This window comes from Diadema setosum, chromosome 19 (assembly GCF_964275005.1).
Source record: "Diadema setosum chromosome 19, eeDiaSeto1, whole genome shotgun sequence".
NCBI classification, from domain to species: Eukaryota; Metazoa; Echinodermata; class Echinoidea; order Diadematoida; family Diadematidae; genus Diadema; species Diadema setosum.
This window is the reverse complement of record NC_092703.1, coordinates 18,549,679-18,684,155: the sequence shown is the minus strand read 5'-3', so window position 1 is coordinate 18,684,155 and position 134,477 is coordinate 18,549,679. Positions and strand designations below refer to the sequence as shown.

The 134,477-nt window shown below is 39.7% G+C and overlaps 1 protein-coding gene across 1 annotated transcript; it reads left to right on the top strand.

The window, feature by feature from the left end:
- The first annotated feature begins 35,684 nt into the window (after positions 1 to 35,684).
- LOC140243115 (uncharacterized) lies at positions 35,685 to 106,565 on the top strand. Its single transcript, XM_072322844.1, has 4 exons — positions 35,685 to 35,756; positions 92,226 to 92,922; positions 95,212 to 96,387; positions 104,037 to 106,565. The coding sequence occupies exons 1-4, from the start codon at positions 35,688 to 35,690 to the stop codon at positions 106,556 to 106,558; spliced, it is 4,464 nt and encodes a 1,487-aa protein (XP_072178945.1). The 5' UTR covers positions 35,685 to 35,687; the 3' UTR covers positions 106,559 to 106,565.
- The last annotated feature ends 27,912 nt before the right edge of the window (positions 106,566 to 134,477 follow it).

Sequence of the window (134,477 nt, the reverse complement as noted above, 5' to 3'; positions counted from 1 at the left end):
AGGCCCTCTCGCTGTAATGGGAGAGCGAAGTGAGCCCAGCCGAGTGCGCCAGCGCGAGGGCCTTTTGAGATCTGCTTCACACATTATTATTCATGACACGTGAACCCTTCTGAATGCTCATTTTAATGGTTCCGGTCAACCAATAGAATGGCGCGCTCCCCGCATCCTCATCCTTGGTGTTGTCATGCCTGTTCGCATGCATCGCTGACCACCTGAGGAGGTCTGCCACGGAACTCTACACACTCTGTGTGTAGAGTTCTGTGAGGTCTGCGGCAGCGGCATGCATTCGCTCTATTCAAATCGGGTTCGAGCAGACAGACACGCTGATTGGTCGACTTTTGCTCCCGAAATTGGGAAGCAAAAGTCGGTAATTCAAAAGGCTAACAAAAGGATGCGAAGCAGATCTCAAAAGGCCCTCGCGCAACCCCACTCAGCTGGGCTCTCTTCACCATACAGCGAGAGGGCCTTGACAAAAGGCTACATTTGTTGTAGCAATGAGGTCATTCACCCCAGACATTTACGCCACATACAGGTGTTCCTATAATTAAAAGAATCAGCTCTTTGTATTATAATGTGGTGTGTCTTACATGCATTCTTCTCATGTCTGCTTCTGGTATAGTACGCTTTTGGACTACTTTGTGCTAGGGCACTCTCTGGCATGGTATGGTATGGTATGGTACAGTACGCTTTATAAATCAGGAACTGGTCCACTTTTGTCACATTACAGTATGGTACAGGTTAGCTGTTGTGATCATTCTTTGTCAGACAGTTCAGACTTTGAACATTTCTAGCTTCTTCTTGAAAACCTCGTGAAAGATTTTTGCCAAACTCAACATTCAGCATCCCTAAAGGGGGTATCTCACTGAGCAGCGAACGTTTGTGAACGTAGCGAATTTGGGATTTCGCCAGGGTTCGTAAAGGGTTGCAAAAGGTTTGTTAACAGTTGCAAGAAAGTTCACAAACAGATTTTATTGTCGCAAGCAGTTTTTCTTGTCACAAAGAAATTTTGAACATGTTCAAAATTTCTTTGCGAATTTGTATTTTCGCTAACAGTTGCAAACATTCGCAAAACACTCGTAAAAATTCGCAAACGGTCGTAATGCGGTGTCGCTAACATTTTTATTTGATTTGCAACTGCTAGCAAACAAGTAAGCATAATATTATTCCTATATAAAAGCTCCTGAAACAGGCAAGGTTCCACTCTTAAGAAGTTCTTGAAGCTCTTGACATCTCCATTATGTAATTACTGCAAAAGCTTTTCATATTGACCAAAGTCTGCCCTCTACAGCAACCACTCTCTGATCCAAACAGTCTTTCTTTTCTTCTTCCTTCTTGTTTTTCTTCGCTGCACGATAGCGGTAGCAGCAGCCAGGCAAAGCTGCTCTTCAAGGATAGCAGCACATTGAGCCTCTTCTTGGCAGAAATTCATTTCCATATTCTGGAAATCTATCTTGAACGGTGGTCACAAGAGATCTGAATGCATGCAGTGGACGGTTGTACGTTCGTTTTATGGGTCTGACTATACAAAATCGCCTGGTACTTTTCCAGGTCCCAAACATTCGCAAATTGTCGCAAGGGATTTGCAAACAGTTGCTAATATTTGCAAAACTGTTGCTAACATTTGCTAACAGTCGCTAATACTGGCCACCTGTGTTTTGCAAACACTTCACAAACATTCGCTCAAATGTTGCTAATTGTCGCTGTCGCTAATGGCAGAAGCGAACCTTGATTTTTCGCAAACATTCGTCAGAAAAGTTGAAGAATCTCAAATTCGCTACATTCGCAAACGTTCGCCACTCAGTGAGATACCAGCTTAAGATCTTAATTTGTTTGAATGGGTGCAATTCCCCTAGCTTTTTAGGGATTATTGCCAGCATGCTAGAATGTCTGCAAATGAATACCATGCCTCCACCCTCAAAGCCCCCAAGCCCCCAAGTTTCTTTTGCTGTTCCTGTGTACATCCACGAGCATATGTGAAGGTGAACTTGCAATACTCAGGAGAGTACTAGACCTGGTAGGTCTCTTGTTTTGTTATTAGAATCCTTTTTATGCCTCCGCCACGAAGTGGTGCCGGAGGCATTATGTTTTCGGGTTGTCCGTACGTACGTCCGTACGTCTGTACGTCAGTACGTCCGTCCGTCCGTCCGCTTTCGTTTACGCGATAACTTGAGTAATATTTACTGAAATTTTACCAAACCTAGTCCAAGTATGAAGTATGATGGGGAAATTATTTGATTAGATTTTGGGTGAAATCGGCTAAAGGTCAAGGTCAAATCATGAAATTGTATCCGTTTACGCGATAACTCAAGACTGGATAGAGCAAATTTCACCAAACTTTGTTGGAGGATGATGTATGATGGGACAATTAATTGATTAGTTTTTCAGTGAAATCGGACAGAGGTCAAAGGTCAAAGATCAAGGTCAAATCCTAAAATTTATCTGTTTACGTGATAACTCAAAACTGGATGAAGCAGCTTTCACCAAACTTGGTCCAAGGATGATGTATGATGGGACAATTAGTTGAGTAGATTTTAGTGACATTGGCAAAAGGTCAAAAAGTCAAGGTCAAATGCTACAAAAGTTGCAGTTTCCCCCATATCTATGCAATGCCCAAAGGTATTTTCTTGAAACTTGGTGTGGACATGTACTACTGCGTAAAGATTCTCCAGAGAGAGTTTCATGTCATAAGGTCAAAGGTCAAAAGGTCAAAGGTGAGGTGAAAATGTTGCAATATCACTTTTCTCGCAAATGGTTCAATGTATCTTTGTGGAACTTGGTACATATGCATGTACTGACTGGCAGGGATTATCTAGGGAATTTAGGGGTCATGGGTCAATAGTCAGGGGTCAAAGGTCAAGGTCAACTGCTCAAAATTTTACTATTTCCCTCATATACTACAATGTAGTATATGCAGTGCTTGCATTATTAGTTTCAAAACTTAATACATGCATTACCTAATGGAGAATCTCTGGGAAATTTCCAGCCAGAAGGTCAAAGGTCAAAGGTTAAGGGTCAAAGGCCAGGTTTCAATTCCCCCCCCCCAAAAAAAAAAAAATCCATTTTGTACCGTCATTACACTCTTTCTTCATACCTTAGAAATTACTCTATGCATAAACTTATAAAAAGGTCTGTCAGAATTCAAGTAAAAATTCTCAATTCCCCAAATATGTGTACCTGCACTCTTAGAAAATTAAAGCAAACCCAGTTCAAGACATTTCTGACAAACCTGTCATTTCAATAGTTTGCCAGTTATGTGAAACTGTCATGGATCACACATTGTTAAGACATTGTGCTATACGCCTATTGGGAGAATCATGCATTATGGCAGAGGCATCAGTCGCCATAGCGACATTTCTAGTTTTTCCTCCATTATTTGCTGTTCACTAACTGTTAGTCGTCCATAATTATTTGGCAATTGATTTCTCTCCTCTGTATTTAAACTGCCCTTAAAGTTAAAGGGGAGATTAAACCACACAAATGTATAGATTTAGTGAATGCAGAAAAATAGTATAGAGCACATTGATTCGTGGAGTTTGAAGAAATTTGGATGAGTTGTTCAAACATAATGAATATTTAAAGGTTTTATCAAATTTCTCTGTTATATTTGATTTGGAAAGCTACAGCATATATTTGATGTTAAGATAGTACAACATTGTGTTGAAAATAGAAAAGAAATTCTACAAACTTTCACTCTACAGTACTCATTCCCTTGACTCATTCAGGTCTATCATACAAAGGGTAACACTGCACGCTAACTTTTTCTCTACTGGTCAGACCTGTCTGCCGGACCAGAAGGTACCCAGTTCTTTCCATTTTTTTTTACTGGCCCATTCCTGAAAAAGTTACTGGTCCAACAGTGGTTTTTACTGGTCCTGGACTATTGGACCAGTGCCACTGTGCAGTGTTGAAATATATACTGTATTTGTGGGATAAATTCTCCTCTAATTATTTATATTAACCTTTTAGCAATGTGTCATGCCTGTGTCAGAATTTACTCGTTGACTCCTTATACCATGTTAGTAATAGTCATGTCCAAGGTTGAATACTGTAAAAGTGGAAATTTTGCAGTGTTGAAATTTTCATGCATTTCACGCAACCAGAAACTAGCGCGAAAATAAAAGCACACAAATCTTTTTGCCTGCCATATGTTTCAGTAGATGATGTCTACGTTCAACGGATTGGAAAACATGCGAAACCCTTTGTACCCGGCTGACCGCGAAAAATTAGTCGTGCGAAAATATCCACTTTTACAGAATTTGTGAATTTCTACAAGTAAGAGGTCAGTGAACTTTCCCTGCTAAGCACTGTATTTGCAGTCCCCACATTCACATTAGTCCCCTTGACATGAAAGTCCCACGCTGTGGGACCTTCTCAAAAAAAACCATAATGTGAATGCTTGCTGGGACTTGTCCCCTCGTCCCCTCGAAGCAAGTCGGGTCCGGGGACAAGGTTTGGAGGGGAGAATGACCTGGGAGCGCAATTGATAGTGTCCAGCTGTATTCATGAAATGTGGGCATGCGCTATGCCTGGTTTCAAGTGGCAGAGCCCAAGCCCCAATTGCCCCCACAGCTCGGGGACAGATAGACAGCAGTGTGGACGGTCAGTCATGATAAAGATAAGATCTCTGGTGACTGTACCCGCAACGCGGGGTCTAATCAGGGAGGTGGGAAGAGAAGGAATGGAATCTTTCACATCCCCTTTGTACCCATGCTCCACACCGACAAGGTTCGGTGTTTTCGCAAGTAGTCACATTGCTGCTTCACTAGTGCACACACGTTCATAAAACTTCCGTGACTGACATCTATGATAGCTATCAGGCCATTGTGCCTGCTTAGTTACTGACTTCAAACCGGTCGGACAAGCTTATAATGCTCTCAGTTTATGAAGTCTTATCTATGGTAAGGTCTATAGCAGGGCGCACTTCCCGATTGCTCGGCAAGTGAAAATCAAAGTCATACAAGATTAGTGTTCTGACAAGCTTTGAATGCTCTCAGTTTGTAAAGTCCTAGTATCTATGGTAAGTTCTATAGCAGGGCGGACATAAGCACTTCCCGATTGCTCGGGCAAGTGAAAATCAAAGTCATACAAGATAAGTGTTCTGAAACAAGGAGAAAAAATGCTTGCCCGAATCGGGCTGGCAAATAATTTTGAAGCCACCTTCTTTCTCCACATTTTCCCTTCAACAAACCCATGAAATCATGCACACGCAAGCCCAAAACTAACGACTGTTTGGCGATGTCTAACACTTACTCGAAGAAGCCCTATTGTATTGCAATGATGCCACACCAATGCTCATCGATATCAAAGAAAGTTCGTTTATATTCCAATACGATGTGTGTCTGAATAATGTACTGTGGTGACAAAGCCGAGTATTTGCCTATTTTGGCAGTAAAAAGCAGCGGTAGCAGAAAAACTGTCTGCCATTTCCTGCTCGCGGTTAGCTGCGTACAGATGAGTCGAGTAGTCACTGGCTGTGCGTGCTCCATGTGGATACAGAGCACAGTGCATGAATCAAGATGAAAATAACACGCGTTTTCGCCTATGGTGGGCCACCTTGGCCATAATTAACGTATGTTCTTTATGGGATCCAGAGTTTCTGGTACTGCTTTTCGTACATGTTTCATGTATTCATTACTATTCATAGGCGTTTTGTCGCTGTTCCTTCAACGTAGACCATCTTGTTTGCACAGCGCTTGTTCAATTCCCGCCCCTTGTCTTGTACACATGATTTTTGTCTACAATTGACTCAGTACTTATGCATGTTTATATTTATATATATAGTGCTCTGTTTCTGAGTCTTTTCTCTCATATACAGGAATGACTCTTAGATGCCAGAACTGCCGCCGGGGATTGCCGGACTGGGATATGCACGCGTGTTGCCTGTTGCACAGGCAGTGCTCCCGTCCTAACCCCTGCGTGGTTTGCTCCATGTGGAATGACCTGACATGGGCTCTGCTTGAGGCTTGGCTGTCTTCCGATCCTCCGCTCCTCCCGTGCCCGTGGATACCGCAAAGTCGCTTGACGAGCCGCTCCCCCGCCAGCGGGTGGGTGCGAGCCATGCCCCGACGACGCTCGGTGCTCCGCCTGGGGAAGAAACGTTCTCCATACCGGCAGATGCCCACCTGGTGCCCTTGCTTGAACCCCCAGCTGCGGCTGGCAGTGGCCTAGCTCCAGCGGTAGGCGCACCTGCTGTGGATGGGCTTCCTCTGCCACCGTCTCGGCTCCCCCGCCCGTCCCCAGGCCTGGCGACCCGAGCCCCGGTGGGCTGTAGCACACTGTCTGCGGGGGCCTCTCCCCCGACACTGCCGCCAGCCCCGCCCGTGCCCCTCCTCTCCGAGCTGTATTGGTCTCCTACAGTCACATCCGAGTGGGACTCGATGTCGGTCTCCTCAGCGGCGCTGTCCCTTTTTGGGACTGAGGCCCCGCCTGGGTTGAGACATCTCAGTGAGGCGGAGACTTTGCTTCTTTGATACCTCAAAGACTTTTACACTGTTCGCGTGGACCCGGCAGAGCAGCAGCCCCCGGTGTCCCCGGCTGTTCCGGGGGGGGGGGGGGGGGTGATCAGCAGTGCAGCCTGGTATCCCCCTAACGGCGGACTTTAAGGACGAGTACGGGCGTATCGCCCGTGAGTCGTATCCCAAGGGGGGTACCCCCAGCCTGCGGCGAGCATTCACTTTCCAGCCCAGGGACATGGCCCGCTACCTTTCACCCGAGACCCTCTCCCCGGAGCTCCTGGCTCTAGGGGATTATGTGGGCAGGGTTAACCCCCTCCGTCGTCGCGCCTTCCTCCAAGAGGATAGTCGATGGACTCACATGGCGGTCGTGGCAAGGTCTACCATGCGCCTGGCTGCCTATGCCAAGGTCTGCATACGGAAGTGATCTTCATTGATGTGTCGGTTGATTCTCTTGATGTTGAGAATTAATTGGTAATTCCCTGAGCCCATGCATACACAGTGCCCGACCTTCCTGGGTGTGGTGATTGATATCCCCCGACAGCTGGCGCGCCCCAGCCTGGCTCGGGTGGCTACGATCATGGGTGCGGCCTCAGGCAGCGGCGGCAGGTGCCAGCCAGGACCTGGCTTCAGTTCCTAGGATACCTGGTGAGCCTGGTCGACGTGCTGCTGGACTGCCGGCTGCACATGCGACCGCTACAGATCCACCTTCTCAGACATTACCACCCATCACAGGATCCCCTGACAAGGCTGGTACCCCTGCCCCTGGCCGCCCGCCTGCTACTCAGGCACTGGTGCTGCCCGTAGTTCTTGGACAGGGGCAATCCTCTGCAGCCCCTGCAGCCCTCCATCACAGTGACCACCAATTCCTCCCACATGGGATGGGGCGGGCACTGTCAGGGGCTGCATGCGTATGGGGACTGGTGCCGCTTGGCCACCTTCCCTCATATCAATGTGCTGGAGTTCAAGGCTGTTGCCTTATCCCTCTCCCATTTTCTGCCGCTGATCTGCAGCCGGGCTGTGTTGATACACACAGACAATGTTTTTTGTAGCAGTGTATGTCAACAAGCAGGAAGGCACACACTCCACACACCTGAATGCCCTAGTGGCGGAGCTGTGGAGGTGGTGCCAACGCATGGAAGTCTTCCCCATCGCATCGTACATACCAGGTCATGATAACCTGATCGCAGACTTTCTGTCCCGAGGCCGGGTTCTCCTTTCTGACTAGACGCTCCACCCACATGTCATGCAACTGCTGGTGTGTCAGCTTCCCCCACTAGGTGTGGATCTGTTTACCTCAGAGCTGAATGCACAGCTGCCAATGTACTGCACGAGAGTGCAGGACCCGGCAGCCTGGCAGATAGACGCCTTCTCCTTCCAGTGGAAGGGGCTATGCCTTCCCACCATTCGCTCTCCCCGCGCTCTGTGGAAGGTGAGGCAGGACCAAGCGACCATCCTTATTGCACTGTGGTGGCCCAAGAGGACGTGGTTCCTCGAACTGATGGGCCTATTAATGGGGAACCCGAGGCTCCTCCCTGCTCGCCCGGACCTGATCTCCCAGCCAGTGTTGGGGGCCCTGCACCCCCGGCCGGCCACACTCGACCTGACTGCTTGGCATTGTCAGGGAATCTGGAGCTCAGGCGGGCCTTTCAGAGTGGGCTTCGACTTTCGTTGCTCGCAGCTGATGGAAGTCCACCCATGAATCGTATAATTCTCATTTGGCTGGATACTTTAGCTTGTGCGAATCACACGGGATGGATCCCGTTCTGCACCTCTAAAGGGCTTTTTACACTTGCAAATTTTTGCTTAGTCCTGTACCAACGGTGGGGCTAAGGGGGGGGGGGGGGGGGCTTAGCCCCACCGTTGGTACCGGACTTTCCTTAGCCCACTTTCTGTTTACACTTGTTTTTGCCAAAGTGGGCTAGCCCCACCGATAATCCCGTACTATCTGGCCCTGCAAAATAGCAGGGTTAGCACTGCAATTGCGGTACCAAGCAAGTGAGTGTAAACAGAACAAAAAAAATAAATAATCCGGGGCTAAGCGACGGAGACGAAGTCCGACCCCCCACTGACCAATCAGAAACGAGGTAATCAAGTGCTGCCGGTGCGTGCATGTACTTGTACAGTGCACATCGTAATCATGAATATTCATGTGGTTTGGAAAGTACGGGGCTAAGAAATATGAGTATAAAAAGGTCAGTTTTCTCCTTAGCCCAGGACAAGAGCTTAGTACGGGATTTGTTGGTGAGTGTAAAACGCTGAAAAATTGGTACGGGACTAACGATAGTCTTAGGTCAGAGAAAGTATGGGGTTAAGAAACACAAGTGTAAAAAGGGCTTAAGGGATGTTCCAGACTTTCTGATTTCCCTTTTTGATAAGGGTTTAACTGTCTCGACCATCCGTGGTTACCATTCGTCTAACATGGTCATTCATGCCGGGTTCGCGGACGGGGCCAGTGTCTCAACTGCCCCCTCCCTGACAAGCCTGGTTGGTGCTTTCTTCCTGGAGTTGCTGCCGTCGTGGAACCTCCCTCGGGTGCCTTTCGAGCCCCTTGCTGAGACCTCCCTTAGAGATGTGACCATTAAAACAGTCTTTCTCGAGGCAATTGCCTCTGGTCAGCGCCGCAGTGCCTTGCACGTACTATCGGCGGCGCCGGGGCATGTGCATTGGGAACACGCAGGGGTGCACCTCATTCCCAAACCGTCCTATGTGGCGAAGAACCAGACAGCTGGCTTCCTGCTGGTTGAGATTCATATCCAACCGCTGTTAAGCCCACTCTTCGGTGGTGGAGGATAAGGTCTGGTGTCCGGAGCGTGCACTCAAGTACTATTGGGCACGCAACTAAAGACCATCGCTCCGGTGATCAGCTCTTCGTGATAACGAAAGAACCCTTTTTGCTGGCTTCGAGAGACACCGTCTTGAAGTGGATTGTTGCCGCCATCAGTGCGGCTGGCCTGGATGCCCTCTCGCCTGGCGTGTCGCCCCATGCACACAATGCCAGGGGGATTTGTGCCTCTTGGGCCCTGTTCAACGGTGTGTCCATTGAGATTGAGAAGGCAGCTTACTGGCGCTCCCCGAACTCCTTCATCTCCTTTTATCTCCAGGACATCCCCGCCACAGTGCTCTCTTTCTCTCGGGCAGCCCTGCTGTCGGCGGCTCAGTCCAGCTAATACACTGCCCTTTGCAGCCAAGCCTCCCGCTTAGTCCTTGTCGGTTTAGCATACTGTAACAGATAGTAGATAACTGATAGTAGATCATGAGGATCAGGTGTGATCCTCTTATCTACGAGGTATATATGACCACCTATCTGTGTCCCCCCTCCTACCCCTCGCCTCGCAGCGCGACATGTCTGCGTGTCCCGGTTGCGGGTTTTCTCTTGGTGTGTGGAACTGGAGGAAGTGTCATGGTGGGTGACGGGTTACGTGCGTGTGACCCGGCGGACACAGGCAGTGTATGGTAGGCCATTTGTGTCAAAATTTTAGTTCAGTCTATGGGCATTTATAGGAAATAATAGCATACTGTAACAGATAGGTGGTCGTATGTACATCATAGATAAGAGGATCATGCCTGATTCTCATGATCTCTATGGGAGTACATTTTTTCTGGAAATGAAAAATGACATGACTGTCTTTATAGAGCACTAGCTAATTTTTCCTTCAGTGAATTCTCCCAGATTTTAGTATGTTGTAGATGAAACTTTGGGCTATCATTCATGTGATCCATTTAATATTCTTATTGGAAGTCGAGATTACGTCCAAAGACCTGGTTGAAATTGACGCTTAGCTTCAATATTGGGAGATATGTCTTTCTTTTGGTGACTTTCTTTGCAATAGCTCAAGAAAAACACGCCCTTTCACCCCCACATTTTGCACATGTTTAGTCCATGTCAAGTACATCTTTTCATAAAATAACTACTTCATCAGACACTGTCTTTTCTAGGTAGATTAGGGTCAAAGGTCATAACTTTCATTTCCGAATATTTCGGATCACCTAATTTGTCAGCGTTGACAAATTCCAAGTCTAGTTCATTTTTACATTTGCGATCATCTATATCTATTAGGTGAAGAAAATTGCGTGTTTCGGAATATTCCATTTTTTCATTAACGAAACCTACATCATGACAAAAAAAAATTGTCTTTAATTGCTTTGAATGTTTCTCCTCTTTTCTATTTTGTTTTTCTGATTTAAAATAAAAAAGAACCAAAACATGCAGGCAATGTGATGCGCAATTGCTGAACAAAGAAAATATTACACAACCAAATGACGGAGAACAAACCCTTCTTTTTTTTTGGGGGGGGGGTAATCTTATTTCACTCAGTCGTACGTACACCAAATTTTGGTGACATAATTTCCTTTTTCATTCAGCATTCTAGTATATCACTTTCTTCTTTTTATGGCACAAAAATCACATTGAGTCATCCAACAAAACACCCATTATAACAATAAAAAGGGAGCTCAATTCCAGTATCAAGCACGCAAAATTGGCGTGCTTTTCCGACGAAGCACACGGAGGCTTGATTCTCATTTCAGAATAAGAAATGGCACCACATAATTATTGTTTCGTGTTTCACGTTGTGCTCTTACTCTAGCTTGAATCATCAGGAAGGTGAACATCTCTACTTGCTGTTGTTTGAAGGTTTGCATGGTGAAGTGAATGAGGGAGAAAGATTTGCAGTGACACCATGTGTATGTAGTCCTTAACCGGATCGTTGTTTGACAGAAGAGCCTAGAAAGAGGAGAATTGAAGAGGAAAGCGACATATGGGGGTTGTAACCGACCACTTCCACCACTTCAACTGACCACTTCCATCTAGGTCCGCATTCTCCATATATAGCCCACCTCTTCTCAGGTCACGCTTCACTTCTGAGGAAGGACAGTCAACCTGCCCGAAACGTCAAGTTCCTCAGTTCTCCTAGTTATTCTTATAACTAGACATCTTGCTCTACCTTCACTAGCACCTTTTACTCAGTATTTCATTTCTCTTTCCTCTCTCTCTCCTACACTTTTGTCTGTTTCTATGCTACTTATCTTATCTTTTCTTTTCTTTTCTGTTCTGTTCTCTTCTTTTTTTTTTCATTTTATTTCTTCCTTCCATACAACCCAACGGTCCTTTTCAGGACCACTTGTATTAATTTACAGTTTTCTTCACAGGTTATTTCTCTTGCCTTCTCCCTTCAGGACTACACTTTAACCTTATTTTAATCTCTCATTTTATATTTCTCCCACAGGAACCTTTTCAGGATTTAACTGTCCTCAATTTTCCTCTCCATTTTTTCTCTCCTCTGCAGCATTTATTTCTAGGATCCACCCAAGCCCCCTCTCCGTTTACTTCTTGAATTTCAATTTTTTTTCTTTTACTTCTTTTCTTTGTTTTCTCCCCCCCCCCCCTTCTCTCAACATAGTCTCATCTCTCCTCGACTTACCTTTCCTTTGCGGGATCATTCGTCCTTTCTCCATTGATTTCGCATTCCATAGTCCACATTGTTCGCCGATGTCGTTCTTCTCTTGGTGTCATGAATCTTCACTTCTCTCTCCTATATCCATGATTTTTCAACTTTCAACTCCTCCCTCTTCCTCTTCCCTTCTATTTCATCTTTCTCCTTCTAACGATGTCCGAACATCTTACTTGATTCTCACTCTATTCTTCCTTACCACTCTCTCTGTTCCTTTCTCTACCGTCTCCACTAGTGCAACTTCAACTTCTAGCCCATTACTGTCCCCCACTCTTCACTTTTTGCCCTCCTTACAACCCCCATATGTCGCTTTCCTCTTCAATTCTCGTCTTTCTAGGCTCTTCTGCCAAACAACGATCCGGTTAAGGACTACATACACATGGTGTCACGGCAGATCTTTCTCCCTCATCTCTACTTGCGTCATGAGTATGAAATGATTCATGAAAAAAAAATGTGCTAAGATGTGCTCATATAAACATAGTGCCTCCTACAACATCTTCTACCTGTGCAAGATGCTCTCACAATCAGTATGACTTTAAACTCATCCCTCGATTTCCTACCCACCTCCCAGAGTCCCATTTTTCTGATATTCTTGTATTTTCCTTTTTTTTTACATTTTTTTTAGCTTGTTGTTGTGCCACCAATATGTGCGAATACGCATGTGAGACTACTATCAAATGAAAGGTCACAGCGTGGTCTTTTCTTTGATATAAGTTATTGTTAGCACATCTTGGCACATTTTTTTTCATAAATTAGTTCATAATTATGACATGAAAATACTTCTCTACTTCGTATCTTTGCTGTTTCTGGGCCGATTTTTCCCGTTCGAACATCGATAGAATCGTTGCAACCTGGTGAATACAAAAATGGTTACTGCGCAGGGGGTATGGTGATCAGAAGTAACTGCGCACCCATGCGGTGTTCTGGTTACTACCCCTCCTCCCTCATCAAATGTGGATACTGTATAAGACCTACGAGAAATGTCGGTGTGGAGCATGGAACTTCAAAGAGTGGACTGCCGATCTGATACCCCTTTCCCGCTGAAGAAAATCTTCCCCGGGGGCACCTGGGGGCACCCGGGGAACCCCGCAGTGTGAAAGGTCACTCGGTTGAAACCTAGGGGAAGCCTAGGTGAAACACCGATGAAATTTTGGGCAATTTTTACCCGAGAAGCGTCCTGGGTAAACACCGATAGTTCAACGGGAAATCACCCGGTGGTTCACCGAGAGCGCCCAGCGTGAAAGGTTGTCTCGGTGAAACACCGGGGAAAATATGCAGATTATGTCAAAGGTCATGTCTTGTTTCTGGTCATGCACATGTTTTCAGCTAGCTAGCGCGCACTCGACCTCCCAAATCCACATGTACAGGGTACTAGTAATTCGTGTTTGTAAACATACACACGACACTACATAGTATGTCGTTTTGTGTGCAATGTGGCGTTCACAGTGCGACAGCATTGTTTTCCATCGTGCTGTGCATTGTATTGTTTAATTAGCACGCCGTGTATACAAAGCTGATATAGGTTTACAATGTACTTGATCGCTTTGATGCTTCCTCCTTCGTCTTCCTCTAGTGTCTAGCTCTTAAAGGGAAGATAAACCCCAGAGCAATGTGGATTGAGTGAAAGCAGCAACATTTGTAGAACACACCAGTGAAAGTTTGAAGAAAATCGGACTATCGATGCAAAAGTTATGAATTTTTAAAGCTTTGGTGTTGGAACCGCTGGATGAGGAGACTACTAGAGGTTATGACGTATGAGTGGACAACAATACCAAGAAAATATAAAGAAAATACTACAAAAATCCATTTTTCATGAAAATTACAAATTCCATCAACTTGATATTGACATATGTTAAGGGTAGCAACTATTCCCCCTGCTTTCTGAAAGCGGTTGGTCCATTGCTCTTTCATAATTCTGGAAAAGTGAATTTTTGTTGAATTTCCTTTATATTTTCTTTGTATTGTTGTCCACTCATACGTCATATCCTCTAGTAGTCTCCTAATCCAGTGGTTCCAACACCAAAACTTTAAAAATTCATAACTTTTGCATCGATTGTCCGATTTTCCTCAAACTTTCACTGATGTGTTCTACTAATGTTGCTGCTTTCACTCAATCCACATTGCTCTTGGGGTTTACCTTCCCTTTAACTCTTCCAGTAAAGTGTGATAGTGATACAGTCCGCCTCTTGCTTGATTTTTTTGTATTTTGTGCTTTTCTCGTCAAGTGCTGGGTTTACAGTGTGCAGGAGAAAAAGCCGTTGACGTTTTGTACTGTTGAAATTTGAGGGAATTTTGCAAATGGCTGGAGCGTGGACCAAAGACGAAGAGAGATTGTTACTTCAATTACGTAGCGAGGCAGCAGTGTACGAAGAACTGAGCACGGGACGTCGGCTGACGCTGGCACCGCGTACGAGTCCCTCCTCCGAACACTTGCTGAACATGGGATCGAAAAAACCAAATCGCAGATGCACAACAAACTCAAGTACATAAGATCACCCACGTTGCGAGCAGAAAACCCGTTTAGGGGAAAGTTTCACCGAGAGCAGTGTGAAACGACGGCACTGAAACTTTCACCGAGAGGTTCCCCGGTGAATTCACCGCGGAACCTCTGGTGGTTCACCGAGACGGGCAGCGGGAAAGGGGTATGAGTTACGATGGTCAGCGAGCAATCTGGCAGGTCTTACATAATTTTGAAGCTTATCAGCAGCGATGGTGGTTCTCTGAAGTGGAGCATTTCTCCACTTTTTTTCCCTGATTGAGGACAGACTGTAATCTAGCGTGAAATCCCTGAAGGCAAGGCAGGAGAGAGATTCCACTCCTTCTCTTCCCACCTCCATGGTCTAATGTGAACGCAGGGTGAATTGTATACTTTCAATAACTTTTCACAGCATTGAAGTGTGACCATGAAACTCACACCACAGATACAAATTGTACATTGCCCAAAGATGCCAGTCAAGGTCAAATGTTGGTGAAATTTGACAAAGTCAAAGGTCAAAGGTCAATGAACTTCATGTACAAAACTCTATAATCACTTTGCGATATGCAGGCAAGCTATTGCTTGCCATTTGCCTTGTTGATGGACACCACTTAATGATTACAATCCAGTAGTGTGGTGCAATATAGTGCAGTGACCCCATTTGCATGCATATTGAACATTGATGCAAAACTGTATTCATGGTGGACCTAGAGCATTTAAACCAAACCATTTCACTCTTGTGTAATAGTGCAAGCCTAACTATGACCTTGGTGATAACTGCATTAATGTGGGCCTGCCCACTACTGCCTCAAATGAGGGAGGGGGGTTCTATCATCAAGCTTTTCATGGAAAAACTGCAGTTATGAGTATAAATGATAACTCAATGTCAGATTTTCTAAATATTGTATCCTATTAATGAATGGGGTTATTATACCCCCCCCCCCCCCCCCCCCCCGCCCCGCCCCGCATACACAAAGTGTTAAAGAGGTATACAGGAATCGGCGTGCGGTTGGATGGTCCATTGCAATTCTTGCGTCACAAATTCCTACAGTTTTGAAGCAATTTACTGTAAAAGTGGATATTTTTGCGCTCGGCGGGTAAGATGGATTTCGCTTGTTTTTAATTCCGCGGAATCAGGACATTAACTACTGGAACAAATGGCATGCAAAATTGTTTGCTGCATTAGTTTTCGCGCGAGTGTCTGTTTACGCGGAATATGCAAAAATTTCCATGCCGCAAAATTTCCCACTCTTACAGTTAGGTGAAACTAAGGGTACATGATGACATTGAGGTGTGGATGTGCAAGACATGTTTTTTTTTATGTTTGTCAGAGAAAGCATTGTCATGGTAGGCACAATTTTCCCAAAACTTGTGGAGTGAACCACTTCCACAGTATTCAAGCAATTTATTTCAAATTTTGGTATGTGCGATGTATAATGATCTATAGGTGTAGTTATGCAAGACACCCTTTGTGTTTGTACCTGACAAGGCATTGTCGTATCATGCCTATTTTCTTGAAAATCTTGTGAAATGAATTTACTTCCACAATTTTGAAGCAATTGAAATCAAATTTGGTGGACACTATGGCATTGAGGTATAGATGTGGAAGACAGGTTTTTTGTGTTTGTCAGACAAAGCGTTGCCATGGTAAATATTATTCTACCAAAACCATGTGAAGTGAGTTACTTCTACAGTATTTAAGCAATTTCAAATTCGGTATGTATCATGATCTAACAGGCCTCGAAATAGGATTTTGGAGGGGCAAGGCCATTTAGAAAAGGGCACTTTTTCCAAGAGGCCAGGGCACTTAGGTCAGTCAGAGGGGCACCAAGGCCACATTGGAAAGGGCATGTTGGGTGTTTATACGTGATGTGAATGCCCCATAGAGCTGTATGCTATCGACCGTGCTGCTACACTCCAGCAGCTCACGCATGCGTAAGATCTCTCCGCAGCAGACGACATTAGGCAGTAGGCCATACGCAGTACGATGTAGGTTCTGTAATACAGTATGTTCTCAACGCGTACGCTGCGCTCACTTTGGAGCACTTCCGGCGTCATTTTGCTTTGAGCATGCGGGCATGAATGCAGAGCAAGAGAGATTGCAATGCTCGCAGCCGTCCGACAGGCCTGGCATTTTTTAGCATGGCTTGCGACCACTTGCTCCGGCCCGCCGCTGCCTAGCTAGTAACTCTATGGCTGCAGTGGCGTATCTGGGGAAAACGGCGCCCGGGGCAAGCACGAAAATTGCGCCCCTAATTTCTGAAAAAGTGTTCAACCCCATCCCCATCCCGGTAGGGACTTTAAGGCCACATGATGCTTTTTCAAGCACTTAAAAGGGATCTTTTGAGGGTGATTTAAATGTAATGAATTTTGATAGATTTGATAAATTTTTGTATTTCAGCTTACAAATATGGAATTCTTGTCATTTTTTGCTTACCAAATCTTACAATTCTAATCAAGATATAGTGACGGCCTTATAGATAACGATTTATACCAAAAAACTGAGGACCAAAAAACTGAGAAAAAATACTCTAAATTAGTGCGCGCGAGTGAGCTGAAATTTGCATAATTCTGTCCTCGTCATCATCACGTATTATTCTTATCTTTTTTTAATATAAATTTTGGCGAGCGAGCGCAGCGAGCGAGCCGAAAATTTCTGTATTTCAGCTTACAAAACATGGAATTCTTGTAATTTTTTTGCTTATTAAATCTCACAATTATAGTGACAACCTTATAGATTACGATTTATACCGACAAACTGAGGACTTGAAAAATACTCTAGATTAGTACGAGCGAGTGAGCCGAAATTTGTATATTTCTGCGTCATCATTACGTTTTTTTCTTATCTTTTTTATTTTTTTTGCGCCCCCCTCCCTCGTAAGTTCGAAACCGTTGGCGTCCTCTTTTGATCCAATCGGCGAGCGTAGCGAGCGAGCCAAAAATTTTTGTATTTCAGCTTACAAATCATGAAACTCTTGTCATTTTTTGCTTATTGAATCTTGCAATTCTAATCAAGATATAGTGACGGCCTTATAGATAACGATTTATACCAACAAACTGAGGACTCTAAATTAGTACGAGCGAGTGAGCCGAAATTTGTATATTTCCGTGTCATTATTACGTTTTGTTATTACCTTGTTTGATTTGGGTTTTTTTTGCTCCCCCCCCCCCCCTGTTGGCGCCTTCTTTTGATCCAATTGGCGATCGCTTCAGAACGAAAGAAATTGCAGCTGCTGCTCCGTGAAACATTTTGCCTGCTAGATATAAAATGACATGTGTGAACACAATAGACACTTTCATTTTGTCATCATCACGTTTTGTTCTTACCTTCTTTTTTACATAAATTTTGGCGAGCGAGCGCAGCGAGCGAGCCGAAAATTTTTGTATTTCAGCTCACAGAACATGGAATTTTTGTGTGAACACAATAAACATTGTCATTTTGTCCGCGTCATCATCATGTTTTGTTTTTATCCTGTTTGATTTGGTTTTCTGCCCCCCCCCCCTTCCGGGCGAGGTTTTTTCTTCTTCTTCTTCTTCTTCTTCTTTTCTTTTCTTTTTTCTTCTTCTTCGTTTTTTTTTTCTTTTTTTTTTCTTCTTCTTCTTCTTCGTTTTTTTTCTCGTTTTTTTGCGCCCCCAAGGAGTGGCGCCCGGGGCACGTGCCCCCCTTGCCCCCCCCTAGATACACCACTGTATGGCTGCTGCGCTGTGGAGGCAGTCGGGATGGTAAAAGCCGGTCGGGCGTACATGTACGTACACGTCGTCTCGTATCTCGGAAAGATACTTTGAGTTTGAATCAGATATATTGGGACGCGAGTGAACTGAAGGTATGATATTTGAGATCAGGAAAGTTGTTCAAGCTTATTAAAGTGTAGACTTTGAGAAAGGGTATATTATACGTCATAAATAATAATTGTCATTCTAAAAGGGCACCACGGCCACAAGAAAAAGGGCACATTTTTTTTGGCCGTAACTTTGATCAAGGAAAAAAAGGCATTGCGGCCAACGAGAGGAGCACCGACGGCCATGGCCGTCGGTGGACGTCGGTTAATTCGAGGCCTGATCTAAGGTGTAGTTATGCAAGACACTGTATTTTTATCTGACTACATATATCCTTGAAAATTTTGTGGAGTGAGGTACCTTCACAATTGTGAAGTGATGGAAATCAAATTTGGTGGACATTATGGCATTGAGGTATAGATGTGGAGACCTGATTTTTGTGTTTGCCAAACAAAGTATTACCATGGTAACCTCACTTTTACCAAAACTTAAACAAATTACAACTTAACAAATTTAGTATGTATGATCTATAGGTGTAGATATGCAAGACACCATTGTGTTAGTATCAAAAAAAGTATTGCAATAGTAACCACAGATGTTTGTATCAAACTGAAGCGTTTAAGCTGTGAAGGTCAAATTTGGTGTGTACAAAGATCTATAGTGTATTTGTGCAAATGATAAAATCTATACAGCAAATTGAAGGAGAAACTATTCTCCTAGTTATTTTCAGTTTGATGAAAAGGATAAACCTGTGAAATTAAATGTTGAAATGTAGCTTCCAAAAAATAAATTTGGTCTTAAAAAACATGTTATTTTCAGTTTGATGAAGAGGATAAACCTGTGAAATTAAATGTTGAAATGTAGCTTCCAAAAAATTAATTTGGTCTTAAAAAACATGTTATTTTCTCACATTTTTCTTCATTGCCCAAAAATGAACTTCGGTATATGACTTGCGGTAATATGTCCATTCTGTGTTCCAAATATCTTTCCTGTAATATTTGTTGCACAGTTATGTCAGGAAAAAAATTGAGATCACTGTCATTTGTGACCCACGTACAATCCATAGCGTAAGCGTTACGCAGTCCCATGTATCGGTTTTCGTGCTGCATGAAACAGTTGAAGCACATTGCAGGGTTCGTCTCTCACCTACTCACCACCTTGTGGACGAAACTGAACCCCGTCGCCTTGCACTGAACCTGACATCGCTGATTGGCTAAGCGTGTGATGACCAGTAGAGAACGCATGCACAGAAGGATGATCTAGTTGTACATGGACAGTATTTTCTCTTAAATTTGGTTGTCTATTTGCTCTCATTTATACCTAACTACTAATTGCGCAAAAAAAAACTTTGCAGGAAGTTAGTCTGGGGTATACAGACTAGCAATATGTTAATCAATCATGCAGTAGCAGACTTGTGTCAGGAAGTAATCCTAACCCTTTCCCACGATCGACTCAAACAGAAACATACAAATATTTTGAAAGATACAACAGCATTTTCTCCCCAAATTCAGATGAAGGATGACATATTCATATTAGATGTTATACATATGTGAAGTTTCAAGGGATTTGGTGGTAAAATAAGAAAGATACAAGGAGGTGGAATTTCAAGATTTTTTGTTCTTCGCTCCGCACAGCGCTTAGATGACCATTACGAATTCAAAAGCTTACGCCCCTTTTCGCGGAGTTAATTGCACCGTATCACCCCGACGGAGTTAGCTGAAGAGTATGCAATGAACGCCGACATATGGATGATATCCTACTTACTGAGCCTTGTACAATACACTGTTATTGATTTTTGCAATACGTTTTTGAAACAAGACAGATTTTATACTCTTTCAATATGTTACTTTGTGATTGTGGTCTTTAATGTTAACTTTCAATAGATCTGCTATGAAAACGGATATTGCATCATTATAGAAATATACACATGAAACAGTAAACTGCAGCTGTCTCAAAGGGTGATTTAGTATAGTTTTTGTATTATTGGTTGCTATGTCTAACGTAAGAAAAGTAATTTTTTTCAGTTACATATATTTTATCAAATGTCAGGATTAGTTTTACAACTTTAAAGCAATTAGTATTTTATGTTTTGAATGTGCACCGTGTGCCAAACTTCCATTTACTTTTCCTTAGTGGAGTCTTGAGTGTCTAAAATATGGTTACTTCAAGCAAGAGGGATGCATCAATTCTTAACTCCATCTTTGAATGGCTATTATCATCTTAAAAATGACTATTGATATTGGTCAGACTGACTTAACAAGCCCTCTATATATGCTGTCTGCTCGGATCTATATAGCTCTTTACAGCCTCCTGCTCTGATTTTCCCAGTATAGAAAGACGGGACTAAAAGTGTTGGTGGTACACTGGATGTGGTTGCTTTATAGGTGATGCTTTTTATTGTCAAGATGAGGATGAAGGTATTAAAGATTCTTTCATAATGTGAAACGTAAAGCACATGGCAATCTTAATCTCCTGAAAGTAGCTACGAGGAGTCCATTCAAAAAGAAACTTCCACATACTTTTTAATATATGAAACATCAGAGGGAGCGATTCTTGCTTTGACGATGACACGTTGGTTCAGCGGTTTCCATACTGTCATTGAACGTTTAATAGTTGACAAGAATCTTTTGAATAATTCATCAGAAGTTTTGTGGAATTTTGATTACATTGCCAACAGTTCTCCTTTTGTTCATGTATATGAATTTGCTGATTGACTGAAGTCTGAAAAGTGACTGTTGTGAACCGAATTTTGTAATATACTTCATCTGAAGGCTTGAAATTTCCATCTTGCAGATGTTAATCGCACAATGTTTATGAAATTATTAAACTGCTACATGTTTCGAAAAGTTAGAGAACACAAAGTTCTTATGACAGTGATCACCTCAAGATGAAGTGTGATGAAGATGATGTTTAAAACTTGGTTTTGTTTTATTTTTATCACTTATGTAGGTTGCAACATACAAATAGAAGTTATTACTGTAAAACAAGAAATGTTCACATGTATTTTGATTTCACAAATTTTGCAAGAGCCAAGATTCACACAAAATTAAAATGGAAGCAAAAGTTCTTGCCTACACAATATGCATTAAATGCCAGCAGCAATTATGAAATATCACTTTTAAATCCATGCGATGTTGACTCCAGTGAGTTTTTATAGAAAATGCAAAGATCCAACAACAATTGTACAAATAATACCAATGGATAGACAGTTGTATGCAATAGACGAATGCATTTGAAGCAAATGATATATTGAAAGAGAATCTGTTCACTCAATGTGAATACTCCTCAAAACTACAGTGTAACCTGCCATTTGAGATGTAGCAAACGCTGCATGCAGGGACTATTCAAATGTGCAGACCCTGCAAAGAAAAATGACGTGGTTGATATTTTATATGAATGTTTGTAAGGCCATGCCAGCAAGATAGGGGGAAGAGATCGAGGCGATGGGGAGAGAGAGAATAAGTGGAGAATGAGATTAGGATATGGGATGAGCCATAGGGCTGAGACATATTAGGGGAAACAGAGTCGGAGCACGACTGCTTGGATAGAGGAGGAGATGAAATTGAAAGTATCAGAATCAGAGGAGGCCGGTGAATTGATGATGATGCATTGGAATGTAGATTGGAAAGTGATTGGTCCTACCAGTAGAACAGAGAGCATTGTGGCCAATATGCTCAGGCTGGCTCAGCCTGCAGGCTGGGTTATTTTCATATTGAAATTTGTCAGAAAATATACAATGTTATAGAAAGCAGTGTGCTGTGCCTGTGGACAGCCTATTGCTTTTTTCATTTGTCAGCGACAGTGTTCCCTTTTCATTGCATACAAAACTCTATACCATTGAGACTTGCACATAAATGTTAGCATTACCCCCTTTTTTCTTTTTTCTTTTTTTTTTTGGGGGGGGGGGAGGGGAGATCACTTATAGACATAGATCGGTTACACACGAGAGAAAATTCGTAACTTAAATCATCATTGTAATGATGATTGCAATTCGTCTTTAGAATTATCGGACCTTACACACGCTCGCTCGAAAACTGTGATTAGAATTCGAATACTCGAGCGAAGGCGTTACGTAATCCTTGGTGACTTGTCAATCAAAACAACGAGGTTCTATAGCGCGTACGGAAGTGCTTGAAAGGTCACGTAAGCTCCGCCCCTCAAAAGATGTTTTGGAGGTCAATCATTACACACGCAAATTTCGCACCATAATTTGAGTGAAACTTCACTGGAATTCACCTCCGGACTAGAATTTGAATTCGTGATTGTGGTTAGCATTCATGATTCTAATTTGCTTCCACACGTGCTAAAAATTCGTCATTAGAATTATTTTTCACTGGAATCATCATTCAAATGACAAATTTTTGACCGTGTGTAACCGCTCATAGACACACACACCACACATTCAAGTATTTTGAAGTCCTATTTTGAGGTCAATATATTTGTTACCAAGAGAACAGCACATTAAAATCAAAATTTTGTTTGCTGTCTCCCATAGTGTACAAGGTTTTGCCCTCTATATAATGTTTCATTAGTCAGCACGAACAACCCTATTCGGTCGTGTCAGTCAGCAGACAAAGGTTTACTTGTGGTCCTGCATATACAGTCACAGCGGACGGGTGCAATTAACTCGCTGTTTTCATTTTGACGTGACCTCGCATTCCTCTTGAGTGAACATGTTTTGCACGAAAACCGCTCGGAAAGTGTCGCAGCAAAACTGCTGTAACTTTACTATTCATATTTTTTGATAATCCAAACAGTTATGAAAAGTAAAAACCTAATTTTAACCTGCCAAATGTTACCTTGTTTAAATAACGACGATAAAATATTCCAAAATGGAGCAGAACTTCACTCTCAAAACGGAAAATAATTGTCAGAAATCGTTGCTAAAATTTCACATTTTGACTTCGTGAACAACAAAAAACTTTCAAGTATGTTACTAAGTATGTATTTCTTTACGGAACTCTAAAATATCACATTCGAGAAGTCATGCGTCCGGATATGTCTGGAAATAATCGAAAGAGGTGCACTTTCTACCTTCGTTCCCAGCACAAAATTTCATAGTCATTCGCACACGGGAAGACAGGGTACAGTCCCACGTGCCCACATCTTTGTGGCACTCACATCACCTGTACTCTGATCGTATTAACTCGTACTGGAAATTCGTAGTTGTATTGTTACGTACTAGTGCTGTAAAATCTGCGTAAAGTCCGAAAAATCCAATGTCATGAATTTACAAGTGGTATCATAGCTGGTAGATATTCACATTTTCGCTACTTTCTTTTTAATAGGCCAGTTTTGATAAAGTAAGTGCTTGTTTATGAGGTGGCAGAGTCCCCTGCAGCACATGCTGCTACTTATCGACACCCCGTGGCCCACTCTCATGCATGTATGTGCAGTGTACTAGGCATCCGCAGCAGCCACCTCGCATCGCACAGTACGCATCGACCAGTCAGCTCGCTGGATCGAAGCAGCATGGGAACGGTAAGCACTATTTGGGCACCCGTCCCGCTTCATCATGAATATTCATCAGGCAGTAAGTTACTGTACTAGTAAATGGCAGAATGCTGGATATGTGCCATAGAATGTAAAAGCGTATTGCCGGGAAATATAGAAATCTCGAAAAATTGCATCGACAGGGAATGTTAAAATGTCTCGCCGGGAGATGGAAAAATGTTCAGTTTTGCCGGGAAATGTAAAAATCATGCATTTCCATGGTATTACGGATACATGTAAATGATGAATATTCATGATGAAGCGGGACAGGTGCTAAATAGTGCTTACCCATGGGAATGTCCATTCATTGTGCAAGCGCAAATCAGTTTTTCTTAGAATATGACGTCATTATTCTCGTTTGCTGCGCCCGCACAATTTGAGATTTCTGACAAAACACCTCATTTATTTTCACTTGTAACTTCAAAAATAGGTCTTCGGCAAAGCGAACAGCACTCTGCTTACGTCCGCCCATGTCTTATGAATATGTATGTTAAGTTTCATGAATATTTAGTGGTGCAACCAGATGTGTCTGGAAATAATCGGAGGGTAGTTTTCCGAGACAGCGAAACATGAAATGTTGAATAACTGAAAAAGTACTTCATTGTTTCTCGTGATTTTTCGTATGTGGATAAAAATTATCATTTTGCATTGATGCTGAAAGTTCGAGCGATTTTGGTCAATGTATAGCGGAGATATGAGAAGGTGAAATTTTGGTGAAAATGAGAACGCCCGATTCGCACTGCCTCGATGATGGTTGAAAATTCAAAACGTTTTGTGGGTTTCGGGGGAGTTAATTATAGTCGTCCGCTGCGACTGTATAGTAAGTCTTGGGGACGCACGCCCTTGCACATGCTGGCCCATCTCTGAAATTCACTGACACCTCAAATAAGAAATGCATTTCATCAACACAGTCGCAGCGGACAGGTGCAATTAACTCACCGTTTTCATTTTGACGTGACCTCGCTTTCCTCTTGAATGAACACGTTTCGCACGAAAACCGCTGGAACATGTCGCAGCAAAACTGCTGTAACTTTAATATTCTTATTTTTTGATGATCCAAATGGTTATGAAAAGTAAAAACCTCATTTTAACCTTCACTTTCGAAACAAAAAATAATTGTCAGAAATAGTTGCTAAAATCTTACATTTTCACTTTGTGAACAACAAAAAACTTACAAGTATGTTACTAAGTATGTATTTCTTTATGGAACTCTAAGAAATCACATCGAGAAGTCATGAGTCCGGATATGTCTGGAAATAATCAAAAGAGGTCCACTTTCTACCTTCGTTCTGAGCGTGAAATTTTGTAGTCTTTCCCACACGGGAAGACAGGGTTCAGTCCCATGTACCCACATTTTTGTGGTGTTCACATCACCCGTACTATGTTCGTAACTCGTACCGCGAACTCGTAGTTGTATTGTTAGTGCAGTAAAATCTGTGTGAAGTCTGAATGATCCAATGTCATGAATTTACAAGTGGTATCATACATGTAGCTGGTAGATATTCACATTTTTTCTTCTATCTTTAGGCCAGTTCTGATAAAGTAAGTGCTTGTTTATGAGGTGCAAAGTCCTCAGCAGTACTCTGCTATTTATCAACACCCCGCGGCCCACACTCATGTACTAGCCATTGCGCCAGTAGCCATTCGCATCGCACAGTATTAACAGTAGTGGCATTGACAAATCAGCTCGCTGGATCGGTGCAGCGTGGGAAAGTCCATTCATTGCACAGTTTTTCTCAGAATATGATGTCATTATTCTTGTGTGCTGCTCCAGCACAATTTGAGATTTCTGACAAAACACCTTAAACAGTGTGTGGTTAGAAATGACAAATTCAAGCATTGTCAAGGTTTTCAGAAATTCCATTAAAAACCATGTGAGTCATCCACACAGAGAAAGGTTATAACCAGCCTCAGTATAATGCTTAGTCCAAGAGCTGAAATTACAGCAAAACATGATAATCCTCTTGCTTTTCCACAAATTCTCACTAACTCCACTTGCATCAATAGTTCTGCTGTAATTTCAGCAAAACTTTGTGAGCATATTTACATGTAGGTGGATACTTAGGGCTAGAGCACTGATACTGACATACAACGTTATGCTGAAATTACAGCAAATCTCTTGGACGATCACAAATGCTCAGGAAACATGATGCATGTGCAGGTCTTTCCGTGCAGACCAAATTTTGCTGTAACTTCAGCAAAATTATGTGGTCCTTTGGACAGATGCTGGAGTGCATATTCTAGGACCTAATCATGTTTATCATTTTTGAAAAAAAAAAATCCCTAGCTAACAATAACAAACTGGTAATCAGCAGTAATTTATATTTCTCAACATGCCACTTATTATGTACATGTCATGGTTTGTTGAAATTGACAATATTAGTATGTACATGTAAAGCCTAGCCTTATTGTCAACTAAATACAATGAATTTGTCTCATATGATGGATTTCAAACATGTTTAGGCTCTCACTCTCCATGATATAGCTGACAGAGGTAAGACAAGTCACTCATCAACTCAATTTTTTGTCTTTCATTCTATCTCCTTTTTACTCCACAAAACATATCAGTACATCTCTCAACAGATCCCAAATATAACTGATATAGTAAAATTTGTTTTTATTGTTGAAATACATTTCTTTATTTTCATTTTTTTTTGGTTACAGTTTGGTAGTGGATATGTGGCTTTTGTAATACACATGGGAAGTCATGCAAGAAAAAGAAAAATGCTTTATCAGAAAAGAAGATTACTGACAGTTGTTAAATCTAGACAATATACATACGTACATTAACAGGCAGAACTCATGCAAAACACTAGGCTGCTGCATGTGCTTTCTCATCATTTCGAAAACACTGCAATCATGGCATCTTGGATATCAATTGCTCAGATGATACAAACTTAGGATAAATAAAAGATATACACAATTTCATTCAAAATAATTTTGTCATATTGTTAACTTTTAAATAGCTTCATTGACCAACAGTCAGGCCTTATGAATAATAATTATACACTAATAAATCATGGCAATTTCCCAGAATACAGTAGCCAAAAATTTCTGAAAATGATGTATACAACTGCTCCCATTGATTGATTGAGCAGATAAAAACAAAACAAAAAATTACCTCACAAAAGTTTCCTTCTGGGAAAGGTGGTAAGTCTTTCTAAATAGAGATAATTAGCTGTTTTATACTTTCACATAATTATGAGACTTACTCGACAAACTTATAGAAAAACAATAAACACAAAAGGGACCCACTCAAAAACAAATCAAAATGTAGGAAAATGGAGGGATACATTTTTTTTTTCTTTCAAAAATATTTGATGAGCTTTGCAAATGATTTCTTTGCTCTTTCTCATATTTTAAGTGTTTGTATTCATTTTATTTATTTATTTATTTATTTATTTTTGCATATAAAAATTCATGAAATTAATTAAATCCCCAACATCAGAGACAATAGAAGGCATGGTGGTGCCAATGACCCTGTAGAAATATTGTTTTACTCACCTTAAAAACACCTTAGATTTAAGTTCACACATTTACTTAACATAGCGGTCACGTGTGCCAAATTTCAACCTAAATGCTCAAGACTCAAGAAGTTAAAGATAATATAAAGTTTTGGTACCTCAAAAGTTCCCCTGAATTTCCTTGTCTTAGTTTGTGTTTCAGGTTAAAGTACCTTTCATATAACTAACACTGTGAGACTTACTCGCCCCAAAGTGCTCTCATGTCTTAGTAATCATGCAATAATGGTTTCGTACCAGAGCCGCCGCCGTAAGGCGGCGAGGTAGTACACGTATTGTACGAAACCATTATTGCATGACAACTGCGACCAGCAGCGTGCAGCCCCATACGCATAGCTAACTGTGACCAGTAGCCCCATACGCATAGCTAAATGGGGCTGCACATTGTAGCATTCAGCATCATGACAGATTTAGTATCGCGGGTAAATATCAACTTAAAATCCAAAAATTTCTTCAATTTGAAGACTTACCAGTTAAGTTGAAGTATTGAAAACAGGATTCGGGCAACGTTTGGTTTTGCCAATAGTCCCTTTCTGTTCGAATTGATGACTGACTAGGCGTTTTCACATCAGCCCGATAAAAATCCAAGCTCGAAATATTTTCCGCGATTGCGAATTAGAGCGCTATTTCATTTCTTATTCACATCAGCCCGAAGAGGGGGTAGCCCGAATAGTTAAAAATTTTTAAATAGCTCATTCGACAGCTGAGTATGTGCAAACAGCATCAGTAATGTGTGTGCCCTCTCAAAAATTCCTCATGATTTGTGTGCAGTTTGCCTTGGTCAATCGGGTCACACACGCTAGGCATGATGGGATTCATCGCGCTAATTTCTCGAGTCATTTTCACATTATCAAATAGCGCGCTACTATCCCGCTATTTCAGAAATTTCCCGAGTTGGACTCGAAAAATTTTCTCGATCAGAGCGATACAACTAGTGCGTTAATTTGTGTTCACATTATCAAATAGCGTGCTATTTCGCTATCAGGAAAATTTCCCAAGTCAGAAAAAAGCGTGCTATTTCGAAACATCAGGCTGATGTGAAAACGCCTACTGTGACTCAGTCGAGAGGACCTTGGGAGAGCTACACTGAATTGACGGCCAGCGCATGCGCACACAAACATCTTATCCATTCATGGATTTGAAATTTGTGCGCATGTGATGTGTGCCAATGCACTGGCCGTAGTATTCAGTGTATGTAGCTCTCCCAAGGTCCTCTCGACCGAGTCAAATTCAGTCATCAATTCGAACAGAAAGGGACTATTGGCAGAACCAAACGTTGCCCAAAGCCTGTTTTCAATACTTCAACTTAATTGGTAAGTCTTCAAATTGAAGAAATTTTTGGGTTTTAAGTTGATATTTACCCGCGATACTAAATCTTTCGTGATCCCGAATGCTATAATGCGAAGCCCCATTACGCTATGCGTATGGGGCTGCTGGTCGCAGTTAATTGCATGATTACTAAGACATGAGAGCACTTTGGGGCGAGTAAGTCTCACAGTGTTAGTTATATGAAAGGTACTTTAACCTAAAACACAAACTAAGACAAGGAAATTCAGGGAAACTTTTGAGGTACCAAAACTTTATATTATTTCTAACTGTTTCCACAGTATTTTTGCATGATTTCCATTCAAAATATGCTGTTACCATTGGCATCGCATTGTTCAATAATGACCAAAGATTGAGTTTGTACATCTGCAATGTATGCACCATGGCAGTCATATGTGCCAAATTTCAAGCTAAATGCTCAAAGACTGAGGGAGTAAGCTGAATCCGCAGTATTTTGTATGCTTTATAGTGAAAAAATGCTGTTACCATAGTAACGCATAGTTCAACAATGACGAAAGATTAAGTTTGCACATCTTTGTACTATAGCGGTCACATGTGACAAATTTCAAGCTAAATGCTCAAAGACTCAGGAAGTTAACTGTTTCCACAGTATTTTTGTAGGATTTTCATTCAAAATATGCTGTTACCATGGCAATGCATTGTTCAACAATGGCGAAAGATTAAGTTTGCATATCCACATTTTGTACATGCCATAGTGGTCACATGGGCCAAATTTCAAGCTAAATAATGATAATAATAATAATATTTAAGGACATTCATATTGCGCAGCTACTATAATAATATACTCTACTGCTGAAAGACTGAGGGAGTTGGCTGAATCCACAGTATTTTTGTATGCTTTTTAGTGAAAAAATGCTGTTACCATGGCAACGCATAGCTCAACAATGATGAAAGATTAAATTTGCATATCTATGTACTATAGCATTCACATGTGCAAAATATCAAGCCTAGTGCTCAAAGACTGAGGAAGTTAACTGAATCCACAGTATTTTTGTATGATTTTCATTCAAAATATGCTGTTACATGGCAACGCATTGTTCAACAATGACCAAAGATTAAGTTTGCACATCTATGTATTATAGCAGTCACATGTGCTAAATTTCAAGCTAGATGCTCAAAGATTGAGGGAGATAGCTGAGTCCACAATATCTTTGTATGCTTTTTAGTAAAAAAAAAATGTTGTTACCATGGCAACGTATTGATAAACATAGATAGAAGATGTGATCTACACTTCTACATACAGTAGTCGTCACATGTGCCAAAATTCAAGTCAAGTACCGTACTCAAAAAACACAGGGAGTTAGGTCAATCCACTCTATTTTTGTATGATTGGTACAAAAACTGCTGTTGCCATGGCAACATATTTGTTCACACAGACACACACACATAAATGGCATCTTGCGCAACTACACATTACATTGATCGCATATCCCAAATTTCAACTGAATTGCTGTAAAACTGATAGAGTAGTTTGATCCACCACATTGTATAAGATTTTGTCAAAATTTGCTGTTGCCATGGCAACGCATTATGCAACACTAACAAAAAAAGCGTCATGCACATCTTCCTTTGATAGTGGTCACACATGCCAAATTTGGGGTCAATTACTCTAAAAATGAGAGAGTAGTGCCATCCACATTTTTTTTTTATTTGCTGTTGTCATGGCAACGCACTGGCGATACCAATGAAAAAGGTGTCTTGCACATCTTTCTTTGATAGGAGTTACACATGCCACATTTGGGGTTAATTGCTCAAAAAATGAGGGTAGTTCAATCAATATTTTTAAATGAAAATTTGCCGTTGCCATGGCAACGCATTATGCATACTAACAAAAACGGTGTCTTGCACATCTACCTTTATATCTCCATGGGTCAAAATAGCCCAGGGCCCTGTTTTATCAAAATATATAATTGATTTTAAATTGCTGCCACAGACTTATGATAGAAGTCAACTTTATAATCAATTTTAACTCTTCATAAAATGGGACCCAGTACAGTTAGGATTAAAGGTACGGCATTAAATATCACTATTTCATGTTAACAAGAAGTCTTATGTCTGGTTTTGATGACACTTGTACAGTCTAGTAATTTTCATCTTTATTTCATAATTTTTTTTTTCAAATTTCTATTTGCGCATCCCCGTGTCTTAACCATTATAATTATATCACCTGTCTTTAATACGAAGGGATAGCAAAAAGTAATTACCATCACAAAGACATATCTTCCCCAGAGAGTTACGTGGCTGGTGATTATACAATGAGACACGAGTCCATTGTCTTCCTATCTGCGCGGCAGACCCAGTTTGGCAAATGCTTCAAATATTTTTGAGTGGCAGCATCGAACTTCTGGCAAAGTATATAAGACGGTTGTGACTCCATTCTTTTAACCTCCTTGGGTTTATAAATCACACTTTGTATCATCCTGTGACAAAGCGGGGTTCCCACTATCACGATTGGCGCCACGATTGAAATCGTGGTCTTAATCGTGAAGCAATCGTGGTGATCTTATCAGATCGTATTAGATTGTATCAGATCTTGAGGTCAATCTTGGCAATCACATTAATTGCAGAAAATTTTTGGACTGTTCAAAAATTTTCTACGATTAACATGATTAATTTTTGATCGTGATCATCGCATCAAATTGTCTTGGATCGTATCAAAACGCAGCAAATCTTATCGTGCTTCAATATCTTATCGTGCTTCTTAATTGTGTTGATCGGGATCGACTTTTTCACTTTCCTTCTGCTTATTTTGCACATTTGCCCTTATTTTACTCGCAAGTCGTATATATTTTGTATTCCGCGAGGTTGAATATTGGGAGGGGTGGCAAAATGAAATACAAAATAACAACACCACTGAAGCATCCACCAGAAGCAGAATGTTTCACATACCCCACAAAGTAACTTTTGTGACTTTTGAAAAGTGACCATTGTCGTGGATGTAAGGTCACTCATGCATGACTATGAAGATCACTGTCATTCTTTTTCACATAGAAGTTAGTCAATAAGTGTAGCAATACCCCTGCAAAATAATTTTGCTTAAAGGGGAAATCCAGTCCAAATATAAGTTAGTCAGATAAGAGAGAGTAAAATATTATGAGTTCAACGGTATAATTTTGATTAAAATGGGATGAAAAATAAGGAAATTATGACATTTTGAAGTTTCACTTTTTTTTGGGGGGGGGGGGAAACAGTTCTTGAACGGTCATTATGAATATGCAAATGGAAAAGTGAGCATGTCATTCCCTAACAACTTACCATATAGTTTGTACATAAAATTGTGAAATTTCCAGTTTTTCATTCAAAGGCAATTATGCCCGAGGCTCAAATCCTTGTAGATCTAACTGATCACTATTGTGAAGTTACTCAACCGGGAATAACATCATGTGTCAGACTTCAGTGACAGAAATAATGAATTTTCATCATTTTTTTTTTGTACACGATCAATGGCAAATTCTGAGGTTATGACATGGGTAGCTCACTCATTTGCACATTCATATCCACTGTACAAGAACTGTTTTGCAGAAATTAGCAAAAGTTCAAAATGTCATAACTTTCTTATATTTGATCCGATTTCAGTCAAATTTTTACCCTTGAACTGGTAAGATTTTATTCCTTTTTATCAGACTAACTTATATTTGGACTGGATTTTCCCCTTTAAGACTTTTTTTTGGGGGGGCGGGGTAAAAAGTGACATTATTTTAGGCGAGTTTCCTCTCTGTTGTATATGTATGTCGGTTTTGTTAAACACTGTTAAATAAAACAATAAATCAAGCCAAACCAACCAAACTGTCAATACCCCATGAGATATCGACATTTTAAAATAAAAATGCATATGATACATACTGTGCGAATATGAAATCAAACACACAAGCAATGCTATCAGTTCAGTCAATGAGCGTAATTGTGTAAGCATTCAAAAAGATCCCATCCTCTTTTTTAGCTTCAGTTTCATCATACGCTGTATTTTCTTCATGTATTTCAAAGGAAGGTGAAAACATTTGTCTTGATTTTTTTTTTTTTTTCTGGAGAAGGTGGGGCAATGATCTCATCTTGTGTATTCAGTTTGGTTTTTTTTGGGGGGGGTAGCGGAAGGGTGAGCATGTCGATTCAATGATCTATTAATTTCTTTTAATTTTTTTTTTCTTTTCTCTTTAATCTATTGATCTTTAGGTTAACTTAGAGCAGGGACTATCTGAGGTTGTGGCTGGCCTAGGTGATGCTTTCTATCTGATGATATTGTAATCGTCATTCAAAATACTGCAAAGGTCACGTTCTCATCATCCTCAACCTGTCATCCCTTGCCATCATCAATGGTTGTGGATAGTAGGCCTAATCACTCTGCAGAAGTTGAGGAAACAATGATATCCATCGTGAGCCGGACTATAATATTCCCATTTAGGTCCAATCGCACCTTTTTCACTTGTAACTTCAAAAATAGGTCTTCGGCAAAGCAAACAGACTACACCAACGTCCGCACATGTCTTATGAATATGTATGTTAAGTTTCATTAATATTTAGTGGTGCGACCAGATGTGTCTAGAAATAATTGGACGGTAGTTTTGCGAGACAGTGAAATATGAAATGTTAAATGACATAAAAAATACTGAATCAAATTCATGAAATACTTCCGTCAAGATGTTTTCATTGCAACTGATTGACAAATTGCCCTACATCGACATAAATAAGCACTGAATTGATCAGTGTTCTAGTAGTAGCCATGATATAAAAAAAAATCATGGGCGTACATACTCGAGCAGGATTCGAACCTACGACCTCCTGATCACCGGACAGGCGTCATTTCCACTAGACCACTGAGCTTTCGCCCGACAGAAAGTGTGGTTCTAATCCTTATAGCATGCAGCAGGTACTGCATAATTATTCAAATTCAAACTGATTGGCAAATTGCCTGTGATGTGCGCCGCACGCGTACACACAAGCAAGGAGGTACATTGCCTTACGAGTCGTTGCAAGCAAAAAATACAGCATGCACTTATTCGATAACTGGTACAACTATTCACAGTCCAAGAAAGTCACACTCATGTGGATGGTACACTGCCGATAATAGATTTACACATGTAGGTGGATTTGTGGAGCGAAAAGTACTCAGAGAGGGAGAGTTTCTTCTTCCACTGAGGGCACCATGGCAGGTAGACCCAAGACTAATTCAGGTTTAATTTAAACCCAAAATAGACTTGGGGTTAACTAAACCTCGCTAGCAGAATACAAAATTAAACTGATTTTCACCTAACTACCAATTGCATAAACATGAAACTTCGCAGGTAGTGAATCTGGTGTATACAGAGTAGCAATATGTTAATCAAATGCATATTCATGCAGGGGCAGACTTGTGTTGGGAAATAATTGTAACCCTTTCCCACGGTCGACTCAAACAGAAAAATACACATATCTCAAAAGATACACCAGCATTTTCGCCCCAAAATCATATGAAGGACGACATATTCATATTAGATACTGTATATGTGTGAAGTTTCAAGAGATTTGGTGGTTAAATAAGGGAGATACGAGGAGGTGAACTTTCTAGGGAGATTTTTTTCCTTCGCTTTGCACAGTGCTTGGATGACTGTTACAAATTCAAAAGCTTTGGCCTCTTATCGTGAAGTTAATTGCACCGTATCGCCGGGCCTGGTGTGTGAACAACTTTACTGTTTTGTCATATGTGAGATGAATGTCTCTCTTATGTATTGCCTTTCTGTAGGGCCAATCAATATCTATACACTTTGAGAGCAGTTCTTTCATTATTCTATCAGTTTTTATTCTTCATTGAATTCATTTTATGTACCATATAACCCAGATTTTATCAGAATAAATCAATCCCATGAGGAATATTTAAAGATGAATTGTGAGGAAAGAGAGAGCATTGTAGCCAGGACTTCTTAAATAAAGTATTTATACAGTGCTCACCGCATAATCAGGTGGGGTTGGGAGACAAGTTTTTCTCCCGTTTAAGCAGTTGTCCTGCTTAATTGGGGGCTGGTATTGGTCCTTGTAAACCACACAACACAAAGCCCAGTATGTGGACATTACACTAAACCATGCACAGTTATCAAAACCCACTGATAACTACAGTGACAAGCACGTGCACGCTATGACATGCAGACACAAAATGGTGTTAAAAAAAGACACAGCAGTCTCATAGTTTTGGCAAATGTGCATCATCGGAACAAACCTTCATTCATTTGATCCTCAAAATAACCCTGTTTAGAGGAGATCATGATGCCTATTATCAATGTGGAGAAAGAGGCAGCACTGCTAACTTGATCACACTGTTCTACGTGTTAACAACAGGCATATGACGACAATGGTTGCGACGATCGTATGAATACATTTTCTCACATTCATGCCTCCTCCTTATGCTGTCTGTCACACGCACAGACACACACTACATGCATGCTATGCAAGAACAAGGAAAGTACTGGTAACGGCCGCATGCTGGAAAGGTGACTCTCCGTATCAAACTGAAGGGTACTGGGTGGCACAGTGTATAGTACATGAGTAGAAGCTAACGAAGCTCGATAAAATGACCGCCTGTGCTGCGTCTTACTGCATAACAACAAATGTTTAGACTGCAGTCAGCATAATCTGTCTGAATTTGGTTAGAAAATAACCGTTCTGGTGAGGAAATGAAATCCTTGCGATTATTTCTAAGGATTTACTTATTATCTTAAGACATTAATGACGGACGATGGAAGTGTTTCAGCCAGAATTTGTCCCGATAAAGCATTTTATGGTTCCGATTAAGGGTAGAAATAACAAATGAAAATTTTGTTGCATCAGGTCTTTTTTCACTGAGCGGGGTCCCCGCTAAAGCGGATCCCAATTAACAGATGAGCATGCACTGTACCACAAATCCCTAGGAATGAAACCCTCGTTTCTTTGTTGTTCCATTCCTGTTTTCTCGTAAGGTATAAGAATTTATTGCAGAATTCAAAGAAAGGTGCAGTATCATTTAGCGTTCATTTTCTCTCCATTTCAAGTTCCATTATTAGCTTTTTGAATGACTGACTTGTCACTGTGTTTCCCTTTGTTTTCTTCATTGAAATCTGAGCATTTTTTTAATACACACCTTCTTCCCTGTCACGTTTGTCTGCTGCAGGATATATATGCCAAGTTCAAAGAATACCATGAGGATGAAGTGACAGTGATCAGTATGCAAGCTAGCAGTCTGCTGGCGGCAGAGTACAAGGCTCAGTCAGAGTACAACATCATTTTCCCAAGGGTAAGTCAAGTTAGCACAGATCCTTCTCTATTTCTCCATACCATCCACTTCTACGTATCTCGTAATTCCTGAATCGATCCCCTTTGAATTATGTTGTGCCAGAATTGTCAGAGGATTTTCCACAACCAATGTTATATATTACAGTGCTCCCTTGTATGCGGATCCCTAGTTTGTTGCATGCAATGTAAGAAACTCACAGAAATGAGAGCTCTCGGTACTCCTGTTTATATTTTGAACATGTCAAACGTTCCTCCCCATTTATCTTATGTGAACTGAAATAGTTTTCCAGCTGCTATCATTAAGCAAGTTTTAGGCAATTTCCAGTCTGTTAATTGCTCATTTTAACTCCACCAAGGGGGAGGTTATATTCTCATCAGCATTGGTCTGTTTGGTTTGTCTTTTTGCAAAATAACTCAAAAAGTTAGGGACAGATTTGAATGAAACTTGCAGGAAAAGTTGATAATGACACAAGGAACAGATGATTAAATTTTGGTACTGATCCAGAAATTTTTATGGATTTTTGATCTTTTGGCAAATAGGGTCAATGAACTTTGGAGTTCAAGCTGTGTGTATTTAGACGTGTCTTCATCAGCCCGAAGTTCAAACTAGTGGGATATTTTGCAGTCTTGGAAAATAGCCTGATACAGCGAATGTGCGTCTTCATCAGCTCGAACAGCCCGCTTGGGGAAATTAGCCCGAAAATTGACGCATGCGCATTTTGCATCATTACTCTGCTTAGCTCGCGGTTCGAAAGTGGATTTCCCTGCGCAAAATCTCCTATATCACCGTATGTACGATACTACAACCAGGGATGTGAGCAGTACAGCATATTCTCTCCAAAGGGATATCAATAATGCTACTCTTTCTTCTGTCCAGTGAGACATCTTATATGAAATCAACAATTTGCAATGTTTAAACAAGTCCAAAATACACACAATCTGCAAGAATCTTCAGCTTGGACAGAGTGGACCAGAAGAAGAAATACAAACAACAGCCAGCAGGCACGGCAATGAGTTTGAACAGGGAGGTGAGAGGAATCATGAAAGATGTCAACAACAGTAGGCCTAGTACACACGTGTGATCCTTGTGTTTATGTACTGTACACAGTCACTAGCTTGTACGTGTGCTTTCCATAGCCAGCTGGCTAACCAGGGACCCATTTCATAAAAGGTTGATATAATAATAACTTTTGCTGGAATGTCAATTGTCATAGTTACGAGAATCCAGCTTCCTGATTGGCTGTTGCTATGGAAAGTTGCCATTCCAGCAAGAGTTGCTATCCTCACATCTTTTATGAAATGGGGCCCAGAAACGTGGAGGGATTGAGAAAATTTCGGGCTGATAGAGACGCACCCGAAATAGCAAGCTATTTGATGCATCACGCGTTACTCTGGGGTACCGTATTACCCTGGGTAACCGCGTTGTGTAGCGGCACCTCACGTCCACTCGAGGACAGCCAGAGAAAAATGCATGCACTGTGTGTGCGTGTACATACTCAAGTCATTCCCATGCCACTGCATGTTATACTATGGGTGCATGGAAGCTGTGATACCACTAGCGTGTGCTTTAGTGCAGTGCAGTGCAGTGGCTAGCACGCGCTAGCTCCAGCACCAAAGTAATTTCCTCTTTTTGGCACCCAGGGTACAACCTTTTTAAAAAAATAAATAATTCAACAAAATGGCTGATTTTTAGTTGGTACCCGGGGATACCATTTATGTCATCATTTCACGAATTAGCGCTCTAGTTCACGAACTAGACCAAGATTTTGGAGGAAATTTTCCCGATCAAATAGCGCATTATTTGCGTCTTCACTACACAAATAGCGCGCTATTTTGACATCGGGCTTGTTCGGTAACCGCAAGATAGCGTGCAATTTTGAAACTTCGGGCTGATGAAGACACGCCTATTGAGGTTTGCGTACGCGCTCTAAAGCACGTGTTCTGCTCCAGGAGGTGCTGGGCAGCTGGAAGCTGATGACGTAAACAAAATACTTCTATATTGGGAAATTTAGTGATTTTCAGCATGCGTGTATGGATGGAAATGAGCTGCTTGGTGAAGGTCGGCACTCTCCGAGTGCTTTTTTTGGTTTCAACATGCGATAGCGTGGAACATTGCAGACAAAATAAACAGCATGTGGTTTTTAGTTGCATAGAAATTTTGTGCAAATTGCAATTGTGCAAATTTTGTGCATACTTTATTTAGCTTGTTCTTTAAAGTAATGCGGTATGTTCTGTTCACAGCATCTTGATATACTTGAAAGCATTCTTTTTTCCTTATATTACCAAATGTCAGAAGGTCCGTTAATCCAGATGTCATCCTCAAATGTGTTTCTCCTTGGGGGTATAAACAAGTCCGTTTTGACAACTTGTCAAGATTGTCTCACAGTCATCAGCAAACAGACTTTTCCTTTTATTTTTCCAAGAGCAATTTCTTGATGCACCCAGTGTGTGCTAAGGACACAGCAGTCTTGTTTTAAGTGGCATTTAGAGCGTGTTTCTACTGAGCGACGAAAATTTGAGGTGATGCCAGGCGATGCGTGGTGATTCGTGATGATGCATGGTGACACCTCAAATTTTTCCTCAGTAGAAACAGATCGGGTAGTGGCCAATGCGCAGTGATGCGAGGTGCTCCGTCGTCCACCTTTTGAGGTGGTTGATGCGTGGTGATGCGAGGGACGATTCTCTGTAGAAGCACACCGGGTAGCGAAATTCACTGTGTACTGGAAGACTAGAATTATTGGGAGCTTTCGCCCACGCTTTTCAAATCGGTTCAACCCACACTCCGACACTTGTGTAAATAGCGACTGTAGTTTCGCACACATCATGCCTTGTACCAACTCCTACTAAATACATGAGGTGGTACATGTGAATTGCGTGCATTCATCGTCTATAATTGTTTGCGTGCCAAACAGCCTTTCATACTATATACTCTGATTTTTACACTGCCTTCATTTTCCCATAATATTGTATCGTCTCGAAGTTGTAGATTCCCAAATTCGTCTTCGCTGGAATAATAACGTTAGTATGTCGGAGCCCCTAGAGAGCATTAACTGGACCATAGACCTGCAATGATTCCTAATAACCAAGTGGCAGGATATGTTGGTGAGGGGCATTGTGAATGGAAAGACTAAACGAAATTCAGTGGCCTACCACAAATGGGTCGAAGTCGGGGTCGAAGTCGGCGGCATAGTAGCGCTGACTAGAGACGGGCCGAAGTTAGCGGCGTAGCCGCACTGACCAGACGTCACTGACCGGTGATGGGCTGAAGTTAGCAGGGTAGCAGCACTCACCAATGTCTGTGCTGGGGTCAGTGGTGTAGCAGCACAGGCTGACATCAGGACAGGTCAGGGGCGTAGTGACACTGGCCAGTGTCAGGGCTGGAGTTGGCGGTATATTAGCACCAGGAGGCTCGTAGAAGTGGCTGTCAGATCACCATGCTGGGTGCATGGTGCTTTCCCAGTATATAAACAGTGCGCAGTGCAAGTTGTTGAGTTTAGATTTGCTGCAGTTATTTTCTGGGAACAGGTGCCTCAAGTACATTTGTCTCACAAAATGTATTGGTCCCAATTTTGTATTTGGTTCCCATGCAAAGCCACACTGCAGCAATTCAGTGACAGCAGCGCTGAGCTGGAAAAAAAAAAGAAGTTTCCACTGGTGTATACACATGAATGTCCATGGAAATGTTGACCGCTCAGCCGCCGTGGTAGAATCTGTGTCTAATTCTTTCAATGGACGAGAATGTATATTGAAGCGAGCAAATTTAGATTTCACGGGCTAACCAAAACGCCCACTGGATTACCAAGGTAGTTGGTCACAACCAATCATGTGTATTCAAATGTGCTTTAATCATGCATAGATAATAACTCGTGAATATGCCATTTGAATATTCGCTGTGGGCGTACAGCTGTTCATGGCCTAGTTGAAAACCAGCTAACAGCCAAAAGCAGCTTTTTGTCCGTGATGAAATAAACAAAGGACATCTGTCCACATCTTGCGTGCTTAGAATTGTGGCACTCTCTTAATTTCTAGGATTTATTTTTAAGTCCTAAGGATTTATTTCTTTAAGTCCTAGCGGACTGTAGATACGGACAGAACCTTAGGACTTAAAAGTAAGTCTTAGCTAGGATTTAAAAATTTAAGTCTATGTTCGACTTAAATTTCAAGTCTATAGGATTTATTTTTTAAGTCTTATTAGATTACATTTAAATCTTTCTTAGACTTGTTTTTAGAATAAATCCAGCTTGGATTTAAACAACAAAAGACTTATTTTAAGCCTTCCTTGGATTTATTTCAAATAAATCCATCATGGATTTAAAATCAGACTACTGAAAATGACAGCCAGTTGATGCACTTTCTTCACATGTAAAGGTCTATTTATTTTAACAAAATCAAACTGATGCATTTTTCACAAACATCGATAAGTTACAAAATATAGAGATGATTGTCATACACATGTAGGCTCCAGAAAAAATGAAATACGACATGATGAAAACAGAGCATATTTTGCAATAGTCTCAGATGGTCACATCTTCACATTCATGTTACTGATGCTTTTTTCACTGTGTTCTGTAAACAAGTTACTAGACGACTGGAACCTTCATTGCCAAATAGATTACTTTTTTCACGTTTTTTTTTAAATCTTGCAAGATGACTCCATACGACTCGATTCACTTTCATTTTATGTATTTCTTTCCCTGGTGAGCATCGTTAAGTCGTAAGATGGAAACTATGAACAAATATAAGATTATATCATAATGAATTCTAATAACTTAAATTTTAGAAATGATGCTGTGTAATAAACAATACAGCCTCCATTAAGTTGACGTTTAAATTTACACGATTTGTACGTCCCATGCATGCAATTTAAAGAATTATTTGATTTTTTGGAATGATGCATAGTATAAATTTAATCAAGAGGGAAGTAAAGGCCAAAATTAGTGTAATCAAGAGAAGAAATTTCCCTACACAGAATGGTGTAAAGACTATGAAAATCAGCTACGAAATAAGGAAGATATGCCTCTTTTCAATTTCACACATTTCCAGAAAACAGATCTTGTCCAGTCTTTATGAACGTCCAAATGAGGGAATTGATGATGTCATTCCTTCAAAATATTTTTACACTTTTCACCTGCATGTATTTGCATATATTCATGTTTTCTGAAAACGTGTTACATTTCCTTATTTCTTACCAGACTTTCCTAATTTTTCCACTATTCCGTAGAGAAAATTTACAATTGAATCCAAACTGTATTACATACAACAGTAGGGAGCAAGATCTATGTAAACTCTGAAGTAAATTCACCTTAAAACATTAAGAAGCTCAAATAACAATTAACATTCTAAACTTACTTCTAAAATTCCTTGAATATCGATTGTCTGAAATGGATTTACATAAGTACATTTCCATACTGCATTTTGGTAGACAAAATGTTTGACAAAAGAATATACAAATTCCTGCTTAATCTATTGATATTTAAGAATCCATCTCAACTGATGACAGGGAACCATCTCAAGAGACTGTTCAAGTGAGATGGACCACTAGTTTCTTAATTACTATGATGTCATATCTCGTAACAAAGCACTATGTTGAAGTGATGCAATCTGAATTTTTAACTAGAATTATCACTCATTGTGATTAATATACCCCCACCCACAACTGAGGGAATTAGCTCAACCAGGATTATTTTTTCTTACTTTTTAATAAAGAAAAAAATTACCATGGCAATGCACTGTTCCACCTCTCAAATCAAGTGCTCAAAAACTGAGTGAGCAAGATAAATAAACTGACGATTTCTATGGTTTTTAATTTTACTAAAAATTGTGTAACCATGGCAACACAATGTTGGACATTAAGAAAAAAAATGAAGTTTGCACAACTAAAGGCCCTATATCATAGCCGTCATATGTGCCAAATTTCAAGGTAAATGCTAAAAGGGTGAGGGGTTTAGTTGAATTCACATTACTGTATCATTTTCATGCAAAATATACTGTTACCATGGCAACACATTTTCCACACTGACAAAAGATTTTTTGCACATCTAGGTAATGCAGAGGTAACATGTGCCAAATTTGAAGCCAAAATGCTCTGATGTTTGTATGATTTTCATTGAAAATGCACCGTTACTATGGCAACACATTGTTTAACAATGATGAAATATGAAGTTTGCATATTTCTGAACTACAATGGTTGCATGTGCCAAATTTCAAGCCAAATGCTCAAAGACTGAGGGAGTTACCTGAATCCAAAATATTTTTGTACGATTTTCATTCAAACTATGTTGTTACCATGGCAACACAATGATCAACAATGACAAAAGGTTAAGTTTGCACATCTACGTACCATAGTGGTCAGGTGTGCCAAATTTCAAGCTAAATGCTCAAAGACTGAGGTTGTTACATGAATCCACAATATCTTTGTATGCATTTTAGTGAAAAGATGCTGTTACTATGGCAACGCATTGTTCACCATTGATGAAAGATTAAGTTTGCACATCTATATGCTAAAGATGTTGCATGTGCCAAATGTCAAGCCAATTACTCAAAGAGTGAGGGAGTTAACTGAATCCACAATATTTTTGTATGATTTTCATTCAAAATATGCCGTTACCATGGCAACACATTGATCGACACTTACGAAAGAATACGTTTACACATCTACATACCACAGTGGTCTGTTGTGCCAAATTTCTAGCTAAATGCTCGAAGACTAAAGGAAGTGAGCTGAATCCACAATATTTTTGTATGTTTTTTTTTGGTTTAAAAAAAGCTGTTCCCATGGCAAAGCATTGCTCACCACATTGTTTCCATATCTATATACCATAGTGGTCATGTGTGCCAAATTTCAAGTCAAATGCTCTAAATTTGTTTAAGGTGCCCACCTGCGCTGAATCTATCCTTCCTCGTGGGTTCAAGCACATACTTTGGCTGGAAAACCAAAGTTTATTTCTTTATAAATAGAGAGTTTCATATTAAAGTGTTTAGCCACAACGTCATAATGAAAATAGCAACAAATCAGCGCTCAATAAATGTGATGGACAATGGCTCAACAACACTGTGGGAGTGATGAAAATTAGGTAATCTTTGAATAATTACAAAAGTGTTCAGGGGAACTTAAAACTTTCTTCTTTCAATTTAAATCAATGCGGATCTGGCATTACTTTTTTTTTTTTCATCATCAACCAGACATAATATACAGAAAACAAGCCAAAGATGAACAATAAATAAATTGAAACTGGACGTGTATAAAAACTTGAAATATTGTTTAAATGTTCACGTAGCAATGCAAATGCAAAAGTGAGGCACACACATACATGATAGTACCTCTAAAGGTAACATTGCGGCATGAACTTTCCTTATTGTGTTATTTTCATTTAAAAATGCACACAAAAAAAAAAATTACAAGGAAACTTTACTACAACCAGGGCATGACAGATATGCTTCTTGTGTGCATGGATTTGTAGCTCAATATAAATGGAAAAGTGAGGCACACATAACATAACTCAATATCCATGAGTCAAACATTATGCATGATAGTATCTTCAAAGGAAATATTGCAGCATTTTACCTGTGTTACTTTGATTTAAGAATTCACCGAAAATTAAGAAAACTTTGCTGCACATCAGGGCAAGTCAGATATGCTTCTTGTGTGCATGAGTTTGTGGCACAATGTCGGAAAATCTTACTAGCATCATACACTGACGTGTTCTTGAAGTTCGTGGCTAATGCCCAGAACGAAGCCCTCACTTGGGATTGTAGTAGTACATGAATATGCCGCCACAAAATCAAAGAATGCTTCAAGCACCCAAGCATATTTGACGATGAAGACACAGTGGGCTTTAAAGAGTCTGTCAAATTCTTGCTTCTGGTCATCTCCAGCCTGGACTTAGTATGGTCTCGTCCAGGATGAGAAAATACTGGATGTACGTCTAGTCACTCCCTTATCTGACTAAGCAGGGCTGGCTGAAGGTGGCATCTTTAGCATCACTGAACTTCGCGCTTCTCGCTCGTGATGTATACGTTTCGCGCGGATCAACTTGGCGTTTCCCGTTTGCTAGGGCTTTCAGGTGGGAGAATCTCCAGATCAGAAGATGCTTGGGGCTGGGGTTGGAGTCTCTGCATCAGCAATGCCATGAACATTGGTTCCTACCTGAAAAGAGATTAAACATGTATAGCACTACTGATATTTCGAACTAAATTTCACTTGAATCGTTTGAGCAAATGACAAAGACTACAATTATTATCAAATAAACTTTGCATTACATAGAGGGAAGTTAAGTTCTCAGTGAGAGGGCACTCTGGAGGGAAAAATATTAAAATATAATTTTACATATTGATCTTAAATACAATATTCATCACATAACTTTTAGTTTGTGATGTACAAGTAAATATTTCTGATATATTTCAGAACATATTATTTTAAAACATTTTGTCTCATCTGGTAAACCTCAAAGCCTTGAAAAAAATTCCCAGAAATCAGATTACTTTTTGCCATCATCGGGGTGGGGCCTACTTGATATTTACATGTTCCAGACTCATAAGATATTTGATATACATATTATTACAAATCAATAGAAGTCAGCATGCATTTCTAATCCGTAATTTAATGAATTTAAAAGAAAACTGTCAAAACACGGTAGATACCCCTACACAATACTCATTGCTGAATGTTCTAAAGTTTGTTTGAGAAGAATCGCTTCAAAAACACTGATATATCAGAGAAGAAAACTTTGCATTTCTCACGACAGCATGAGAAATTCAGATTTTTAAATTCCACCTGTTACTGAGTACTTGCAGATTCTACACGAGTCTTGCTTTGTAAGATACGAAGCTAAAATATTCTTCTCTAAACATGAGCTGGTACTTAAAAGCCCAATGAAACATGCATATTGATAATTCTCAAAATTGGAAGCTCAATGATTTGATCATAAACTGATTTCAAGTCTATAAACATTAAGCATATACTGTACTTACAGGCACATAGTAATTCTGCACCAGGTACTGCTGGGCATCCCTCGGGAGCATGAGAGGTCCTCTCCCTTTCTTGTACATGGGGATGTTGGGTCTGTGAAGCATCGCTGCAAGTAGTGACATTCCACAAAATTCCTATAGAATGGAACACAATACAAAATATTTTTTTTTAACTTTAAGTATTTCACACATTCTCTTTAACATATTAGATATGACGTATTGTATAAGCTCTGACAATCCCTAACATTCAGTTTTCGACTTATTATCAATATCAGTCTATGAAGAGCAAACTCGTACACATTCACTTTCCTGAAAGGTGTAATAGCAATGAAGCATAAACAAATGAGTAAGTTTTACTCTTACACTTTGGACAGAAATTGTTCCAGTAATTATAATCAATGCCACAAGATCTATGAGGATTGGCGGAAGGACTTACTGTCTCCATCCATGTCTTCACATCTTCTTACGATGTCTTGCAACTAAGGGTAGTTTCGCTTGGCAAGTGCAAGATTCTATTGACGTAAAATGGCCCCCATCTGTTCACCATCTCCTGCACTTTTCTCGGTACAACTGGGCAAAGTCCGCATTGATCTGAAAATAAACACAAAAACTGTGAAATATCAGTGATAAGGAAGTGGAAAATGAAAAACAGAAACGCTTGACAAAAAAAAAAGGAAGAAAACAAATATGCTTCGGGGGTATAAACGGTCGCCATAGCCACATTTTTAGATTTTGATGTAATTAATTATTTCTTATTGGTCTCGAGGGTTGTATTTCATGCTGGAGGAAAAAATGACACCGATATCTCTGATTTTTGTTTCAGATGTTATCGTTAAAATCAATTTTTAGAAATACCAGGGATGTCTTGCATATCTAAACACCAAGAAGGGATAGTCCTGACAGAGTACTTCTTGGAGTACAAATTATACAAATAACAGGTAATTTGCATTCCCTTTATCTTAAAAAATATCAAAAGTAAAAAATAAAAAAAAAGGCCTCATATATTGTAAAACTTCACTACATTCTCTCACTGGTGTATGTGATGCTTAAAGCATACATCTCGGCCAGAAGTGTAGATCTGTAGAATTTTTAAGTCTAGATCCTTCTACTCAAACACAGATCACCACATTGATTATGCTACAAAGAGAAAGACTGGAGTAGAATATCTTTATCCAGGTGCGAAATCTTGTTCCATTGCACGAGTTAATCCCATACATTATTTGTTTCATACAACGCCTTCAACAATAACACTAAGAGACGTACTAGTTCAAGAAAGAGTCTTGAATTCAGTGCAGAAATGGCAACCATAAGGCCTAGGTGTCCAGGCCTACTACTGAGTGGTAGTAATAATAGTAGAAGTATTTTCATGGAATGCAAATCAGAAGCACAATCACATGTACGCAGCCGAGTGCAAGTAGCATTGAAGTTGATTATTCCAGTAAAATGAGTGACATGATGCACGCTTGATAGTAAGAGTGTTGAGTGCACACGCCAAAAGTAATTGTTTATTGTGACATCAGACTCAGTAGACCTAGTCATGCAATGGAACAGAAACTGTTTATTAATTGTAGACCCCCTATTTTAATATGGGAGTCAATGGAAATTGGTGATGTCAGCCAATATGGCCCATGCGATAGAAGTTTTTACAGTTCAGAGCTTGACGCCACTGCACTGGCATTGCAACATTGGCGCCCTAAACCCTGGGGCGCTCATCACATAGCCTCAGGGGGCTTCGTGTTTGGGCTGGTCGCAGTTCTATTTTATTAGTGCCCATAGGGTCTACGTACTATTGGTGGCCTATAAACATAACATTAAAAATAAAACCCATCTAACAGCATATGCCCTACATTTTATCACAGCATAGGGCATGATAAGGCCTAGAACTGTGCCTTTCTACGTAGAAATTGATAAATTAAACCTTACAAGAGTGTAGGAAGGGGTGAACTGACACTAACTTGTTACTGTTACTCAGTCAGTGTTAGACGACAGTTGAGTTAGGCCTACGCTACAGTAGCCTGTCGTTATGCCCATAGCTTTACCTTTCAGTCAAGACACCAACATCGTAAATCATTTAGGTCTATAGGTAGAATGGGCGCTTTATAAGAGTCCCTGTTACACTTGTACTTGCAGTTTCACCGAGATAGAGCCCCCACAATACTAGTATAACGTTAGCCTACATGTAACTTCCTACAATGTTTGGATAGACACATTAGCCATGAACAGCTAACGTTAGCACTGGCGCTTTCAAAGGGATGGACAGCGCTGTATACAGCGGCAAGGCTCAAACTCGCCAAAAATGTAGGGCGGTTAGTGCACATCTTAACATCTTTTATCTTTGGTTACTGAGTCCCAGAGTTATCAAACACATTCTTAAGCATTCATACAGTAATATGCTCACCTTTAAAGAACAAATTTGAAGGGAATAAATGTTCGTAAAATTCGTTTGTAGATGAAATATATGTTGGTAATTGACCAATAATGCAAAAAGTTTGGCTCAAATCCCCGCAAGCATCTAGATATCCGCTATTTGCAAGTCCCAAACATCCCCCTCCCTCCCCCTCGAAAACCAGCCACAGTACGGGACTCCAAAAGTTGTGACGTCACGCCAGGGTAGTTAGAGTCACGGGCCCCGGATGCTCTGTAGAAAAGCATTTGGCATCGGGAAAGAATTTCTGTCAATTTTTTTTCAAAGTCTGAAATCTCTGCTATTTATACTTTTGACACCAACTCTTTACTGTTTGTCTACACTTAATAGTATTATCATGAACTGCTTCTTCTCAAACAATTATTTTGTATTACTATGATCTGCAACAAGCCCAAATTTCACACAATTATCACAATTTTCTCCTCATAGTTTTGGTGCGAAAGTAGATCCGGTCGGCCGTCGGTCGGTATGACGTATCACCTCGCAGCTCGTATCGTATGCATTGTACGTACGTACGTGCGGTTCACATTTGTATCATCGTAACTTTTTCATAGCGGTTCGTTTCGAAATTTCGCGTCGATCAATTTTGAGCTTTCACTCCTTCCGAAAATGGCCGAGAACAGTGAGTTAGATCAGAGTGATCTTTTTATGGACTTTGAGGAGTACGTTAGTGAAGAGGAAGGAAGCGACAAAAGCAGAGAAGGGGACGAGAATACAGACGAGGACGATGGAAGTTGGGAAGATGTAAGCTGGGGAGAGGACGATGGAGAAGTGGGAGAGCAAGGTGCTGTCGACGTCAATCCAGCCGGGGAAGCAGCGGCAGGGCCACGGGTGCCGCAACCCTATTGTCATGAGCCGCTGCCTTTCGATGGAGATGGAATGGCAAACGACGGGGATGCTCCTCGTCTTGATTTTATGTAGAAATGCACACCATGCACACCTACCATTTCCTTGCTTAATTTGTCAATGAAAACTTCTTGTGGCTATCAGAAATGTCAAGATGGACCATATCTGACGGTTTCATGAAATTTCATAGCCAATTACAGAAGAAAAGTAGCTAATTTTGACTCAAAAGTACGCCGATTGACGGCTGTGTCAGCGTAGCATGATGAATGATCGATTATGTGGAAGAGCGATAAACGATGATAATCGATCGTTGTAGTCTGTGATACAGCCGCTTGTTTGGTGTTTAACCACAAAAATTACGTCGGCTTGACAGTAAAAAGTGGAAGAAAGAAAGTGATCTTGATGCGTCTGTTTTTTATCAGTTTTAGTTAATTTTCTCCTGTGTGTGCATATGACTGTATATCTATCACCATTTTTTGCTGACTAAATGATGGAAGGATAATATGTGTACAAAACAGTAAAAGATATATGAAAAAAAAAGAAAATGATATCCATCATTAATATTGCACAATAAAATGGACCTTTACTACAAAACAAAAGCAAATATTGGGGTTGCAGTTCTTGTATACATAATTAAAAAATGAAATGGAAAAATTAATACTATCATGAAAACAATTATTTTTACAATGTACTATAATTCGAACTTATAGATTAAAAACATATCGCCATGTCAATTTCAATATTCTGTTTCCACAGCGCCATGAGTATCTTTTTAGGTGAAATGAGCACTTTATAACTAAGAAGTCCACTATATTACTACATGATTGTACACTTTTTCTAACACTATTCTCATTAATTTATTATTATTAGGCCTATATGTAGACTACTAGAAACAAATCCCCTTTGAATTCAACTTCCTTCTCATCTTCTTTTCTCTCTCTTACTCTCTCTCTCCCTCCTTCTAATAGCCTTACCTTTTTCTTCCACTTTTCCTTCAACTTCATTCTATTCCCTTCAACACTATTCAAATTATAAAATTATCAACTTTTGCCAAGATGAAATCAATACTTGCCACAATCTTTAAAGAAAGGACGTCCAAATCCTGATATGAATAATCTGTATCAATAATTTGAATAGTATTAGTAATAGTGATAAGATCGTGAAGATTGTGGCAATGGAAACAATGAGAAAAAAAAATACGAAAAATAAAGTAGGCCCTACACATATTGCACGAATCGCGTTCGATATTGTGAATAGAATCTAGTTAACGGCTAATTAGAGACTACCAGAATCGATTATAATCGTTGACATCGTTCTCTGTGAAATCAATACACTACTTACTACGTCGGAGATTATGTTCGCAACAACCGTACTTTTCAGCTCCGATTTCTCATTTTTCTTCCCTTTTGGTTTTCTAATTCCATGAAAATCTCGGATATGGTTCAATTTAGCATCTCCAATAGCTGCACAAAATTTGATAGACAAACGGCGAAGCGAACGGTAGGTGTGCATTTCTACATGATTACCCGGCTTTTGAATAACAATTGGTAAGTTCGAAACATGTCTTGAGCTGCAGGCGTCTCGGAGTTAGTGCAGTTTTCACTGCGGGCGATGTGAGGAAACTACTAACTCCTAAAGCCTCTAGTCTAGAGACTAGACTATTTTCTAACTAACAATTCAGCTCATTTTTTGTCCAGATTTAGCTTTTCATCAAACAGTCTTAATGTACGGGCCTACGGCACGGCCCTAAGGCTAAACGGTCAGCCCCTGACCACAGACACTAGACAGATAGGAGTCCCTGTAAAAAGGCTGTAGGCCCTATGCTATTATTACTGATTCAGTTTGGATCAGTAAATAAGACAGGGTTAGCTTGTTACTTGTTAGATCTAAAGTCTTAATAAATTAAAGACTTTAAAACCTGTGTCCCCATCTGTAAAAATTATTGAGGAATATGTCAAACTTACCAATGTTATGGTATAAAAAACTATAAATAAACTGATTTCCCATCATTACAGACACTGCTACGTAGTACAATGTACAGGCATGTTTACGCTACTAGTACTGTGCAAAGAGACGATTGATTGCTGTGTACTGTAGCATGCAGTGTGCACCGCGCGCTTCCCGCACCGATGCTACATTCCCCCGTGACTACGGTACTACAGTCACAGCTGTACTACGTATTTGAGTGCTTGTACTCGCAGTCGAGCCGCTCGCTACGTCGCTTGTCGTACACTGGCATAGCAAGCTATGTAGCAGAGGCTTTGGATGAAAGCAGTGAATGTGTACTACAGTAAAGTAACCTGCTGCGGAGCGCGAATTTAAGAACCCGCGAATACGTTTTCGAGCCGCTCAGCGCGAAAAATTAATCGCGCGAAAATATTGACGTTTACAGTAGGTCATTTTGCCGTTTTGCTTCTAGCCTATAGCTAGCTAGAGCGAGTCGCCGTGCATGGCCGTGGCCGCCTGAGCAGCGGAGCCTCGGCCGAGGGCTCCCCTCTCGTACCGTCCGCACCGTACCGCGCGCTGGCACGTACAGAGTCGCATCACTCGCGGATTAATCTTTTACGCGGGACGTTATTTTTCCAACCAAAATAAAACTAAAAAAGTCCTCTCAAAATTCTAAATTTTCTGAATATTATGTGATGTATCAAAAAATCGTTCACTAGAACATTTTTTTCTAATAATTCTTAAACAAATTAGAACATAAAATCCATCATAAGAGAGCGATATGACGCAATTTTAAAGCTTTGACAGCACTGCATTTGCGTGGACATAAGAGGGAATACCCTTACGTGACATCATAATCTAGGGGTCTTGACTCAACGGGGAATAAGGCTTCGATATTTTGACGAAATTTGAACGCATATTCCTCAAAAACCAACCTTTTTAGGGGTTTAAAAGATGTGAGATAGGAAAGTATGGTTAATAAGCCTTTCAAAAACACAAACAGTCCAGTTTTTGGCGATCGGCTTCTTATGTGAACTTTAAGCAACTTGGTCAAGCTTCCGTCAGATCATGCCCTCAAAAAACTCCGGCCTGCATGACTTCTGCCTTCAAGACCAACTCAACTGTTCGAGTCAATAGCGTTTGTTTGCAAATGGTCGATGGTATAGTAGACGTCGACTGTGCACTGAATGTACAATATGTGTGTGTATGACTACGCTATCGCTAGCATCGCATGAAGCAAAGTGACGGCCAGCGCCAATTCCGGTTTTAGGCGGTTCAAGATAGCGCATGACGTCATTTACAAGTCATCTGATTGGCTGAAAGTTTAAGTCCTTGTTAGATTTAGATTGCGAACAGCTTCGACACTCAACTTTTAATCGAAGCCACCTAAAATAAGTCTTAAAGACTTAAAATATTTGAAGTCGTAAGAAAGATTTAAAATTTAAGTCCTAGAAATTAAGAGAGCAATATACCTAGCATATAAGGGAAATAACAGACATGAATGCTTCAAATTCATCTCAGCATCAGGCTGCATGTAATAAAACTTTGTTGCTCACATTCTTTGCAGCAAAATGGTATCAAAATAGCTTTAGACCCAAGTATGAAAAAATAAATATCTTTACCTCCTCAGAATATTATGTTGGCTTTCATTTTCATTTACATCTTTTATTCATTGCCCCTTCCCCCCCCCCCCCTTTTATCAGGGATAGCTCATTCATCAAAGACAGACCACTGTCTGGTCTCAAATCACATACAGTGTTCCCCCCCCCCCCACACACACACACACCGACCCCCCCCCCCCCCCCCAAAAAAAAAAATAAATAAATAAATAAATAATAATAATAATAATAATAATCATCATCATCATCAGTCAACTTTCTGCATTGATAACTCTCAAAATTATTAATCAATATAAATGCTATCTCAGGATATGAAACTATAACTTGCTACCTACCACTTGCAGAAAATGCCACTCAATTTGATTCAGTGGTCACAGACGAAATTGTATCTTCGTAAAGCATGTCATGGGTCCATTACTTCAAAGTTTAGCACTTAGATGCTCTTGGCATCCATATTAATCAAAAGATTTTGCTCACATCTGACAGGGCAACTAACATTTGAATTCAGATTCTGCACATAACATTATATCAATATGTAAATCCTGGTTGCAAACTGTTACTTTTAGTTTAATAATAATACATACATGCATACAATTTCTAAAGCGCCATTCTCCACTCTGATTAAATGCTCAAGGCGCTTTACATCAAAGCAAAAAAACTGAAAATACATACACTGTGAAAGAAGAAGATGAAAAAGGGAAAAAAAACCAAAACAAACATGAAAGTCTGTCTTCAAAATGCACTGCTAAACAAATAGGATTATAGATTACTCCTAAAAGTTTCATTCCACATTTTCTTATTTTTAACAAATACTGTTCTATTCTGTCAGATGTATTGAGTTATGTTTATTTTATTTGTTATTATTGTTATCTTGTAAATGTTTGTTTACAGGGCCCTCTGGAAAACAGTACTTGATTACTAACATGGCTTCCCTGTGTAAATAAACTGAAATAAATAAATAAATATAGGTAATAGATAATAATTTCATACCCTGAAATTTGATTGTGATTGATATACTAATTAATTAAAAGTTATTATTGCAGAAAGTATGATTGACATTTTTAGGGGGACATACGGTATATTATGTAATGTTTATGTTTTGCACCGTAATGAACTGTGACAATGGCAAGATATTGACAGGGATTGAATGCCAATTATGAACATGGTGATAAGTTATCAATACCCTTACCTTACTAGACATCAAAGATATAAGTGAGTGATTGATTATGAATCAACATTCATTTTGTAATCATTTATAGGTACGGTAATACATTTATTGCTTTTATATCCCCCTCAAAAAAAAAAAAATGAAGGAGAAGATAGAGCTCTTCTTGACTAAACAAGCTACAACTGCTATTTGTACCAAATCATGCACACATGTACAGTGAGCATTTTTCAGACTAATGATTTTGGAGCTAGAAAAACAAAATAGAAAATTGTCAATTGTATCTTTTCTGCAAAATAATTGCTTGTGATCAATTGTAACACTTTTGCATGTGGAGACTGGGCTTGAGTAAGGTTTTTCTTTCATTTTTATTCCTGCAATAACAGCTGTATTGATCAGTGGATGAAAGTTTCATCTCTGTATAAAACTCTGTGGGACATCATTAGGGGCAGTAAATATTTTTTTTTTCACACTCAGGACTCACATTAGAAGTTGTGAAGCAACTGCTTGTTCATTTTTCTGAGAGTTCACAAAGGAGGAAAAGCCATCCCCAAAGTGTATTTGTTAAACTTTAACAGTTTTTCTCTCTCAATATATGTACGCACTCACTCTCCATACTCCAGTGATTATTATAGCCTTGATGCTGTGACTTCACCCACAATTAAAAAACTGCCTGTCAGCATTAGGATCATATGACTACATTGTAATTACATTCATTTACATACCCTGCACCTGCTTTGGGGATTCAAGTAAGGAGCAGCTACAAAGCACACATGCACTACATCACACACACACACAAACAAACACACACACACACACACAAGTTGAAAACAAGCAAACCTTTTTATGAAAGATTTGTCTGCCAGTGTAACGAATTAAAACAATATTGGGTGTATATATGGGTGTGGTGTGGTGGTGTGTGTGTTTGTGTGGGTGTTTGCTGGTGTAAATGCCCTTGTTCGTCAACATGACAGTTGCTAGCTCCTTCGGCAGCCCTCCTTTGTGAGTTCAGTGTCCTTGCTACAGCAGAGGCTTCCTGTCTACCATAGGAATCAGATGACATGACTGAGTTAACCACACCCTCCACACACACTGAGTATGCTGTCTTTCGACCCACAAGATAAATTAGCTATCTTGTGGAGATGTGAAGTTCCTATTGCAATGGAAGACACTAAGTTTATGCTGTCAAGCAGCAGCATTAAACATTCACGACTTTGATCAAGATTGTAATTACAGAAATGATTGCTTATAGCAAGGAAGCCAACTTCTTTCATTATATATTTACATGTTGTCTGTACCTGTATAAGATGGAAGAACTGAAATGGCTTGTGAAGATTTTTGTAGGAAGTAGAGTGGACTTTTTGCTGTGCAAGCAATAGTTCTTATCGTAACCCATCATTGAGGAAACTGCATTTCCACAGGTCTGTCAGAAAACATCACCAGGTGCTGTTCTATACAGGCTCCATGCCCTCTCTGTTTTGTTTGTTGTTTCTTTTATTTGTTTTTTGTTACCTTGGACCCCGTTTACAGTGAGTGAAAGGGCCAGGCTCAGCCCGGCCTTTCATTGAAGCCCCTGAAATCCGTAGCGGGAGACCCCGCCAGGGGCCTATATAAGCAGACCTCGCGCTGCGCCCTTCCTCTTTCGTTACCGCACGTCTATCTCATAAACACCGGTAGAAAACTTAACACTCAATAACTTCAACGTGTGACTACGAACACAGCCCCTATTATTCCACTCATCTGGGATGTCTGACAAACAAAATGAGTCGGCAAAGGCAAAGCCGAACTCAAAAGGAAATCCGGCAAAGGAAAAGCTGAGAGAAAGAAATGAAAGTGCAGGAAGTAAAACTCAAAACTCCGCAGCGAAGGGAAAGCCGCCGGAGAAGAACAATGCGGTGCAGCCACCGAAGGGCAAACCACACGAACACGCAAGCGAGCCCGCAACGCCTATTCCCCCTGCCACTGCTTCAGAGAAGAAATCTCCCTGTAGTGTGTCATCCCAAGCCTCTCAGGGAACCAGAGGGAGAAAAAGAAAACCCACTTCTCAAAAGAAAAATGAAGGGACCCACGCAAAAATACGAACCACAGGCAAAAATACCCTCCCAAATCCGGAAGAGGCGGGGGAGTGGCTCATAAAAGCCCTACAGAACATTTCCCTAAAGGAATACTCCCCATAAGTACTACTGCCGCCGCTGTAGCGGGTAAGGAAACGGGACCGCCACGCTCCTCGGGAGGCCGACCCAGACCCACTAGACGGCGAGATAAACTACGGTTCGAGCCAAGCAAGACCCTCCCGATCCCATATTTGTACTAATTATTACATACAGTCGCAATCTCGGGCAGCCCGCGAACACAGTCCTAGCGGAGAGCGACGAGAGAAGGACAGAGAAGCAGAAATCTGTATCGCTGGAGAGTCGGACGCGGACCTTGACTACCATCGACCACGTGATTCCAGCCGTTCCAGAAACTGGAGAGACTGCTCCATTCGTTCTTTTTCTGAATCCGGGAATCGTGATAACACAGCCGGCTACTCATTCGTGAGGGGAAATAGCGATTCGCAGAACGCACTAGCGGACTCTGTATCCAAAAGCAAGCCTATTAACCCCGTTACTATCGCGGCGACGCACACCACTCGCTTGACAACATGTACCGGTGCTGCGCCCGATGACAACGATTACACAACATCCGCAGCATACATCCTTACCAAATACTGCCCTCTGTTGGCCGTCAGCGAGCAGGCACAAGAAACCGAAAAGTCGATCTTTCGTTTACATTTTACACTCAGGGGTACACAAAACGCGAAGAAAAGCGCAGTTAAGATGGATGCCCCATAAAAAGACTGCTTCAAAAAGCTAGACCAACAGCGTACACAAATGAAAATATGCTTGAAAGAAGTGAATCAAAACTTTCGAATCGCGGAAGATGACTACAAAAAGTATCTCACTACTCCGTCAGTCCCAGATGTAGCTTTTCACATTGGCGATGTGAGCGTGAAAAAGCAGGGCAATCCGAATAGCCTGCGATCACGCAATTTCCGAAATAGCGAATGGCACTTGTCAGCCATCGATGCCTCAGCTAGAGCCTCAATGCGACTTGCGATATACCAAGGCTACCTCACAACTGCCTTCCTAGAAGCGGAAAGACTTTGCGTCAAAGAACACAACAAAAAAAAATCGGGGACATGCTATCAAAGGTGGCAGACATCCAGTACGAACAGGCGACACGTACTGCCCTCCTTTGTACACGACTACGACGGGAAAAGGTGATAGAGGGTCTGCAACTAGACAGAGATGCAGCAAAAGCCCTCATGAAGGTCGAGACTGAAGGAAAGGACCTGTTCAGTGGTAAGTTCCAATCCATCCTCGAGAACATCACTGCTAGCACTACAGCCGATAAGACGATATACAAGTTGTCTAGACCTACATACTAAAAGCCTAGGCCCTTCAGCGGTACTGGTAGACATCAGGCAAACTTCCCAAACCAAGACAGAGTCCCAGCCTACCCCCGTCCGTATCGGCGTGATGCCCCGTACACGGGCAGACAGAGTAGACCCACTGTTAGCACTAGTAGCCCACAAGACAATTTTCGTGGCCAAAGGGCTAATACATGGCAAGGAGGCAAAGGTGACAAAAGACCTCAACCCCTGTTCTCACAAAGTGCGCACAAAAGTGGAAGGGGAACACGAGATCCTAGACCACAATTCTGACTGTCTAGATCCAGACCTGCTCCAAATCAACAATGAAATATCAGTCGGGGGGAGACTACAATTGTTAGGAAAAGAATGGGAAAACATCTCTCAAGACAAATGGGCCATAGCTATTGTCCAGACAAGCTACGCCCCTCAGCTAATCACTCCCGTGGAACAGATAAAGATCTACAACAAAAAAAAAACCCTACCCAAAGACCCAGAAAAAAGAACAGCTCTCCTTCAGGAAATAGACACCCTACCGCAAAAACAAGTAATAGAATAGGTAACACAAGACTCCCCATTAATCCTATCTCCAGTGTTCCTCGCCCCAAAACAATCGGGGGGGGGGATTTCGGATGGTTCTGAACTTCAAAAAGCTAAACAAATTCCTATCCAACCAGGGGCGGCCGCACAGAAACGTTGTTAGCGCTAACAGCGCACTAACAGCACTTATAGCGCCAATTTGGCCGCACAGAAGCGTGCTGGTAGTCAAATTCACTAACAGCGTTGTTAGCCTAACAGCGTTGTTAGCCTAACAGCGCGAGGCCGCACAGAAACTTACAACAGTGGTGCTGTTTTATCAACTCACTAACAGTGCCAGGGGCACCGATAGTGGCAATGTTAGTGCTTCTTGCGTGCGCGCTGAGTGCATGCGCTGTTGTTGTCTCCCAAGTAAACCTACTTCGCCCGAAATTGACCCGAGAACTACAAATAATTGAAAATGTTGCGGGTTGCGGGAGACGTAGATTTTGCTTGACTTCCAAAGTTTCTTTCACGACATTTAGTTTCTCAGTTTCGATACGGATCATTTCTTAGCAATTGTTTGGTTAGAAAGTGTTACATTTCACAGAGTGACAGTGTACGGCGCAGTGCGCGTTATTCGAATTGCTTTGCTATGTCATATGTTTAAAAAATGTTGTATTTCGGAGTGAAGGGTACAAAACTACGCACAATTTCAGAATTGATTGTGACATAATGTTTGCAAATAATCTATGTCATCATAGAAATGATGTTATTTTACAAATAAACATTCCATGCAGTGTCAAACATGCCAACTTTCTGACATGGTTAAACATATCTAAAATCACGTTAAGCTCTTTCAACCAATCTCTAGCTGGTAATTTTTTTTTTTTTTTAATCGAAAAGATAATATCAGTTAGGCCCAGTCCGCCTTTTTATAGTCTTATATAGGAACTTCTGTGAAGCACTGTAAATATAGGGACATCATTTGGAAATGTAATAAAACTTAGGGTCCTACCTATTATTTGTTCTGGGGGTATGACTGAGAGTATTTCTTTTCCATCATCATTCAAGGAATCGAGGACATCAGGATCATCGACTGCTGTATTTTCCCCTCCTCCCGTTTTCCCCCATTCTTTTCTCTGCACTCGTTGGCTCTGGGCGACTTTTTCCTTGACACATTTTTTTAGTGATGATTGCCACTTGTCGGGGCGTCTCGTACTGAGTGCGCGAACGCTTGCTTTTATAGTGCGCGAACCTTTGTTACAAGTGCGCGTACTCTTGCTACAAATGCGCGATAACATGTTTACCACGGTGAGTCAGCGTAGATTTTGCCTAACTCTAAGGCTAAATTCACTAACAGTGCCGTAACAGCGCACGTGTCTAACAGCGCTCTAACAGCGCTTTCTGTGCGGTCATGGTGCTCATGCTGTTAGTGGCTGATTTGTTAGTGACTTGATAGCGCTAACAAACCTCCCACTAACAGCGTTTCTGTGCGGCCGGTACAGACCTTCAAAATGGAAACTCTATCCACAACCCTCCCAACCGTAAAATCCACAGACCTCGCAGTTACGATAGATCTTAAAGACGCCTACTATCACATTCCCATCGACCACGACAGCCAATGCCTACTAGGATTCTCAGTAAACAACAGGTACTTTCAATTCAAAGCCCTGCCATTCAGACTAAAATCGGCTCCAAGAATTTTTACAAGATTAATCAGAATTCTGGCAGCAGAGCTCAGAAGAGGCGTCACTCTATTCTGCTACCTAGACGATTGGCTCATTTTGGCCCCATCCCACGAGATAATCACTACCCACTTGAAAATGACAATAGACCTGGCCACCAATCTGGGATTCGTAATCAACCTGAGAAAGTCGAACATTACACCAACAACAAACCCAGAGTTCTTAGGGGCCAAACTGTCCATACCCCAGCTAGTGGCCTACCCAGTAGAACATAGAGTAGAGAGAGTAACGACGATAGGGAAGAAACTGCTGTTGACAACAACGTCGAAAGCAAGGCTGTGGCTAACCTTCTTAGGACACTTGTTGAGTCTGGTAGATGTGGTACATATGTGCAGGATGCTAATGAGACCATCCAACCTCACCTGCTAAAACATTATCGACCCAGATATCATTCCCCCGACAAACTAGTCCCTCTATCACCAGAGGTTACAACTGCAATACAGAGGTGGACAAATTCTTGCTTATTACACAAAGGGAAACCAACGAGGAGCCCCTCCCCCTCTTTGACAATAACGACAGATGCATCCCTACAGGGTTGGGGAGCTCACATCACAGACAGGAAAATTTCGGGATGTTGGGGGAAAGAAGAGGCAAAATTGCGCGTAAACGTACTGGAAATGAAAGCAGTCCAGTTGGCGCTGAGGGAATTCCAAACACAGATAACGAGCAAATGCATACTGATAAAGTCAGACAACATGACAGTAGTGTCCTACATAAATAGGCAAGGGGGCACAAGATTCCCAACCCTTTGCCGCCTGACAGTGCAGATTTTAGAATGGTGTCTGAAACACAACATCTCACTGAAAGCATGCCACATACCGGGGAAAGAGAACTACATAGCAGATTTTCTGTTGGAAAGTATCTCCCCACCGAATGGCAACTCAAACGGGAAACAGCACAAAGGGTAATCAATATAACACAATCTCAAATCGACCTGTTGGCATCCTCCCTAAACAAACAACTTCCCATATACTACACGAAACATCACGACCCACAAGCCTATGCAATAGACTCACTTTCGACGTCGTGGAAAGGGATGTCGGGTTACGCCTTCCCACCATTCTCAATGATCCCGAAAGTGCTCAAGAAGGTAATAACGGACAACACAACAATCTTCTTATTGCTCCATGGTGGCCTCTAAGACCATGGTTTCCACGTCTGACGAAACTGCTCGTGGACATCCCCAGAACGCTCCCAGTAAAGAAAGACCTATGGAAACAACCAGGGACACAGACGCATTACCCAAATCCCGGGAAACTAAGCCCAACACTCTGGCCCATTTCGGGAGAAGTGCAGAAGACGCAGGCCTTTCAGAGAGGGCTGCCAATTTGGCTGCCAGATTTCTCAGACCCTCCACAAGGAACACTTATGATTCAAGACTGCAACGATTCTACACATGGTGTGACAACATGCAGATTGATCCAACCTCAGCCCCTCTAGGTAAGATAGCAGACTTCTTACTCTTACTATTTGATGAGGGACTTAGTATCTCCACAATTAAAGGGTACAGATCAGCTATCGGAGCAATCCACACAGGTTTTAGTAACGGAGAAACAGTATCCAATTGCAGATTTCTGTGTAGACTAACCAGAGCTTTCTTTCTACAGCATCCCCCTCGGCGAGTTCTATGTCCTAGGTGGAGCCTGCCCAGTGTTCTACGGGGACTTACTAAAACTCCATTCGAACCTATGCATGAGGCCTCCTTGCTTGACTTGTCAGTAAAGACGGTATTTCTCCTAGCCATAGCAACAGGTGCGAGACGTAGTCTGATCCATGCCCTCTCGCTCGAATCAGATCACATTCGCTGGGAAAAGAACAGAGTTCGTATGATCCCGAAACCGGGTTTCATAGCCAAAAATCAGAGAGAATCTTCAAAACCTTGTGAGGTGGTAATTCCAGTCATGAAAGCATTCTCGTCAGTATCAGAGAACAGACTATGGTGCCCAGTAAGAGCCCTTAAATGGTACATTAGTTGCACCGAGAAGATCCGTAAATCTAAACAGTTGTTCATCAGCTCAATTGAGCCTCATGGCCCTGCCTCCGTAGACACAATTTCTCAATGGATAGTCCAAGGGATAAAGGCAGGAGGAGACGAAACTCTATCCTCAGAATTACTTAGAGCCCATGACACGCGAGGAGTAGCAGCCTCATGGGCCCTCTTTAAGGGTGTATCTCTAGAAGAAATCCTACAAGCAGCATACTGGGCTACCCCAAACACATTTATCTCTTATTACCTTTCTGATGTAATAAGCCGAGGGACAGAATTTGCAAAAGCAGTGTTATCGTGCCCCACTCAGACCTAACGCGACCTTAAGACAAGAAATGGTAGGTGAAATTGATAGTAAGAGAAATTTGTCAGTGGTGTATTGCCTACCCTCCTCCTAAATAACCATGGGAATCTAGCAATTGTAAAATTGGGATGGGTAAGTATGGCAAAGCGCCATAAATCAGAATACTCGGTAGTGAGTATCTTATTTACTAGCGTAAGAGGAAGGACGCAGCGCGAGGGCTGGTTATATAGGCCCCTGGCGGGGTCTCCCACTTTGGATTTCAGGGGCTTAAAGGGAAAATGCAAAGTAATTACCAGTGGCTATTCGCGTTGAGGGAAGGAATAGCAATTGTAAAATGATGATGGGTAAGTATGGCTACGCTAGTAAATAAGATACTACTGAGTATTCTGGTTTGTCCGAGAAAGCATTGCCATGGGAACCACAAGTTTCCCAAAACCTTGTGAAGTGATCTACTTCTGCAGTATTTAAGCAATTTATTCAAATTTGGTATGTATAATGATCTGTAGATGTAGTTATGCAAGACACACTTTGTGTTTGTACCTGACAAGGCGTTGCCATGGTAAAGGCATATTTTCTTGAAAATCTTTTGGAGTGAACTGCTTCCACAATTTTGAAGCAATTGAATTCAGATTTGGTATACATAATGATAGTGAGGTGTAGATGTGCAGGACATGGACATATTTTTTTATTTTTGTCAGAGAAAGTGTTGCCACGGTAACCACAAATTTCCCAAAACCTTGTGGAGTGAATTACTTACACAGTATTTAAGCAATTCATTTCAAATTTGGTATGTAAAATGATCTATAGGTGTAGTTATGCAAGACACACTTTGTGTTTGTACCCAACAAGGCGTTGCCATGGTAACCGTTTATTTTCTTGAAAATCTTGTGATGTGAACTACTTCCACAATTTTGAAGCGATTGATCTCTAATTTGATGTACATAATGACATAGAGGTGTAGATGTGCAAGACATGTTTGTTTGAGTTTGTCAAAAAAAGCATTGCCATGGTAACCACAATTTCCCCAAACCTTGTGGAGCAAACTACTTCCACAGAGTTCAAGAGATTAATTTCAAATTCAGTATGTAGGGACTGCAATGAGCTATAGGTGTAGTTATGCATCACACTCTTTGTGTTTGTGCCTGACGTGTTGCCATGATAACTGCATGTTTTTTTTTCAAATCTTGTAGAGTGAACTACTTCCACAATTTTGAAGCAGTCAAACTCACCAGGTACTAACAAGGTACTACACACATGTATGTACACACAGACAGACAGACAGACATGTGGCACACATAACCTTTTATCAAATCCAGGTTCAATTCTTTTTTCATAGAAATCTGGGCTGTGTATTAATCACCTTTAGTGATACCAGGGAGGTGAGCTCACCTCCCTGGTAATACTTCTAGTTTTGGGGTTTTGTTTTGTTTGTTTGTTTGGTGGTTTTTTTTTTTTTTGGTGGGTTTTGGGGGTGTTGCCTATCATTTCCCAAGGTTGACCATATTTGAGAGGTATTTGGATGCAGTAGTAGGTCACTTTCTAAGTTGTATGAAAACTTTCAACTGGAGCTGCTTTTACGTGCATGATTGCAAAAACTGCATATTACCAATGGTGAATATTTCGTGAGGTTTTTATTTTTGCAAATTTAGCGAGACAGGTTCTATTCAGGAAATTAAACACACACAAAAATATTGACTAAGATCCAGATATGAAAGTGACGTACGTATTATCCCCAGAGGCAGTCCCAAAATGGTGTACATTTCAAAGATCATTTTTCAAGGCTCATTTTTTTTTAATCCAACAGTGATAAAATCAAGTTGTTTTGGATTTAGAATACAGCAGTGTTAGTGGTGCCCAATTAGAATAACAAGGTGGGATAGGGGCCTTTTGACTTCTCATTTGAAACACAATCATGATTAGCAACTGACAAGACTCTTATTATTATCATTATCGTTATTGGTATTATGTATAATTTATTTGCCATTTGCAAGAGACAATACAAGTGAATAAAACAAAAATGAACAAACAAAACAAGCATAATACAAAAGTACAAGAAGTCAGGCTTCCCCTGATGTGCTTCCTTAAGTTGCTGGGTTGGGGAAAAAAAAACGTAGGCCCTCGGGTCTTTCTGACCAACTAAAAGGAGCACATCAGTAAATAGCTAAAACACTTAATATCGTGATTTCAATTAATAAAGCAATTAAAATGATTTCAAATTGAGCATGAACACCAACGAAATTATTGTACTTAAGAACAAGAAATATCACTTTGGCGACTGGCACTCCTCAACCTTCCTTGCGCCATTATCCCATCAAGTCATTGTTATTTGTAGGTTCATGCAAAATTTAACAAATTGCACAAATGGCTCCAGTTGGAGCTCAAAACAAGGTCCCCAGGGTCACTTCACAAAGAGGATTTTTCAAAAGTGACATGTTCATCAATAAAGAAAAGACCTTTATACAATTAATGTTTGTTGTGTTAGACAAACACATTTAAATCATAATTTGTTGCACTTTGTGGGCTCAGAAGTATTGCCCCAATGTAATCCCTCAAGTATCTAAAGCACAGATCTAAATGAAGCAATTCACTTTTGTGGTGCTGTTACAGTTGTTCATAGCAATTCAATAAATGAAATTGTGTTCTATAAAACCAGAAGTTTTCATTTGCATTTTAATTTTGCAAATTTTGCAAGAGCCAAGATTTGCAGAATTAAAATGCACACGAAAGTTCTTGTCTACACTATTATGCATTGGATGCTAAGGCACTTCACGAAAATTTCATACCTTGAATATTTCTTGCTTTACGGTATAACTAATGAATTCACAATTTTCTTCGTAATGCATTCTGATCAGACTTAGCAGGAGAGAAAGCATAATTAAGAAATACATGTGAATGGTCCCCATGGTGGCTACTAAAGGTTGAAACACCAGATTTCAATCACAATTTTTTTTTTTTTTGTACTCCAACAAAACACTTTTTGTGTAAAGAATTTAAGAATCATAGAGGGGTTACATCAAGGTTTAATTTATTTTTTAGCTCGGGTGAACACCAAATACTGCTATCCTGGACTGTGGCCTATACAGTGTTATAGCATACTTGAATCTTAATTTACTGCTTATTCTCAGTATCACACTCAACATGCTTAGTTTTTTTGCATACAATATTTACTTTAACCAGTATACTACTGTTCTTACCATTCTAATAGCAAGTCTAATCTTTAGCTAATTGCGACTTCCCAACAATTTCCGGAGTAGTTGAATTCACGATCATGGAGTACAGGAATGAGCAGAAACGTTTGCTACCAAACTTCAATAATGTATTTCTGCATGTTTTTGCATACAACATCTAACAATATTTTTAACTTATCTTTGTTTAATCATTTAACATTTCAAAAAATGTCATTTTATTGTGGAAAGTGGCATTGTCTAAAGATTGATTAATTGGATCATATCCAGTTCTTCACTAACACATTGCAAAGTCCCTTGCATGATTATGTGTGTTGGTTAAGCAGGTGAGATATTGCAAAGGTTTGCTAATCCCTCAAAATGAGATAAAATTCATTGATATGCACAGACTTACTACTTTTCTTCCAAATTACCAAACCTTTGGAATAACAAATCTTATGTCATTTTCGGATTGACGAATCTTCAGAATAACTAGTCTTAATTCATTTCATATTAACAAACTTTCAGAATAACAAACCACTGGAATAATGCTGCAAATGTTGAGATTCATGAACCTTTTTTTTTTTTCTTATTATTAATGAACATCTAGGTATAGGGAATTAATGTTTTTTGGAATAACAAACCTTCGGGACAACAAAACCTATTTCATATCGTATTACTCAACCTTCAGTAAAATGAGCAACACTCTTGAATTATGCATTAAAGCCACACATTGCATTACCTTTGCAATGCCTGTCTCCCAACTTAACATTTCCCTTTAATCCTTGCCATCTTCTATGAATGGAGTGTACATAATAAACACTAAATACATGACTTAAGTGCTACCATTATGGTTACAAACAAAGTTTTCTGCTCCTAATTTTTGGTCATCAACTTATTGCTTCTCAACAAAGCTTCATGTAACCAGCCCAAGCAGATGCAAAGATTGCAGCTTCAATGACCCAGATTTTGGTTATATGGCTAGTAGAGCACCATCAACATCACACATTCCAGTGGTACCACTTTCTGCCAGTGCAGGCCAGCTGGCTTTGTCATCAAACTCCTTTCCCCATCTGTTCCAAGATTCTGCTCACTTATTTGCATTTGTCTCTGGGAGTGTACTCTGTGCCCATCTATCCTACATCACAGGGCCATTGCTATTCAGACTTTAAAGGCTTGGAAATGAAGCTTTCATCATTAGATAGCAAACAATTAGTTAATGGGTTTCTTTGAAGGTAAGCTTATACAGCTATGATGTGAAGGTGTTTAAATCACTTGGGTTTGCCAGTTTGTGTGTACATCAGCTCTTTTACTGTAGGTAAAGTAGACATAGATGCATTACACCTGATTATTCATTATTAGCATCAAATTTGAGAACCATTATTATCCCAGCCATTTTGTATCAGTACATCATTTCCTCACTACATAAATACTGTGAGGTTTTAGCATGACTGGAGAATGTTTGATATCTACTGATATACACTGATATTTGCATAAGTATATTTTAGGGCTGCACACAAACCCATTTTTTTCTTCTGGTCCAACCTGTCTGTCAGACCAGGAGGCACCCACTTTACCATTTTGACTTGTCCATTCATGAAAAAGTTACTGGTTAAATAGTGATTTATACCAGTCTGGACTGTTGGACTAGTGCCAGTGTGCAGTGTTGTATACAGTCAACCTCGCTTACCTCGACGTCGGATTAATAGCCAAATATCACTTACCTCGGGGGCAAAATGAAAGTCCCGATTGCTCCTATGGAGTTTCCGTGTATTAAACTCGCGTAGCTCGAAAAAACTAACTCGAAGTTCGGTTACCTCGAAGGGAAATCTAATGTCCTACTCTTACTTAACTTATTGTTTTTCCCAGCATGTTGCTCGAATCGAAATTGCAAACATCACTCAGCATTTCCGATTAAGCACGCGTGGACAGTGAAGACATGTCACAAATCTTTTCACACGCTATTGTAAATATTCTGAGACCAGAACAATCGTGCACCCAAAGAAATACCCAGTACACAGCTGACAAGAAAAACACATACCATGCACATAACACCCGTGCCAATGGAGTGCTTATGATAGCACTACGCTCTGTCCCATCATCTTCTTTTCTTTAAACACTGTGTTCTGATTCGCGATCGTGATAGTCATGCCGTGCGCGTAGATTTCTTAACCGTCGTGGTGCACCTGCTTAGGTGTTGACAGTTATATCTTAGGCATTAATCACGGTCCACTGTCCAAACATCAATCTCCTGCGTAGTGCTTTTTTTTTTTTACTTTTTTTTCACGAATTTTGTTTCATTAATTCTCCCCCGAAAACGCATGCACTGAATACTTTCTTCTTTTTTTCAACAATGCAATTATGAAAATACATTGGTATATAATCTGGAAGTATAGGCCTAGCATAATAAAGAATAGAATAGACAGGGCTCCACACTAACTTTTATTTTTGTGGTCCGATTAGGCCACCAATATCATTAATTTTCATTTTTTGGTGGTCAAAAGTAAAATCTGGTGGCCCAAAAAAAAAAAAATCAAGAAAAACATAAGAAAAACTAAATTGGTTCTACTAAACATAGAAAAATAAATATCAAGCATTGTTGAAGTGATACAGATACCCATGTCTAAAACAAATGGATAGAAAATTCAGTCATCTTACCGTTTAATATCCTGACTTCTAAGATTTAGCAAATAGGCTTAGAGATTATCATACAAGTTGATGCCTATTTAGGTGGTCAAAAGTTACGTTTGAAATGAGAAAGTGGGAGCATTTGCAGACATTTCTAAACATCCGACATTTGCAAACATCCGACATTTGTTTTAGCATTGTATAAAGAGCCGAAAGTTACCGTTATTCATTTCTTATTGTAAAAGCAAGCATCCAACATTTACTAGTATTTTAGCACCTTACGGAGCCGAATATTACTGTTAATCATTTTCAAATGTAAAAGCAAACAACCGATATTCATTTTAGCACCTTACGGAGCTGAATGTTATCCTTATTCATTTCCGAACATGAAAGCAATTATCCGCTCTTTATTTCAGCATCTAACTGAGCGGATTGATACCGTTAATCATTTCCAAATGTAAAAGCAACAATCTGTTATTTATGTTATGTTAGCATCGTGCTGAGCAGAATATTACCGTTATTCATTTCCAAATTTAAAAGCAAACATCCGACATTTATTTTATTATCGTACGGAGCCGAATGTTACTGCTGTCCACTTCCGAAAGTGAAATGAATCATCTGACAATTATTTTATCATCGTACGGAGCCGAATGTTGCTGCTGTCCACTTCCGAAAGTGAGATAATCATCTGACATTTATTTTATCTTCTGTATACAGAGCCGAATGTTACTGTTTTTCATTTTTGAACGTCAAGGCAGACATCAGACATTCATTTTACCATCAAACGCAGCTGAATGTTACTGTTACTCATTTCGAAATGTAATAGAAAAAATATCCGATATTTATTTTAGCATCGTATGGGGCAGATTGTTACTGCTATTCCCTTCCAAACATGCCAAGCGTAAAAGCAATCACTCGACATATATTTTAGCATCTTCCGGGGCTGAATGTCATTGCTATTTACTTTCGAACGTAAAAGCAAACATCCGGCATTTATTTTATCATCGTACGGAGTTGAATATTATTGATATTCATTTCCAAACATCAAAGCAAACATTCGACATTTATTTTAGCATCTTCCGGAGCTGAATGTTATTGCTACTTACTTTCGAACATAAAAGCAAACATCAGACATTTATTTTATAATCGTACGGAGTTGAATATTATTGTTTCATTTCCGAACGTCAAAGCAAACATCAAATGTTAATTTTACGCTTGAACGCAGCTGAATGTTTGTGTTATTCATTTCGAAATTTAAAAGCAAACATCCAACAGTTATTTTAGGATCATATAGAGCAGAATATTACTGCTATTCACATCCGAACGTAAAAGCAATCATCTGACATTTATTTTAGCATCTTCCTGAGCCGAATGTTATTGCTATTTCCTTTTGAAAGTATAAGCAAACATTGGACATTTATGTAATCATCGTACGGAGTTGAATATTATTGTTTTTCATTTCCGAACATCAAAGCAAACATTCGACATTTATTTTAGCATCTTCCAGAGCTGAATGTTATTGCTATTTACTTTCAAACATAAAAGCAAACATCAGTACATTAATTTTAGCACCATACGGAGCTGAATGTTACCGTTATTCATTTCCAAAAGTATAAGCAAACATCCGACATTTATTTTAGTATCACACCGAGTCGAATATTACCATTATTCATTTCCAAAATTAAAAGCAAACATATTACATTTATTCTAGCATCTTACGGAGCCGATTGTTACCGCTGTTCATTTTCAAAAGTAAAGGCAAACATCCAACTTTTTTTTTTGGTGGCCCAATCGGGCCACCAAAATCTTTAGTTCTGAAATTTTGGTTTCAATTTCAATTTTCTTTCAATTAATTCATATAAGAATCATTCAATTCCAATTGACAAGCATGCAAACAATCGGTAGGCACTGTAACAGATACCATGTTGAACATCGATAAACGTCGGATACGTTGAAGAAAATTTGACGTACGCGTACCTCGAAGTTCGCATACCTCGAACCATTTTCTTCAGTCCTGACTAATTCGAGGTATGCGAGGTTGACTGTATTTCATATGTCATATCTCATCTTTAGAATGTTTCTGTTCTCTGCAAGAAATGCTTCATTTTTTAATGCTTGTAAGCAATTCCAGCCACGTACTTTGACTGTGTTACTGGCTTAATGCAGTATAATCGTCAAAGCAGAGAGGCACACTCACATGATATGATAAGGGATATAATACAGCGCTTCTCCATACTTACCCGTCCCAATTTTACAATTGCTATTTGTTACCCTCAAAGCCAATAGCCACCGGTAAATACTTTACATTTTTCCCTTTAAGCCCCTTAGATCCAAAGTTGGGAACCCCACCAGGGGCCTATATAAGCAGCCCTCCCGCTGCGCCCTTCCTCTTTCATTACCGCACGTCTATCTCATAAACACCGGTAGAAAGTAAACTCTTGAACAAGGCCATGACTCTTCCAATTGCAAAAGATGTCGGACAAACACAATTGAGTTGGCAAAGGCAAAGCCGAACTCCAAAGGAAACTCGACAAAGGAAAAGCCGAGGGAGAAAAACGAAAACACAGAAAACTAGACTCGGAATTTGTCAACGCTGACAAATTAGGTGATCTGATCTATTGGGAAATGAATGATTTGAGTCCTGATCCCAATAGGCATGATCATACAGGTTTCATCTGTGTTGAGGGGACATTGGCCATGTGATGTTTGGAGTCTCATTTAGAAAAGGGAGTCAGACATGCCATCTTTGGTACCGAATTCCGTATGCACTAACGAAGATACAGAATGAAGTATATTTGACCTTTGACCCCATTTTGCACACCAAAGATGGCATCTGAGCAAAAAGTAGTGATTTTGTGAAATGATTCTTATAACATGGTCTTTGCGTGTGCAAAATATGGGAAAGATAGGACAAGTATTCACCAAGATACAGGATGAAACATTTATGGCCTTTGACCCTAATTTACATATCAAAGATGGTGTCCGATCAAGTAGTTGTTATTTTATGAAATAATGTACGTGACATGAACTAAACATGTGCAAAATATGTGGGTGATAGAGGCTGTTTTTCTTGAGTTATTGCAAAGAAAGTTGCACAAAGAAAGAAATATCTCAATACATCGAAGATAAGCTTTAATTTCAACCAAGTTTTTTAGCATGATCCAGACATCGTATGAAAAAACAAAAGGCACATTTCTGATAGCACAAAGTCTCAGCTACAACCTATTAAAATTTTGGAGAAATTCACGGAAGGGTAAGTGAGCTAGTGCTCGATAAAGACAATCATGTCAACTTTCACATCTAGAAAAATTCCCTCCCATAGAGATAACACGTCATAACGAAGATACAGAAAAAAAGGACATATGACCTTTGACCCCACTTTGCACAGACAAGATGGCATCTGAGCAAAAAGTGGTTATTTTGTGAAATGATCCTTGTAACATGGTCTTTACGTGTGCAAAATATGGGAAAGATAGGACATGTATTTACTAAGATACAGGATGAAACATCTATGACCTTTGACCCTAATTTACATACCCAAGATGGTGTCCGATCAAGCAGTTGTTATTTTATGAAATAATGTACGTAACATGAACTAAACATGTGCAAAATATGGGGATGATAGGGGCTGTCTTTCTTGATTTATTGCAAAGAAAGTTGCAGAAAGGAAGAAATATCTCAATACATCAAAGATAAGCTTTAATTTCAACCAAATTTTTTGACGTAATGCCGACGTCGTGTGAAAAAATGAAGGGCACACTTACGATAGCCCAAAGTCTCAGCTACAACATATTAAAATTTGGGAGAAATTCACCGAAGCATAAGTGAGACAGAGCTCGAGAAAGATAGTCATGTCAATTTTCATTTCCAGAAAAACTGCACTCCCATAGAGATAACACGTAAACTGGTCAAATTTGACGAGATTACTTTCAATCCATTTTTATGAGGTGATGCCATCATCCAATCAAAATGTTGTTATTACATTAATGGAAGAGTATTTAATAAGCTACATCATACTGAAATCTGGGTGAAAATTGGCAAAGGATTAGTGAGATACGCTCGAGTGAACTTGAAACTTGGTGACGTCATTTTGAAAATTTACTTTTTTTATTTTATTAAGAAATATGATATCTTTTAATCATTTTTTCAGCATCGCCAACCCATGAAATGACATGTACAACTCATCAGCTTTCAGAATATAAAAAGAAAATGGGGGGTCACCGTCCATCCTGACGAGTAATATCGCATTTAAAATTGGCGGTTTTTTGGCATTGTTGCACTGTATATCGCCATTGACGCGCGCGCGGAATTTCAACTTTGACGGGCCCGTATGACGTCATATTGATTCGGATTGACTTGAAACTTGGTAGAAATATTTCTTGACATTTCAGGCATCCGATAAGTGTAAAAAAACGGGAAATTTCAGTTGCATATGAGCTGTGCATGCGTATATGTGCGCGCGCGTACGCGTCCGTCCGATTTTTTCAATTTTTCAAAAAACGCTCCAAATGGTCTGAAACGTGTGCAAAAAAAATTTGAGCTCGATTGGAGCATACAAATATTTCAACGCGCGCATACGCGCGCGTTTTAAGAGAAAATATGAATTTTGAGAATATGAGTAAAATGCGCATAACTTGAAATGTATGTGACGTAAATTTCATTGAAAAATTCCATTCCATTAATGAGATATGAATGAAAATGTGTTTTCATATAATGACGTCATAGTGACATCACGGTCGACTGATCACAATGATACATTAGATTTGTCGTCTTTGGGACATGATACATATATGGTATGAGTTTGAAGTTGATACTCTGAGTACTTTCTGAGTACGTAGATACACAACTTTTGTCCAGAAATAAAGAAAGAAGAAGAAGAAGAAGAACAAAGAATCCGTACAGATACAGAAGGTGATCCGAGAGGATACTCGGATCACCTAATAAAACCCCAAAGTCCCCCGGTGAAGCGAAAGCTGCTGGAGAAGAACAACGCAGTGCAGCTGCCGAAGGGCAAATCAACGAGCGTGCAAGCGAGCCCACACCGCCTATTCCCCCTGCTGTTGGCCCAGAGAAGAAATCTCCCCATACCACAGCCAGTATGACATCCCAAGCCTCTCACGGAACCAAAGGGAAGAAAAGGAAACCACCCACTTGTCAAAAGAATGAAGGGACTCCCGCAAAATTGCCAACTACCGGCGTAAGTACCCTACCCAATCCGGAGGAGGCGGGTGAGTGGCTAATGAAAGCTCTACAAAATATCATGGCTCTTGTCAGCCATCGATGCCTCAGCTAGAGCCTCAATGCGTTCCTAGAAGCAGAAAGACTTGGCGTCAAAGAACACGACAAAGAAAAAATCAGGAACATGCTATCAAAGGTGGCAGACATCCAGTACAAACAGGCGACACGTACTGCTCTCCTTTGTACATGACTGCAACAGGAAAATGTGATAGAGGGTCTGCAGCTAGACAGAGATGCAGCAAAAGCCTTCATGAAAGTCGAGACTGAAGGAAAGGACCTGTTCAGTGGTAAGTTCCAATCCATTCTCGATGAGAACTTCACTGCTGCCACTAAAGCTGATAAGACGATATACAAGCGGTCTAGACCTACATACAAGCCTAGGTCCTTCAGTGGTAGACAACAGGCGCACTTTCCGAGCCAAGACAGAGCCCCATCCTACCACCGTCAGTATGTCCCGTACACAGGCAGACAGAGTAGACCGGCTACTAGCACCAGTAGCCCACAAGACAATTTGGTGGTCAAAGGGCTATCCCATGGCAAGGAGGCAAAGGCGACAAAAGACCTCGCCCCCTGTTCTCACAGAGTGTACACAAGAGTGGAAGGGGAACACAAGATCCTAGACCACAATTCTGACTATCTAGATCCAGACCTGCTCCAAATCAACAATCAAATACCGGTCAGGTGGAGACTACAGTGGTTCAGAAAAAATGACAAATGGACCATAACTATTGTCCAGATAGGCTATGCCCCTCGTTTAAGCACTCCTGTAGAACAGATAAAGATCTATCAGAAAACTCTCCTACCCAAAGACCCAGTAAAAAGAACAGCCCTTCTTCAGGATATAGACTCTCTGCTGGAAAAACAAGTAATAAGAGAAGTGACACGAGACTCCCCATTAATCCTATCTCCAGTGTTCCTCACCCCAAAATGATCAGGGGGGTTTCAGATGGTGCTGAACTTGAAAAAGCTAAACAAATTCCTTTCCAATCAAACCTTCAAAATGGAAACTCTGTCCACAATCCTTCCAACCGTAAAACCCGCAGACCTTGCAGTTACCATAGACCTAAAAGATGCTTACTATCACATTCCCATCGACCACGACTGTCAACGTCTACTAGACTTCACAGTAAACAACAGGTACTTTCAGTTCAAAGCCCTGCCATTCAGACTAAAATCGGCACCAAGAATTTTCACAAGATTTATCAGAATCCTAGCAGTAGAACTCAGAAGAAGAGGTGTCACTATATTCTGCTACCTAGACAATTGGCTCATTTTGGCCCCATCCCGAGAGATAATTACTACCCATCTAAAAATGGCAATAGACCTGGCCACCCATCTGGGATTCGTAATCAACCTGAGAAAATTGAACATTTTGAACATCGAAATCGAACTGTCCATACTCTGGCTAGTAGCCTACCCATTCGAACACAGAATAGAGAAAGTAACCATGATAAGGAAGAAGCTGCTATGGGCTACGACGTCCAAAGCAAGGCTATGGCTAACTTTCTTAGGACTCATGTCGAGCCTGGTAGATGTAATACATATGTGCAGGATGCTAATGAGACCCCTCCAACTTCACCTGTTAAGACATTACCGACCCAGATATCATTCTCCCGATAAACTAGTCCCTCTGTCATCAGAGATTACAACTGCGATCCAGAGGTGGATAAATCCTCACATACTATGCAAAGGGAAACCAACGAGGAGCCCCTCCACCTCTTTGACCATAACGACAGATGTATCCCTACAGGGTGGGGAACTCACATCACAGGCAGAAAATTTTCGGGATGTTGGGGGAAAGAAGAGGCAAAGTTGCACATAAACATACTGGAAATGAAAGCAGTCCAGTTGGCGTTGAGGGAATTTCAAACACAGATAACGAGCAGATGCATACTGATAAAGTCAGACAACATGACAGTAGTGTCCTACATAAACAGATAAGGGGGCACAAGATCTCCAACCTCTTGCTGTCTGACAGTGCAGATTTTAGAATGGTGTCTGAAACACAACATCTCACTGAAAGCATGCTACATACAGGGGACGGAGAATTACATGGCAGATTTTCTATCCCGCGGGAAGTATCTCCCCACCTCAAATGAGAAACAGCGCAAAGAATAAGCAATATGACACTATCTCAAACTGACCTGTTCGCATCTTCTCTAAACAAACAACTTCCCACATTCTGCACAAAACATCACGACCCACAAGCCTATGCAATAGACTCATTCTCGATGTGGTGGAAAGGGATACCAGGTTACGCCTTCCCACCATTCTCAATGATCCCGAAAGTGCTCAAGAAGGTAACTGCTGACCATGCAACAATCTTGCTTGTCGTCCCGTGGTGGCCACGGAGACCATGGTTCCCACGTCTCGTGGACATTCCCAGAACGCTCTCGGTAAAGAAAGACCTACTGAAACAATCAGGGACACATATGTATTACCCAAATCCCGGGAAACTAAGCCAGACACTCTGGCCCATTTCGGGAGAAGTGCAGAAGACGCAGGCCTTTCAGAGAGGGCTGCCAATATGGCTGCCAGATTTCTCAGACCCTCCACAAGGAACACTTACGATTCAAGACTGCAACGATTCTACACATGGTGTAACAGCATGCAGATTGATCCAACCTCGGCTCCTCTAGGTGAGATAGCAGACTTCTAACTCTTACTATTTGATGAGGGACTTAGCATTTCCACCATTAGAAGGTACAGATCAGCTATTGGAGCAATCCATACAGGTTTTAGTACTGGAAAAACAGTATCTAGTTGCAAATTTCTGTTTAGACTAACCAGAGCTTTCTTCCTACAGAATGCTCCTTGGCGAGTTCTATGTCCAAGATGGAACCTGCTCAGTGTCCTACAATGACTTACTAAAGCTCCCTTTGAACCAATGCATAAGGCTTCCTTGCTTGATTTGTCTTGTCAGTAAAGACAGTATTTCTCCTAGCTGTAGCCACAGGTGCAAGACTTAGTCTGATCCATGCACTCTCGCTTGAATCAGGTCACATTTGCTGGAAAAAGAACAGAGTTCGTATGATTGCAAAACCGGGTTTCATAGCCAAAAATCAGAGAGAATCTTCAAAACCATGTGAGGTGGTAATCCCAGCCATGAAAAGCATTCTCTTCAATATCAGAGGACAGACTATGGTGCCCTGTAAGAGCCCTAAAATGGTACATTAGTTGCACTGAGAAAATCCGCAAATCTAAACAGTTGTTTGTTAGTTCAGTTGAACCTCACAGCCCTGCTTCCATAGATACAATTTCTCAATGGATAATCCAAGGGACTAAGGCAGGAGGAGACGAAACTCTATCCTCAGAACCACTCGGAGCTCATGACATGTGAGGAGTCACAGCCTCATGGGCCCTTTTTAAGAGTGTATCTCTAGAAGAGATCCTTCAAACAGCATACTGGGCTACCCCAAACACATTTATCTCTTACTACTTTTCTGATGTAATAAGCCAAGGGACGGATTTGCAAAAACAGTGCTATTGTGCCCCACTCAAACCTAACTTGGCCCTAAAGACAAGAAATGGTAGGTGAAATTGATAGTCACAAAATTTTGTCAGTGGTGTATTGCCTTTCCTCCTCCTAAATGACCATGGGAGTCTAGCAATTGTAAAAATGGGATGGGTAAGTATGGTAAAGCGCTGTAAATCAGAATACTCAGTAGTGAGTATCCTATTTACTAGCGAAGCCATACTTACCCATGAACCCTCCCTCCTCTCCGGTAGCAATCTCACCACTTTCATAAGGGGTACGAAAGAGGAAGGGCGCAGCAGGAGGGCTGCTTATATAGGCTTCTGGCGGGGTTTCCTGCTTTGGGACACAGGAAAATGCAAAATATTTACCGGTGGCTGTTCGCGTTTAGGGTAACAAATAACAGTAAAATGATAATGGGTAAGTATGGCTTCGCTCGTAAATAAGATACTCTCTACTGAGTATTCTGTTCATACGAATGGTGAATCTGCACTCAGTTAAGCAGGGCCTCAACATGGATTACCAATTATCCTTTGCAGTTTGTCATCATTAGAGTACAGTATTTAAACATAATACTATCATCTGGATTGTATGTTGTTTTCCCTGAAAAAGTATTACAAGAAAAAATAAAAGTTTCTGCAAAGATTGTTATGTAACGTCTGACAAGCACTGTGGCTGTAGTAAAATACCATGCTGTGTATGTGATGCAGATAGGTGCATGCATAATTATACCCCCACCCACACACAGTGTGTATGGGGGTATGTGGGTCATTCTTTACTAAGTGTATATTTCTGTGTCCTGCTATAGTTAAAAGGTAATGTGTACAAAAAAAAATAAATAAAAGGACATTTCATTGCCTTCTGTTCTGTTTACAATGACTTAAAAGGGGATGAATTGTTTATCTTGACCTGTTAATTTAATTTTCCTGTATCCGTACCACAGAAAACCCCATGTCCCGGTGATACTACAAAGAAATATCCTTATATTGCATTTCAAGATGGAATCAAGCTGAAACGTTTTTAAATGCTTATTTATTTCATTTCCGAGCATACTATCAAATTATTAGCCTAAGATATACCAATATCAAACGATTTAAGAAAAAAATAAAGTTAATAATTCAAAATTGTGTGTTCCGCCATTTTGCGTCATCTCCATCACAAAAATTTAGGGCGCCATTAACAAAAAATGCCGGTACCCTAAATATCGATTTTAGTGCTACATGACAGTTACATGCTGAAGTTGAAGAACTCACCTGGTTTTCCCCTATTTTAATCAAAAAAGTTAATTTTTTTGTTGAAATTTGTGACAAAAGCCAGGTTGTACCTCTATTCAGCGTCATCTCAGAACACTTAAGATTACATATCAAATCAAATTGATTTATAATTTTGGTGGCATAATGGGAGAAATGATCATACCCTCTACAGTACACACAGTTCTTACTGCCGGTGAATGGATTAGAAAGATGATATGAGGCCATTAATTGTTGGACCCGTCATCTCCGTTACGTCATCTCAGAATTTTTCCTTTAGTACAAAATAACAATTAAGTGATATTAAAAATGTATGGTGTTAATCATATTGGAAGTCCTTTAACCTTTTTTTTTAATTCAATTGCATTAAATATCTAACCTTAAATTTGTTCATGCCATATTAGATTACAAAATGTCATCTCCATCACATCACATTTTGCATATATTCATTACTGAACACTAGAAATTGAAAGTTATGATAAATGAGGAAACACCCCTTAAAGATTGCACCCGTATTAAATGAACTCAACATTAATTGTGATTTTCCCACTTTATGAAAGATTTTCCATTTCTGAGACACTTTTTCTTCCAATAAATTGAAGGCCAAAAATGTACACTGAGCGAAGAATGACCCATATAGGAATCATTGTGCAGGCTGGTGGCCAGGCGGTCGGTTCGTCGGTCGATCTGTCAGTATGTCCGTTGCAAAATCTTGTGGATCGAATCTGCCTCTCTCATTTTTTTTAGCAATTGACCCCAAATTTGGCATGTGACCGCTATCAAGGGTAGATAGGCAAGATACATTTTTCATTAGTATCGCAAAATGTGTTGCCATGGCTTTGGCATATTTTCATTAAAAATGTGGATCAAACTGCTTTCTCAATTTTTGAGCAATTCAGCCCAAATTTGGCATGTGTGACCACTATCAAATGAAGATGTGTAAGACACTTTTTTTTTTTTGGTTATTATTGCATAATGCATTGCCATGGCAACAGCATATTTTCATAAAAACTTGTGGATCAAACTACTCTCTCATTTTTTGAGCAATTAACCCCAAATTTGGCATGTGTGACCGCTATCAAAGGAAGATGTGGAAGAAACCTTTTTTGGTGTTATGGCATAATGTGTTGCCATTCCAGTGGCAAATTAAAAAAAAAAAATCTTACAAATTGTTGTGGATTGAACTACTCTCTCAGTTTTAAAGGGGATGGCTAGTAACCGATCAGTGGGAATCAGTGGGAATGCTGAGGGATGATTGTTCCAATCCTTGTAGGATTCATTTAAGAGTACATTATATATCTACTGAAAATTATTTGCTTCAGAACGGTCTTATATTCAAGTAATGTGCAGATTAATGCCCCGTCACTGACCAGGGACGCTTACCTGGAAACATTAAACTGCACATTACTTGAATATGAGACCATTCTGAAGCAAATAATTTTCACACAAGAATAGATATATAATGTACTCTTAAATGAATCCCACAAGGATTGGAACAATCATCCCTCAGCATTCCCACTAATTCCCACTGATCAGTTACTAGACATCCCCTTTAAAGCAAATCAGTTGAAATTTGGGATATACGATAAATATAATGTGTAGTTGTGTAGGAAGCAATAAATTTAATATAAATGAATAAATCTGTTGCCATGGCAACAGCATTTTTTTATACCAATCATACAAAAATATGTGGATTATAAAACTCCCTGAGTTTTTAGCTCACCTGAGCCGAAGGCTCAAGTGAGCTATTGCGATCGCCCTTCGTCCGGCGTCCGTCGTCCGTCGTCCATCGTCCGTCGTCCGTCGTGCCTAAACTTTTTACATTTTCATCTTCTTCTTGAGAACCCCATGACCGATTTTCACCAAACTTGGCAGGTAGCATCCCTAGGGGGATAGGATTTCAATTTGTTCAAATGGGCACCATGGCCCACCTGGGGGGCCCCAGGGGGGCCCAAACCCCCTAAAATTAAGGAATCTTTAAAAATCTTCTTATCTAGAACCAGAAGGGATAGGGCTTAATTAATACTATGAGTTAGTACATTGATGACTGTAGTTTCAAGTTTGTTCATGGGGGAATCAGGGGTGCCCCCCTTGGGACCCAGGGGAGGGGGGTTGGGAGGGGTCCTGATAGGGCCTAAATTGTACATTTTCATCTTCACTTTGAGATCCCCATGTCTGATTTTCACCAAACTTGATAGGTAGCATCCCTAGGGGGATCTCAATTTGTTCAAATGGGCACCATGGCCCACCTTTGGGCCCCAGGGGGCCCAAACCCCCTAAAATTAAGGAATCTGTAAAAATCTTCTCTAGAACCAGAAGTGACAGGGCTTAGATAATACTATGAGTTAGTACATTGATGACTGTAGTTTCAAGTTTGTTCATGGGATTGGCGGAATCAGGGGTGCCCCCCCCCCCCCCCTCCTTTGGGACCCAGGAGAGGGGATGGGGATGGGTCCTAATGGGACCTAAATTGTACATTTTCATCTTTTTTTTGAAAACCTCATGATGAATTTTGACCAAACTTAGCAGGTAGCATCCCTAGGGGGATAGAATCTCAATTCCTTCAAATGGGCATCATGTCCCTCTTGGGGGCCCCTATGGGGCCCACCCCCCTCCCCCCCCCCCCCACACACACACACACACACACATTCAGGAATATTTAAAATCTTCTACTCTAGAACCAGAAATTATAAAGCAAAGTTAACACCATGAGTTTGTACATTGACGACTTTAGTTCCAAGTTTGTTCATTGCAGATCCAGGGCTGCCTGACCCCCCCCCCCCCCCCCTCCACCCTGGAGTTGGGGGGGGGGGGGGGAGGGATCCATATATGCAGACCTAAGTTTCCAATGTTCTCAGGTATGAGTGTGCAAGAATGCATGGAAGGTGAAATTGTGATACTCAGGTGAGCGCGTGACCCCCGGGTCTCTTGTTTAGTATTTAACTTGAATTTTGGCACAGTACAGTATGTAGATGTGCAGAACGCATCTTCTGTCAATGTTGAACAATGCATTAAGATGGTAACAGCATTTATTTTTTAATGAAAAAGAATCCAAAAATATTGTGGGTTCATCCAACTCCCTCAGTCTTTGAGCATATGGCTTGAAATTTGGCAGACGTGACTGCTTTCATGAAAATTACACCTTCCATCAACTTGATACTGATATGTTAAGGGTAGCAGTTATTCCCCCTGCTTTCTGAAAGGGGTTAGTCAAGTGCTCTCTCATTATGCTAGAAAAATTTGTTCATTTCCATCTGAGAAGATGGCTGGATAGACCATGTTCAGCTCTTCTAAGCTGGTCTTCGAGCATGTTTCTACTGAGAGCACCTCGCATCACCTCGCATCACTGCAAATTTTGTCTCCCGCATCACCTCGTATTTTAAGACCACTCGAGCTGTTTCTGCTGAGTGATAAAATACGCGGTGATGCGAGGTGACATGCAAAATGCGTTAAATCCGAAAGTCAACATATTTACAGGTCACACATCGGGTCACGCTGCCTCTGCACTGCCATTTTGTGGTAGGCCACTGAATTTCGTTCAATCTTTCCATTCAAAATGCCCCTCACCAATATATCCTGCCACTTGGTTATTAGGAATCGTTGCAGGTCTGGGGTCCAGTTAATGCTCTCTGGGGGCTCCAACATACTTACGTTAGTATTCCAGCGAAAACGAATTAGGGAATCTACAACTTCGAGACGATACAATATTATAGGAAAATGAACGCAGTGTAAAAATCAGAGTATATAGTATGATAGGCTGTTGGGCACACACACAATTATAGACGATGAACGCACGCAATTCACATGTACCACCTCATGTATTTAGTAGGAGTTGGTACAATGCGTGATGTGTGCGAAACTACGGTCGCTGTGTACACAAGTGTCGGAGTGTGGGTTGAACCAATTTGAAAAGCGCGGGCGAAAGCTCGCAATAATTCTAGTCTTCCGGTGCACAGCGAATTTCGCTACCCGGTGTGCTTCTACTGAGAATCGTCCCTCAAATCACCACGCATCGACCACCTCAAAAGATGGCCGACAGAGCACCTCACATCACTGCGCATTGGCCACTACCCGATTTGTTTCTACTGAGGAAAAATTTGAGGTGTCACCATGCATCACCACGCATCACCACGTATCACCACGAATCACCACACATCGCCTGGCATCACCTCAAATTTTCGTCGCTCAGTAGAAACACGCTCTTCCATGGGGTCCAGTTGGATGTGAGGTGGGACCACTTCTACAGGTTAAACACCCTGCTCTTTGCAATGAATGAATGAAGCGGGATCTTTTACGTGCATGAGCTGTGACTCTCTCATACACGGGACCTCCATTTTATGTCCTATCCGAGGGACAGGGTGTTTTGCCTCTTGCTAGAGGGGACGGTATGTTTACATACAACATTGCTCAGTCCAAACTCGGTTTCGAACCCGGGTCCTTAGGATCGTGAGGCAGACACGCTACCGACTGAGCCAACTCACTGCACCTAAGTGAAAAGTGAATTTTTGTGAAATTTTTTTTATACTTTCTTTATGTTTTTGTCCATACATACGTCATAACCTCCAGTAGTGTCCTCATCCAGCCGTTCCAACACCAAAACTTTAAAAATTCATAACTTTTTCATTGATTGTCCGGTTTTCCTCAAACTTTCACAGATGTGTTCTACTAGTGTTGCTGCTTTCACTCAATATCACAATGCTCTTTGGGTTCGGGTTCCCTTTAAGTTGTTTTTATTCAGAGGACTCACATTTTTAATTTTTGGAGTTGCAAATGACTCAACGTGCCACAAAGTTTGGATTTCTGCGTAACACTTAATCCCAATTAACACCAAAGACCAGCACAGAACTTATGCCAAAATTGGAAAAATGCATTTCAATGAATAATAGGTCTGTTGCGACATAAATTGTCGCCCCGTCAAAGATTGTCGCCCCCGGCTCGGGGCGACAATTTTTTATGCTTGTGCAGTTCCCAATTTTTGACCTCGATGGCGACAATTTGTGATGGCAAAAACAATTGTTGCGACATAAATTGTCACCCCGTCAAAAATTGTCGCCCACAGCTCGGGCGACAATTTGTGACGGAGTTGGCTGCACAAATTGTTGTCTGGCGACAATTTGTGATGCTTGTGTAGTTCCCATTTTTGACCTGATGGCGACAATTTGTGATGGCAAAATGAAACTTAGCTACACAAATTGTCGCCGGCCATGCACTGTGAATTATGTGGTTGGGGTGGTTGCTCCTGTGTTATGCTTTGGTGGGGTGGGTATGACTGGTAAGTTATGCGCATGTGTGTGTGTGTGTGTGTGTGTGTGTTGGGGGGCTGCATGGTATGTGCTGTGTATGATTTGTAGGTGCTTACAATAAGTGACTTGTGTATGCGTTTGTGTATAGCTGTGTGTGTGTGTGTGTGTGTTTGGAGTGTAATAATACAATATGTGGAAACTGTGCATGTGCGGTGGTTGTATAGTGGTAGTGGTTTGTTTGTCTGTGTGTATACGTGTGCCTGTATGCGTACTTGTGTATGTGGGTGTATAGTGGTGTATGTGTATATCAAAGGGTTTGTGGTGATGCGTGTTTGTGGGCGCAGTTTTGTGCCTGCATGAGTGTATATCTGAGGGGTTTGGTGTTTGTGGGCTACGTACGTATGTGTGTTGTGTGCGAGCGTTCGTGTGTCTACGTAAGCATGCAGGAGATAAAAGGAACGAAGATTGTTTTAGCGACAATCTTTGCCGCCAGTCGTCATCATAAATTGTAGCCAGACGACAATTTATGACGGGGCGACAATTTATGCCGCCAACTCCGTCAAAAATTGTCGCCTGTTTCAGGGGGCGACAATCTTTGAAGGGGCGACAATTTACTAGTATGTTGCAACAAGGTCCATTCACACTTAAGAGTTAGTGGTTCTTGGGTAGCAATACAACAATCGGTTTTATATGCTGCCAGTTAAACTTGAATTGAATTGAATTACTGAAACTGCACTGTTCTTACGCTCGAGACACAGTGAACAGTTCCAGCACATTTATTTTCATATTCCACTTCACATCTATACATACTAAGCAAAAAGAAAAGAAAAAAAAAAGTTCTAAGTATGAGTACCAACGTAGTGATTATATGGGAACATAAACACTGCAACCAGAGGTGAAGCAAACATACACTTCAAATTGATCTGCCATGCATTGAAAGAGGATAATGTAAAATAGCAGGTTACTTGATTCTAATCAGGCAAGTTATACTCATTAAGTAGCATTAATTTGAGTTTTTGTTTAAAAATAAACAAGAGAAGAACATTTGACTAAATCTGCGGGATTCACGCATGACCGAAAAGAAAGAAAGAAAGAAAAACACATTGGGAAGAATTAGGAAGAGCACAGAAAGATTGATGTTTTGAGATTAGACAATGATAAATCACCTTTCTTGATGGGACATCATTCGAAGAGTTGCTGAAGTATTGCTGTATGTGGCTACAGATATGAGTTTAATGTCATAAGAGAGTGGTCAAGGATGTCCTTGTTCACAGAATGCTAGTTGTGTGACAATTTGATATTTTTACCATGCACAGGAGAGAATGTCATGAATATCAGTCTCTGTAAAGAAATGAAAGAGCTGATTTTCTGTTTCTCATCTAAATGTACAATTTAACAATTAAAGATCATAGCCCTTGATTCTGTTATTGCTTATTTGTTAATGGCATGAATTGCATATTGCTTATTGAAAAAAAAAATGTTACTGGCTCATTCTAATTTACTTTTACTGTTTTTTGGTTTTTTTTTTGGTTAATTCTGTTTGCATGATCGACTTAACCCCATCCCTTGCCCCTGTTCCTGCCCACTGTGATGATGCTTGACCCTACTTGCCCACTGCATGGTAGGTATTCTACCTTCATTTGAATTTTTAAAAGCTACTGTGTCTTCTTCTCTCACTGTGAATAAGGAATAGAGAATAACAGGAGCTTTTCTCTTTCTCTCTTTCTCTAACAGGAGCTTTTCTCTTTCATTTCAAAGAGTCTTCATCTTTAAATCATGCGTAAAGATCTTTATATTCTTTTGAGTGTGTGAAAATGATAGTTTTAGAGACCAACAAATCCATGCTGCATTAACAGAAACTTGCACCTACACAATCTCTGAATGACACATGGTTCATTACCAACTGGTATAAAAGATGTAGTCTTGTCATTTTCATGCTGTTTGTCTCATACCTGCACATTATTTCCTGTAGAAATATTTGTAGAACATTTTAAATGTGTATCTGATTATATGCATTGAGATTCAGCATGTTTCCATTTATTATCTAAATTAATGTAGGATAATGTAAATGTGGCAATTAGACTTTGGGCAAAATCTGTCAGGCTTCAAGGTCTAAGGTCGCTGAACTTTGGCTCAAAATGCCTATTTTGAGCTGTACATTCACCCAGGGATATCCAATAGTTATTTGAGTGGTTGGAAGCTTAGTTTGTATATCCATGCACAGTTATCAACATGGAAAGGTAGTGGTGAATGATTTAGGTTAAATTTCACTGTATTTTTGCCAGAAACTTTAATTTCCAATCCTTACTTCAAGTTACAATATCCAGTAGTGATTTGAATTAATTGTGAGGTACAATATACATATTGAAAATAATTTGCATGACTGTGATAGTGACAAGAGTGTCAAGGTTGGAGTCAAAGGTCACTGTACCTTTGCCATGTATGTGATTCCAGGCCACGTTAGCGATGAATTTCAGTGATGGTGAAAGTTGGTATATCGGGTACAAATGAACTGACAAATTTATGGATGAACATGATGGAGGAAATATGTCAGGGGAAATGGCCCAAGGTTAGTTTACTTTTATCAAAATAAGTCATTCCAGCCATAACTTCAGCTATGGATGTCTCATGGAAATAACCTGTTGAAATGACTTGAAATGAATAAACAATAATTTGCCACAGTGACAGCATGATTTTTAACCTATGGTTCTTTGACAGCCAATTGGGACACTTGCTGGAATACTTTCCATGTGCATTGGCATATCCATACACAGATATCTGGTAACTTATTGTCAGTGAATAGAGGTGACCTGATCCCCTAATTCCTTATTCCTTTCACTACTTGTGGCTCATTGCTGTACCTTTAGTGATTATAGGTTTGTTTACAAACAGTAAGGTAAAGTTTAGAGGGACTAAAGTGAAACTGATGAAAGAGCTGGCATAGCAAAGTGTAGTGCCTGAGCACATAAAGGGTTAATGGCGAAGGTCTCCCACATTAAGTTACATCATCATTTCTGACCATATTTTCCAAAAAGTAAGGCCTATGATATTTTTATCTTGTGTAATGGGTACAATTGAATTGAAGAATATTTCAATTGTGCAGAGTGTTTAAAGTTGATCCATGGCCAGTGGCCAAAATAAATAAACTTTGTCAAAACCTGAATGAAGAATCAGGCACAGGTTAGCACATAATCTAAATGACTAGGTGCAAACCAGAGGCATCCCATTTGACTGAGGGACAGTAGGATTGCTCTAGTCTTGATACCTTGTCCCAGCTATGCTTCATTAAGTGTATCTGTGCTGATTGGATTTGGGGCAAAATCATTAACCCTTTAGCAACTGAAGATTCCGTACAAGATGGCCTATCGTCCCTAGAAGGTACAGCAATATTTCTCTCATTTTGACAACTTTCTAAGTTATATAAAGTAGCTCACTGCATTTTTTTTTCTTTTTCTTTTTTTGTCTGTTATTAGTCATGTACATTTGAAAGTCTATTGAGAGACCCACCAAGAGACTGATGGGTCACAAAAGTAATTCTGACATACTTTTATTGACCTTTGACCTCTTTCAAATTAGGTAATTATATATTCTAGGTTGAAACAATAAAAATGGTAAAGCATTAAACTATAAAAAAGCAGACAGGCGGTTTCGGGAATTTTAGGAAGTGATAAAACGGGTGGTTTTGGGCGGTTCAGTTATTAGTGGGTGTATGGAAGATTTTTACAGAAGCATGACACTCTTCTCCTTATATTCATATCCCACTGCATGCATAAAAATCCATTTTTTTTTCTTTTTACTTCTGTATATGCTGAATGTGTAACATTTCTTATCTATCCATCACCCCATGCTTGCCAATAAGCATTAAGAGATACATTTGAATTAGTACTACATCAAAATGGCTTTCTTTGTGTGCACATGCTTTTATGAAATGCTATAAGAGGCCAAATCCCACAAGGTAAAAGTCACAGCACTTTTCCTAAATTGGCATCTTTAACTGTCTTCAGCTAGTAGTTCAGCTTCTTCAGTAGAAGTAGAATTGTGTAGAAAGGATAGATGACTTACTTGACTTACGTGCATAAGATTTTCTCTTCACCCTCCTACGACAAGTTACCCTCCTCCATTCATTCCTTCCTTGGGCCTGGCATTAAGCCTCCTGCAATGGTAATCTCAGGTCTACTTGGATTTGGTCCTTCAAGTGTGTTGGTGGGCAGCCTGTTCATCTTTGTAAAAGACTTTGTAAAAGGTGGACATAAAGAAACAATCATTCAAGTAAAGTCTTAGTATTGGTCAAGGTCAAAGATCACTACTTTTACTATAGATTCCATTTACAGACAGAATTTGGTGGACAGGTCAGATCAAATATCACTATTCTTTGGTGAAAGATATTTTGTTGCCATAATTTCAGATGAGCTTGTCCAGCCATGAGGATGTCCAATGGTGAGATAATTTAATAAAGAAGACAAAAGAAATGAGCAGTTGCCTTTAACGGCATGTGTAAGGACTTTGGTTAAGGTCGGTCATTTCTAAACCATAACTTCCTGATGAATCCAATAATAATGCTATGTGATATAATGGAGAGAAGTAAATTCAGGAATATATGCATGTTCCAGGGAGAAATACAAGTCACTAATTGAGATAAGTTGTCAAATTCCTTTAATGAATTCATCAAAATGTACACAACCATGTGCTTATGGCTGAATGTAGTAATTGTATGAGAAAACATAGGCAACCCAAGTGCTGTTGTTTTCCTCCCACTGCTGGAAGTTTTCAAGTGAAATACAAATTTTGTTGCTGTTGAATGTACCATGCTTATCTTCAAATTGTTGGCACATTTACAATTATAATGGTCATGTCCAAAAACAGATTTGTAGCATTATAAGAATGAATATATACAAACAGAGTTAGAATCTGCATTCAGAATAAAAATTGTGTAAGTGTATTTTTTGATCAATTTGCAATAAGCTCAGATTTTTCAGTCAATATATCAATTCTTCAATTTACCATAATACTTTCTGACTGTTCATATGTTTCATTTTTTTCTTAGCATATTGCTAATATCTTTGTTTCTTAGCATATTGCTAATATCTTTGTTTCTTTTGTACGCCAATAGGCATGCACTGCAGCACTCGGTCTACTTTGCCAGACGAAGGCCAGCAGATTTCGCGGCCAAAACGTCATAATTATTTTCCTGTTTTCCTTGCTTCGTGAGACAACAGATTAGCTTTATCCTTTCATTATCTTTATTTTTCCTCTATGAAAAGGCATTGCATTTTAGCTCACTGAGCTCAAGTCAAGTGGGCTATTGCAGATGATTATCTGGCTTATATTGTCCATTGTGTGTCTTGCATAAACTTTTTAGCTCACCTGAGCCAAAGACTCAAGTGAGCTATTGTGCTCGCTCACCGTTCGTTGTTCGTTGTCTGCCATGTGCCTTGCATAAACATTTTACATTTTCATCTTCTCCTTGAAAACCCCATAAAGGATTTTCACCAAACTTGGCAGGTAGCATCCCTAGGAGGATAGAATCTCAATTTGTTCAAATGGGCACTGTGTCCCCTATGGGGGCCACAACTCCCCAAATTAAGGAATCTTTAAAAATCTTCTTCTCTAGAACCATAAGTGATAGAGCTAAGTTAATACTATGAGTTAGTACGTTGATGAGTGTAGCTTCAAGTTTGTTCATGGTGGATCCAGGGTTGCTCCCCTTGCAGCCAGAGGGGGAAAGGGTCAAAATGGGGGCCTAAATTATACGTTTTCATGTTCTTCTTGAAAACTCCATGATGGATTTTCACCAAACTTGGCAAGTAGCATCCCTAGGGGAATATGATATTAATTTGTATTATGATTCCCGTGGAATGCCCTAGGGGTTCCAAATCAAATGTTCACCAAACTTGGCAGATATTATCGCTTGGTTAAAAGAATATTATTTATACTACTGTAAAACATGATATATTCGTGGCACAAAATTTTCGCGAATTGGAGCCAACGGCCTTTTTTGTGGCGTGAAATTTTTCGCGAATTGCCACTGGCGGTCAATGCATATAGTGTAGTCAAGAAATTTTGTGTGCATTTTATTTTCGCGAATCTTGGCGCTCGCAAAAATCGCGAAATTAAAATGCACAAAAACATTCCAGTAATTGCACCATTCCCTATGGGGGGTGGGCGGCTGAAGTGCAGTGCTCAAGAAGGAAGGAGGAAGAATGAGTGACAGAGAAAGCCCCCAAATTCAAATTAAGGAATCTTACAAATCTCCTCTGAAACCAGAAGTGATAAACTGAGCTCGTGCTATGTGTAATGTAGATAAGTGACTGTAGTTTCGAGTTTGTTGTTGGGTCGGGGGGGGGGGGGTGAACGGGGGAACTTAATTAAGGCCAATCTTCACATTTTCTTCTTTTTCTTGAAAACACATGATCAGATTTTAACCAGATTTTGCACAGATTATTGCCAGGCTGACAGAATATGTATCAGTGCAGGTGGGCACCATTTCCCTCCTCAGGGCTCCAAGGGGCACAATGCCGGGGGGAGGGGGGGGGGGGGGTAAAGCCCCCAAATGTAAGAAATCTTTACAAAGCTTTTGTCTATAAGCAGACGAGATAAGCTAAGTTAGTGCTGTGAGTAAGTAGATTGGTAACTGTAGTTTCTACTTCTGTCATGGCAGATCCAGGGGTGGGGGGAGGGGGAGGTTCAAGCTGTGCCTTTACAATTTATTCGTCCTCTTGAAAACACATTCTCAAAACTGTCACTAAACACAGCGCATTATCACAAGGGTGACAATTTATGTACTCAACTCTTTATGTGCCATGGTGTAAACCCCTTGTGTGTTACATTATTGTGAGACAGCAATGTAGTCATGCTTTGAGAAAGCATTCTGTTGTTTTTTTTTTTCAAATCGATGAAACTGTTATAGATTTTGGTGACCCTGGAAATGTAATGCGCAAAGTTGTAGCGAAAATGTGAAGCTTTGCTTTGATGTAAATTGTATCACAAATCTAAAATTGTTTTTCTTTCAAATGACTAGTAGGTACATTACTATAGAGGCATGGCTTTGCACACAAAACAGTGACGGAAACTTAGAGTTTGCTTGCAAAACCAGTAGGGAACACTGCTAGATAGTCAATCACCACATAAAATACAAGCTACATGTGGCTGGAATGGAATCGCAAGAAAAGTTTTTATTGTGCTTTGGCATTTGGTGATTTATTATTCAGTTTGGGTGGGTTTTTGGGTTTGAGCAGAATATGGGAAATTGATATGCCATTGACTGAGTTGGATGTGCGAACATGGCACACAAAGAGTTAATACAAAGGACCACAGTACCTCCTATTTTTTTTTTTTAAGGAAAAATATTGTTAAAAAATGGGAGTACTGTGAGTAAATACATTAGTGAATACACTTCCAAGGTATTTGTGGTAGATCCAGGGATCCATTTATAGTACATCAAATGGGGGGGGGGGCAATTTACATTTATTTCTTCGTTTTTTTAAACTGGAAAGTCAAATTTTCTAAATACAGGTATTTTTCCCAGTGTGATGGAATATGCGTAGGGACACCATGTCCCATAGAAGCCCTCAAAGCTGCCCGCCCCATAACTTTGCAATGTTCTCAGGTAATAGTCTGTGAGAATGCATGGAAGGTGAACTTGTGATACTCAGGTGAGCGTAAGAACCCCAGGTCTCTTGTTATATTTTCAATTTCTTTTTGAAAACTCTGTGGCCAATTCTTAGCAAATTTGGCAGGTAGCATCCCTAAAGAGAGCACTGTTTAAAAATCTTCTTGTCTTAAACCAGAAGTGACTGAACTAAGTTAATGTTATGAGTAGATAGGTGAATGCAGTTGAAGTTTGTTCATGGCAGATCTGGAGGTGCTCCCTTGGGGCCTTAAAGGAGACTTTTGGATGATTTTCAGACTTTTACATTTGAACAATTACAAATTAGTTATAAAGAGTAAAGAGTTTCAGCATTTATAGTAATTGGGATGAGGAATAAGAATGTTTTCAAAATTTATAACAAATTGCAATGAACAAGGATGATGACATGGGCTCAAGGAGGCAGAACTAAAGAAGGCATGCACAGATTCTATATAGGTGAACTTGTTAAGTAAGCAGTATTGTGATGAAATTACACTGCTACATTTCTGAAATATGTGAGGCTCCTATGTCATCAACACTGTTCAGTGTTATTTGTTTAAGATTTTTCAAAGTATTGGTTTCTCTACTCAAGGATCACAAGAGATTCCACAAATGTATACATGGAGCTGTCAATTTATGTACGACATGATATGAAATAATGAAAATCGTCTGGAATGCCCCTTTAATAAGGGCCCGGTTTTTATATTTTCATCTTCTCCTTGAAAACACATGGTCAAAATTTTACCTAATTAGGCAGATGTTATGACTGGGGTGGTAGGATATTTTGTAGGAATGGGCACCCGGGGGCACAGGGGGCAAACTTCCCAAATTATTGAATCTTTACCATTCTTCTCTAGAATTAGAAAATTATGTGCAAGTAGAGTTGTTACTGTAAAATCAAGTTTGTTCATGGGAGAACCGGTGCCCCCCCCCCCTCCCTTCTTCAGAACACATGGTCAAATTTGTCACCAAACTTGGAAGGCAGTTATTGCTGGGGTGATAGAGCATAATAGTGCATGTATGCACATTTGTAGTCTTCATTATATCTCAGAGGTGGATGATAAATAATTTTTATTCTGTAAAGGCCAATTTGAGGGAGCTTGTGTTTTTATGTTGTTTCTTATTTTTTTCATTCATACAACTTTAATTCTTGCTCTTTTCTCATTCACTTAAGCATTACACATAAACTAGTGCACTTTGCATTCACTGTATGTTGATTAGCCATGGTTTCACTTATTTAGTGTGAATTACTCTTAGCCAATCTCTCCTTTTTCCTTCCATTATCCTAGAGTTAGCTGCCACGTTTGTAAGCAACACATTTATTTATATTGTTTCTCTGTCTGTCTCAGACAGTAGATTTGTCTGTCTCTGTAAATCATTCATGTGCAATTTCCAGTGACACAATTTCCACATACAAAATGTAATGTAATTCTTTTTTCTTTCATGGACATACATGTACTGTAAAACATGATATATTCGCGGCATGAATTTTTCGCAAATTGGAGCCGACGGCCTTTTTTGCGGTATGAAATTTTCGCAAACTGCCAGTGGCATTCAATGCATATAGTGTAAGCAAGAACTTTCGTGTGCATTTTAATTTTGAGAATCTTGGCACTCGCGAAATTCGCAAAATTAAAATGCACGCGAATATTCCTCGTTTTACAGTATTTATATGTAACAAAAGAGGTATCAGGAGCATGTTTGATAGTCTTTTTATTGTGCAAAATACCCAAAATTTTCAAGACTTTGATAGGAGATTGTTGGATACAGCAGGTGAAAAAGAAATTATTGATATAACCAAAAGAGAAAGTAATAAAGATTATGACAACAAGCCCCAGGAATGTGATGTTTTTGTCCGCCATGTAAGAAAACAATAGTTACGTTCAGACGACAGGCCCTAACTTCGAGGTTAGGAAACCTCGAGGTTAAGCTCTTGCCCCCTAACTACGACATGCGTCCACACGACGAATCTTAACCTCGAGGTTAAGCTCCTGCCCCTTTGAGTGTGTTGATTTTTGTGTACACACGGTGCTTAACTACAAGTGGGACCCCCCGCGGCTCGTAGTTAGAGTGCTAACCATGAGATATCTCGTGGCTCTTAACATCGAGCTAACCTCGAGGTTAGCTAACTACGAGTGCGTCTACACGGTCCCTAACTACAAGCTTAACCTCGAGGTTCCCTAACCTGGAGGTTAAGGCTTGTCGTCTGAACATAACTAATTGTATCTTATGAAGTGATGAGTAAACCTTTTTGCCAGTCTACCTGTGCTGGGGCAAGTAACTGTTCTTTATCTGCATCAGTGCACAGGTAAACTTTAGTTTTTGTAAGATAATCCATTATTTTATGTTGGCTGTCAATCATGCAAAGGTAAAATATTTTATTACAGCAGTGAAATTATTCAAAGCCAAGTACAAGCTTTGTGAAGGGTAGGCTACTGTTTCATAATGGGTTTAGACACTACAATAAAGTCAAGTAAATTTGGGGAATATTGCTATCCACAACTCTTCCCAAAATCATACACTATACCAATGAAGTGAAGGGGTTGAGTGAGGAAAATGTAGTTTTCTTGAGCAAACCACTTGAGGTGGAGCAAAGATGAAGATGCTGCTAGACAAAGATTCACTCATCCCTCCTTCCATTTACAAAGTATACTGAATGTTGCTTTAATATACTTTAATTCACTGGAGAAAGAATAAAATACATCACATGCATTAACTCTGTCCTGAATATACGTATTTGTATATTTGATACAATATCAATTCATATATGTTTTCATCATATTGGATATTACAAGGGTGGATATGTGCAAGACAAACATAACTTTCTGAATACAGAGATTGTCATTGTATACAGTGCAGTCATATTGATATAACAAGTATATTCTGCACTATTTCTTTCTACATTGCAGTATGACATCACTCTGCCTTGGCCTGATCAGAAGAAGGAAAATTTGCCCAATCCGAAAAAAACGCAGCGACCTCTATCAGATGTTGACATCTTATCAGATAGCTACCTCCAGCGTCTCCAGAGTCCCCTGCCAACCCCTGAAGAAGTGCTGCGGCAGCATGTGGGATCATCAACTCTGGTCACTGTGGATACTTCCGGTTCTGGGTTTGAGAGAATGGCCAACATCCGGCGCTCACTTACACTTACTTTTCGAATGTCTTCACGTAGTCGGAAAGAGCGAAAAGAAAAGAAGGCATGGCGTAGGACAGTAACAGGTATTCCACGTGAAGTTGAAGACGAGCTTAAGTTTGGACGTCGGCGCTCCAACTCTGGAAGTGAATACACCAGCAGCTCCAGTACTGACTTTGAAGAGCTGAGAACCCAGAGTCTAGACAGGAAGATGAAGTACTCTGTGAAAGAGTTCAACAGGGCCTATGAAGCAGGCAAAATAGGCAAGGATGGCAAGCCTCTACATCCCACTGTGGCTGTTGTTGCTCCACTGAGGAACAGACGACGCCACAGGCACTCATTGGCAGACTCAAGCAAAATGCAGCAGACACTGAATCTCAATGGGTCTGCTTCACTTCCACGTGGACTAGGACTGCTCAGACCAAGGTCTGTCCCTTCAGACAGTGCTATGGGAACTGTCCAAGTCTCAGGTAGGCATTGAAACTTTTATGTGTCCATGAAGATGTAAGGCTATAGTCACAACCCTAAAAATTAGCCTGCTCAGCTTTAGCAAATTTCACCATTACCAGTTGGCAGCCACTTGGGCACCATTTTTTTTAGGGCATTGCTCGGTTGCTGCTGAAGACTTACTGCAGAGTTAGAATTTCAGCGGCGCTTGCCCAAGGTATTTTTGTACATTTTATTCTTGGAGCAATCAAAGATTTTTGTTCTTCATTTTGATTTTTACTTCCCTCCTATTTGATTTCCTATTTTCTACATGTTTTCTGTGGTTTCATACCTGAGGTTTATAGTTCAGAATCTGATTCTTTTATCTTTTTACTTCCAAGTTTTGTCTTTACTAACTAATAAAAGTCTATTTTGAGAAGAAGGTACAAGGAAAATTATTTGTTGATTTTCATAGTACTATCAGGCTTTGTTAGTCTTAGTGTCAAAGGCTGCATCTATCATCTTTCTCATGTTTGAAACACATTTAAATACCCACTATCAAAATGTGTTTGCCAAGGTCTTTCCGATCGCATTTCTCAAGTTGTTGTGTTTATCATCTCTAGACGGAGATGTGTAGTTGGTAGTGGTTGGCGTGGGCAGTCCGAGCTATTAACACGTTTCAAAACAACTTTGCATTTATCATCTCTCCTGAAACATGTTTCTGGCTGAATCATGTTTGCACTTTTGTCAGTGTTTCAGAAATGCATTTCTAACCCCATAATCAAAACAGCTTTGCATTTATCAACTGCATAAATTTCCCTGGCAGTTATTTGGAAACCTTAATTCTGCACCAGAAATGAGTTGATAAATGCACTGGTCTAAGTTAGATTTTTGGCCTAACTTTGTTTTACCATCCTCCCAATTTTTCAGGTTATATGTTATCAGCTAATTGCCTATTGTGTTTATCAAAATTTTTCTTTAATTATGTGATGAACTTACAATGCATCACCTCTTGTATTTGTAAGGAATCTTCCTTTCCTTGTTTTTAGCTCACCTGAGCCAAAGGCTCAGTCGAGCTATCGTGATCACTCTTTGTTGTGTGTCATGCAATGTGCATCATCTGTCATCCATAAATTGTATGTGTTCATCCTTTTCTTGAAAACCCCATGCCACATTTTCACCAAACGTAGCAGGTATCATCCGTAGGGAGTAGGATCTCAATTTGTTTAAATGGGCACCATACCACTACCTTGGGAGCCCCCACGGGCCCCAACCCCCTAAAATTATGGAATCTTTAAAAATCTTCTTGTCTAGAACCAGAAGTGCAGATCTAAGTTGATACTATGAGTTAGTACATTGATGACTGTAGTTTCAGGTTTGTTCATGGCAGATCCAGGGGTGACGTCAGTATTAAATGCCATATTGCGCTTAATACTGTCGTATTCATGGGAAATTCCACCATCACAGCTAGCCTTTATTCATCCTGAAATGTACATGCAAGCACATGAAAACATGTGCTTACGTTTTTCAGGTGCATGCATTTCACCCTTTACTAGGAATTCAGACTAGCAGTGCCCACAGTGATTATTAACAAAGCTTGGAGCAAGAGACCAAAAGCCTTGTCAGCATAGCTCTGAACAGGTGGTATTCATGTCCATTGTTAACTACACACTCACATACACATCATTGGTTTCTGTGTAAAGTTCAAGTAATGTACAGAGGGTTAAAATTTGACCAAAATCTGGAACCTATCTTTAAGATAAATCATGGATTTAATGAAACTGATTTATGCTTTCATATTAAAATCACCTCCAACAAAATTGTAACTATTCAGCTGTTACTCATATCAATGACAGTGTTATCTGATGAATAGTTTTTTTTAACTGTTAGGATTAAAAATTTGATTTTTTTTTTTTTTTTTTTTTTGGTAACACCTAGTACAAATGGTCACCATTCCCATACCTTCCCGAGGACCCCAAATTTTAAAATCCTGACAAGATAATATTTAGAAAAGAGAAAAACTTTCCCTAAAATGAGAAAAGTTCTCTGAGTAAATGCATTCGTAAATGTACTTGCATGGTCTTGTTTTCTACAAACTTGGCAGGTATTTTCCCAGTGTTTTCAAATATACAAGTGGACACCATGCCCCCCCCCCCAAAAAAAAAAAAAAAAGTTTGCTATGTTCTTAGTGTAAGAATGCATTAAAGGTTAACTTGCAATACGTGGTTGAGCACTAGACCCTTGGGTCTTTAGTTTGACTACTGTGTGTTTTCCTGCGTGCCTTTCTTTTCAATTTGTAATCTTTCTGTTGCATTTTTCTGCTTTCTTGTTAGGTGATTCTACAGATAGTTCAATGGAAAAGATATGGCAGAATGCAGCTTCCAGCAGACTCAATGAGAAGGTCGACTCATCACTTGAACATTCATCTAGAACTGATGGCCAGGGTCAGGGGACATCAAAACTCTTTTTGACACAAATGTCTCATTTCCCAGATGCTGTCATCACAACTCAGGCTCAGTTGATGCCTGTACCCACTAACCCTACTGTGCCATCACAGCGGAAAGACTCCCATAATCAGCAACAGCCCCAAGATCAGGCAGCACTTGCGGCTTCTGTCTGCCTCCGAATGCAGAAGTCCACTCTGAGGAAAGAAGACAGGAGGTCAAGTTCTGGAAACTGGAGTGGTACAGACAGCACTAGAACATCCCTATGCTCAGAACAAGACAGTCAGGTTAATGTCTCGCTTAACATGGATGCTTCCCCATCAGACTCTGCTGTTTCATTATCTAATGAGATGGAATCCTCACAGGGAACACCAACAGCACCTTGTGCTTCACTTGCTTTCCCCGGCCTCATAAATGGTGAGGGGTCACGCCCCAGCTTCCTTCCAGTCCACAAGTCCTCCCATGGTTCATCAAGTGGCAGTCCAACACCAACGAATGAGATGGAAAGTGGAAGTAGCTTCACTAGATTGGACACTGAAACCTGGCTGAAAAGTGTTGGTGCTGCAGCACAGAGTGGGGGAGCAGCTCTATTGCCAGAAGTAGGGAACACAGCACCATCCATCAAAGGAACCAACCAGCTTAGGGCACAACTTTCCTTTGGTGACTCTTCTTCTGAATCTTCCGTGGAGAATGCTGCCAGCATTGTCTCTGACAATACATCCTTAGATTTAGATGCATATTTTGGTGACTCTGCAGAGGAGTTTCAAGATTCTGATAGCCTTTCAGCGTTTTCTGTGGATCAAGAAGGGTACTGGACCTCCATGCATTCTGACTGTGGGCTATCTCCAAAGCATAGCAAGCACCCAAATGGCCCTGAACAGCCCCAAAGCATTGGCTATGACTTTGACATAGCTGCTCATTATCGAGGAAAAGAGAGTAGGAGAGGGTACATCTCACCAAGGAACAAGGTGATGGCCAGTGAACAGACTTCTACTCTGCGCAGCAGAGAGGATTCTTTCTCACTTGACTCACAACTTTCAGCTCTTCATCTTAGGCCAGCCAAAGGTGAGACCCTCAACATATATACACATATCGCTGATTGGGCAACAAAACTTTGTATCTCAAAAATGTTAAATGTTCAATGAGAGTGTTAAGGCATGGCAGCTAAAGTACTGTAACAGGTTGAATTGGCTATCAACCTGGCAGGTCAATTAAAAAAAAAAATTATGCATGAGTGAACACCTTCAATTTTCTCTTCAAAGGCACAAAAGTAAAAATTGCAAAAAAGAAGTTGTCATTCGTTCGTGCTCTCATAAGTGCTCTTTCATGTAACAATAAGAACAAAAGACAAATTTAACACGATTAAAAAACATGACTTAGATAGCGAAAATAAACCTATCATCTCTATGATAGCTAAGCCCAAAAGATCATTAAAGGCTAAAATAATGGAGGAAAATGAAGAATCTTCTGTCAAATCCAAATTCAAATGAAATGAGAGAAGAACCAATATAAACAAAAATGGTAGGAATTCAAATTCATTCCTCAAAAGTAGGAAAATTGTGGATAATATTTGGTTCTTAAATTTGCCTCAGGAATCCTAAAATTACTGAATTAAAAGAATGAAATAAAGATATTGTGATCATTTAAACATCTTTATACCCTTCCTCCCTATGTCATTTGAAGTTTGAGTTGACAGACAATTCCTATTATTTCCCCTTTAGTTTCCCACATTGATTTTGTTGAGGTTATAAAGAGATAAAGAGAATGGAAACTTATTTTTGCTATGTCATTCATGTCTCTTATTGTTTTAAAGTGGTCTTTTGTTATCATCATTATCTTAAAGGGCATTTCCAAATGAAAGACAACATGTCAATTTTTGCAATTTTACTTTTGTGCTTGGGAGGACAAAAACGAGTGTGTTCATTCATACGTGAAGTTTTCCTTTATATTGACCTACTAGTTTGATAGCCAATTAAATTATCTTTAATAGGGTATATAACACAAATTGATTTTCATCAAAATATTCTATGAAAAATATCTCAAAAAAGTGTTTACTTTCTTCTTCTTTTGTTGAGTGTATATATTAAGTAAATTGTAGTCTATGAGTTGGTGCAATACTATCAGAAATACAACAGAACTCAAGCTGAGAGTAGAAGCTCATCTGTCTTGGAAATTCAACTGAAATTGGTATTGAACTTTTGATTTTAATACAAGATATTTACATCCAGAATTTTCAGCTGTCAATGCTACACCCTTCATCAGTGGAATGACCACTTGACTGTCAAGGCGAAGACAGGTCATGAAGGCTTTAGCATTATGAGGTGAAAATTTCGGAGGTAAAGATCTTTTGTTTAGATCAAAAGTTTAGCACCAATTTCTGAGCTCCTGTTTATGCTGTCAATACCAACAGTTTGTGCTTGGTTTTTTTACACAATTTTTCGGTTTCCTTGCCCTTTATCAAGTGTTCTTGATTCTGAGAGAACAATATCAAGTCATGATATATTATAACCACGTTACCAAGGGTGCACGGTAATGCATAGGTGCTGGACATCCTAGCACCCAGTGTGCATCCTAGCAGTTATATTCTTACGTCACATTACAACGACAGTGAGTATGCAAAACATACATTAAAGATAATATAAAGTTTTGGTATTACCTCAAAAGTTTCCCTGAATTTCCTTGTCTTAGTTTGTGTTTCAGGTTAAAGTACCTTTCATATAACTAACACTGTGAGACTTACTTGCCCCAAAGTGCTCTCATGTCTTAGTAATCATGCAATAATGGTTTCATACCAGAGCCGCCGCCGTACGGCGGCGAGGTAGTACACGTATTGTACGAAACCATTATTGCATGATAACTGCGACCAGCAGCGTGCAGCCCAATACGCATACTGAGTAGCTAACTGCGACCAGCAGCCCCATACGCATAGCTAAATGGGGCTTCGCATTGTAGCTTACAGGATCATGACAGATTTAGTATCGCGGGTAAATATCAACTTAAATTCAAAAAATTCTTCAATTTGAAGACTTGCCAATTAAGTTGAAGTCTTGAAAACAGGCTTCGAGCAGTGTTTGGTTCTGCCAATAGTCCCTTTCTGTTCGAATTGATGACTGAATGTGACTCGGTCGAGAGGACCTTGGGAGAGCTACACTGAATTGACGGCCAGCGCATGCGCACACAATCATCTTATCCATTCGTGGATTTGAAATTTGTTCGCATGTGATGTGTGCGTATGCGCTGGCCGTAGTAATCAGTGTATGTAGCTCTCCCAAGGTCCTCTCGACAGAGTCACATTCAGTCATCAATTCGAACAGAAAGGGATTATTGGCAGAACCAAACGTTGCCCGAAGCCTGTTTTCAAGACTTCAACTTAATTGGTAAGTCTTCAAATTGAAGAATTTTGTGGATTTTAAGTTGATATTTACCTGCGATACTAAATCTGTCATGATCCTGAATGCTACAATGCGAAGCCCCATTACGCTATGCGTATGGGGCTGCTGGTCGCAGTTAATTGCATGATTACTAAGAAATGAGAGCACTTTGGGGCAAGTAAGTCTCACAGTGTCAGTTATTTGAAAGGTACTTTAACCTGAAACACGGAAATTCAGGGAAACTTTTGAGGTACCAAAACATTTTATTATTTTAAAACTTGGCATCACACGATTGATGTAGTTCTGAAAAATCTGTATGTACCTCTGATTTGATGGTGATGCAAAATATGTATGAGCAGTGTATTCCCTCAAAACTTCAACATACAAAGAAATTAACTTCCATTCCTGTGTATTGTTATTCCTCACATCTGAGAGTAACATGATTATGAATAATATGAACGTTCTATCTTTTTCATTCAAAAAACGAATTACGCTTTTTGCAAATAGATACACCCCTCACAATTGTATATTCCCCCCATATACCCCGCTGCAAACAGGTACCAATCATAATAGTTGAGTAGGAATACAAAATAAAAAATGCACCCTCTGTTTATTTAGTACAGTTATCATTATCAGAGGTGCATTGTGACTTTTCAGTTTAATTATGAAAAAAAGAAAATGATAAAGGGCGAGGAGCCTGAAAATTTGTGTATAAAAAAATAAACTGTTGGTATTGACAACATGAGCTTGAGTTCTGTTGTATTATATAATAAAAGGTGCTAAATCCATTCCTGCTTTGTTCAAAAAGGTGATAAATCCAGTAGGATCCAGTCAGAAACCCATGTGCATGCTTGACTGCACTTTGAGCCCAGAGTAAGGCCAGAATGGCTTGCTTTCCTGCCTGTGTAGCTTTTCAGATGACAGTACCCATGTATTACTTGATTATCATAACCCCCATCACACATAGTGTGTATGGGAGTATTTATATAAGACTTACTCTGAGGTCATGTGGCTGGGCAGGCAAGCGGTTGGTTGATTTGTCGGGGGCAAAATCTTGTGGCTCGATCTACTCTCTCATTTTTAAAGAAATTGACCTAAAATTTTGCATGTGTTACTGCTATCATAGGTATGTGCAAGACACCTTTTTATCAGTATTGCAAAATGCATTGCCATTGCAACCTCAACTTTTCATGAAAATCACAAAAGGTGGATCAAACTACTCTCAGTTTGAAAGCAAGTAAGCTAAATTTGGCACATGCAATCAATGTAATGTATAATTGAGCACGACTTCTTTTTTTGTGAATGTATAGAAATCTGTTGCCATGGCAACAACACCTTTTATACAAATCATACAAAAAATGTGGATTGACCTAACTCAGTGTTGGAGTACTTGACCCCAAATTTGGCATGTGTAACCACTATTGTAGGCAGATGTGCAAGATGCCTTTTTAGTCAGGATTGCATATTGTGTTGCTATGGCAATGGTCAATTTTCATAAAAATCACATGGATGTTCTGGATCAAACTACTCTCAGTTTGAAAGCAGTTCAGCTGAAATTTGGCATGTGTCATCAGTATAATATGCAGTTGTGCAATGTACCTTTTTTCATGAATGTTAAGAAATCAGTGGCCATGGCAATAGCAGTTTTTGTACAAACCATATAAAAATATGTAGATTGACCCAACTTCTTTTTCTTTCTTTTTTAGCATTTGACATGAAATTAGGCACATGTCACTGCTACAGAATGTTGATGTGCAGACTTCATCTTTTGTCATCATTGAACAATGTTTTGCTATGGTAACAGCATTTTTCAATGAAAATTATATAGAAATGTTGTGGACTTTTGACTTGAAATTTGGTACATATGACTGCAATAGTATTTAAATGATCTCTTTTCGTTGTTGACTAATGTGTTGTTATGGTAACAGCATTTCGTAATCAGAAAATCGTAAAAATATTTTGTAGATTTTGCTAATTCCCAGGTTTTTTTTTTTTTAAGTTGGCACATTATCTGCATTGTTTTATTGGTTGCAATATATTTGTATATCAAAATTGCAATATTGATAAGAAGTGTCTGCATTTCTGTTTTGTGCAGATATATTTATGTAACTTTAATCTAAAACACATACTTCAATGGATGGGAGATGACTAGCTTTCATCTTATATTGTTTCACATCAGCAGGTGACTGAAATATGAAATGATTTTTATACATACCGCTGCCATCTATACACAAATGTACAGCATGGAAGAAAGGCAAAAATCAGTCATGTAAAAACCTGTATTATACATAGCCCCACACCTTTTCAACTATAAACCATTAGCTCTTACACAGAATCAGTATAAAATAACAATATCTCATCTGTAGAGGCATATCTCAGGTGCAAATACAGTGGTTCACATGTACCCTGACAGGGCAAAATATTTTTGTGTGTTTTCAGGGTTTTTATGTCTGTAGGGGCGCTTTGTGGCCTAGTGGATAAGACTCAACTTTCATGCCGATGTTCCCCTTTCAAATCCCATCAAGTGCTTACATATTTGAACAAGATTTTTTTTTGCCCACCCACATCCCTCTCAAACCTGGTGTATGAATGGGTACCTGGCAATGTTGGATAATAATAATGGCAGGGCCCTCTGGTAGAGCAGTGGCAACACTGAAGTGGCTACCCTGGATAAAGAAGACCATATCATTGTTTTTGTACTTGTTCTTGTGGTTGTTAGGTTTTGTTTTTTCCAATACTATTTTTTCCACTTCCATTCAAACAATATAAGAAAAACAGCTATCAATTTGGTATTACCAAAGAGGTTCAAGAGATGGAGTCACAGCAGTCTTATTCTCTTTGATCCAATGCTCGTAGCCGCCACTCAAAAAATATTTGAACTATATGTCAACTCGACCTGCCCCTCAGGTAGGAAGACAATAAATTCACGTCTCATTGCATAATGACCAGCCACTCTCTACAGAGGATATATCTTTCTGATGGTTATTACTTTTCACTATCCCTACTTCTAAACGATGGGCAGAAGACTTTGGTAAAGACACGGGTGTGCGCAAATAGAAATTGCTCAGATATTGCTGAAATCTATTTATAAAAAACTATATTTGAAGAAGATACCGTATTAGTTTCATTTGTTGGAAATGATTGGAAAATTGAAACACTTTCACAATGTACAGCTCAGATTTACACTTTTTGCACATATTTTTGGAGGGGATTAAATTTTGTTTTATATGCTTTATCATTAGATGAAATTTCATTCCATATGACATGTAATCGAACAGCATATACCCAATACTACATTAACATTGAAAATGAATCTTCAGATTGCTCAGGAAGATGCCGGCTTCAAGCATTAGACATCAAAGGCACAAATGCACCTGTGGGATTCTTTTGTCCATCCATAGAAAACTGACAGCTTGTTAAATTATTATAACCAGTGGAACTCCATCTCTTGAACTACATCGTAACAACTCAAAAAAATAAAAGTTCCTGTAATATGTACTATTTCTATACCTGGAAATAAAAAATCAACAAAGTTATGACTGAAAATACACATTTCATTCTTTCATTGAAACAAATGAAATAAAAATAGTGTAGGAAATTACCAATTTAAAAAAAAAGGAAAGTTTATTATATATCAAACTAGCAACCAACAATTCTCCCTAACTACCTTTCCTTACAATTTCTACCTTCGGTTTATCTTACAGCCAAAAAAAAAAAAGAAAAAGAAAAGAATCCTTACTTAAATCTCTCCTTCCTCTCTCAATTTGCCCATCCCCAGATGGACATCTGTCTTTCCTTCCTCCCCCATTCCCAAGTTTCAAACATTCGAATCCCTCTCCCCAGCAGAAATGTTGTTGTTATGCCTCGGCCACGAAGTGTCGCTGGAGGCATTATGTTTTTGGGTTGTCCATTCGTCCGTCCTTCCGTCCATTCAAAATTTCAATATTTCCCTAAAATCTATGCAATGCCTGAAAGTGTTTTCTTGAAACTTTGTGTATACATGTATTGCCTGATAGGCATTCTCTAGAGAAAGTTTTGGGCCATGAGGTCAAAGGTCAAGTGAAAATTCTAAATTTCACTTGGGTTCCTCCATTATCTTGAAAGCGGCTCAAGGTCTCATCATGAAATTTATCACATATTTGTGCATGTACTGCCTGACAGTGATTCTCTTTGGAATTTTAGAGTCATGGGGTCAGAAGTCAAGGGTCAAAGGCCAGGTCATGATGTTGAAATTTTACTATTTAATGCTGAACTTATACTTTTTCTTCGTACTTTGGAAATTACTCAATGCATAAACTTATAAAAGGGTTAAAGGTCGAGTAAAAATCCCCCTATCCCCAAATACAGTGTATCTGCTCTCTTAAACAATATAGCCATTCGTCTAATAAGATTACTTACGCAAAAAATAACCACTTTTACAGTAGATTTAATTAGACGAATGGCTATATTGTTTAAGAGAGCAGGTACACTGAATTTGGGGATAGGGGGATTTTTACTTGACCTTTAACCCTTTTATAAGTTTATGCATTGAGTATCTACTGTAAAAGTGGTTATTTTTTGCGTGAGTAATTTTTCACGCTTGGCTGGGTAAGACGAGTTTCGCTTGTTTTTAATTTCATGGAATCAAGACATTGAACATATGGAACATATGGCATGTAAAAATATTTGTGTGCTTTTATTTTTACACTAGCTTCTGGTTGCGCAAAATGCACAAAAATTTCCACTTTTACAGAAGTTCAAGGAAAGTGAACACTCAACACATTTGTGACAAACATGTCATTTTAATAGTTTGCCAGTTATGTGAAACTGTCGTCACAAGTTGTCAAGATGTAATGTAGACCTATTGGGAGAACCATGCATAATAGCGGAGGCATACCATTCACCATAGTGACATTTCTTCTTCTTCTTGTTATGTAGCCAGCAGTTGTATGTGCAGTGTACACAACTGCATACCTTAGCTTGACATTTCTAATGCAGCTTTCTGTGATAATCATGTGATCAGCTTTGAAGTGTTATTTTTGGTATCAGATTCCATGAACCCTTTAGCAACTGAAGATTTCGTAAGTGGACAGGCGGTCTCAGGCATGTTAGGTAGTAATAAGAAGGGCGGTTTCGGGTGGTTCAGTTACTAATAGGTTAAACTTCTGCAGATCTATTTGAGCAGAAAGATATGGGTTATCAAAACTGCTCCCACAAATTTGTTAAAACTGTAAATGAATGCTGCTGCACTAGAATTACACTGATGAAGTGTCAATAGCATGCAACAGCTTTGTTTCTCAAAACAACTAATTCTATACAGACTTGCTTATCTCTCATGTCTTTGTTTGATTATTTCCACCATAGATGGCAGCCCGGTTTCCCTTGACTCAACTCCCTCCAACCAGACGTTGACCAACAATGACTCTGATGGAAGTCGTAGTGTGACTCCTGCTCCCAGTGACATGTCAGATATCAGTAGTGCCAGCTATGATTTGCCCCCTCCTCTAGGCAGCCCTACAGAGAAAATGTATACACTCTGCTTCCCTGGGAGTGGCAGGTCCCTAGTCACCAGTGGAGGAAAACCTATTACAAATACTGCACAGGAAACTAGTACCTCCCCATCACTGACAAGCTCTAAATCCCACCACACACAGCCATTGACAAATGGAACTGCTCAGGTAGCAGACACAGCAACTGCAATGACTAGTTTGTCGCAGGTGACCAGTCTGTCTCAGGTGCATTCCAACATGATGATTCAGAACCACTTCCCACCTGCTACTACAGCTGCTGTATCCGCTGCTGGTCAGGCATCAGACTTCTGGGCAACACCCATTCCTGGTGCAATGCTGAAGGCTAGAGAACGTTTCTATGGATACAAGTCATCCACAAATAAACCCAGTGCATCTTCAGAGTCCGACGCAGATACCCTCACACCAACCTCAAGTCCTCTGCCCAGTGAGGCAAGTAACATATTCTTTGGACTCTACCCTGGGAGCTACAGCACCATAAAGCGCAAATCCAAAGACAATACTTATACCATATACACAAATGGGATGAGCACAAGTCTTATAAACAAACCAGCCAATGTGATATCACCCACAAACTCTCTAGAAAGAAAGCAAAAGTTCAATCGTTATGTTAGCGACCTTCAAGCACAGGCCCCTCGGACATACGACACTCTTAGTCAACTGAAAATGGGTGAAGAACGGCAGGCCAAGGCCTTGACCAGGGAACAGAGGGCAGAGATCCTTGACCAGATGAGAAAGTCTAAGTCAAATGGACGAAGCAGCAGCATGGCTACTCCACCCACAACTCCCACAACGCCACCAGTCCACTTAACCACAACAGATGTGTCGACCATGCTTGCCACATCAGTTACCTCTCCCATACCAAGCATTGAGGAGCCTAGGACAACTTCCTTTAGGTCTTCATATAAGGAAGGTATAGGCTCACAGAATCTTGACCCTGATCGGGCTATAATCCATGCTGCAAATCACTTGGAAGATCACCAGTGTGGAACAGGAACAGAAGAGGACAACAACTCCCAGAAAGAAGGCTCTGGTGATTTAGCAAGGCCAGTCACTCCAAAGAATGTTGTGACAGGCAAACCAGATGAATCTCAGCAGCAGCATGCACCATATGTTTATGATCCAAACCGCCGGCCAACAGGTTCTATATTGAAAGGTGGCAAGAAAGGAGATGATTTGGCGACGAAGAGTCACAAATTTAAGAAGAAGCTAAATTCATCATCAGATCCATTCGCAGATACAACTATTGGGCAAATGATGGCTGCAGACTCCCCATATGATGTCGTTCCCAACAGCAGTAGAACGATACGCTTTTCAGAAACTGTTATAGTGGAAAACACACCTGTTAGAGTTTGTCTTGTGTCAGGAAAACCAAGGACAAACATCAATGATTTCAAGGCATTGTTGCAGCAACAAGCATCCCCCAGTAGTGCTAAACCTTTGTCAGCCTGCTCAGCACTCAATGTAAAAAGCAATGTCAAAGGGTCCAGGAATGCAGAACTTCTTTATCGAGGTTCCCTTTTAGAAGGAGAAACATCCAAAATCGGAAAGACTGATCAAGAATCCACTGACAGTCCCATCCTGGAGAGAAAGATTGTTACTGTGAGTGACCTAAAGAATGCCATGGCATCAGCAAAGGGCAATGTGAGGATGGTAAATGTTGGGGAGGGCAATGATACACCAGAAGTGGTTAATGCTTCCAGCTGTGCAACTGTCATGGTCATTCCCAGTATGGCAGAGCTTCCCATCAGGGAGACAGTCATAAATGGTGCAGATGAAATCCCAGAGAGCCATGAACCAGCAGAAGAAGGGACAGACTGTGACATGGCTTTGAGCACAGATATCTCAGATGTGGTGGATCATCAAAGCACACAAGATGACCATGATAAAAACACAGCTGACCAAAACATTTCTCATGAAGTCCTGTCCACAAATAATAGCAACAATAATACAACCCCTGAGAAGGCTGACCATACATCTCTTCAGGCAATTTCTTCTCCTACTCAAACTGCTGACAGCGAATCAAAGCAGACTACTTTTGCAGAAGCCTCAGACCCTAGACAGCCACCGAAGCACTCCTGGTCAGATACAGACCTCAACCACTCCCACCTCATGGCAGCTATCCGCAGCCGAGGGAAGTTGGCAGACCAAAGAGAGACAGCTGTTGCCCGTTTGGAAGAAACAAGAAGTGAAGTAGCAAGGCAGAGCCTTGGTGAGAGGTCCCTGCCAGTAAGTAGGTCAGAGGGGAGTATACACTCTCTGTTAGACTCTGTCAAACATTCCATTCAGAAGATGTCCCCAAAGCATGAGGCCCATGAAGGTGCAGAGATGGACTACCCTCCTGATGCATGGGATTGAGTATCCCAGCCACAGATGAGGAAAACATATTGTATGTAATCATTCTGTGGTACAGTGGAACTTCATGATAGTGTAAAGAGATAACCTCTTGAATCATGATAATGTTTTGAGCAAATTTACTCAAGTAGGTTGTTCTTCTAAAATCAACTCTTTACTATCATGCCCCATGAACTTGTTAAGGAGATTTGAATTAAATATTACAGTGTTGATGAAGTTACAAAATTTTAATTGTGTGTTGCCATGATGACGTGATGTGTGGCATATGTGACTCCAAACATAAAACAATGCACATTATAGATAGGACAGTCTTACAAAATTTGTACTGTGTGATACCTATGTGATATATATATATATTTAAACCTGTATGTTGAACAAATTTAGAGAGAAGTGTACCCCTGCAGTGAGCATGAGCAACTCAATTTCCTTCTTAATTTACAAAACATCTGTAAAATTTACTGTTTCCGGAGGTGTTGTTTTACTTTCCTGTAAGGATAAAGTGACTCATTTGCAGATATTTTGTGCAATGCTGTAGACAAAGAAGATGCAAGCGCTTACATACTGCCAATTCTATATGTTATTTCTTTCTTTGACAATTTCCTGGGTATTATTATTGTGATGAGGACTAACCAGATCATGTTTTCAGCAGTTATAAAAAAAAAAAAAAAGTATTCAATTAGAAGTGCATTAGTAGCAAGATACAAGAGGTATATTGTCTACATACCTCTGCCATACTAGCTTTGGATTTTTAGTTTGATCATATCACAAATTTGATCAAAGTTGGACAGGAAGACAAATACAAAGTGTTTGTCAAGTGCAGATGTACAGGATGTTGAGAGGGAATCTGTGAAGCACAGTGAGTGCATTGGTGCACCTGGTATGACTGACAGTGTATCCATATGCTATAAGACTAATTGTAATTGATTCTATGAACGGTTGTGCTAGTCACTACCCTGACTTTCCTGCTCTACCTGTGTCATAAAAGCCAAAACAGTTCTCGTATGCCTGCAGAACTGTCAATTTTCACTCCAAAGTGTACTCATATGCATAAGAAATGTGTGTAATAACGTCATCATAACCCAATTTCAGGGAGAAAGGTTTGCGGTAGCACCATGTGCGTGTAGTCCTAGGAGGGATCGTGACTTGACAAAAGAAAAGCCTAGAAAGAGGGGGGTTGAGGAGGTAAGCGACATAGGGAGAATGTAAGGAAGGCAAATAGTGACAAGTGGGGGGTGGAAGTTGAAGTTGCACTAGTGGAGACAGGAGAAAAGGGGACAGAGAGAGAGAGTCATAAGAAAGAATACAGTGCACTCCCGTTATAACGAACATGGTTACAACAAAATTCCAGTTACAACAAAGTAAAGATTGAGACCGCAACATTACCTGCTCTTTGCTTGTTATTGTTTATTTGTTTGGTTATTACAAAATTTCGATATAATGAAAGAAAATTGCCAGTCTGAAGGACTCTGATATATTGGGAGTCCACTGTATAGTGAAAATCAGGTAAAAGGCTCAGACATCGTTGGGAGGAGAAAGATGAAATAAAAGGGAAGGGGGAGAGGGGGACGTTGAAGGTTGGATAATCATAGAGATTAGAGAGAGAAATGGAGATTCGTGAAACTAAGGGGGAGAAACAAAGTCTGTGAATGATGTGGACTCTGGAATGCGAAATCAAAATGACAAATATTGAAATAAAGAAACCTGATTTCAGTTGAGTATGGACAAAAGTGTAAAATGAGGTTCGCTAGAAGTCCACAATCTCAGAGTTTACTCGATCATGGTTGCTACGTAATTTTTCTAATCGACAAATCAGAACACAGTGATATTCCTTGTTACAGTAAATTGCATGCAGCTTGTTGGAAAATATGATTACAAGGGCACAATCAATCATTGCCTCCGCCTGGGGAGGAGGTTATGTTTTCGTTACCGTTGGTTTGTTAGTTAGTTTGTTAGTTTGTCCGTGTGCAAAATAACTCAAAAAGTAGTGAATGGATTGGGATGAAACTTTCAGCACACAATGCTATAAGTACGTATGGGTGCAAATCACTGATATCTCTATGGAAGAACAAGATCAGTGGTAGAAATGAGCTGCATGCTTAATTGGCATAGGTCTGCACTCTCAGAGTGCTTCTCTAGTTATATAATGTTTTATAGTCCCACAATGCTGAATGGGAAGGGTTCTTCTGGAATAAAATTTGTGTACTATAATTGAAGTTGTGCTTCACTTTTGATCTCAAAATTCTAGAGCAACTCCTCATCCCGGCAGTCGTGTCAGCCAGATAAGTTTTTTGGTAGACCATATTGATGTATTGCAAGCAAATTTCAAGTGGTGGAAGATTAATTTTGAGCCATTCTGAAACTGTTTTAGCTTTAATATGTGTCCTTAAAGAGTATGCTGCAATCTCAAGGAGTAGATATTTTAGTTATCAACATTTGCTAGCCCTGTCTTGAGTGGGTCCAAATGGTGATGTAAATTGTGCACGTTCATAATCATTGAAAACCCCTTGATGAATATTCACCAAACTTGACAGGTAGCATGCCAGGGACTTCAGATCTCAGTTTGTTCAACAGGGCACCATGCTCCCCGTGGGGGACCCAAGGGGGTCTAATTTCCCTTCCCCCCCCCCCCCAACATTAAGGAATATTTACAATTCTTCTCTAGAACCAGTAGTGATAAAGCAAAGTTACTTTGAGTTTGTACATTAATGACTATAGTTTAAGTTTGTTCATGGCGGAATCAGGGGTGACCCCTCCTCCTCAACTGGGGGGGGGGGGGGGGGGAATCCAAATACGGACCTTAATTTTCATCTTCTTGCTGAAAACAACATAATGGATTTTTACCAAACTTGGCAAGTAGCATTCCTAGGGGGTTAAGATCTCAAAGTATTTGAATGGGAACCATGCTTTTCTTGACCTCCTAAATTAATGAATATTCAATACTGTTTTTCTCTAGAATCAAAAATGATAGGGCTTTAAGTATTTTTCCCCAAACTGCATAATCCAACATTCTATAAAGTACAGTGCATTTGGCAGGTATTTTTTACCAGTGTGATGGAATATGCAAATGGATAACATGGCCCCAGCTCTCAAAGAAGCTACCCCACCACCACCACAAGTTTCCAATGTTCTCAGGTAAGAGTCTGCAAGAATGCATGAAGGTGAACTTGCGATACTCAGGTGAGCGGGAGACACCCCCCCCCCCCCCCATGCCATGTCATGCTAAATTTTTTTACATTTTCAGCTACTCCTTCAAAACTCCAAGAAAGATTTTTAGCAGCCTTGGCAGGTAGCATCCCAGTGTTCACAGGGATCTTAATTTGTGGACCAGGGTGCCCAAAAATCCACAGATAAGTAATCTTTTGGAAAAAAAAAAAGAAAAAAAAATCTTTGTCTCTAGAACCAGTAGTGATCTATAAAAATCAAAGTTAGTACTTGTGGGTACAGCGTTTAGTACCTTTACGACTATAGTTTCAAGTTTGTTTATAGCAGGGCTAGGGATCCCCCCCCCCCCCCCAGACCCTATGGGGGACCAATATGGGGCCATAGTTTCATATTTTCATCTTCTTGAAAATACATGGTCAGTTTTTCACCACACTTGTCGTTTACTATTGCTAGAGTGAAAGAATTCACCCAGGGTCCCACTGGGACACACAAATCTTCTTCTGTGCAGCCAGAAATGATAGAGCTAAAATGCTCATGTTTGTTTTTTAATTGCATATTGAAGTTCGTTCATATCAGATACAGTTGTGCCCTCATTGGGGCTGGGATAACTAAAGTGGGGGCCAATTCTTCACATTTTCATCTTCACAAATAGACATAATCAAATTTGCCATCACACTTTGCAGGCATTATCTTTAGGATGACAGAATATAATTTGTAGAAGTGGGCACCATGCCCCCTCCTCTCCTGGGTCCTTCATGGGAACTCCAGAGCCCCAAGATTAAAGAATCTTTGAAAAATCTACTATAAAACCAGAAATACTCTTGAGTAAATACATTCGTGAATGTACTTCGAAGTTTGTCTATTGTAGATTCAGGAGTTGCCCCCTCTGTCCATGACCAAAGTTGGGGCCAGTATCAACATTTTAATGTTTTTGAAAATGCATGTCAAATTTTGTACAAACTTGGCAGGTATTGTCACCAGTGTGATAGAATATACAAATGGACATCCTGTCCCCCTTGAGGCCCTCATGCCCCCATGTTTGCTATGTTATCCTTAGGTATGCCTTGAAGGTAAACTTACTTGGGTGAGTGCTTGACCACTGATACTCAGGTGAACGCTTTACCACCGAGTTTGAGGATGATATGTTCTTTCTGAGTTCTGTTTTTTTTTTTTTGGTGTTTTTTTTTTTCTTTTTTTTTTTTTGGGGGGGGGGGGGAAGATAGCCAACTATCATGCCAACCTGTCATTCTGTGGCTTCACATACGTTTTATACAAATTTGTGATCTTGAATTACTAAACCCACACAGCGTAACCAAGTAAGTTTTTCTTTAATTTAAATCAGATCCTCATCTATGCTTTGAAATTATGTGTATGTGCTCAAAATTGGATTGAAGCTCAAGGGCTTTAAAGTGCATGTTTTTGGATGTTAGGCAGTATTTTGCTAGGAATGAGCACAGTGGTTGGTATGTGTTACATAACTTCCAGCCATTTCCAAGCATTCAATCATGTTAATTAGAAGTAATTTGTGCCTCTTTTGTATGGATGTAAATCGCTTATCCAAGAAACATGTTTGGAGGCAGTACTGTTGTATAATAAAGTGTTAATTCTTTTCATACCAGATGAGACATGTTGATTATTTGAACCTTAAACTTACTACCTGGAGATGGTAACTGCTACCACTAAAAGGAGTATCACTCTGCAATACAGGAAACTGCCAAAATGTCAGTGTGCCAAGGCAGGCCAAACTTGTTCAACTGCTATTTGTTAAGTATATAATGACACAAATCTGAGATCCTGGTGCTTTTCAGACAAAAGATGAACTAACGTATTTGTTATATTGAGACTTTCCTATGTTTTATCATTTCCAGTTTGGTTTCCAGGACTTGAGATTTTTATTTGTTATGCTGTGGAAAATAAGATTTTCCCCTTCTGAGAGACTACTTTTTGATGTGAGTGGTGATGATACTGGTGATAACTAATTTCATGTTTCTTGAAAGTCTTCATCTCCAGTACCAAGATCCATTATTACTATTTTCATTTCACCATTCAGGGGCAACATTAACCTTGAAACCCCCCCCCCCCCCCCTTGAAAAATGTGACCCGCGACAACGGTTTCAGGCAAAAGTAGCAAGAGCAAATTCCCTCCTAGGCCGGGTACAAAGATTTTGACCTTTATTTTTGTTGATTTTAGGGGGACAGGAATAGAATCTTTGATACGTTTTCTACATCTACACTAAATTTCATGGCATAAGACTAAGTTTTTCATATTGAAAATGAAATGTTAAACACCCTATATTGGATTGCACTCATTAGTTTCAATCTTCTTTCGAACTCCACGCTAATATGTCCAGTGATTCAATAAAAAAATGAATTTTCAAGAATTTCCAACTTTTGCCTGAAACTTTTGTTGCCGGTCACAAATGCTTTGCGCCCTGCTATTGTGTGTGTATTAATGTATTCATGCTTTCTCTTTGGTATTACAATCCCATTGACTGATTACCTCTGAATCACACTCTTGTTTTTTAGAGCTGTACACACATGACATTGCATGGCACCATAATAAAAAAAGAGTGTATGCAAATTGATAGAGTTTTATCATTCATTTTTTCAATCCTGTACATTTGATTCTAAAGTTTGAAAGTACAAATGTCTATAGTAAAGATGACTGCTTGCTATTTGTGCGGTGACTATAAAAATGTATACCTTTTACCATGTATAGAATGGAGAATGTGGCAAGTGGAGCTACATGTATTTTTGTGTATATTCACTAATATAATTGTTTACTTTGAAGGTATAATTATGACAGTGGACAAGAAAAATTGTCTTTCATGGCACAACACATGTTCTGCCGTAAACATCTTGTGAAAATGTGGCAATGCGAGTGTTAAGACAGTGTTTTTAAAAACTCAAGCAAAGTATAAGCTGTTTACCTGCAAGTGACTCTTTCTGTGATTATGTCAGATCTAGTGTTGTCCTTCCTATATGGAATTTTCACATTGGTGGCATTTGTGAAAGCTGCATTTAATAATGGTTGATTGTGGAATGTAGTATTTGATACCAAACTAAGAATCTGAAAATTACATTGGAAGTATAGATGGTCCCCTTTAAGTAGTAGACTCTCAGTGGTCTGATTTGAAACTTTACCATGATGTTTTAGATTACACTCCAATGGTTTATTGTAATAAGATACCATTTTCCAACTGATTTTAGCTTCATAATGGGTAAACAAACATTAATTTCAGTGAAATGGAACATGCTTTGGACAGAGTTGTTGCAAGAAGGCAAGAGTTCTGGAGGAATGTTCATTATAACTTTGATGGTTTGATGATTATCTTAGTATTTTAAGTTGATACAAGTAATTTTCCTTTCGGTTTAGTAAAATAGCTTGGGCCCTGTGAAGAGTTGTAGTTGATTACATAGTTGATTTCCATCATAAGTCATTGGCATCCTGTGTGATAAGGGAATTTATAATCGATTATATCTTTTGATAAAACGGGGCCCTGGTTTAAAGGATTTCTTGATAGGGAGAACATGCATGTACGTATGCAATACTTCAACCCTTTTAGTGTTACAGGATCTAAATAATATACTAGCAATTGCAACATGACCAAAGTGGCTTGATGCAAACTGAAAGATTGTGACTGCAATTAATCAAAATTAATTCAAGAAGGACATAGTAATAACATATGTCGTTTTGTATGGCATGATACTGGTTATTACACTTAGGATATGTAGTGCAGTGTTCATCAATAAAATATCCTCGTGTCCTTTCTTCATGAAACATTACAGGTACCTCAAATCTTTTCTGTGAATGAACTGAAATCATTTATTGCAATGTCATTTGCATGGGACTGTCAGTTTGTGACAATGTTGCTTTGTCTAACTTATGCATTGATCTGTTATAGTTTAGTGGAAAATAAGCAAGTGTAGCAAGATATCTGAAGGTATGGTAAATTGCTCATATTAACAGAGCATATTTTTATCACCCAAAAAAAAAAGACATTTCTTCTTTTAGATGTTCCTACCAATGTATACAGATTTTCATTAAGTGTATTCATTTGCCCCATGTTTGGATCAATTGTGACTGACCAGCTCAAAACCTGCAAAAAGTAGAGCAAAATGAATTTCCACTTTCCAACATAGTGTAAGAGAGTAGTTCTAAACTTTAGAATGATAAATATCTTGTTATAATGGGGCCATCCAACCTATTCATCAAAATGTGATTGAAATATGAGAGAGTTAGGAGGTGCAGTTTCATAGAAAAAGAAGAGAGAGATTAAAGATTAGGGTGACTCAGACATACTAGACAGTAGTCTCAATAAAAACCTAGTGAAAGTACTGTCTGTCTGATGAAGAAATATAGACCAGGTAAACTTCTAATAACTTGATCAACTTCAGTTTTGTTTTAAGCCACCAAATTTTTGACAGCATTTAGAACACAGATTACTTGCCCACATAAGACAGACTTCAAAATTTTGAGTCGATCAATCCAAATGACATATTTTAGTCCGTTACAAAATCCTAATTTGCACCTTTTTGTCAGTTTTCAGCTGGGCAGTCACAGTTGCATGTTTTTAAAATTTGAGTTGTGGTGAAATGTTAGTTATTGGCAGTTGTATGGAGTAGGGGATTAACAGTTAATGTGATAACAGTTGCTATTAAGCTCAATGTACATGTTTTGTAAAATGTATTTGTGATCAGAGTAGCAAGGTAGGGAATGATTGATACACTGCAGCAGAGTGTAGTAGCAAATAGGGTGTTGTTTAATGTTTGTAATGAGTGAAACATCAATGGTTGTGTGAAAATTGAAATCCATCAACAAATCCATCAACCCTTTTCCAAATTAAATCATTAACAGTCAGCCTACCAATACAGAGACTTACATACATGCACATGCATAGAAAAATGTATGTTTATTCAAGCCCTGCTTGTTACATTGTATTTGTATCTCCATCAAATGTCATGTTAAAAGATCCCTGAATTCAAATGTATGTTGACCTCAATAATGCCTTTTGGTCTGTACGTATTTCATGAAGCAGTTTGTTGGATATTTTTTTCTGACAAACTGTTGGAAGCTACTGACACCCTTGCATCTGATTGGCCGAGAGCAACAATAGACACAGTTACATGCCGTAACTATTCATTGCTACATCAACAATTTGTCAGAAGCATTTGCACAAAAAAGAACATTTGATGCTGTTGTAAGTGCAGGTAGTAATACCAATAAATAGTGAGGGACAGAAGTGCGTGAGGAAGATGTCACAGGTATATGGCCCAAAACCACTATATCTGCACAATTGGACAATCACAAAACGGGAAAATTAAAGTTGTTAGAACAGGTTTCATTTTAATACCAATCCACGAGACAAATATTCAAGTATGACACATAATTTTACTTTATTTTTGTGGTGAGATAATTTCTTTCATGGGACGTAAATTTCATTATGTAACATACGTTACCAATGTCATTCTATCTCAAATGCTTTCTGATTGGTGACTACAGTCTATAATTGAGATAATAATGCGTCAGGTTTGAAGTATATCATCGGCTGCCATGTTTGTAAATGCTTTCTGCAGATGGGAAGGATGGCCAATGACCTGTATGCTATACAAAACACAGCATGTCCTTTTGTATTAAACCTTATTTCATGTGATGTTGATTTGTTTTCTTGATAATTTGACGTCAGACTTTCTAAAGAAAACATTTTCAACATTTATCAGTCCCAAATTGCCAGCCAATTCCTGAGTATCATTGATGAAACTGTGAAACTATGTGAGTAAAAATACATCCCATTTTCTTTGCTCACTTTTCCACTTATAATTTATATTCTTTCTGGTCAGTTTATTCTGTCCTTATTTGTTACAAACTCAAAAAGCTACATCACTTTGGTGATCCCTCACATTTATCCCCAAGTTGAATTATCCTTCAGGTTTATGCCAGGTTCAAGTGTGTGCATGTGTGTCACACACAAACACACTGCTATAGCTTCTGACCACCCGAGCATTGAGAATTAAGGGTTTCTGGGACGAACACTGTACTAGGGCTTTCTATAGCTCAGTCGGTAGAGCACCGGTCTAGCAATCCGGAAGTCTCGGGTTCGACTCCCGATTTTCTTTGTTCACTTTTCCACTAAAAATATATTAGGTAGATTCCACGTAACGTATATTTCACGTTATATGTAACGTAAGTTACAAAGATAATACTACTACGTGTGCAACTCGTTTTGGTACATTTTCTTTTTGGTTTTGGTACATATTCAACTGTATAGTGAACGTATATCATAACACGATGTCGCAATATTATGGCGATACAATTCTCAAAAAATACAATTAAAATAGTTGTAAAACTGCAAGACTTTATGTCATGTCTGTGTATAAACTCTGCAATAGAACAGTAATCCTTTACTGTTGATATTTTGAAGACAATTGGCTTCATACTAATGATTTTATGGCATTGAAATGATAAGAGTTGGGAACATGCTGTTTCGTGCCTTAATGGACGAAAATATTGTCATGATGTACGTATAATATAAAATGAGTGGTGGGTAACGTAGGTTTCACTTTAATTTCATCATAATGAAAGTTTTCGTTGTAACTTGTTATCTTCATATTGATGTCCTGTATAACTTGCTATCTTCATACTGTCGTAAGATATGCTTTGAATCCATAACTTTGCAGTCTCATCAGCTGTCTCAACAGTAACTCCATGCAGGAGCAGTCTGAAAATAGCAGTTGTGGCTCATTGGCGACATGCACTTTTTAGCCTGTTGGCCAAACTTAACCCTCCATCAATGGCTTAGTGGTTAAATTTCGCCTCCGAAATAACTTTAATTTTTGTTTATATGTCCCTTGGCATCACATAAAATCACAGGAGCATTTTGAAAGAGTTTTTTTATCTCTACTAGGTAGGTAGGAACATAAGCGACACATTTTTTGACCAATTGCGCCAAAATAGTAGTTTTGGGCCATTTAGTGTATGAATAAAGATGGTCTTGAGGATTTCTTAACAGGGTACAGAGGAAATAATGAAAAATGTTTACAAAATGTATGATGCATACTTTCAAGAAGTATTTAGTGATTTGATTATGTACAGACCAAAAGGCATCAACAGAGATCAACATATGTCTGGATTGCAGGGACTTTAACCCGTCAAGGACGGACTGATTTTGCTACAACACGAATTTCCCAGAGACACCTGCCCGAGTATACTCTGGACTCATCCTAATGTTGGCTTACCCCCAACATAGTGTAGTGAAGATGTCCAATTGTTCAAAATCTTTTTTGATATTCCTGATGAAATAAGGAAATCATCCTGTTCAGACATGAAATATGTAATTGAGTTAGTAATAGTCACTTGTATTATGTAAATGTTTTACCAGTAATGGACTAATGTCAAATGTGTCATAAGTTTTAAGAGGCATATGATGTTCCAAGAACTGAAAAGCTTATTTTCCATCACTCTTATCACCTGAGAACATTTTATTTAAGAATTTGACTTAGTTTTCTTTGCTGAGTGCAGGTAGGAAAGAGTATTTTTATTGACTGAGGAGCAATGTACTTCATGTTGTGGGGGCGGTAAAACATATGCAATTGTCATGAACTGTATCAATGCAGAACTTTCTAAATGTAGCATTTAATTTTTACATGGTGTATATAAAAGTCAGGAAGATATATTTATTGACATGTACATGGTGATAAATTGTGATGGTTCCTCCTATTCAGTTGTGGAAGAAGTAATCCTGACAAGGATCTAAGATTGTCTGTTTGTGGCTGTTTGGAGAGCTTACTCCACTTCCACTAATTTTCAAATATTTATCATCTTTCTTACAAAGACTTTATGACTCGATGTGGTGAAGTAGCAGCACTCTTTGTTAGACTTCTTTTACACGCCTATGTAAAGGGAGCGTCGTGTAGACTTACGTGTGATCAAAGACTTATCATGCAGGAAATCCACAAGCACATGCTTGATTTTCATATACTCTATTTAGTGTCAGAAGTATTTTCCTCCTCTACTTTGGATATTTCATTGTAAATACTATGTGGACGTTTCTGCAAATATGATATCAAACATTTGTAGCTTTAGTGAATGTTGTGACGAAGATGGAAAGGTATATGATTGAAATCATTGTGACAAAATGTTATATGCAGATGATACTAGAGCAAACACTTATAAATTCCGGCCTTGAGACTCCAAGCTACCATTGTAAATGTATAGATGATGCTGTTTAGAAAAGAGAACAATTGTAAAAAACAAGGGTTTGTTGGGTTTTTTCTTCCTTTTTTTTTTTTTTTTTTGCTGCTATATGATTTTTATAATAAAATTTTGAGTTTCTTTGACAAGGATATTTAATGACTTCTGCAGACATTTGCTTTTGTTTTGATGTCACTGATGACTGTGAAAGTGTGGCATAACTGCAGACACATGTACCCACATATGAAAAACCTCACCAATACCTTGAAGGTTCTGTCACTACTGTTTATTCTCAGTAGATGAATAGTTTCATTATGAGTCAAATATTCATACAGGAGTGTTTATTCATTTATTATACCCCTGTATGCAATGCGTATAAGGGGGTATATAGGAATCAGCATGTTGTCGGTTAAGCTGGTATCTCACTGAGCGGCGAACGTTTGCGAACGTAGCGAATTTGAGATTCGCCAACTTTTCAGACGAATGTTTGCGAAAAATCAAAGTTCGCTTCTGCCATTAGCGACAGTTAGCGACTTTTAGCGATGTTTAGCGACAATTAGCAACACTTTAGCGAATGTTTGCGAAAGTGTTTGCGAACACAGGTGGCGACTATTAGCGAATGTTAGCAAATGTTAGCGACAATTTTGCAAATGTTAGCGACAGTTTTGCAAATATTAGCAACTGTTTGCAAATCATTTGCGACAATTTTGCGAATGTTCTTGGACCTAGAAAAGTACCAGGCGATTGTGTATAGTAAGACCCGTAAAACGACATAAAACCTTCCACTGAATTCAGATCTCTTGTGACAACCGTTCAAGATGGATTTCCAGGATATGGAAATAAATTTCTGCCAAGAAGAGGCTCAAGGTGTTGCTATCCGTGAAGAGCTGCTTTGTCAGGCTGCTGCTACAGCTATTCTCTCTAAAAAAGAAAGAGTGAAAATGTTCACTCTTGAAGAAGTGAATAACAGAAAAGAGTGAGTTTCAAGTGAAATTAGAGTGATTTTGGAGTGAAAATGTTCATTTTCCCCCATTTTTGAGTGACCTCAGGGATCACTCCAAGATTTTCAAGTGATCCCTGAGGTCACTCCAAAATGAGTGAAAATTGATATTTTCACTCAAAATTCACTCCAATTTCACTCAAAACTCACTCTTTTCTGTAATTCACTCCTTCAAGAGTGAACATTTTCACTCTTTCTTTTTAGAGAGTTGTGCAGCATAAGAGAAATAGAATAAAGAAAAACAAGAAAGGAAGAAGAAAAGAAAGAGATTCAGAGAGTGCTTGTTGCAGAGGACAGACTTTAGTCAATATGAAAAGCTTTTGAAGCAATTACAATCATGATGGAGATGTCAAGAGCTTCAAGAACTTTCTTAGAGTGGAACCTTGTCTGTTTCAGAAGCTTTTATATAGGAACCATGTGGTTACTTGTTTGCAAGCAGTGGCGAATCATATAAAAACGTTAGCGACACCGTATTACGACCGTTTGCGAATTCTTACGAGTGTTTTGCGAATGTTTGCGCATGTTTGCAACTGTTAGCGAAAATACAAATTCGCAAAGAAATTTTGAACATGTTCAAAATTTCTTTGCGACAAGAAAAACTGTTTGCGACAATAAAAACCGTTTGCGAACTTTCTTGCAAATGTTAACGAACCATTTGCAACCGTTTACGAACCCTGGCGAATTCCCAAATTCGCTACGTTCGCAAACGTTCACCGCTCAGTGAGATACCCCCTTTAGGCAAGCAGTCAGACGGTCCGTTGCAAATCTTGTGTCGCAAACTTCTACAGTTTTGAAGCAATTTAGGTGAAACTTAGGTACATGATGACATTGAGGTACAGATGTGCAAGACATGTTTTTTGTGTTTGTCACAGAGTGTTGCCATGGTAACCACAATTTTCCCAGAACCATGTTGGGCAAACTACTTCCACAGTATTAAAGCAATTTGCAAATTTGGTATGTATCATGATCTATAGTCATGCAAGACACTGTTTCAAGTACCCAACAAGGGGGTGCCATGGTAACTGCATATTTTTCTTGAAAATCTTTTGGAATGAACTACTTCCACAATTTTGAAGCAATTGAAATAAAATTAGGTAGACATCATGGTATTGAGGTATAGATGTGGAAGACCTGATTTTTGTGTTTGCCAGACAAAGCATTGCCATGGTAACCACAATTTTACCAAAACAATGTGGAGCGAACTACTTCCACAGTATTTAAGCAATTTATTTTAAATTTGGTATGTATCATGATCTATAGTCATGCAAGACGCTGTTTGTACCCAACAAGGGGGTGCCATGGTAACTGCATATCTTCTTGAAAATCTTGTGGAGTGAACTACTTCCACAAGTGTGAAGCAACTGACGTCAAATTTGGTAGACATTATGACATTGATTATTGAGGTATTATAGATGTTGAGACATAATTTTTTTTTTGCCATTTCGTATGTATGATCTGTAGGTGTAGATATGCAAGACACAATTGTGTTAGTATCAGAAAAAAAGTACTGCCATGGCAACTACGCATTTTTTTATCAAACTGAAGCATTTAAGCCATTCAAGTCACATTTGGTGAGTATGAATATCTATAGGTGTATTTTTAGTGCAAAATGCCCTTTGTGTTTGTACCCAAGAATGCATTGCCATGGTAACCACATATTTTTGGAAAAATCTTTAAAAAGAGCAAGGCAGACCAAATCAAACTCACAAGGTAGGGCCTACTCACAAGGTACTAAACACAAAACACACAAACAGAACCTTTTATCAAACCCTGCTTCAAATCTTTTTTATTATGCCTCCACCACGAAGTGGTGCCGGAGGCATTATGTTTTCGGGTTGTCCGTCCGTCCGTCCGTCCGTAATGAATTTTGTGGACAGCGTAACTAAAAAAACCTTTTGAGGTAATCCTAACTTGGCATGTATGTGTATTAGGGGGTGAAGTTGTGCCTATTAACTTTTGGGTGCACATGCTCAAGGTCAAAGGTCAAAAGGTCAAGGTCAAATACGTAAAATTTCATTATTTCCACCATATCTATGCATTGCCTGAAGATATTTTCTTGAAACTTAGTGTATACATGTATTACCCAATTAAGATTCTTTGGTGAAAGTTTGGGGTCATGAGGTCAAAGGTCAAGAGGTCAAGTAAAAATATTAAAACTTAACTTTTTTCTCTGTATCTTGGAAATTGTTCAAGGTATCTTCATGGAACATAGTATATATACATGTACTGACTGGCAGTGAATATCTAGAGAATTTAGGGTTCATGGGTCAAAGGTCAGGGGTCAAAGGTCAAGGGCAACACTTCAAAATTTTACTATTTCCCTCATTATGCAATGCCAGCAGGATTATCTTTTTTTTTTTTACACTTGGTGTATGCATGTATAACCTAATAGAGATTCTCTGGAAGGTTTCTTTTTTCTTCTTTTTTTTTTTTGTTTGCCTCAAAGGTCAAAAGGTCAAAGATCAAGGGAAAGTGCTGAACTAACTTTTTCCTCCATATCTCAGAAGTGGCTCAAGTTATCTTGAAACTTACTGTATTTATGCATGTTATGCATGTTGTGCCTGACAGTGATTATCCTATGAATTTTAGGGTCAAAGGCCAGATGAAAATGGGTAACAATGAACTTTTCATTTTAGAAATTGCACTTTTTCTCCATACCTTGAAAATTACTCAATGCATAAACTTATGAATGGGTCAAAGTCAAGTTAAAGTCCTTAAATCCCCAAGTACATGCTCTCCTATTCATCCAATTAAACCTAGGTCAAGGAAGGTGAACATTCAACACATTTGTGACAAACTTGTCATTTTAATATTTTACCAATTTTGTGAAAATGTAATCACACATTGTCTACATGTACTATAGACCTATTAGGAGAATCGTGCATTATGGCGGAGGCATACCAGTCGCCTTAGCGACATTTCTAGTTGGAGTCTGAGCTGCTGGAGCAGGGATACAGTGTATTAATCACCTTCAGTGATAGCTTTAGTTTATCCACTTAATGTATTTATATCATTTGCCAACAAGTGTGACTCACCTCGGATGAACTACAAGAGTTCAATATTAATAACCCATTTGTCACAGGAGGGGAGAAAGAGGGCACTTCACTGTCTTTCACTTAAGGCCCTGTCACACCTTTCTTCTTCTTCTTCTTCTTCTTCTTCTTCTTCTTCTCAAGTGTCCCTCCTTCAATAGGCTGAAGATTCTTGCAGACTGTGTTATTTACATTATAATACAGTTATAAAGATATTTACAAGCACATACTGTAAAACATGATATATTTGCGGCGTGAAAATTTCGCGAATTGGAGTAAACGACCTTTCTTATGGCATGAAATTTTCGCGAATTGCAACTGACGTCCAATGCATATTGTGTAGGCGAGAACTTTCGCATGCATTTTTAATTTGGCGGATGTTGGCACTCACGAAATTAAAATGCACGCTAACATTCCTTGTTTGACAGTAACATATTTGAAGAAAATGACTAGCCACTCTGATCAACTGTTAGTTGGTTACCGAATGATCCCACAGATGGCGCTGAAACAATTTCTGACGACAGGGAATTCCAGCTCCTTACAGTTATTGGAAAGAAGGAATGGCGATGCGATTCAGTTCTCAAGTATAATACCTGATAGGAATGTGGTTGTGTGGCTCTCGTCAACTCAGTAATCCATTTGATACTATAGTCCTGTGCTGAAAGATGAGTAAGATTATTGTGTATTTTGTACATCATGATTAGCCTGTCATTTTTTCTGAGCTGTTCCAGAGTGGTCCAATCATAAGTTCTTGCAGCATTTTGGTGACACTTGAGGTGTTATGGTAGCGATTCAAAGTGAATCTCGCAGCTTTTCTCTGGACCATTTCTACTTTGTGGATGAGGTTCTTGGAAGAAGGGTCCCAAACTGTGGAAGCATACTCTACAATTGGTCGAACCAACATTTTGTAAGCTGCGGCTTTAACATCAAAATATTTTATGTAAAGATTTCATCTGAGAAATGCAAGGATGTTATTGGCTTTATTGACAGTATTATTGATGTGTTGGGTCCACTTCAAATCAGAAGTGATGGTTACATCCAAGTACTTCACAGATTTAACAGATTCAAGAGGGGCGTTATTTAGGTGGTACATGTGTTGCACCTTTCTTCTTTTCCTGGATATTGTCAAAACCTTGCACTTATCTATGTTCAAAACCATCATCCATTTTTTCACCCAGTCATCAATTTTGTTTAGGTCCTTGTGAAGATTTTGCGTATTTGATTGTCAATGGTCATGTAGGAAATTGCATCATCGGCAAAAAGGCGACCTTTGACGCTAACCATCAGGCAAGTCATTAATGTAAAGCAGAAAGAGGCAAGGCCCAAGAACCGACCCTTTAGGCACTTCGGATCCTACCGCTATTGGAGAAGATTTAAGACCATCCAAAACGACCCTCTGACTTCTTCCATTGAGAAAACTTTGAATCCATTTCAGATTTTTTCCCCCTGATACCGTAGTAGTCAAGTTTACATAAAAGCCGCTCATGTCCAACCTTGTCAAAAGGTTTTGAGAAATCCATGATCATAACATCCCTTATACGCCCTTCATCCAAGTTCCTGTGTAGATCGCTTGTGAAACCTAGAAATTGTTGTTCACATGACATGTTCTTACGGAAGCCATATTGCAGGGAAAAGGTAATGTTATTTTCATCCCCGTGCTTCATAATTTTTCTGGCTAAGACGTGTTCCATTAGCTTTCCGGGCAAGCCTTGCATGCAACTTGCAAAGAACAATGTTTGCTACCCGGAAGTCCCCGCAGATGACATGACAGTACCTAGCACGTATCTCACCCGTAGTTACCCGGAGTTGCACACGCAAATCCTATTCACCTGCACCAATTTTAGGCCCTGTCACACCTTTCCAAGCAAGCTACACGGGCTTGTTGTGTGTGGTGATTTTCCAGCATGCATGACAATTTTTGCAAGCGGACAAGGATTTGGGCGAGTTTCGCATGCATCTTACCTGCTGGACCCGTGCTACTTCCGTTCTACTTACTGCACTACATGTGACCTGCGTGTCAGGCACATGGGTGGTGAGTGAGGGCTGACAGCTCAGTGAAGGAATCCCTCTGAAGGAATTTGATATGGCAGAAGTCCCACAGAATGTCATTATCTTGGCTGCAGCTGACTCTCAACCAGCAGAAAGGCAGTAACTGACCCTCAGCATGCATGCAATTTGCTCGTATAGCTCGCTCCACGCCCGCAGAACTGACCAGCTACACGGATACTGGCAGTTTCGACACCGTTCCTTGCCAGTAAAACACCCATATTGTGCTCGTAGAATGCCTGCAGATGACACGCGCTTCCGGCCCATAAGCATACGTACTTCAAGAGGGTCAACTGCCTGTGACTTGCGGCAGCTACAGGTCTCCTACTGGTGTTCTGTGTGGACCTCTGTGGGCAATCCCCTCGACTCACCCGGAAAAAGTTTTGGCCATGCTGCGGGTAAATAGACTTGTGTGCGCACCTCCAGGCAACTATGGGCGAGATATGCGCCAGGTACTGTCAGGGGCAGGCCAACTGCTGGGAGGTCCGGGTAGCAAAAATTTTTCCCGGCAAGTCAACCTGCAAGGCTTCCCCAGATATGGTGTGACAAGGCCTTGAGCATGCTCAAAACTTGTTCCGGGTGAGTCGCGGGGGTTTGCCCGGAGAGGTACACGCAGAACACCAGTAGGAGGCCCTTAGCAGCAGCACCTCGCAGGCAACTCCCATGCAGGTACTTCACTGTCCTGGTATGTCGCTCATAAGTGAAAACAGATTAGTTTCGAAGCTCTCATGCAGCTCACACAGAATACACGCAAGTAGCAGGTAAGTAGTAGTACAGAACTCACCAACATTGTTGTCCGCCTGCAGAAAATTCTCCTGCATGCTGGAAAATCTCTACTCTCAACAAGCCCGCGTAGCTTACCCAGAAAGGTATGACAGGGCCTTTATGGGTGATTTTGTGCTATACAAAACTGAAATTAGTCCAATTGTTTCCAAAGACTTCCAATATCTTGACATCGCTTATTTGTGTTCCAAAAGAGTAAAACCTGTGGGGGCTTGATGCTTACCTCAAATGTGAGATGAATTTGACCATCATATTGTATTATCTCCATGCACTGCCCCTTGCACAAGTTTAGATCTGCAACGCTTATCCAATGATGTGGCTATTACTGTAAAAGCGGAAATTTACATGGTACATTATTATCGAATATTTCATGCTCCTTTTGGCTAGCACAAATTCTAAAACTTGAGAAAATATCTTCGCAATTTTCTCTGTACATTTTGAATGGGTTAACAATTGCACAGTGAGAATTCAAAAACCAGGGAATATGTTTTTGAGCAGCTCAGCATGAAAGGTTAATTGTGCGAAATATCAACGTACAGGGCAAAAAATGTCGGGCAGTACAGGTGTTTCCATTGTCCAACCTAAGAGGAGGAGTGTCATAAATATTAGCAATTCATTTTTAATATTTGCATTGCTCTGAATTCTTGCTCCCTGGACAGAGGATCACTGTCATGTGTGGATAAAATCCAATTGTGAAGTTAGGAAAGAGGAAACTTTTAAGGATGGGACAGTCCTGCTGAGTAATTATAGGGTTCAGCAAGAATTTGCAAAATACAATAGTTCCACTTAATTGGGTAGTGTCTGGTAGCCACTCGTAGAGCATTTCTTTTAGACCAAGGGGAGTACTCAAATGAGCAAGAAAGCATGTTAATTTCTTCACATCACTGATACATTTGTACTAATCACACACCTCTCTGTATCACATACACAGCACAGTACAGTGGAATCCCATTATAATGAGATTGTCGGTTCCGGTTGATTTTTCTCGTTATATGCAGACTGTTGTATCTGAATATGTAGGAAAAGTACACTGCATATGTGACCGTGCATCACAAAATGAACAAAAGGTCGCACCCCTTGATTTTACGCGAGGACTCAAAAAAGGTGAAACGGGTCAACCAAGTCAATATTAAGTTTTCCATATTTTCTGGAAGAGCTACCCTTCTACATTATTCTTAAGTTTGGGATCATAAAATGAATGGGAAAGTGGATTTTCAGCAGTTTTTCTACAACCTTTTTTTGTAGAGTAGTGAGATCAGGTGTGTCTTAGAGGCCCCTTTTCATTTCTTGATTAAACCCTTTGCACACTCTTCACTTTCAGGTCTGATAACTAAAGAAGGGATATCGCTACTGCTTTGAAAGTTGGCATTAATCATGGATAGAATGTGTTGATAGAGCAAGCTCAATTTCATTATAATCTGATAATCCCTTTATTGTTGTTACTCCAGTGGTTTACATCCTTTTTTGTCCCATTCATCACATAGCGAGCACGGTTTGGATAGACAGATAGACCCTGTACTTCAGAGCCTCTTTTCTCGGTTCACACTTTTCCAGAGTGTGTGCTTTCTTTCCAAAATTCAGATAGGTTAGGAAAGTCCATTTCAATTGAGCTATATATCATTTTAAAGCTTAGAGTCTGTTCTTTCAGAATCTGCCCTTAATAAAAATACATGTCTGGCGATTTTTTGTTTTGTGATGCAGGGTCACATATTAACTGTATATAAAAATACTTCTTTTACATGCAGTGGTATAATATGATGTCACCGTATTGATGAACACAAAAACTGGAAAGTGCTTGAGTATTCTTCATTTTCATTCATTCATTTATTTTACTTCCACACGGTCACTTGTTTCAGCTACAGGCTGTTCTTCAACAAGTCTGTGCATCTTCGTAAAAAAAAAAGTTACATCACGTAATACAAAAACATCATAATACACAAAATCATACTGAAGAAGAGGAAGAAGAAGATGAAAAAAAAAACACTTGAGCTTACAGGCTACATATCACATTCTCTATCCCCCCCCCCCCCCCCACCGCTGACACAAACAACTCTATGCAAAATCTATACATGTTTGGACTTTTACATAAGAATAAACAAACAAATATAAACAAAACATATGACTCCATCACTGAAAACAGTCTCGCTAATCAAAAACTATATGTTCAATTTAAATCTAGTGAAGGACATTTCTTTCAGATTCCTAGGCAATCGATTCCATTCCTTAATTCCTCGAAATGAAAAACTCTGTTTCTTAATTTTGGTTCGTGGTTTAAATAACTCAAAGCATTTATACACATTCTTAGACCATAATAATATTCTTTAAAAACAAAATGTTTTTAAAATTCTCCCAGTATCATATTATATGCAATCTTATACATCATATACAAATTTTGCTTATTTCTTCTATCAGAAAGATTATCAATTTTCACAATATCAAACAAATCCTGACTGGGAAAACTCCATTCCTTCTTCAGTATAATCCTGAGAGCTCTATTTTGCAATTTCTGTAATTTATCCAGTCTTCCTTTCCCAGCATTTCCCCAAATAATGCTACAATAGTCAAATCTACTCTGTATGATAGATTTGTAAAATGTAAATACAGCTTGTTGAGTAACACAATATCTTATTCTCTTTAACAAATAAATATCTTTGGTCATCTTTTTCGCCAAATACTCAATATGTTTATCCCAGTTTAGATATTCATCTATGAAAACTCCCAGGTACTTACAGTGAGTGACCCGGGAAATTGGAATACTGTATTTTGAATATAAACATCTGGAACTTTGACAGACTTGAGTCGTTTTTTAGTTCCGATCAAAAGAAATTCACATTTGTTAACATTAAGAGCTAATCTATTCAACCATTCATCGATCATCGACAAGTCTGCATTCAGCATCTCAGTTCCTGACTCAAGGTCACTACTAGCATAATAAAGACAAGTATCGTCAGCATACAACGAAATTTTGCACTTGCGCAAACACAATGATAAATCATTAATGTATATAGCAAAAAGTGAAGGGCCTAGGATTGAACCCTGTGGTATTCCACACTGTATCTTTTGTTGAGAAGATTAAACTCCATTTACACATGTATATTGCATACCATTAGTAATGTAGCTAGTGAACTATTTTTCTATTATTATTCTCACGATAATCATAGCAATAATGAAAAATATGTATTCTTTATGCTTGTTGTAGAATGTTGTAGATTTGACAACATACAGTCATGTTGTAGATGGGACCTATTCTTGTTATATGCATGAAAATTGATCTTCACATCTGAGAAGAGAAAAATTATGAAAAAGTAATGCAACTATAATGGAACGCCATCGCGTTATGAACGCTGCATTTAGCATAACTCCCTTGAATGAGAGCTGTGACTAAAAGTGTCTGAAGTTATCTTTCATTCTATGACAAATTATAAATACTAATCATGTGATTATCGTGAAAGTTTACTTCACAATTCATTATTTTTCGTATTTCTCTTGAAAACAGCAAGAATATGAGTGCCAAAATGTCAGCAGTGGGTAGGCCCATTTCAGGCCGGCCACATATACATACCCAAGATAGAATATGTGGTGCACCGTAAAGCCTTCTACCATCCTCACAATTTTTCCTTTCATTGTTTGTTTCCTTCAATGAAACCATGCACAACATCCTACTTTTCTCTCACTATTGCTGTATAACAGTGCGATGCGGGGAAACAGGTGTTTGACCCGGAGGGCTTTTACTATTAGAGTGTTGTGTGCTTCCTGTTCTTTTTGCGATGCATATATCTATGTTGAAAGCATGCTTTGCTTAAATGTTTATTTACCCAACAAGGAGATCGAAGTGTCATGTACAAAAACGAAAAGTAGTCACTGTTGATCACAAAATCGACTGAGATAGTATTTACATAGGATACAGTTGAGTTAATTAAGATACTAGCATACGACCTCATGTTCTAATTTTGACTGTCTGAGCGAATTGTCAAATCAGCCAAATTCGTATCCAAAATGGCTGCTACAATGTTAATGTGCACCAAAATATCTCAATAATGCATGCCTCATAGGATACTTTCATGTGTTCTGGAAAGGTTGTTATTGAAATTTTTTGCTAGAAGAAAGGAAAGTCTCCCACCTATGGACAGAGAGATATAATATGACTAATGGCATGATATGCTAAAAGATGTAAACAGGTGGCTTGCTAAAACAAAAGTGGAAACTAATATGGCTGCAAGAATATGTGATTGATTACGCACCCTGTATTAGCTAGTTAAATTGTTTGGCACATCATTTTAAGCTCACTTGAGCCTTTGGCTCAGGTGAGCTGTTGCGATAGCTCTTCGTCCGATGTCCATTGTTTGTCATGCGTTGTGCATCGTGCATAAACTTTTTACATTTTCGTCTTCTTGAGAACCCCATGACCAATTTCACCAAATTTCACCCCCGTAAGGAATCCTTAAAGATTTTCTCTAGAACCAGTATATTGACAACTGTCGTTTCAAGTTCATTCATGACAGAATCAAAGGTGCCCCCTTCCCACTTGGGGTCCAGGGGAGTGGGGTGGTACAGGTTCAAATGGGGACTTAAATTGTACATGTTCGTATTCTTGAAAACCCCTTGATGAATATTCACCAAACTTGGCAGGTAGTATGCCAGGGGGTTAAAGGGGATGGCTAGTAACTGATCAGTGGGAATCAGTGGGAATGCTGGGGGATGATTGTTCCAATCCTTGTGGGATTCATTTTAAGGGTAGACCGTACATTATATATCTATTGTTGTGTGAAAATTATTTGCTTCAGAATGGTCTCATATTCAAGTAATGTGCAGTTCAATGTTTCCAGGTTAGCATGCCTGTACAGTGTCGGGGCGATCGTTAACGGGCTGTCCCAATTTGTTCAACAGGGCACCATTCTTCCCTTGGGGGCCCCTAGGGGGCCCAATACCACCCACTCCCCAAGGAATATTTACAATAAGATTATTCTTCTTCTCTAGAATCAGAAGTGATAAAGCAGAGTTACTATGCAAATATACAAATATTATACAAATATTCCACATCTAATAAAATGGGTGTCATACTTAGTGTAACAATCAGTGCTAAAAAACTTTTGAATCAGAATGTAAGAAGGGTTTTACCTAAAATAGAGATCTGATCAGTTGTCAGTGATTACTTTGTAAAAAAAAACCAAACAAACAAACAAACAAAAACAAGAGAAACAAGTTGATCTTCTATGCATTCTTGCAGACTCTTATCTGAGAACATCCTAACATTACAGACGGGGGCAGCTGGAGGCATGGTGTCTATTTGCATATTCCATCACACTGGCAAAAATACCTGCCAAGTACACTGTAGGCCTCACGCTCCTTTTCCGGGCTCCCATATAAACCTGTGTTAAATGCAGCATATTCCATGAATCATAAAAAATCAATCGAATCATAGAATTTTTTTAGATTGAAGTAGATGAAGGGAAATTTTCTCTGCTTTCAAGCAAACAACATATTTTGGGATGTTGTCCAGCTCTAAAAAAAGTTAAGAGCCTCCATACGAGACTAGTCATCCAGTCACTCTCAAAAATGATAAAAATAGCAAATTACCTCGTACATCAATAAAAAATCATTAAAAATACAAAAACCCTGATTCATTCAACTTCTTCATAACCTGCAAAAGCTCCTGTCCTCAAGCAATGTCAAACACTACCAAAAGTGGCAATTTTCCACTTGACTGATTTTTAATGATTTTTTTTGGTAAAAAAATAACATTACCTCATCTTTGTACTGCCTTCCCGGTAGGCAATGCGCGAGTTGAATTAGGAGCATGAGGCCTATAGAGCAGTCAAGTGCTTCCAAACACTTTTTGAACGCTTACATCTTGTAGAGATATTAATTCCGACTACAACGATATAAAACTTTCTACATTTCATGCTTGTTTTCAGCAGAGTGGACCCCATCAAGCTACAATGCACCATGTATCTCATATACTGAAATCCAATCAATGCACCCTTGCTGGCATTATACCTTGGGTTCGGTGAAATTGGATGTAGGGCCCAAATAGACAATAATTCAATGACATTCATTCAGTCCAATTTGAAGGTTTAAATGCTGGATACCCTGAAAACCTCCCAAAATATCAAAATAATTATTCATATTATATCAAGGTAAATATTTAAGTTCAATGAGCAAGAAAGGGAAGTTCAATTTCACTGTTCCATGGAGCATTTGAGCCCACCACCAGGCCATAAATATACTATGATGTACTTTTAAAATATATATCACTGTAAAACTCGATATAAGGTAGGGATTAGAGTTCAGAGGTTAGAATATGAAGGATAGAATAAGATAGGATGGGAAATGTGGGGGGGGGGGGGGGTTCCAGGACATGCCTACAGAATGGCCCTACATAAGGGCAACAACAGAGAGCATGAGTACAGGTTTATACATTTTATGTTTTGTGGGGTTAGTGAGATGCTTCTGCTTGGATCTGGAGTCAGAATGCAAGTGTTCGTTATTCACTGTTCTCCAGTATTATTATTCCAACACATTTACAAGGTCACAGCCTTATTGACTCGGCCTGTAAAAAGCCAGCATACCACTGGATCATCACCCGCACTCTTGTCCATCTTAATTTCTAACTGTTTGGAATAATGTTTGCTCCACTCTTCCGCATTCATATCCAAATCTTCTTGCTTGTCGCCATAAAACACCCCCCCCCCTCAAAAAATAACAACAACAAAGAAAGAAAGAAAGAAACAAACAAACAAACAAACAAACAAACAAACAAACAAACAAACAAACAAACAAACAAACAAACAAACAAACAAACAAACAAACAAACAAACAAACAAACAAACAAACAAACAAACAAACAAACAAACAAACAAACAAACACTGTTGTATAAAAACGTTCATGCACAAACCTGCTGGCTCCCTCAGATCCAGGACCAGAATATTGTGTATGACAACCTGCAACACAGATATATTATTCATTAAATGTCAGTAAATGACTATGACACTTTGAAAACTGATAGTCCTGCTACATTTTTCTGAGAGAATGATGCTGAGTTCGTTATTAGAATGAAATGCAATGGAGTGAATGTGTAGACCATGAGTGGTGAATAAATGGCACATGGCTGGTGCGTGAACATGAATTCGTATACAGCAAGGAAACTTCCAACACAAAAAACCACTGTCTGCATGGGACCAAGCACGTCCATCACAGTTTTTACACACATAGCTCTCCATTTTCACAGTAAAAGTGAAAATAATACAGTTACACTGTCACTGGGTGCTAGTTTTGAGGTGTACAAGTAAACTTAAGGATATAGGCCCACAGTTAGGGCGAGGGGAAGCTAGGCAGGGTGAGGGCTAGGGCGTAAGTTACTCGGTCTAACTTACGGTCGGACTAGAGTTCTACACTAACGTTAGCTTAGACTGGTCGGACTACAGTTCGGTCAGACTAGAGTTCTACACTAGCTTAGACTGGGTTAAATTTGAGCCTTGTTCATATTACTAGGCAGCTAGGGTTAAATCTGGGGTTAGAATCTGATTTTGGGCTGAAATCTTACTTTGGGTTGGCATTTAGGGCTATGGTTTGGATTAGGGTTAGGGTTAGGTTAGGGTTAGGGTTTGGGTTAGGGCTAGTTAGGGCTAGTTAGGGCTAGTTAGGGTTAGTTAGGGTTAGGGTTAGTACAGGGTTAGGGTTAATAGGGTTTTAGGGTTAGGGTTTTAACAGCTAGGGTTAAATTTGGGGTTAAAATCTGATTTGGGGCTGAAATCTAACTTTGGGTCGGCAATGGATTCAACTTTAGGGCTATGGTTAGAGTTGGGTTAGAGTTTGGGTTTGGGTTAGGGTTAGGGTAAGGGTTTTAAAAGCTAATGTTAGGGTTAAATTTGGGGTTAGAATCTGATTTGGGGCTGAAATCTAACTTTGGGTCGGCAATGGATTCAACTTTAGTTTTATGGTAAGAGTTGAGGGCAAGGGCTACCTTAGAAATAGGACTACACTTGTTTACTAGTGGTCTGACTTACCCCTTAAAGAATATTTCCGAATTTAAGCTAGCAGGTACCATGGCAGTAACCCCGGGAACCTTCCCGTACACTCTGCACGCCGTTTGCTGGCGAGAACATCGCATTCTAGCAGACGACTCTCATGCCCACAGCCTACCAGTCTCACAGTATAGGCCTCACGCTCCTTTTCCGGGCTCCCATATAAACCTGTGTTAAATGCAGCATATTCCATGAATCATAAAAAATCAATCGAATCATAGAATTTTTTTAGATTGAAGTAGATGAAGGGAAATTTTCTCTGCTTTCAAGCAAACAACATATTTTGGGATGTTGTCCAGCTCTAAAAAAAGTTAAGAGCCTCCATACGAGACTAGTCATCCAGTCACTCTCAAAAATGATAAAAATAGCAAATTACCTCATACATCAATAAAAAATCATTAAAAATACAAAAACCCTGATTCATTCAACTTCTTCATAACCTGCAAAAGCTCCTGTCCTCAAGCAATGTCAAACACTACCAAAAGTGGCAATTTTCCACTTGACTGATTTTTAATGATTTTTTTGGTAAAAAATAACATTACCTCATCTTTGTACTGCCTTCCCGGTAGGCAATGCGCGAGTTGAATTAGGAGCGTGAGGCCTGTACTTTATAGAATGGTGGACTGTGCAGTTTGGAAAAAAGACTTAAAGCTGTAACACTTCTGATTTTAGAGAAGACTATTATTTGAATATAATTTTTTTTTATATAATTTATGAGGTTTGGGGCCCCCTGGGGCCCCCAAAGAAAGCATGGCGCCCATTCAAACACTTTGAGATCCCATCCCCCTAGGAATGCTACTTTCCAAGTTTGTTGAAATCCATTATGGTATTTTCAGCAAGAAGATAATGTACACTTTAATGTACCATCACTGTACAGGCATGCTAACCTGGAAACATTAAACTGCACATTACCTGAATATGAGACCATTCTGAAGCAAATAATTTTCACACAACAATAGATATATAATGTACTCTTAAATGAATCCCACAAGGATTGGAACAATCATCTCCAGCATTCCCACTGGTTCCCACTGATCAGTTACTAGCCATCCCCTTTAATAAAAGCTACTTAATATGCCTCTCTTGCATCTTTGAATATTAGTCATATTTTTGTGCTTAAGTGATTTCAGGTTTTCTTCTCAGTCTATGAAAGTCACAAAATCTAAACCTAACTCAACTCTGCTGACAAATGAATGCATATTTGTAGTTCTTCAATCCCAGTTTGAGCTTGCTGTGAAACTAACTCGAGCAGATATCTTGAAGATTACGATATACGTGTGCCAGCAATGAGCCAAGATTTTATACTGTTTTCTCTACATGCAGAAGTTCTTAACACTAAACAGTCAGTGGACAAGATAGGTCCATCTCAGTCATAATGTGATTTTGATAAAGAGAAGGTTACTGAGATTACAGAGGATTACTTGTCTTAACCCACAGACACTGAAAGTGGTTTATTGGTTTACATTGGTGGTCATGAAGACATCGTTAAAGACATGAGTTGGATATCTTTATACTTGTGTGTGTGTGTGTGTGTGTGTGGGACAACATAATGTAACAGTTGATAATCCAAGACTCGTGCTTGAATATTATAATTACGCAAAATGCTTTAAGAATCATATTGATATCTATTTAGTGGTCATGGATACAGCCATCTGTAATGATGTAGTGAGAATATGCAACTGG

Bases quoted from the DNA above. Each gene is read 5' to 3' on its own strand.
- LOC140243115 (XM_072322844.1), top strand. From the start codon at position 35,688: ATGCAAGCTAGCAGTCTGCTGGCGGCAGAGTACAAGGCTCAGTCAGAG. The intron at 35,757-92,225 runs GTAAGTCAAGTT...TCTACATTGCAG, and splicing joins ACAACATCATTTTCCCAAGG to TATGACATCACTCTGCCTTG. The intron at 96,388-104,036 runs GTGAGACCCTCA...TTTCCACCATAG, and splicing joins TCATCTTAGGCCAGCCAAAG to ATGGCAGCCCGGTTTCCCTT.